The sequence below is a fragment of the Carica papaya genome, chromosome 5 (genome assembly GCF_054855325.1).
Source record: "Carica papaya isolate Zhongbai chromosome 5, ASM5485532v1, whole genome shotgun sequence".
NCBI lineage: Eukaryota > Viridiplantae > Streptophyta > Magnoliopsida > Brassicales > Caricaceae > Carica > Carica papaya.
In genome coordinates this window covers 7,084,297-7,212,533 of record NC_142313.1, presented here as the reverse complement: position 1 = coordinate 7,212,533, position 128,237 = coordinate 7,084,297, and the positions used below count along the sequence as shown (strand labels likewise).

Genomic DNA, 128,237 nt, shown 5'->3' with positions numbered 1-128,237 from the left:
CTATGAGTTCCTGGTCATGCCATTTGGACTAACTAATGCTCCAGCCATGTTCATAGACTTGATGAATAGGATTTTCAGATAATTCCTAAATCAGTTTGTCATTGTGTTCATCAATGATATTTTGATCTATTCAAAGAGCTGAGAGGAACACGTTCACCATCTGACTCAGGTTTTGCAGGTTCTTAGGAAGAAGAAGTTGTATGCAAAGTTGAATAAGCGTGGATTCTAGCTTAAGTAGACTATCTTCCTAAGACACATCATATCAAAGGATGGAGTTTCAATGAACTCTGAAAAAGTTGAAACAGTGCTCTGATAGAAAAAATTGATCTCGGTTAAGAAAATTCGTAGCTTTCTAGGGATGACAGATAATTATCACAGGTTTGTGAAAAGGTTTTCTAGTCTAACTGCTTCTTTTATTCGGCTCATAAAGAAGAACGTCAAGTTTGAGTGGAACGAAAACTGTGAGAAAAGCTTTTCAGAACTAAAGAGACGGTTAACTACCGCACCTGTGTTAGCCTTACCGAGCGGATCGAGTAGATATACAGTTTACAGTGATGCCTCCTACCTAGGGTTGAGTTGTATTTTGATGCAGCATGGGAAGGTCATAACCTATGGGTCCAGTCAGTTGAAGAGTCATAAGAAAAACTACCCCGCCCATGACTTAGAACTTGCCGCAATTATCCACGCTTTGAAGACTTGACACCATTATTTGTATGGGGAGACCTTTCATATCTATACCGATCATAAGAGTTTGAAACATATATTCACTCAAAAGGATCTCAATAGACTTTAAAGAAGGTGGATAGAACTCCTCAAAGACTATGATTGTGACATCATATATCACCCAAGTAAGGGTAAGGTAGTAGCCGACGCACTCAGCAGGAAAAGCACAGGTACATTAGCTCATTTGATGATTTTAGAATGCAGACAGATAGGGGTCGTACAATATGTATGACTTTATGACCTGAAGAGAGTCACATGTTTGAACCACTTGACTGTTTAGCCGGAGTTAATCCAGGGAATAAAGGAAGCTCAGTCCGCAATTCCACCCTAGCAGTCCTCAAGAAAGATGCAGAATAGAGAGTTAACTCAAATTTCAAGTCTCTACCGATGGGTTGCTCAGATTTTCAGGACAGACTATGTGTTTAGGTGACAGTGAGTTGAAAAGGAATATCATGACAAAGGTTCATAGCTCAAAGTTTATCATGCATCTCGAAAGCACTAATATGTATCAAAGTATGCGACCCCGACTTTGGTAGAACGGGATAAAAAGAAATATAACTGACTTTGTTTCCAAGTGTTTGGTATGTCAGTAGCTCAAAACAGAGCATCAATGCCCAAGTGGGTTACTTCAGCCATTACCAATTTCATAGTGAAAGTGGGAACATATCACCATGAATTTTGTGATAGAATTGGCTAAGGCACGCTCAGGACATGATGTCATCTAGGTAATTATTGACCGGCTTACCAAGTCTTCCCACTTCTTGGCGATCAAGATAATCGATCCCTTGGACAAGTTGGCAAGAATGTACATTCGAAAAATAGTCAGATTACATAGAGTGCCAGTGACAGTAGTGTTCGACAGGGACCCTAAGTTCACTTCTCGGTTCTGGTCTAGCTTCCAGCAAGCCATGGGAACGAAACTGTCCTTTAGTACTGTATTCCACTATCAGATTGATGAACAGTTAGAAAGGACGATCCGCACACTTGAGGATATACTCCGAGCTGGTGTTCTTGACTTTGGGGGCCATTGGGATAACCATCTACCCCTGATAGAGTTCGTTTACAACAACAACTACCAAGCAAGTATTGGTATGGCTCCGTATGAGGCATTGTATGGCCACCCATGCAGATCACTGATCTATTGGGAAGAAGTGGTTGATAGAAAACTGTTCAACTCAGACATTGTAGAGGAGACTACAGCCAAAATAATTAAGATTAGGAAGAACATTCAGACGGTTCAAAGTACACAGAAGAGTTATACGGACACATGGAGGAGAGATTTGGAATTTGAGAAAGGCAATTGGGTGTTCCTTAAGGTTATTCCTTTCAAGAAAATTAGTAGATTTAGTAAGAGGGGAAAACTAAACTCCCAGTTTATTAGGTCATTCGAGATCTTAAACAGAATTGGTACCGCCACCTACAGATTGACCCTGCCTCCAGAACTTTCTAGGGTTCATAATGTGTTTCATGTATCCACGCTACGCAAGTACAACCCGGACCCCTCTCACGTCTTGGCCAACGAGCATCTTTCATTTCAGGAGTATCTGTTCTATGAAGAAATACTAGTCGATATTGTGGACTGAAAGAGCAGATTACTCTGCAATCGGAAAATTCCCTTTCTTAAAGTCATATGGCAAAATCACACACTGAGAGAGGCTACATAGGAGTTAAAATCAGACTTCAAAGCCCAATATCCCCAGTTATTTGATTGAGTGGGAGAGAGACAAATTTGAGGGACCAAATTTGTTTTAAGGATAAGAGAGTTATAACACTCAAATTTAATTTTGATGTAATATAAAATTAATTTATAAATATAATTTTTATAATTTTTTATTTTAATTTAGTGTAAAAATGAAGGAAATTTGATGGGAGATGAAATTGAAAATAATTTTGGAAAAAAAAGATGAAAATTTCAGATCTGTGAGTATTTTTGAAAGAAAAATCAGAAATTGGGGGTCAAAATGTAACTTAGAGAAGTTGTGCCACGTGGGATGCCCGGTCAGCAGTCTTGACGAACCAGGACATGCTGCGTGGCAACAGACGCTGATGCAGTGCCACGCGGGTGATCCATGTGCCCGCGATCAAACGGTCCAGATTCGCCCCCGGGCGCACGGACGACCCATATCAGTTTCCTATTTAAATGCAATCGGACGGTACAGATTGAATCACGATGAACAGCCCAAATTCACTTCCTATTTAATCGCGATCGGACGATGCAGATCAAATACGATAGACGGTTCAGATCAAAAGGGGATGAGTATAAACAACCTCATTCACACCAAACCCTAACTCTAGCTACCATAACCACTTGGCCGTAGAAGAAGATTCAGCCGCCGGAAGGAGGCTGCCGCCACACCGGAGCCCTTTTCGATCGCCAAAAGAGGTAAAAAAAAATTTCTTTGCTCGGAATTCAATTTTAAATATTTTTATGGCTAAATCAGAGTAAAAAGACCAATCGATTGACCAAAATTGCGGGTAAAGCTCGACAGCATCACCGCTGGAAATTTCACGAAATGCCTCCGATGAGGCCATTCCTGATTCCCGTTCGGCGTAATTTTTTTACTATTGTGATCACCGTTTCCTTCTCTACAGGTTGACCAGAGCAAAATACCAATCGCAACGTGAGCCGGAGGAACCGCCGCACCAGAGAGTCCTGCTGCTGGTGAGTTTCGATTTTTAAAATTTTTTTGTTCAATCGAAACCTCTTAACGTATTTTCTAGCAGGGATTGATGCAAAATTGGCCGAAAACAGTCGACCTGAGGTGGATTGCCACCATGGGCGGTGGCATCGTCGCCGAAGTATAGCAGAGTTCCGTGCTGGAATTCCAGAACTGGCCAAAAATGGGCACCAAGACTAATTTTGGATTTTTTTTGGACATTTGTAGGTACTTGTAGCGCGTTTTAATCCCCAAAAAAAATTAGGAAACTTGGGGACCGCCAGTAGGCGCAGTCAACAGTTTAATTTTTCGGGCATCAAATTGAGTAAGAATTCTCACTTTATTTTCTGTTATGGAATTGAAGTCAAATTAACAATAATACGATATTTTATACCATTTAGAAAATATCTATAATTAATTACAGGTTACTAATGGAGTCAGAGCCAGAAATTATTCTCTGTTGATTTATGTCGATTTATTTTACAATTAGAATCCATAATAATATCTTATTTATCGATTTTATGATTTTGAATGCATGTATTGCTGTTAAATTAGAAAGCCGATATATAATTGCATTCCTTGATGTATGTTTGTTTGTTTATGTGATTACGGTTGAATTGGAAGATGGAGACTAAAGAAAAACGAAAAATTATATAACTAAGTGAATAGATGAAACGACATGCTTACTGAATATTCTAGGAGATAGTGGACGGACCAGGTACAATAGGAAACCGTACCGTGAACGTTGTCTCATACCAGACGGAGTATCGAGATTTGGTAATTTAGCACTCATACTGGACGGAGTATGAGAACGGTCCGTTAATTGATAATGTTAAATGAAAGGGTTCACGCGTAGTAGGGACATCCCTATGAACCCCCATGGATACCAGTAGGCTGATGGAAAGGAATAGTTGTTATTGAATATAAATTTATAATGTGCGCATGTTACCGATTGCATATGAAATCATGATAAATGCTTGTTATTGTTTCTATAGGTTGTTTTTATAAATCTCGTTGTAGTAAATGTATGGTAAATGGTTTTATTATTAATAAATATTTTTTTAATTAAGTGCTCCATTAGTTGTTTTAATTTTCTACCAACCTTCATTTCTGTGTCGGTGAGTATCGTGATATTCTTACTGGACTAGTGTAGCTCATTTCTTATTTAACCATTTTAGATCAAAAATATCAGGATCCAGAGTCCGATCCACAAGAGAGTTGCGAGTAGGATATCAGTTTTATTTATTTTTCATTTATTTCCTTAATTTTTTTGTATTTCTTTCAAAAAGGTAATCTCCGTAGCACTATTTGGGATTTTAAGTTTATGTGTAAGGAGTGTAAACTCTAAACTATTTATTTCGTTTCTGCACTAAATTCATAATTTATTTTCTTTGAATATTCCGGAATCGTTACAATAATACTAATTATTTTTTAGTAATAACAATCTTTTCGAAGAATTACCAACTTTATAATTATAATACTCTCTTAAAATTTTTAAGTTCATATGAACCTTTTACTGCTAGGTATTCAATCACTTCAATATTTTATGAGAATATGATAAAAAAAAAATTTATTGTTTTATTATTATTACTGTATCTTCGTAACATAAAATATTTAAATAAATTTTAGTATGGAATGTTTATCATCCGGTTTACAGCCTATAATCAATTCTTTTTGACAAACATATACTTAACAATACTATTTTGGTTCTCCACTTGTAAGATAATATCTTACTCTATTTGAGTAAATAGATAATATTTGCTTCAAGAGAAAAAAATATACAACTCAAAAGCTTTAACGACCTCAGAAATTCAAAAGGAAATATGTATAATAATCTGAGTGCGAAAGCGAAATAAAAGATTTAGGTTAATATCTCTTACACAATAACTTAAAAGTACTAAACAATATCAAAGAATAAGTTCTCTAAAGGAAATACGAGAAATGAGAAAAATAAAGAAAACTATGAGATATCTAGCATCTACTTGCTGTCTTCTTGTGGATCGAGCTCAGGAACCAGGTCTTCCTGATATGAAATGGTTAAATAAGGAATGAGCTACACTAACCCAGTAAGAACATCACACTAATCATCGTCACAGAAGTAAATGTTGGTAGAAAACCAAAAACAACCAATTGAGCACAAATCTGTATTCATTAACAATAATTGAAAATAACCTATAAAGACATTAACATCATACAGATCACAATTTCATGCATAATCAGTAACATAAAATACATCATAAATCTGTATTCATTAACAATAATTGATTATCAGCGTTTCTCATTTTTACCAGCCTATTAGTATCCATGGGGATCCATAGGGGTCCCCGCTACACGTGAATCATTTTCCTTAACAAACTTAATTCAAGGGTCGTCCCCATACTCCGTCTGTTATGAGCGCCAAAATAATAAACCTCAATAACCCGTCCAGTATGAAGGTGAAGCGGGTCGTCTCCATACTCCGTCCGCTATGAGTGCCAAAACAATAAACCTCAATACCCCGTCCGGTATGAGGGTGAAGCGAGCCGTCCCCATACCCCATCCGGTATGAGCGCTAAAATAATAAAGTCTCCATACCCCGTCTGGTATGAGACAACGTTCACGGTAGTGTTTTCTATGAACCCGGTCCGTTCACCATCTCTCAGGATATCTAGTGAGGCTGTCATCTTATCCATTTATCAAATCACACCCCTTTCCTATTTTTCCTTAGTCTCCGTTACCAACTCAAACATGAATATATAAACAAATAACGTGCATCCAACAAAGCAAGCATATCTTAGATTCCCAAAATCAAATAATAGTGAGGTAAGCAGTGATACATGAATTCAAAGCCATAAAATAAATAAACCAGATACCATAATATATTTAAACTGTAAAATAAATCAAACAGGAATTGACAGAAAAATATGTCCAGTTCGAGCTCCATTAGCAACCATAATTAATTATGCATATCTACTTAATTTGTTCAAAATATAGTATTATTATTTATTTAGACTTCAATTCTATGATAGGAGATCGGGTGAGGGGTCATTACCTGATCTGACGCCGAAACCTAAATTTTCACTGTGCCTACAGGTGATCCCTAGGTTCCCTGAATTTTTTCATGGGAACTGAAACGCGCTTATGATACCTATACATGTCCCAAATAACCCAAAAATCAGACCCAGAGCCTATTCGGCCAATTTCAGAATTCTGGCACGGCAGTGATCCGCCTCGGGTTGGTTGTTTTCTGCCGTTTTCGATCGAATTCAGCCAAACTTGCATCGGTTCTTGTGAAAAAACACACTTAGGGCCCTCGGTGGGCCGAAAAAATACAGAAAACTGAAACTTACCGACGGTGGGGCTCTCCGGTGCGGCGGTTCCTCTGACTCAAGTCGCGGTTGGGTGTTTTGCTCTGGTCAACCTGTAGAAGAGGAAACGGTGATCACAAAGGTAGAAAAATCACATCGAAAGAGAATCGGAAAGAGCCTCATCGGAGGCAAAAACCGAGACACCCCGCGGCGGCGCCACTGGGTTTCGGCGGCGTTTTCTGGCCAATTGACCAGTGCTTTCACTCCGATTTGGCCATAGGTCAGTTTAAAATCGAATTTTGAGCAAAAGGTAGAATTTTTACCTCATTTGGTGGCCGAAAATTGCTCCGATACGGCGGCGGGTGGCGACGATCGGCTCCCCGGTGGCTGGGCTGTCTTCTCCAGCTAGGGCTCTGGCGGGTAGGGTTAGGGTTTGGGTGCAGATAAGATTATTTGTAACCATCCACTTTTGATATAGGCCGTTCATCGCGATTCAATCTGGACCGTCCGATCGCGATTAAATAGGAAATGAATATGGGCCGTCCGTGCGCGTGGGAACGGATCTCAACCGTTTGATCACGCGGATTGCTCACGTGGCTCCCTTATGCGTGGTCTCCTGCGTCAGCGTCTCTGCCACCTGGTGCGTCCTGGTTGACCGGGGCTGCTGACCGGGCAGCTGACGTGTCGCAATTTTTTTAAATTGCGTTTTGACCTCTTATTTTCGTTTTTTTTTTTCAAAAATATCATCAAAACCTAAATTTTCACCATTTTTTCCCAAAATTATTTTTAATTAAATCTCTAAATAATTTTTACCTATTATTATTATTATTATTTCTATTAAAATAAATTAAATTATATTATATTATATTAATACTTATTTATATTTATATAGAATAAATTAAAATAAAATAAAATAAAATAATAAAGAAAATAAAAAGGAATTCTTGGGTGTTACAGAGTAAATAGATAACATTTTCTTCAAGAGAAAAAAATATACAACTCAAAAGCTATTTAGAAACTGAAAACATACATATATCATGCATCTAGGATATATATGTATACTATTACTTGCTAATCATTGGACTTACAGAAAGAATGATTAGACCACATTAATGAATATAGTCACAAGGGGATGCATGGCCATATCTGCAGACCATGGGCAATAAATTATAGAAAAAACCAACATGTGACCGCTCAAATTAAACAAACTTAAGAAAAAACTTCAAAAAGCCCCTAAAAAAAGAAATAAAACAAACCTAATAGTACTTCATCAAGGTTTCAATATACTACTTAATGTCTGATGAAGATACTGGGGCGGCCACAATATTATCCAAACTGGTCATGTATAAAGGTTGATCACTGTTATCAAATTGGCTAAGACAGTCGAGTGGAGAAAGATCAGAATCGATAGTCATGTCTAGGAACGTCGAGTCAAGGCTAGAGAAATTAGAAAAATCAGCTAACTCTTCATTCTTGAAGCTTCCTTTCATGGGAAAGGGATATGCAGCCATGGAATGATGATCAAGTAAATTAGAATACTGATCAAAAGGCATCTGAGGAAGCATGATGTTGTTGTGAGAATCCATGGACTGATTATACATCTCAATTCTGGAATATTGGTTAAGCATCATGTCATTATCGTTGTAAGTTGTACTGGCAGCAATAGACATGTTGTAGATATTAGATGGCATCAGAGTGATCTCAGCTACACCATTTTCAATTGGAACTTGAGAAGTATAGTTGTTTTCAAGTTGATTGTTTGGCTTTTGCAATCCATTTTGATCTGAATTAATGTCATCATTTGCTGCATCTTGTTGACGACTTGAAACTCTATTGCTATATTTTTTAGTCTTTTTATATATCCTACATAAAACCCAGCCATCAAGCTGCAAAAAGGGAAAGAAAATCATATAAATATTAGGTTTGTAAAGAGGAAATTTTAATTAAAAGAAGTTTTTTAGTACCCTCATGCTGTTTTCCCCTCTTTTCTTCTTGGAAGGATTACTGACCCCCTCTTGATCTTCACTTTCCTTGAAATTATATTCGTGCATGATCCAGTCAGTCTTACTACCGGCTTGTGCTTTACCACGATAAAACACCAAAGCCCTTCTCGACCCCACCTCTTTCTCGCCTTTGAAAATACGTTTATCGCCTCCAGTAGCTTTCCAGTAGCCATCGCCAGCGGCTCGATTTGGTCGGTCACCATTGCGGTACTTCCGGTCTCTTGGACTAAAAAAGTACCACTCTTTCTGATGCTTTCCAATTGTGGCAAACTTAGCTGTTCAGAAACTTCACATAATCACTATCATTAAGGCAACAAAAGATTTAAGTAGAAGATATATAATTTTACAATGAGAAAGAGGAACTTTTGAAAATTAAAACGAAGCTTTAACCTCCGGGAAAGATGAATATTTTATCATCAGTCTTTCAATGAGGCGAATAATACACACATATTCCGCCTTGAATGCAAAAGGGTAACCATTAAATTCAGAAAAAAACAAAAAAGCAAAAACACCAAGAGAACCATTTAATTCAGCAAACTATACAGAACCATTGATTTCAGAAAGCAAATTACGAAAAAAACGCCAAGAGAATTTATGCTATGTATCAGATTTAACCGTTGAAACTAGAAACAAAGCAAAAATACAATGAGGATTTATGTCATATATGTGTATATATTAGATTTAACCGCTGAATTCAGAAAATAAACAAAAAAAAAACACAGAAATATTTATGCTGCAACGTATCAAGTTCAAAATCAAAGAGTACGTATATCAGATTAATTCAAAACTAAAAGGTCAAAAAATAAGGTGTCTGTATATATGCGTACATGTGTGTTTGTAAATATACACATATATATATATATATATATATTATGTGATAATGTATATACAGAACCTGCAAGATCATCAGGGCTAAACTTATAGACTTCAACGTCCCTGATCACATTGGGGGGAAGCCTCATATTCTTGACTTTTGGTCGTAAATAGTCAAAGACAAGTTCTTCATCGTTGGGCTTGAAGCGGTAACCAGAGGGGAATGAAGCAAAATAAACCTCAACGTCGCCATAGTTGTAAGTCTGATCAGCATGGCTGACAAAACCCTTGCTGGCCGCTGCGGAAGAATTAGAACCACCGTGCATTGCGTCTCCTGGACTGTTGGCACTGGTTTTACTTGCTGCAACCTCCCGGTTTAGTTGCTGGTGGTTCTCCATTGTTGGACTCTTTGGAGCTTCTATTTAAAAACAAATAATTTTGGCGGCGAGAGGGTTGGTTTGGTGAATTATATTATATACAGGGCACAGTCAGAATTTTTTAATATTATTTTTTAAACAGCAGATAAATTAATTAAATTTTTTAATATTATTTTTTTACCAACAGATAAATTAATCGAATTTTTTAATATTATTTTTCTACCTGCAGATATATTAGAGTTATTTGAATTGATAATGGATGAGATTGATATCTTTTTCTTAATAAAATATTGTATTTCTTTATCAAAGACGATAACTATTATATTATTGGTTTAATTATATAATTATATTCATTACCATCCAAAAATAAAAATAAAATCTTTAAGTAATAGGTCTTACAAGTATAATATAAATACATACGAAAATTGTTTTGCATCTATATGTGTATTAAACCACCCACGGCTTTTTTTTTTTTTTTCTTCTTCTTTTTGTAATGATAATAGTTATTATTATTATATCAATTGATGGTCTTTAAAATTAAATTTATTATATTTTTATAATAAAATCGAAGAATAATTATATTAAACGTTATAATTGTTCGTAAACAAGTCATGTAACAGCCCCGGAAATTTTTAAATGAAATGTATATTAAAAATGTTAATGCGGAAGCGAAGTCAAAATTCGATTAACATCCCTTACACTGAAACCAGAAAAACGTGCTTAAAATATAAAAGATCAAACTAACTAAAAGAGAAATTCGAAAGTAAGCTATGAATATGACTTTGGAGTCTTTAGGCGTCCCCTTCGTCGTCTTCTTGCGGAACGGGCTCGGGAACAATGTCTTCCTGATCTGAAATGATTAAATAAGGAATGAGCTACACTAATCCAGTAAGGACATCACGATATCTCACCGTCACGGAGATAAAGGTGGGTAGAAAACACAAAAAGACCAATGGAGCATAATTTACAATAAACTCATTTATCAGTAATAAAACCTTTTATCATTCACTTACCTCGGTGAAATTCATAAAATAATATACGAAAGCAATAACATTATCATTATCATGAAATCATATAAATTGTGTAACATAATACTTATCACGCCTTTACAATTCAATTATTTCACAATTACCTTTCCTCATTCACCAGCCTACTAGTATCCATGGGGATCCATAGGGGTCCCGCTACCCGTTACCCTTAATACTTGTAATCAGATTCCAGGGCCGTCCCCATACCCCGTCCGGTATGGGCGCCAAAACTGTAAACCTCAATGCCCCGTCCGATATGGGCGCCAAAACACATAAGATCTCCATACCCCGTCCGGTATGGGCGCCAAAAGACATAAGATCTCCATACCCCGTCCGGTATGAGAGACCACAATCCCGGTAGGGTCCCCTATGGACCCGGTCCGTCCACCATCTCCTAGGATATCTAGTCAGGCTGACCCCATTACACAATTATCAATTTATACAATCTTCCATTCTTCTTTCCCTCAATCAGCATCATCAATTCGCATTTAGATAAGCAAAACAGTAATTCATGCCAAACAGACAACATACAGTATCGGTATTTCAGTCATTCAACCAATAATCAATAAAACAGTAAAATATGCACACGAAACTATAAAATGAAAACATCAAACCTCGTACTGCATTTAATACTGAAAATTAGATCAAACAATAACAGACCAATATTGTATCAGACTCGGGCTCCATTGACAACCTCAATCAATTATACATCTATAAAGTCTCAAAATACTGTTTAATTATTTATTAAGCTTTAATACCGTGATAGGAAATAGGGTGAGGGGTCCTTACTCGTTTCGGGGTCCGAACACGGCTTCACAGTGCGCCTACAGGCTGTCCTTAATTTTTTCTGAATTTTTCTCGGGGAACTGAAACACACCACTGGTACCTGTACGTGTTCCAAAAAAATCCCAAATTAGGCCCAGGGCCCCTTTTCGGCCCAAATCGCAACTCCAGCACGGCGGCTCTGCCGTGCTCCGGCGACGGCGCCGCCGCTTGCGGCGGCGGTTTGCCTCGGGTTGGCCGTTTTCGGCCGAATTCGGCCACACTCGCATTGGTTCCTGCGATAAAAGAACCCTACGGCCCTAGGGTTTGTGGTCTGGTGTGGGGGTTCTATTTATAACCCTTTGCCCTTTTGATCTCAGCCGTCCATTTTGTTTTAATCTGGGCCGTCCGTGCGATTAAATCTGGGCCGTCCGATCGCACGCTTGATCTGGGCTGTCCGATCACGCCTACGCGGATCGCCAACGTGGCCCGTTTCGGAACGACGTGGTCTTGCCACGTGGCAGGTCCCGGTTGGCCGGGCCTGCTGACGTGGCTGCCGACGTGGCTTTTTTTTTTTTTTGGCCCCTTTCCGAGCGCTACAAGTCATTTTTAATATTTAATTCAGTTTTAGTTTCATTAGATTCATTACAATATTATTTGTAAATTTTGACATGAATGATCTTATTAGAGTGGACTTCAAAAAGTCTTAACACATGGATGTTATTTCGATAATATTCTAACTCTAAAAGAAGCAATAAAAATCAATAGTTAGTAAATATAAAAATCTATAAATTCATTTAGTTATCACTTATTATGTTGCTTGGTTCATATTAGTAAGAGCATTCATATGGATTTAAGGTATTATAGTTAGTTTTTGTAACAACCCCGGAAAATATTAAAAAGAAATGAGTATTTAAATATATCGAATGCGGAAGCGAGATCAAAATTTCAGTTAACATCCCTTACACGAAAAACCAAAAACGTACTTAAAATATAAAAGGTTAAACTAACTAAGAAAGAAAACTCGAAAATAAACTATGCGTATGACTACAGAGTCTCTAGGCATCCCCTTCGTCGTCCTCCTGCGGAACGGGCTCGGGAACCATGTCTTCCTGATCTGAAATGGTTAATTAAGGAGTGAGCTACACTAGCCCAGTAAGAACATCACGATATCTCACCGTCACGGAGATAAAGGTGGGTAGAAAAACACAAAAAGACCCATGGAGCATGTTTTACAACAAATCCTTTTATTTATGATAAAACCTTTACCATCCACTTACCTCGGTGGAATTTATGAAAACAATATAAGAAAAACAATAACATTATCATAATCATGGAATAATATAAGCTGTAAAACATAACACTTATCACGCCTCTTGTAATTCAATCATTATACAACATATCTTTTTCTCATTTACCAGCCTACTAGTATCCGTGGGGGTCTATAGGGGTCCCGCTACCCGTTAACCTTTAACATTCATAATCAGTTTTCAGGGCCGTCCCCATACCCCGTCCGGTATGGGCGCCAAAACCATAAACCTCAATACCCCGTCCGGTATGAGGGTGAAACGGGTCGTCCCCATACCCCGTCCGGTATGGGCGCCAAAACCATAAGATCTCCATACCCCGTCCGGCATATGAGACCACAATCCCGGTAGGGATCCCTACGGACCTGGTCCGTCCACCATCTCCCAGGATATCTAGTCAGGCTGACCCCCATAATACAATTATCAGTCTACACAATCTTTCATTTTCCTTTCCCTCAGTCAGCATCATCAATTCACATTTAAACAAGCAAATCGTAATTCATGCCAAACAGACAACATACAGTATCAGTTTTTCAGTCATTCAACCCATAGTTAATAAAAACGTAGTATATGCACACAAATCTGTAAAATGAACACATCAAACCTCATTTTGCATTTAAAGCTGTAAACATGCCAAATAACAGTAAATCACAAATCACACTAGACTCAGGCTCCATTAGCCACCTTAAGCAATTTCACACATTCGTTAATTCAAGAAATACCGTTTTATCATTTTGAACTTTAATACCGTGATAGGAAATAGGGTGAGGGGTCCTTACTTGTTTTCGAGATCCGAATACGATTCACAGTGCGCCTGCAGGCCGTCCCTAATTTTCCCTGAATTTTTCCCGGGAAACTGAAACACACTAAGAGTACCTGCACGTGTTCCAAAAAGATCCAAATTAGGCCCAGGGCCTCTTTCGGCCCAAATCGCAACTCCGGCACGGCGGCGGCGAGTCGCCTCGGGTTGGTTGTTTTCGGCCGTTTTTGGCCGAATTCGGCCACGCTCGCATTGGTCCTTGTCAGAAAACAACCCTAGGGCCCTCGGGGGGCCAAAAAATCATGGAAAAACGGAGCTTACCGGCGGCGGCGCTCTCGGGTGCAGCGGCTCTCCGGCGAGGTTCGTGTTTTGGTGATTCGGCTCCGGTCAACCTGTAGAGAAAAGAATGGTGATCACGGTGATATAAAAATTGCATCGAACGGAGGCCGGGAAGGGCCTCGTCGGAGGCAAAAACCGAGAGGGGGCGCGGCGGCGCCGCTGGGCTTCGGCCGCGTATTCCGGCCGTTTGGCCGGGATTTCAGCCTCGATTTGGCCATAGGAGGAATCAGCGGGGAAAAACGAGTCGGGGGTATGAAATTTACCTCGATCGGCGGTCGAAAATTTCCCCGGTGCGGCGGCGAGTGGCGGCGGGTGGCGGCGGTCGGCCTCTGGTTCGTCTTCTCTGGCGAGCGGCTGGCGGCTAGGGTTTGTGGTCTGGTGTGGGGGTTCTATTTATAACCCCTTGCCTTTTGATCACAGCCGTTCATTTCGTTTTAATCTGGGCCGTTCGTTTTTGATTGAATCTGGGCCGTCCGTGCGTTTGAATCTGGGCCGTCCGATCGCGCGATTGATCTGGGCCGTCGGATCGCACCCACGCAGATCGCCAACGTGGCTCCTTTCGGAGTGACGCGATCTTGCCACGTGGCAGGCCCTGGTTGGCCGGGACTGCTGACCGGGCCTGCTGACGTGGCTGCTGACGTGGCCCCCCCCCCTTTTTTTTTTTTTTTTTTTTTTTTTCCTCCTTTCCGGGTGCTACAGTTTTTTAATAAACATTCATATATTTCGTTTGTTAGATAATATTTGTATATCAATAATAATATATATATATTTTTTAAAAAGAGTACATGTAATACAGCCTTCAAATATAAATACGTATGATCCACAACTCATATTCGAATTGTCACAGATAACGAGAGAAATACCTACCCATGTTGCTTTTAATTACAGTAAAAATTGTTTTGCAGATAATAAAACTACTGAATTTTGGTGATAATAAAATCACTAAGAAACATGAAGAAGAAAGCTAAAGAATTCTTTAAGGGACATATAAATGTGTATTAAGTGACAAAAAGATTCATAATTATATAACATGCTTTCACCTCAATAAATTAAAGATCATTCCCGATAAAGACTGTTATTTTGGTGCACAATTGTTGCATGAAGTTTTTTTTTTTAAAAAAAAACAATTCTCAAATTGTGAGCAATGAGATTTACAAAGCATCATATCACACAGCATTGCAAATAGAAAGAAAGACAATCAATTATACATACTACTATCTTAAACTAACTGCTAAATCAAACCAACCAAACAACTCACAAACTATTTTTGTCATTGAAAAAGAGATATTCCTTTCATTAACTGAAAATATAAATATAATGTCAAATATTAGAAATAAAGATTGAATTTTTATTTATAAGAACTAGATATTAATGTCATAGTTTACAGAAAAATAAATAATTTTTTTATTGTATTGAATAGTTTTATCTATACACGCTAAATATTTTTACAATTATGTTTAAAAGATAAACAACTATCGTGGAGTGGAATCTCTCTCAATTAAAATCGTGAACATTTTCGATATCAATCAATAAACTATCTCGAAGAGTTTTTTGCTGGTTTTCATATGTTAGACTATCTGTTCCTCAAGCAAATATAAATTTCGTTGTATATAAATTAGAGAAAAGCTATAATTTTACATAATGATAAAAAGAGAAAATTAAATACACTCACGATCATAGCGAAAAACTAACAACTAACCATAAGGGTTTTTGACCTAGTGGTAATAATCACTTACTCTTGTAGCCATGATTATTACCTTATAAAGATTCTGAAATACCTAGTAACACAACATTTTTGCATAATATTAATATTAATATTAATATTAATACTAACTAATATTTATAATATGAATATGAGTACTAATTTTATTATATTTAAAATATATAATAACTAAAATAATATAATAAACATTATTAATATTTAATCATATTAATATAGTATATGAGATTATATTACAATAAGAAGATGTCCATCATATATATTAAGCTTAAAATATATTAATAATTATAATAAATATAATTTATCTGGGGATGCATCACATATATTAATTAAATATAATATATTTAAATATAGAGATAAATTATATCTCTATATTTTGTAAGATTTTGTGTAATATTCAAGTCTGAAATTTAGTTCGGAATTAATTTTAAAATTTTAAATATATATAAATAAAATTTTGAAATTAATAAATTTTTATTTAATATAAAATTATGAAAAAAAAGTAGGTTGATGATGAAATTAAAAATAATTTTGGAGAAAATAGGTAAAAATTTGGGTTTGGAGAATATTTTTTTTAAAAAAATAAGAAATTAGGGGTCAAAACACAATTAAAAAAATTATGCCACGTAGAACCGCCCAGTCAGTAGTCCCGACGAACCGGAGCGCACCGTGTGGTAAGACATGCTGATTTGGTGTCACACTGGCAATCCGTGTGCCTACGATCGGACGACCCAGATGCGTTATGTGCGCATGGACAATTCGAATCCGTTCCTTCCTCAAGCGTTATCGGATGGTTGCGATTAAATACGATGAACAGTTCAGATTCGTTTCTTCTTTAAAAGTGATCGTACGGTTGAGATAAAATTACGATGAACGGTTCAAATTCATTTCTTCTTTAAATGCGATCGAACAGTCAAAATCAAACGTGATGAACGATCCACATTTAAGGGAGACGGGTATAAATATCTCACATCACACCAAACTCAAACCTTATCTGTCAGCTCTCGGCCAGAGAAAAAGAACCAGTCACCGAAAAAGGGAGCAGACCGCCACCCGACGCCACACCGGAGCCCCCTCCGATTGCTAAAAAAAGTAAAATTCTCATATCTGCTCGGAATTTAATTTTGAACACCCTCATGACCAAATTGGAGCAAAAAGAACAGTGGATGAGACAAACATTGTGGGTAAAGCCCGGCGGCGCCATTGCAGGCAAAGCCAAAAATCGCATCTGATGAGCCCCTTCTCGATTCCCGTTTCATGCGATTTTTTCACTATTGTGTTCACCATTCTGTTTTCCACATGTTAACTGAAGAAAAACGCCCAGCTACGAAGGTGAGCTGGCAAAACTACCGCATCGAAAAATTCTGCCATTTATAAGTTTTTGTTTTTCAATTTTTTTCGGCCAACTGAGGCCCCCTAACATGTTTTCTCGCAGGGATATGTATAAAACTAGCTAAAACCGGCCAAAATTGGCTGAAAACGGCTAATTTGAGGCAAATTGCCGCCACGAGGTATCGAAAATTGGTATTTTTGGCGTTCATACCAAATGTGGTATTGAAGGACGATATTTTTGGCATTCATGCCAGACAGGGTATGGGAACGGCCGGTTAGTTGACAAGGTTGGATGTTAGTTTATGCGTAGTGAGACATCTCTATGGATGCCCATGGATACCAGTAGGCAAATAAAAATAGAAAGTTGTTATTCTTACTTACTTAAATATGAGATTATGATGTTGTTGAATTATTGTCTTTATATATCAGTTTTGGAAATCTCGCAATGGTAATATGCAATAAATAATTTTACTTATGATAAATGAATTTATTTAAATTAAGAGTTCATTTGGCTATTTTTATAATTTTTACCAACCTTCAGTTTCTGTATCGGTGAGTAGTGTGAATTTTTACTGGGTTATGATCTTTACCAACCTTTTGTTTCTATATCAGTGAGTAGTGTGATATTCTTACTGGGGTAGAGTAGTTCACCCCTTCATTAACTATTTCAGATCAAGTGAACCAAAATTCAGATCCTAATCAACAAGGGGATTGTGAATAATATTTTGTTTATTATTAGTTTATTTTAAGAGTCCAGAATTTTCTTTTTGATTTTAAGTTTTGTACTAAAAAAATACCAATTCTATGTTTACTAGCTTTTCAAAAGATAAAATAATAATAAATAAATAAATAAGGGTATTTAGATTTTTTTTAATGATTAAATGATATTTAAATATATTTTGACTAAAAAATATATAATTAAATGAATCAACCTGAACAAGCTTATTGGTAATAATCTGATCATGGTCTAGTCTGATTTTAGATACAACATGATCATCAATCAAATCCAAGATATGCAATGCAAACTATAAACCATATTTGATAATTGCCAAGATTTTTATTACTTGTTTGTGTAATACCCGGGTCTAAAATTTAGTCCAAGATTAATTTTAAAAATTAAATTAATATATTAAAAATATAAATTTTAAATTTGTAAATTTTTATTTATTAAAAAATTAAGAAAAAAATAGGTGGAGGATGAAACTAAAAATAATTTTGGAAAAAAAAGATAAAAATTTGGGTTCGGGTTGTGTTTTTGAAAGAAAAATAAAAAATTTGGAGTCAAAATATAATTTAAAAAAAATGTGTCACCTAGAACTGTCCAGTCAGAAGCCTCGATGAACTGGAGTGCATCGTATGGCAAAGTACACTGACTCGGTGCCCCGCGGGAGGCCACACTGGTAATCTGCGTGCCTGCAATCGGACGGTTTGGATTTGTTCCCGCGTGTGTGACAGTACAGACCCGTTCCCTCCTCATGCACGATCAGACGGTTATGATTAAACGCGATGAATAGCCCAGAGTCATTCCCTCTTTACATGTAATCATACAGTCTGGATTAAATCGCGATGAACGGTCCATATTTATTTCTTCTTTAAACGCGATCGGATGATTGAGATCAAACGGGATGAACAGACTAGATTAAAGGGAGACGGGTATAAATATCTCACTTCACACCGAACTCTAACCTCAGCCGCAAGCCCCCCACTGGAAAAGAAGAACTAGTTGCCGGAGAAAGGAGTCGACCGCCGCCCATCACCGCACTAGAGCCACCTCCGACCACCAAAAAAATGTAAAAATTTTCTCATTCGCTCAAAATTTTAGTTTGAACACCCCCATGGCCAAACCAGAGCAAATGGACAGGTGAAAGAGCCAAAAATCATATGTAAAATCCTACGGTGCTGCTGCAGAAAAAATAAAAAATCGCCTCCGATGATCCCCTTTCCGATTCTCGTTTCGTGCGATTTTTCCACCATTGTATTCACCATTCTGTTTTCTACAAATTAACTGAAGAAAAATGCCCAACCACAAAGATGAGCCGACAGAGCCCCCGTATCAAAAAATTTCACGCTGATAAGTTTTTATTTGTCGACTTTTTTTTTGCCAATCGAGACTCCTTAACGTATTTTCTCACAGAGATGAGTATAAAATCGGTCGAAAACAACAAAAATTGGCCAAAAACAGGCAGTATGAGGCAAACTGCTGTCGCAGGCGGTGGTGCTGTCGTGCCGAAATTCTGAAATTGGTCGAAAAAGATTTTTAACACCGATTTTAGATTTTTTTGGGTATTTCTAGGTACTTGAAGAGTGTTTTAATCTCTGCAAAAAAAAATCAGGGAACTTGGAGATCACTAGTAGGCGCAGCTAAAAGTTTCTGATTTATGTAAGAATCCCTTACCTTATTTTCTATTATGAAATTAAAGTTTAATTATCAATAATATGATATTTTGCATAATTTAAAAAATTTCAAGAATTAATTATAGGTTACTAATGGAGGCAGAACTTGTTATTTATTATTATTTGTCCTGTTTTAACTTATTGTTTGATTTTACAGTTTTAAATGCATAATAATACACTAAAATTGATAAAATGATTCGGTTATATTTCCTTGATGCATGTATTACTTGTCTTGCGTAATTTACGGTTAAATTGTGAAACTGGATATTAAATGTAAACGAGAATTGTTTAATTAATTGAATGAATAAATGGTAGCCTTATTGGATATCTTGGGAGATAGTGGACGGACCGGATAAATAGGGGACCCTACCGTGAAGGTTTACCTCATACCGGACAGGGTATCGATGATTGATATTTTAGTGCTCATATCGGACGGGGTATGGGAACGACCCGTTTTATCCTCAAACCGGACGGAGTATTGAAGGATGGTATTTTTGGCGCTCATACCGAATGGGGTATGAGGACGGCTGATTAGTTAACAATGTTGAATAATGGTTCACGCATAGTGGGAATATTCCTATGGAATCCCATGGATACCAGTAGACAGATAAAAAGGGAAAGTTGTTATTCTTACTTACTTGAATATGAGATTATGATGTTGTTTTGCTATTGTCCTTATAGCTCGATTTGAAAAATCTCGCTACAGTAAGTATGCAATAAATGATTTTATTTATGATAAATGAATTTACTTAATTTAAGAGCTCTATTAGTTATTTTTATGATTTTTACTAACTTTCATTTTTGTATCGGTAAATAGTGTGATATTCGTACAGAGCTAGTGTAGCTCACCCTTTCATTAATCATTTCAAATCAAAATGAGTAAGATCCATATCTCGATCAATAAGGGGGTTGTGAATAGTTCACCACTCGGAATTCCTTCAGAGACTAGTGAAGGTCGTCCTAAGATACCTAATCGCTTACTTTTTATTTATTTCTTGATTTTCTGCTTGTTCTTTTATAATATTAATTCTCGTAACCCTATTGGGTATTCTAAATTATTATATAAGAAATGTAAACCCTAACTCTATTATTTCGCTTCAATATTCAATTTATAATTTATTTCTTTTTAAGTTTCGGGCTATTACAATTTGTTTTCTTCAGTATCAATTAAAATAATAAATTAATTCTTATAATTTAACATTTATTGTAATTTGTTTATTAAAAATTTATGATTTTAATTCTTTTATTAGAATATTAGATAGTATGACATTAAAATAAATACTTAAAAATATAGGGTTATTCTTGTAAATTACTCCCTTGTATAAATACTGCTCACCCTGTACTATAAAAAATACATAAAATAATTTTTTCAATTTTAATTTTTCGACACTTTGTTTCTCTCTCAGAAAATCTCTCAAGCAACATCCGTTTTGCTTGGATTTTGTTACCAAATTTCTTCTTCAATTGGTCATTTATCTGCTCGTAAATTCTTTCCTGAATCTAATATGGTATCAAAGCTATTATGATATGTTCAGTATCATCAATTTGTTCGTATTCAAGAAAACCTAGACACGTGATGAGTCGTTCTAACAATGAATCTCCAACTATTTTGTTAACCAAAAAATCACGGACACTCCAGTTGTTTATGATACAGTGAAGACAAATGATGCACTTATAAATCTCTACTTCCTGCATCCAAGCGAAAGTCCGACATTTTTGCTTACATTGACTATCCCAACATGGAATAATTACCATACTTAGGCATGGTATATGAAAAGTGCATTGGTTTCTAAGAATAAAATAAATATGCATCCGGTAATGCAATCATGTCTCAAATCTCAAATCAAACAATGTTCAGGTAAGACATTAATACATGCATTTAAACTATAAAATAGATAAATAAGATATTATCATGCTTTTAGACTATAAAATAAATCAACAGAGAATAATGTCTGGTTCGAGTTCCATGATAGGGAATAGGGTGAGGGGTCCTTACTCGATTCGATGTCGGAAAGCTAAACAATTTACTGCGCCTACGGGCGGTCCCTAGGTTCCCTAAATTTTTCTTCAGGAACTGAAACGCGCTTATAGTACCTACAAATGTTCTAAATAAATCCAAAATCAGTCTCAGTGCCTGCTCGGTCAATTTTGAAAATCTGGCACGGCGGCATTGCATCGATTCCTACGAGCACACACGCTAAAGGGCCTTAGTGGGCTAAAAAAATAAAATAAAAAATTGAAACTCACCGTTGGCGAGGCTCTCCAGTGCGTCGGCTCCTCCAACTCACGTTGCGGTTGGGTGTTTCACTTTGGTCAACCTGTAAAGAAGAAAACGGGGATCACAACAGTGAAAAAATTATGCGAAACAGGAATCGGGAAGGGCCTCATCGGAGGCAGTTTGTGAAATTCCCCGCAACGGTGCCGCGGGCTTCGTCGGTATTTTTTGGCTAACTGGCCAGTTCTTTCACTCCAATTTGGCCATAGATAGGTTTAAAATTGAATTCCGTGCAAAAAAAATTTTTTTTTACCTTTTGTGGCGGTCGGAAAGGGTTTTGTTGCGGTGGCAGGTGGCGACGGTCGGCTCCCCGACGGCTGGGTTGTCTTCTCCGATGAGGAGTTATGGCAGTTAGGGTTTGGGTTTGGGTGCAGATGTGGTTATCTATACCCATCTACTTTTGATCTGGGCCGTCCGTGCACAGGAGAACGAACCTCAGCCGTTCGATCGTGCGCACGCAGATTGCCCACATGGCTCCCTCTGCATGGCCTCCTGTGTCAGTGCCTCTGCCATTTGGCGCGTCCTGGTTGGTTGGGGCTGCTAATCAGGCGTCTGACGTGGCAAAATTCTTCTAAATTATGTTTTGACCCCTATTTTTCGATTTTTCTTTCAAAAATACCCTCCGAACCTAATTTTTCACCCCTTTTTTCCAAAATTATTTTCAATTTAATCTTTAATAAATTTTATCCATTTTTTTCATTAAATCAAAATAATATAATATAAAATATAATAAAATAAATAAATAATTATATTTATTAATAAAAAAAAAGGTTTTGGTGGGTGTTACAACTTATGCATTGAAATGTCATAGATTTATTCAAGCCACTTCAGACTCTTCTCTATTTTCGCAAGTACTCAACATTTTCCTTTATTGCACTCTTGATATATGCGGATATTGTTATACTTATAAGTGATAATATAGATGAAATTCAATATGTTAAAGATTGTTTTCATGTTGAGTTCAAAATTAAAGATATTGGTGAGTTGAAATTCTTCTTAGGTTTTGAGATTCTTCTATCACCTGAAGGGATTAATATTTTCCAAAGAAAATTGTTTTGGATCCCTTGACAGATATTGGTTTTTTGGGATGTAAGTATGTGCCCACACCAACAGCTTCCTCTATAAAGTTAGTCAAACAAGATGGTTCTTTTCCTATGGATGTTTTTCTTGTATAGGCGACTTGTTGATGAACTTTTATAACACCTGTCCAGATATTAGTTATTATGTTCAATAACTTTTTTAGTTTTTGGATGGTCCTATAATAATCCACTTACAAGTTGCACATCAAGTTTTGAGATATGGTCCTATAATAATCCACTTACAAGTTGCACATCAAGTTTTGAGATATCTCAAAAGTACTCATGGTCTGTATTTTGCTCAAAATTCTTTACATTTAAGACGTTTAATGTAACATCGTAGGCTCGGGAATAATTAATTTCGAAATAATGAATATTAATTTTATTTTTATTTTTATTTTTATTTTTTTTCTTCTTAATATTATATAGGTCAGGAATAATGAGAATAATAGTAATGTTAATAGTAACTAATAAGAAAAAAATAGATTGAATTAAAATAAAGTTAAATAATTAATAAAAATCCTTCCTAAGGACTTTTTAAAAAAAAAACAAAATTTTTGGTAAGGTCGCTCTGTAAAAGGAAAAGAGGCATATCTAAATTAAATATAAGTGACCAGAGGTCACTGTCTAAATTCAAAAAAATGGTCACGTAGACGTCCAGTCAACAACATCGTGAATTGCTATATGTTGTGTGACGGTCGCGTCAACACGGGCTCCAAGCGGGAAAGCCCACGCTGGCAATCCGTGTGCCAAGACAATCAGACGACTTAGGGCCACTCCCACGCTCATGAATGGTCTATATTGATTTTCTAAATAGGCTTAATCGGACGACCCTCTTTCCACCACGTCAACCCATTTGAATGACCCAAATCAAATGAAGAGAGGTAAATAAACCTCTCTTCAGCCGACACCCAAAACCCTAGCCAACACCCATGACCGGAGAAGACTAAAAAGGACAGAAGGATGACGATACCATCGTGCCAAAAACCTAAAACTCACCGGTAAACACGATTTTTCTTTTTGTTCGTCCTATTTTTTCACCCTAGGCCATTTAGACTAACCCTAATATAGAATAAGCCAAGGAAAGTCACAACTCGAGAGAGAGACGATAGAGCATGACTGTGTTGCCATTCTGGAAGTTGTAAACTGACTGGTAAGGCCAAAATTTCCTCTCTTTCTCTGTAAAACATCTCCTTTCCATGATTTAATTTAATTTTCATCATGAATCCACCAAGTTTAGTTGGCCGAGAGAAAAAAATACTAGAAAAAGAGAACCAAATGGCGGAGCTCAGTGGCGCCACCATGCCGGAATCCCAACCCCACCCCAGTGAGTCTTCTGCCCTTTATGCATTTTCATGTCGTTTTGATGTGTGTTTCTTAATTTTACTAGAAAACTCAAGAAATTCGAGAGTCGGGAGCCGCCACGAACCATAGTTGAAAGATGTAGTATTCTGGTCTTTGACTCAGTGTAAGAATCCCTTAATCTTTCCTCTGTCATGGTTAAATTAAAGTTAATGGATAATAAATGACAATTCTAAACTATTTTGTGAATTATTGATAACTAAATACAGGATGCCAATGAAGCCGGTTAAATGATTATTTGTGTTCCTCACTAACTTTACTTTACACTATCCATTCGGTATTTTTGCCTTAATTCTTATCTTATTGTGTTTACTATTTTATTTTCCTTTTATCTTCATTTTTATTTGATTATTTTCTTATTTTGTGGTCGCCTATTTCTTTATGTTGATCTAACCTATTTTTATCCTTATTTCGTCATGTCCATCTAGAACTAATATATCAGTTACTGAATCATTGTATTTTGTTTCATTCTATTTTTTACTCCGTATTATTTTATTTATTCCATTTCGTTTCATTACTGTATCCTGCCTTGTTAATTTTGCCCCGATCTATTTATTTCATTTTGTTGTTCATGTTATTGCATATGGGAGGTCTTATCCTATCATGACATTTTACTTCACTTCTATTTACGTTTTTTAAACAGGTTTCAAAATATGAATTTTATATTATAGTATTAATTAAAACATGGGTCTTACGTGGTTTAAATATAATGGAAAACATGCATGCGTAAATCGATAAAAATGACCTACTAGGTATCCTTTAAAAGAGTATACGGACTTGGTAAATAGGATGAATCCTACCGTGGACATATTCTCAGTTGTTGGGGCTAAAAAATCCCAACTAGATAGGGTTAGAAGTAATCAATTTCGCTCATATTGGACGGGGTATTAAGACAGTCTTTAAATCATGGCACCCATTACCAGGCGGGATATAGGGACGACTGATGAAATGAAAGAAATGTTTGGTTCCCACGTATAGTGAGGATCTCTATAGGCTCCCAGTGATACCGGTAGGAAAAATGGAATGGTATGATGAGAATGGATATGATAAGTAACCTGATTCTGGACAGATGGTTAAGAACCCAATATTGAATATCATAGAATGTACACTTATTGTGTCAAAATTGTCATCTTGACTTTATTTTAGTGTGTTATGTTTAAAGGACTACTCGTTAGGGAAGAAATAATAACGTTTTCGCTAAAACAAATAAGGGGTGCATTAGCATTCAGATTTCATTAAAAACATGCTCCATTGATCGTTTTATATTTTTTATAATCATTTGATTTTCGTGTCAGTGGTAAAGTATTGATATTCTTACTGACCTAGTGTAGTTCACTCATTTCTTATTAATCATTTTAGATTAGGACGACCAAAATTCGAATCTTGAACAACGAGAGACTAGCTAGGACATTATCTCTTTCTGCTCCCCTAAATTCGAATTGAGGTTAATAATTATTTTGTAGTGACTTTCTTGTTTTAAGTTTTGGATATTCTTTTACCCCGTCTGGTATGAGAGACCATGTTCCCGGTAGGGTTCCCTATGGACCCGGTCTGTCCACCATCTCCCAGGATATCTAGTCAGGCTGTCCATATTATCCATTTATCAATTCACACAACCCTTTTGCCTTTTTCCTTGATCTCAATCATCCAATCATACACAATATGTAAACCAGTAATGGACACCAAACAAGACAACACAGTATTGGGTTCACCATAATACAAACCATGATAAAAGAAACCATGATTCATGCATACGAGACCATCACATAATTACATCAAACATCATGTTGTATTTAATACTGAAAATTAGATCAAACAATAACAGACCAACACTGTATCAGACTCGGGCTCCATTGGCAACCTTAATCAATTATACATCTATAAAGTCACACAGTACAGTTTAATTATTTATTTAGCTTTAATACCGTGATAGGAAATAAAGTGAGGGGTCCTCACTTGTTTCAGGATCTGAATTCGGCTCTACAGTGCGCCTACAGGCTATCCCTAATTTCCCTGAATTTTTTTCGAAAAATTGAAACGCACTACCGGTACCTGCATGTGTCCCAAAAAATCCCAAATCAGACCTAGGGCCCCTTTCGGCCAATATCAGAATTCTGGCACGGCGGCTCCGCCGTCCTCCAGCGACGGCGATCCGCCTCGGGTTGGTCATTTTCGGCCGTTTTCGGCCGAATTCAGCCACACTTGCATCGGTCCCTGCGATAAAACAACCCTAGGGCCCTCGGTGGGCCAAAAAATCACGAAAAATCGAGACTTACCAGTGGCCGTGCATTCGGGTGCGGCGGCTCCTCCGGCGTGAGTTGCGTTTTGATGTTTGGCTCCGATCAACATGTAGAGAAAAGAACGGTGATTACAGTGGTATAAAATTTGCATCGAATGGAGGCCGGGAAGAGCCTCATCGGAGGCAAAAACAGAGGGGGGTCGCGGCGGCGCCACTGGACTTCGGCTGGGTTTTTCGGCCATTTGGCAGGTGGTTTGGCTCCGGTTTGTCCATAGGTGGACTCAGCATCGAAAAACAAGCCAAGGGGAGAAAATTTACCTCGATCAGCGGTCGGAGACTTCCCCGGTGCGGCGGCGGGTGGCGGCGGCCGACTCCTCCGGCGTCTGGTTCTTCTTCTTCGGCGAGGCACTGGCGGCTAGGGTTTTGTGGTCAGGTGTGGGTGGGGTTATTTATACCCTTTGCCTTTTAATCTTAACCGTTCATCAAGATTAAATCTGCACCGTTCGATCGCGATTTAATTGGGATTAAATCTGGGTCATCCATCGCGATGCAATCTGGGCCATCTGTACGCGTGAATCTGGGCCGTCCGTGCGCACGTTTGATCTGGGCCGTCCGTACGCGCGGGAACGGATCTGGGCCTTCCGATTGCGTGCACGCGGATCGCCCACGTGGCCCGTCCCGTGTCAGCGTTTCCTTGCCACACGACGTGGCCTGGTTGGTCAGGTCTGCTGACCGGGCCGCTGACGTGGCTGGTGACGTGGGTGCTGACGTAGCACAACTTTTTTAAATTGCATTTTGACTCCCGGTTTTTAAGTTTCTTTTCAAAAATACCTCCATAATATAAATTTTCACCCCTTTTTTTCAAAATCAATTTCAATTAAATCTAAATAATATTTTTACCCAATTTTATCATTATTATTATTATTATTTTCATTAAATTAAATTAAATTAAATCAAATTAAATTAAATAAAATATAAAAAATTCAAATACAAAAAAAAAAAGAAAAAGAAAAATAATAAGAATAAAATTAAAATACTTGAGTGTTACATATGTTATTAAAATATTAGATAAAATGACATTAACGTAAATAACTAAAAAAATAGGGTTATTTTTATAAATTGCTCTCTTGTATAAATAATGCTCACTCTGTACAGTAAATAATACAGAAAATAATTTTTCTACTTTTAGTTTTTCGACACTTTATTTTTTCTCTCACAAAATTTCTGAGTAGCATCCATTTTGCTGTCAAATTTCTTCTTCATTTGGTCATTTTCTCATAGATTATTTAACGAATATAATAGTTTTTATTCATTTAAATATTTATTTTTTTATTCACTAATAAAAAAATAAAATTATCATGTTATATTTATATATTTTAAAAATAACTTAAAAGAATAATTTTAACTAATTAATACATTAATAAACTACTCTACTAATAATAAAATTTACTTTTAAAATCATTTAAATATAACTAAATTATTCTGATTTTTAAAAAAAATAAAAAAAATAAATATTAAAAATTAAATTATAATAAATATGAAAATTTGTGCACTAGTTTAATAATTTGTCTTGAGAAAGGCCTTTACTATTTTGGTTTGGCTGTTTGGGTGACGTGTGTCTGTTCGCATGTTTTTGGCGTGTCGCGGAGTGTGAGTATGTCATGATGGCGTAAGTTAACAGTTTTTTATTTGAACAAACTTTCTTTCTTTTCTTTTTTCTCTTAAATTTATATATGCTTTTGCGAAAGGAAATAAATTGTGAAAGCATTCTTATGTAGTTATTATTTAGTTTCTAATTTTAAAGTTTATATATATATATTTTTTATGCATTATATAAATTTAAATTCATATTTACATATATAAATAATTAAATAAAATACTAACAAAAATATATTAAAATATCTATTATGGGGAATAATGCATTGGGTGGTTCGTGGGGGCCCTTCCAGATCTATAACTAAATATACAGACGTGAAGATGTTTGAAACGATGCATTGATTAGTTGGCTATTTACCAAACAAGACCTGTGTGTGGATATGAAGGCTCTTCGATTCTACGCACTAATTTCCACGTGCAAAAAGTTAGACACGCCATGCACCCAATCTATTATATTATTTGCTTTATATTTTCTAATATATATATACATACATATCCTCCTCCTTAAAAATTAAAATCCCAAATAAATGGAATTAGTATGTAAATGGCTAAAACCAAAAGAAAATAATTTATAATTTATAATTTAAATACGAAAGCGAAAAATAAAGTCATGATTTATATTTTTTACACAATAAATTAAAATATCTAATAAGTTTATAAGAATATCTTTTCTATATTGATTCATAAAAAAAGATAAACGATAATTAAAAAAAAATAAATAAATATTTTAGGGATTTAACATCCACTAACACTTGAAGGAAGTTCGGAAGGTGAACTACTCACAACTCTCTAACTTATCGGAATATGGATTTTGATTTTCTTAATCTGAAATGGTTAATAAAATGATGAGTTACACTATTTCAGTAAAAATGTCACACTAATCACTTATACGAAAAATTAAAAATTAATAAAAATCACAAAATAACTAATGAAATCCTTGATTTAAGTAAATACATTTAATTTTAAAACGTTTTATTTTATAATTGTCGTTACAGGTTTTTCTAAAATCAACATATGAAAATAAGTAACCAAATGACAATTTAATTTCATGTATAAGATTATTAATTCTTCCTTTTTTCCTACTTACTGGGATCTCTGATGGTCCATAAGGAGATCCTCCTACTCGTGAACTCAGTATTTAGATTTGACAATTAACCCGACCGTCCCCATATCCCGTCCGATAATGGGCGCTAAAAATACTATTGCCTCGATATCTCATCCTGTATAAGGGTAAACCATATCTCCTAAACCCTTCCGGTATAAGACTTTTCAATCCCGTCCGACTAAAGTAATGTCCACTGCAAAGTTCCCTACATACCAGATCCGTCCATCCTTCCCCAGGGTACCCAGTAAGCTTTCATATATATACATTCTCATCAACCAAACAACCACTAATCGCATATTAACATCTCATTATGAAATTATAGATTTATTTAAAAGACATCTAAGCAAGTAATATAGTTTAACATAATCGAATAACTAAATAACCAAATAAACAGTACAGAAAAAACCAAATAAACCAAATAACTAAGAACACAATTCAAACTAGCAATTTAATACACACAATATGATAGTAAATATTTTAAATAATATAAGAGAAAATAAGCAGATCAACTAGGACAATTATACACTGACCGGTTCCAACTCTATTAGTGATATGTAATTATTATTAGATTTTTTTAATTTTCATAACGCACGAGATTATTAATCATTACGCCTCAATTTACCATAACAGAGAATAAAGTGATGGATCCTTACCTAGATCAGTGTTTCGAAATGTCATACTACTCATTACGCCTCCTAACGGGGCTTGGGTTTTTTGAATTTTTTTTGCAAAAATTAAAACATTCGTTACATATCCAAAAAATACCCTAAAAATCTAAAATCGATGTCAAAAACCATTTCCGACCAATTTTAGGATTCCAACACGGTGACGCCACCATGCTTTGGCGACTCTGGCACCAATGGTGATGGTTCGCCTCGGCCTAGCCAATTTTGGTCAGCTTTACACGTATTCCTACCAAAAAATATGTTAAGAAGTATTGGTTGGCCATAAAAACTAAAAAACTGAACTTACCGGCTGGGGGGCGGGGGTGTCCTCTAGGTGTAGTGGCTCTACCAGTTCTCCTTATCGGCTGAGGTTTCTTCTTCGGCTAATCTGCATAGAAAGGGACGATGAAAATAATGGTCAAAGAATCGTATAAAACAGAAAATAGGAAAGGAGTCATCGGAGGGGGTTTAGGATTTTGGTCAAGGCGGCTCTGTCGGGCTTTGCTTGTGGTTTTCGCCTCACATGTCGTATTTTTTGCTCCGATATGGTCATAGGGAGACTTAGAATCAAATTTGAGCGGGAAGAAGAAAATTTTACCTCTTTTGGTGATCGGCGGTGGCTCTGGTGTGACAATAACCGATGGTCGACCTCCTTCTCCGACGTCTAGTTCTTCTTCTCTAACAAGGGCAAGACGACTAAGGTTAGGGTTCTCTATAACACAATGCTTAAATACTCATCCTGTGTCGATCTAGGCCGTTCGTTCGAGAAGACGTGGCCCTCTATCGTCTGTTGGATATATCCTATTCAGGGAATGAATCTAAACCACATGATCAGATTGAATTTAACTATTCGATAGGGCCTAAAGAGAGAATGCATCTGGATTATTTACGCGCGGTGGATGAGATATGGGTCATTAGATTGTTGGGCATGCAGATCGCTTGAGCCATGTCAACTGGTTGCCACGCGGCATGCTCTGGTTTGCTGGGGCTACTGACTGGGCCATTTCACTTGTCTAAATTTTTTCCTTTTGCGTTTTAACTTCTTATTTTTAATTTTTCTTCAAAAGCACCCCCCCGAATTTAAAATTTCACCCATTTTCTCTAAAATTATTTTCAATTTCGTGCCTAATTCATTTTTTCTCAAAGATTCAATAAAATAAAAATAAAATAAAATAAAATAATTATTTATATAATTTTTTTATAAATAAAATAATAAAAAAATTATCCCAAACTAATTTTCAGATCAGGATATTACAACTCTCCCCCTTAAGAAAGTTTAGTTCCTCAAATTTATCGTCCTTTCACTTAATCGAACAACTGAGGGTACTGGGCTCTAAAGTCTGATTATAGTTCCTAAGTGGTCTTTTCCTGTGTATGATTCCGCCATAAGACATTGACGAAGGAAATTCTCGGTTGCAAAGTACTTTATTCTTCCGGTCTAAAATACCTACCGGTACTTACTCATATGATAGATCCTCATGGAGTGAAAGGAGCTCATGGGACAGGATGTGTGAAGGGTTCGGATTGTACTTGCATAACATGGACAAGTGGAACACATTATAGACCCTGAACAGCTCTGGAAGTAGTGTCAGTTTGTAGGTGGTCGTACCAATCCTATTTAAGATCTCAAATGATCCAATGAATTGAGAATTTAATTTCTCCCTCTTGCCAAACTTACTGATTCCCTTGAAATTGGTGATCTTAAGAAACATTCGATTGTCTTTCTCAAATTCCAAATCCCTCCCCCGGGTGTTCACATAACTATTCTGCCTATTCTGAGTTGTTTGGATGTTCTTTCTGATTTTAGCTATCTTGGTTGTAGTCTCCTCTACAAGATCTGGATCAAATAATTTTTTATCACTCACTTCTTCCTAACAGATCGTCGACCTATAGAGTCGACCATATAATACCTCATACAGGGCCATGTCGATACTTACTTGATAGTTATTATTGTAGGCGAACTCTATTAAAGGTAGGTGATCATCCCAATGACCTCCGAAGTCTAGAACACAAGCTTGGAGTATATTCTGCAGTGTGCAAATCGTCCTCTCTAATTGTCCATCGATCTGAGAGTGGAATGCAGTGCTAAGGGACAGTTTTGTTCCTATGGCTTGCTGAAAACTAGAGTAAAACTAAAAAATAAACCTGGGATCTCTGTCGGATACCACTGTCACCGGGACTCCATGTAACCTAATTATCTTTTGGATATAAATTATTGATAGCTTGTCCAAGGGGCTAATCATCTTGATAACCAAGAAGTGAGAGGACTTGGTGAGCTAGTCGATAATTACCCAGATATAATCATGTCCTGAGCGTGTTTTGGGCAACCTTGTCATGAAGTTCATGGTGATATGTTCCCATTTCCACTTCGAGATTGGTAATAGTTGTAATAGCCCACATGGACATTGATGTTTTTCCTTAACTTGTTAACACACTAGACACTTAGAGATAAAGTCGGTTATCTCTCTTTTCATTCCACTCCACCAAAACCAAAGTCGTATACTTTGATACATCTTAATACTTCCAGGATGTATGACGAACTTTGAGTTATGAGACTCTGTCATGATGTTCCTTTTCAGTTCGTTGTCATCTGGAACATATACCCCATCTTGAAATCAAAGTAACCCATCAACAGAGACCCTGAATTCTGGATTTACCCATTATTCTGCATCCTTCTTGAGAGCTACTACGGTAGTATCAATCAATTGAGCTTCCTTTATTCTCTGAATCAATTCAGGTTGGACTATTAGATGGGCCAAACATATAACTTTTTTCAAGTTCTGAAGCTGTATTTGCTGTGCAGCCCCTATTACCTTACTTTAAGAAATCATTAGGTGAGCCAGCATACCTGCATTTTTTCTGCTAAACGCGTCAGCTACCACATTGTCCTTTTTCGAGTGATACAAAATGTTACATCGTAGTCTTTGAGGAGATCTATCTAATGCTTATGACGCATGTTGAGATCCTTTTGAGTAAATATATACTTTAAGCTTTTATAGTTTGTGTAAATTTTAAAAGTCTCCCCATACAAGTAATAGTGTTAGGTCTTCAAAACGTGGATAATGGCAGCTAATTTCAAGTCGTGAGTGAGGTAATTCTTTTCATGACTTTTTAACTATCTGAACCCATAGGCTATGACCTTTCTATACTACATCAGAACACAACCAAATCCTAGATATGAGGTATCACTATACACTATATATCTATCTGTCCCACTCAGTAGAGCCAAAATGGGTGCGGTAATCAACTGCTTCTTCAGTTCTTTAAAATTCCTTTCGTAATTCTCGTTCCATTCAAACTTAACGTTCTTCTTTGTGAGCCGGGTCAAAGGAGCGATTAGGCTAGAAAATCCTTCCATAAACCTATGGTAATAATCTGTCATTCCCAGAAAGCTCCGAATCTCCTTAACCGAGATTAATTTCTCCCAACAAAGTACTGTCTTAACTTTTTCGGGGTTTACTGACACTCCATCTTTTGATATAATATGCCACAGAAAGGTTGTCTACTTGAGCCAGAAACCATGTTTGCTCAATTTTGCATACAATTTCTTTTCTCTAAGAACCTGTAGAACTTGAGCTAGGTGGTGAGCGTGTTCCTATCTACTTTTTGAATATACCAAGATATCATCGATAAACACAAGGATGAACTGATCTAGGAATTGTCTAAAAACTCTATTAATCAAATCTATAAATATAGTCGACGCATTGGTTAGCCCAAAAGGCATGACTAGAAACTTATAGTGCCTGTACTGAGTTTTGAAGGCTGTCTTGGGAATGTCATCTTCCCTAATCTTTACCTTATGGTAACTGAACGCAAGTCTATCTTAGAGAAAACCCGTGTACCCTGTAACTGGTCAAAAGATCATAAATTCTAGATAGGGGTACTTGTTCTTGATCGTGACTATGTTCAATCCCTTGTAGTCGATATATGATCTCAGAGTCTCATCCCCTTTCTTTGTAAACGTGACTCCAGCACTCTAAAGAGATACACTGTGTCGGATGAACCCACTATCCTGCAATTCTTTGATATATTTCCTTAGCTCTTCCATCTCTACACGACTCATGTGGTAAGGGACAACTGAGATAAGCTGGGTGACAGGCTGAAGGTCTATGGTGAACTCAACTTCCCTATCCACTGCAGTTCAGGTAATTCATTAGGAAACAAATCTAAGAATTCTCGAACCACATGAATTTTTTGAATGCAAACCTTTTTTTTAGGTTTGTCTTATATCACATTCGGGTTAGCTTCAGCATCTTACTGAGTGAGGTTATAAACTCTACCCTAGATGGGAGGTCTGACCTGATTTTAATTTTGCGGGCACTCTCTCACGTAGTGTTAGACATTCCCACATATGCGCAATGTATTGTTGAGACGATAGCAGGGTCGGTTCCTAAGATTTGTGTCAGAGTGCTGGCAAGTCCTACCACGTCCTGATGTAGGAGGCTGAGGAGGAACTTAAGTCATTGGCCTAGGCCTCTTGTTCTACTAAACTAGTATAGTGGGTGCTGGCCTGCGTTGTGGAACCGATGGTCTAGAATTTTTCACTGTTGGAGGGAAGATACGAAGGTTTCGCTCCACTAGTTGTGCCTTAGCTAGAACGACTGAATAGATGCTGAGCTCTAATACATACAACTGCTGTCTGATCTCAGGATGAATGCCCCACTTGAACTTCCTCGCCTTTCTACCTTTATTCATCATACTCTCGAAAGAATACCGACCTAACTCTAGGAACCTCCGGGCATACTCTGATACTGTCATATCACATTGTACTAGGTGTGCAAATTCAATCTCCTTTAGATGTCGAATGTGCTTTGGAAGATACTCTGTATTGAAGGCCATCAGGAACTATTTCTAAATAACTGGAATGGGCAAGGTGACTTGCTTAAGCTGCCACTAGCGACTTGCCTCTCCCACGAACATGTAGGTGGTAAGTACCACCTTTTATTCAGGAACCATCCCAAGAATCACAAAGACCTTCTCTGTCTTAGCTAACCAATATTCGGTCTCTTCAAAAGATGATATCCCTGCAAAGATAGATGAACTACTTACAACCCTAAGAAAGAGGATGAATCCGGGTCCTGTGAAAGAGGGACTAGATTGTGTTAGATAGGGGTCGGGTGGCCTTGTGGTGGTACCTAGTTGTATGATAGGGGCACCAGATTGTATTATGGTACTGCCAAATGATATGATGGAGGAGAAGGATTGTATTGGGGTGGCTTTAGACCTTCCCGTTGTAAAGGTGGCTCAACCTGTGGCAGTGGGGGATGGTCAAACAGCTCCCTCCTTTTATCCCAGGTCTACTGGGCATATATGAGTTTCTCCAGTATCTCAAAGAGTCAATCAACATCATCTCAAAACAATCCATCTCGAGCTGCTTGGTTTAGTAGGGGTCTTCCTCTCCTCTTATCCTTGAACCTACATTTCACAAAGAAGGATTGAACGACAGTTTATATTTGGTGGTTTTAAATCTTTGTGTAAGGAATGACTCCGATGAACATAGCTTTAATATTAACTGTAAAGGCCGAAAACCAAAAGAAAATTATTTCTAATCTAAATGCGGAAGCAAATAATAAAGTTAGAGTTTACATTCCTTACACAATAAATTGAAATGCCCAATAGGGATACGAGAATGTCCCTTCTATATTGGTTCATTAAAAAAATAAACGATAATTAAAAACAAATAAATAGGTATCCTAGAGGGTTAACCTCCATTAGCACTTGACGGGAGTCCAAGAGGTGAACTACTTACAACTCTCTGGCTGATCGGGATCTGAATCTTAATTTTCTTGATCTGAAATTGTTAATAAAATGGTGAGCTACACTAGCACAATAAAAATTTTACACTAATCATTGATACAAAAAACTGAAGGTTGGTAAAAATCACAAAACAACTAATAGAGTCCTTAATTTAAATAAATACATTTAACTCTAACGTTTTACTTTATACTTACCGTTATGGGTTTTTCCAAAATCAACCTATGAAGATAATTAACTAAATGACATTTTAATTTCATGTAAAAGATCAGTAATTCTTCTATTTTTTCCTACTTACTAAGACATCTAGGGGTCCATAGGGATATCCCCCTATTCGTGAACTCAGTATCTAGATTTGATAATTAACCCAGCTGTCCCCATACCCCGTCCGATAATGGGCACCAAAAATACCATCACCTCGATACCCTGTCTGGTATGAGAGTAAACTATATCTCTCAAATCCTTCCGGTATGAGATTTCTCAGTCCCGACTGACTAAGGTAATGTCCACAACAGGATTCCCTATGTATCGGCTCTGTCCACCCTTTCCCAAGGTACCCAGTAACCTTTCATATATATATATATATATATATAGATTCTCATCAACCAAATAACTACGAATCTCATAGTAACATCTCATTACACATTTACAAATTTATTTAAAAGGTATTTCAACAAAAAATACAGTTTAACATAATCGAATAACCAAATAACCAAATAAACAATACAAGAGAAACTAAATAAACCAAATAACCAAGAACACAATTCAAACTAGCAATTTAATGCACACAATGCGATAGTAAATATTTTAAACAATGCAGGAGAAAATAAGTAGGTAAACTAGGATAATCCTACACTGACTAGTTTAAGCTCCACTAGTAACTTATAATTATTGTTAGAATTTTTTTAATTTTTACAAAATACAGAATTATTAATTATTACGCTTCAATTTATCATAACAGAGAATAGAATAAGCGATTCTTATCTGCATCAGTATTTTAAAATACTGTGTTACTTACTATGCCTCCTGACGGGGCTCGGGTTTCCTAAATTTTCTATATAGAAATTAAAATACTCGTCACATACCCAAAAATATCCCAAAACACCAAAATTGATGATGAAAACCCTTTCTGACCAATTTTAGGGTTTCAACACGACCGCCTCGCCGTGCTCTAGTGCTGACTTCGTCACTCATGGTGGCAGTTTGCCTTGACTTAGCCGGTTTTGACCGGTTATAACCAATTTTGGCTAGTTTTACACGTATCCCTGCGAAAAATACATTAGAAAGCCTCAGTTGGCCAGAAAACCAAAAAATCGAACCTACCGACCAAGGGGGTTGGGGTCTCCGGGTACGGCAGCTCCATCGGTTCTCCTTATCGACTGGGGTTTCTTCTTCAACTACCTACACAAAAAGAGATGATGAATACAATGGTCAAAGAATCGTGTTAAACAAGAAATGGAAAGGGAATCATCGGAGGGGGTTTAGGGTTTTGGCACTAGCAGCTTCGCCAGGCTTTACCTACAATTTTCGGCTCACCCACCATCCCTTTTGTTCTGATATGGCCATAGGGAGACTCAGAATTGAATTTTGAGTGGAAATAGAAAATTTTACATCTTTTGGCGGTCGGTGGTGGTTCTGGTGCAATGACAACTGATGGTCGGCCTCCTTCTTCAGCGTCTGATTTTCCTTCTTCGACGAGGGCAGGGCGGTTGGGGTTAGGGTTCTCTGAAATGCGATGCTTATATATCCATCCTGTCTCGAATTGGGTCGTTCGTTTGGGGAGACGTGACCCTCTCTCTTCCGTTGGATCTATCCTATTCAGGGAGTGAATCTGGGTCGCACGATCATATTGAATCAAACCGTTCGATCACATTTAAAGAGGGAATGCATCTGGACTGTTCATGCGTGCGGGATGAGATCTAGGCCATTGGATCGCTGGGCTTGCAGATCGCTCGCATGGCTTCTCGTGTGGAGCCGATGTTAGCAGGGTTGCCACGTAACGTGCTCTGATTCACCAGGACTACTGACTGAGTCGTCCCATGTTGTCGAATTTTTTCTTTTTGCGTTTTAACCTCATGTTTTCAAATTTTTTTTTAAAAAATACCTCTCGAATTCAAAATTTCACTACTTTTCTCTAAAATTGTTTTCAATTTCGTTCATAATTTATTTTTTCTCAATGATTCAATAAAATAAAATAAATAAATTATTTATATAATTTTTTTATAAATAATTTAATAAAAAAATCATCCCGATTTGATTTTCGGATCTAGATATTATATAGTCACATGATTAAATTGATTTATTATTTACCAAAACTTATTCCATACAATCAAAAATAAAAACAAAATTTACTTCATCATATACTATTGGTAAAGAAAGTATAATAAGTGAAGACATGATCACGTTGTTTTTATTTTATATTAAAATTATATAATCATATAACACAATATGACCAAATGTCAATATAATCATGAAATAAATAAATTATAGAAGAGGGACCTTTTTTATTATATTAATGATTAATTGTTTACTTTAAATATTTTAACGACAAAATAATAAATTTTAAATAGTAATAACACATTACATGATATAACAAAATTTCTACTAAATAAATAGTGAAAACTAAAGTGTATAAAAATTTACAAATATATATATATATATAATAACTTATGTATGATACAATACATCTTAGAATCAAAATATAATTTACCTAAACATTAATTTAAATTCACGCATCTTCATTATTTGAATATTTTAATATAATTAAATAGATTTTACATAGTGTTTCTGACATGTAAAGATATTAAATTTTATACTTTTGTACATATTTATATATAAATAATTACTAAGTGCACCAACTAAACTACTTTTAATCTTATCTTAGAAGTAAGTTTATTGTTTACTAATTTATTTAATTGTTTTCTAAAACCTTCTTAACATATATATATATATATTAGAAGTTTTATTGGGTTAAAAAATATTAAAAAAGGTGGCCATCACTTAATTACTACAAAACTATTTCAATTAAATATAAGAATGAATGACCATTGCCATATAACTTTTACTTAGAAATTAAGATTTGTTTTAGTTATACTTATAAAAATTAAATATTATTTTCACAAAAAAAGGGATACTTGCCCTTTTCTACTTTAAATGAACCTAATTATTGGTAATTACCAAGACCAACGATTATTAATATAATATTTGAACCGTATAAATTTTTGAAAACTTGTTACTTTAATTATGAAGCGATGGAAACAACTCACAAAATGATTGAAAAAATTAAGTTCATGTAAAAATTAATATTCTTCATTTATCAATTTTATAATTAATATATATTATCTTCACATTAGTTAAAAACTTGAAATTGGTTATAGTTTATATAGTTGTTTTACCTACTTATAGTTAAAATATATAAATCTAAAATAAATAAAATTTTATAAATATCAATATATGTTACTTTGATCATTAATATATACGAATCTTGTTACATATATCAATATATATGTATACTATCTCAATTAACTTTGAAATTAAGATTTTTCGCTATTGGTCATTCGTTTCGTTTGGAAATAATAATTTATTAATATGTTATTTCAATTTTAATAAATGTTATTTAAAATTCAATTTTAATATATTATAAAAATTTTAACCAACTTACTTAAAATATACAACTCTTTCAAATAAATTTCACAAACAAAATTCATTTATTACCCATTCATTTTCAACAAACAGATTTTTACCACAATTAGAATACACACACACACACACACATACATATGAGTCGACCATCTTTTTGTAACGACTCACGCACTAGAATCATTTTCTTTTCGTGTTAATTTATAAGATCGGATGGAATTATGTTTTTCCGTATAAAATAATAAAAATAACATATTCTATTAATAATAATGTATTTAAACTATGTTTAAAACCAATATCAAATACGTTTAAAATTGATTTAATATGAAAATTTAATTTATAATTGATAAAAAATTTTAAAAATATATAATATTTATGTATTCATCTAAAATATTTATATTATATATAATATGAAATTTAAATTTGAAATAGAGTTTAAACGGAAATTATTTGCTACAATTTAGAAACCAAACTATCTTATCTATTTGGATTAATTCTCCAACCAGAGGCAGAGGCAAGTGGGAAGCTTTTTTCTGATATTCTAAAGCGCGACTACAGTAACAATGAGTTCCCTAAAAACTCTCAACCGTAGATATCTTGAATTCCCATGGGACCCATAAACGGTTGTGAAAAAAGAAAGGGTCCAGGTAATTCTGACTTGGGTTTGATTTCCTTGAAAGAAACCAAACCATGATTAAAAGCAGCAAAATGCGGTTGCTCATCCGCGTGTTTCGCCGTTAACGCTAAACTCAAACCTCTCGTTTCCATAACTCCCCCAAAACGAATATGAAACATGCTGTCAACAAAATTTTAGCCATAAATATCATAAAAACACGGAATGAAAAAAAAATAAAAAAATTGGGGAAGATTAAGAAGAGGGAATTGGGAGTTTTAAAGTTCAAACCCAGATAGGATCAAATAAAATCAGATCAAAAAATCCCCTCTGGTTGGGATTGGAGTTGTTTTAAGAACAAACACCAACCCTTGTACGAGAAGGAAAAGAAAGAGAAAAAGGGGTTTGTTTGATTTGATTTGTTGGTTCTGTAAGTAGATTTTTACCCCCGTTGTCGAATCCATCATTAATTTATTCATATATAGAAAGAGAAAGAGAGAGAGGGAGACAGAGTTTTTGTTTTTCTCATTCTTGTTGTTTGTCTCTGTTTCTTGAAATGGATGGCGAGAAGAAGTATATGTCTGAAGAAGAGCTTAGAAAGCACAACAAGGCCGGAGATTTATGGATCTCAATCCAGGGGAAAGTTTACAATGTGACAGATTGGGCTAAGGAGCATCCTGGTGGGGAAGCTCCGCTTTTGAATCTAGCAGGCCAAGATGTAACCGATGCGTTCATAGCTTACCATCCCGGCACTGCGTGGAAATACCTGGACAAATTCTTCACCGGGTATTATCTTCAAGATTTCAAAGTCACAGAGGTGTCCAGAGACTACCGGAGATTGGTCTCCGAGTTTTCCAAAATTGGTTTGTTCGACAAGAAAGGCCGCGTCGCCTCCGTCGCCCTCACATCCGTCGCTCTCATGTTCGCCGTCGTGCTTTACGGCGTTTTGCGATGCGACAGCGTTTTGGCTCATCTGGGTTCCGGCTGCTTGTTGGGTTTCCTCTGGATCCAAAGCGCTTACGTCGGTCACGATTCCGGCCACTACGAGGTAATGACGAGTCGCCGTTACAATAAATTCGCTCAGTTTCTCGCCGGAAATTGTTTGACCGGAATTAGCATTGCGTGGTGGAAATGGACTCACAATGCCCACCATATCGCCTGCAACAGTCTTGACCATGATCCTGATCTTCAACACATTCCAGTCTTCGCTGTTTCTTCCCGTTTCTTCAACTCAATCACATCGTGCTTCTATGGAAGAAAACTCAACTTCGATCCATTAGCCAGGTTCCTTGTCAGTCACCAGCACTGGACATTTTATCCCGTCATGTGTGTCGGTAGAGTCAACTTGTTTATCCAGACATTCTTGTTATTGTTCTCGAAGAGAAAGGTTCCGGACAGGGCATTGAACATTCTCGGAATCCTGGTCTTCTGGACATGGTTTCCTCTCCTTGTTTCCTACCTCCCAAACTGGCCGGAGAGGGTGATGTTCGTAATAGCGAGCTTCACCGTCACTGCGATCCAACACGTTCAGTTTTGTTTGAATCATTTCTCTGCAAATGTGTATCTCGGACCACCAAACGGCAACGACTGGTTCGAGAAGCAAACCAGCGGGACTCTGGATATTTCCTGCTCGTCGTATATGGATTGGTTCTTCGGCGGATTACAGTTTCAGCTGGAGCACCATTTGTTTCCAAGATTACCCAGGTGTCATTTACGGAAAATCTCGCCAGTGGTGAAAGATCTCTGTAAGAAACATAACTTGCCTTACAGGAGTTTGTCGTTTTGGGAGGCTAATAAATCCACCATTAGGACTCTGAGAACTGCTGCTCTGCAAGCTCGGGATATGACCAATCCTATTCCCAAGAACTTGGTTTGGGAAGCTGTCAACACCCACGGCTGATTTTCGTTATCAGCTTCATGATTTTATTACTCTTTTGTTTTCTCGCTCTGATGTCTGATTTGATTTGATTTAATTTCTTGAGTTACGGTTGGTTGGCAAGGATGGTGTTTCTTAGGTTTAATTTTCTGCTTTACTTTTCCTCATAAATATATTCATATATTTCACTGAAATATACGTATATTGGTTGTTCTCTGTTTCTCTTTTAATAGAGTGTTGAGGTTGACGATGGTGTTTGAAATTCTCTAAAACAATTTAAGAAATAACATACGAAAGAATATTTATAGTAATTTTATTTTTGAAGTTGGGGTTTGTTCATAAATGATGTGAATCCATTTTAAGGGATATATTGATTTAGTTTGTTAATACGTTGCTGAAATTTTATCAGTTTTAGTAAAAGATTGGATGGAGATGTGTACATACATATGGTTCAATTTTTTATTATTATTTTAGGGAGTATTTTTTTTTTTTTTTACTAAGTTCTAAATCTATTCTTAATCCGACCTAAACTCAAAGAGGTAAAAAAAAAAACAAAAACAAAAATCAATGGTTTGGTTGGCTAAAGATATAAGAATCAAAGCTTGAGTCAATTCTCCACGAAAAACTACCCTATGTACCCTACATATACATACACTGAGATATATATCAACTCACAAATGTGCAAAGATGCTAAATTTGTATGTGAATGATGAGATTTGAGTCAGATCGAAGTTGGTGTACGGGCACGACCTTATTCAACTCACGTGTAAACTGAAATCTTCCTTTTTAATATTTTTACAAAAAGGAAATGTTATATTTATAAGAAAATAATAATAATAATTACTTACAAACATAATGAATATGATGTAGAAATAAAAAAATCGAATCATAATTATATGATATTAATAGTAATTCCCTTCACAAAATCAAATGAATATATCCAACGCAAAATTTATTATATGCCAAAGAAAAATTACACAACTTTATAAGTTTTTTTGATTTATTTGTCAAATTTTATATTCAGAAAATAAGGGAATATTTTAGACGAAATTAATATTATTGTTAAATAAAAATTTTAATAAATTAAATAATCAATTAACAAATTTTATTATTTATATAATAGCTTTTTTGTTTTTCGATTAAAAAAAATAGAAGGTTTATGCCTAATAAAACTAATTAATTCCGTGGATAATTTCTTTATTTATAATAAAAATCTATAAATGTTAAAATTGATAGTAAAATTTAATTATTAAAAAAAAAATTAAATAAAATTTAAAACCTTCTCCTCTCCACCTACCCTAACCGATGCACCTAAATCCTTCATCTTCCACCTCCAATCTCTCCTTTACCAGATCTATACTTCGACCTTCTATTCCCTTCACCGGGACTAACATCAACCACAACCATGCTCTTCGGCTTCACCCACCACGGCCCCTCATCTCGGTGCGCCCTAGAAATGTTCGCTTCCTTCGTCTTCCTTCTTTGAAATTAGCACCACAAAAGAGTTCAGGTCTTTCGTTTCTCCTCCCTAGAAATGTTTGCTCTTTGTTTTGTCCGTGCTATACTCTATACATACTCTTGTTAGTTTCTTATCAAGTTTGTTGGCGGATTGGTAGTCTAGAGGCGTTACTTACGCGGGTGCTGATAAACAGATTACTTAATATCGTTGGCAGATTGAGAAAATGAGAGGTTTTGCTGTTTGTACCACGGATCAAATGTTGCTGGGTTTTTTTCTTTATTTATTTCGTGTTGTGTCTTATGTGGATGTATGAATATTTGGTGGTAAAGCAAGTGATTATTCTATGGGCCTGTGCTATGGATGATTCTCTTGTGCGTTCTGGAATTAGTAGACTTGTGTGTATATTCATATTTGGTTGCAGCTGCTGCCCATATACAATTTCTTTAAATAATCTTCAGATAATAAACCTGGGTGGATTTTATGAAGGGGGTGTTCTAAAACGTTTTCCCTGTGTACTATGTGGCTAATATCTAGAAATTCGATCACTTTTGGTTCAGTTTTAAGTGCTTGCCAGCTTTTGCTTCTTCACTGTTTTCCAAAAGCTTTAGATATTTTCCACATATCTATGTGTTTTATATAAAATGTTAGAGGGTGCCAATAGGCCCTTGTTAAAGAAACATGTAAGAAGATGTAATAAGTGGTTGCACTTAAAAAAGAGAGTTAAAATTAGTTACCAGGTAACGAATAGTAATAGACAATTTAACTAGAAAAGTTAGACTGTTTAACTTTTGTGAAAATCGTTCTTCTGATTTGCTGTGTTTCTGTCAAACTAGTAACTGCACTCTAATAAGTTTCAGTATATATTGTAAGCACTGCCAAAAACTAACTCTTTTTATCCTCCTAGTGAGTTCATTGATGGATTGATTGAATTTGGCTGAACAATTCTAACCATCAGGTTCTCTTATTGTTATGCAAAGATTTAGTGTGTGCTGGTATTCAAGTGAAGGGCTCAAGGGTGTCATGAATCCAGAGTAAAGTTTTGTGAAGAAGAAAATGAGGATAATAGGGCTTACTGGAGGGATTGCATCAGGGAAGAGTACAGTCTCCAATCTCTTCAAGGCTAATGGCATCCCAGTTGTTGATGCCGACCTTATTGCTCGTGTATTTCCCTGTTATTTTCATTTATTCTTCTTTTCTCTTTGCTGTTCCATTGTAGCATTTGTTCGTGATTTTAATTCTACTAAATTTTAGTTTTTTCTGATATATCTATACTTTAAGAATTGAATTGAAAAAAAAAGAACAAAAAATTCACAGATTTTATGGATACTACGTGTGAAATTCATGGCAGTAAACTAATAACTTGGTAAATCTATGTTGTTCAAGTTAATTTCAATTAAGAAGAACAAGAAGAGGCAATTGGAAACCTTTTTCCTTTAGATAAGTATTGCCAATATATATGCGAATACCTTGCCGTACTCTTCCTTCCTATATATTTTCACATTTTAGTTAATTCTATGAGTACTTGTTTGCAGGATTCTTTGAGGAAAGGTACTGTTGGTTGGAAAAAGGTGGTTGCAGCTTTTGGAGAGGAAATTTTACAGCCCAATGGAGAAGTTGATAGGGTGAAATTGGGTCAAATTGTGTTTTCTGATCCTGGGAAGCGCCAGCTGCTTAACCGGTATAGCTAGCTACCATTCTGTTAGATGGTTCTCGGAAAATAAGTGCCTTCTCTTTGCATTGTGAGTGTGACATGAATTTTGCATGGAAATTCAAAGTTTGATGTGGATTTAATAGTTACATCAATCAAAATACACTTAGTCAGCATAGTTTATGCTGCCTTTTAATATTTTCATTTCTTTTTCTGGTGTCAATTGTGCTGCAGGAGTTTGAGAAAAACAATTAAAGTTGAATCATGTTTTTTTGGCTGTGATATGTAGATTTGATCACTCTAAGCTGTTTTTTCTAGTTTGAACTAGTTTTTTAGTTTATTTTTTGGTTGAAATGGAACCAATTACAAACTCATTGTTGATAAAGTAGATTTTTCAGATGCTCAAAACTGTTTAAAAGGACAGCACGTATGGTGTAGGATAAAGACTTTTGTTCCTTAAAAAAAAATCAAACTTGGTCAAGGTGCAACTTCTAATCAATTCTTTGAACTAGATGCTTCATCACTCATGGGTAGTTGTTTTCACACTCTTTGTAGCTTGCATATGAAGATTTAGGGCTCCTCGGCTCTTTTGCTCTTTTCTCTGTTTTCCACTACTAGTATTTTCCTAGTCTGGAATCCATGCTAGGTCTTACTAGTCTATTTTGCTTTCTCCAAGTTATATTTCCGGAAGGTGGTTTTACTAGTGTCCATTTTTTCTGGATGGCTTGCCTAAATCTCTTGCCATATGTTTGGTAATATATCATCAAGAATTTGCAATGAAATCACACCTGCAATGCCCGAGTTTTGAGATTTGTTTTCATGTCATCTTCTAGGCTATTGGCTCCTCATATATCTTCTGGCATCTTTCTGGAGATTTTCAAGCTGTGGGTAAAGGGGTCCAAGGTGATTGTCCTTGATGTACCGTTATTATTTGAAGCGAAGATGGATAAATGGACCAAACCCGTTATTGTTGTATGGGTTGACCCCGAAACACAACTTGAGCGACTCATGGCTAGAGACAAATCTAATAAGGAGGACGCCAGCAACCGGATAAATGCTCAGATGTCACTGGATCTAAAAAGAAACAAGGCAGATATAGTCATTGATAACAGTGGATCGATTGAGGACTTGAATGAAGAATTTAAAAGGGTATTATTGCAGGTCACAAGACCATTGAACTGGACTGAGTTCTGGCTCACAAGACAAGGTGCTATATCAGCACTTACTTCTGTTATTGTGGTTGTCCTTGCATGCAAAAAAATATATAATAGCTTGTAGCTACATAATTTCCAACTCTTGTATGCTTCATTCCTTCAGGTTGTACGTTGTCCATATTTATGCAACAAAAAGTAGTTCAGTATTTTCAATTTGATTTGCCTCACTGTAAATTTTAAGTGCCTAAAAAAATGATTTAAGAAAACCCAGTCTGGGGTTGTAACTAAGGAGTAAAGTTTAATTTTAAAGGGTTGCCATCCAGAGATGGCATCAGGATCGGTTTGGGACGAATCTGACTAAAATCAAACCCCTTTTGGGAACTGTGTGAACTGTTTCAAGACTGCCATGAACTACGGACAGGTTTATAAAAAACAAAGTTCTATTTAGACTATGCAGGTTTGCAGTAAAACTAGATGAAGATTAAGGAAGAGGACGAAGGAGGTGAACATGTGGAGGAAGTTTTGTGTTTTAGGGTTTTCTGCAACTCGGTTTCAGATAATTCGTTTTGTTTCGATTGAATAAATTAAAAATTTGCAGAGACTTGTTTTGGTTCAGTTGGATTTTAGTTGAAACCCACAACATTTTCTGTCACGATGAATGATTTTGGCGAATCGTGAATTTTTGTCATTTCTAATATTGTCACACACTGATTTTTAAATTCCCAGATTCTTTTTTTTTTTTTTTTAATAAAGATTCGTTAATGCATGTGACTAGCTGCTGTGCTACCAATACTATTTTTCAAGATCGAGAAAGAGAGAGAAGATGGAGAATTTTCAAGCTGAGGAAGCAAGATGAGAATAGGTTTTTGGAATCTATTATGCAGCTTATTTCGATCCTTCAAAATTTATAAAAATATCAAAAGCAGTGTTTTAGACAATAAAAAAAGTATATTTGATAATGCTAGTGTTCGTGCAATAAATTAATATGAATATTTTAAAAATGAATTTCAGAAAATATAATTTTAAAAGTAAAAAGTGTTTAGAAAAAATTTATTCTAAAAATGATTTTCACTGTAAACTATGATATTATATTTAGTTAATTATCTTACAAAATTAATAATAAATATTAAAATAATAAAATAATTACATAATAATAAAAAAACTAATTACTTTAATTATTTCTCATATTATTTTTTTTTCTAAATACTACTTTAATAATTTAAAATATTTATTTTTATTTAACTACTATATTTATTTTTTTTTATATAAATATTACATTTACCCGGATTCGAAATTTAGGCTTGGAATAAACAATTTATATTAATGAATAAGTTTAGAAACTTTAATTTTTAATTTTTATTTAAAATTTTGAAGAAAATTATATTTTGAATGTATTTAAAAATAATTTTTAAAAATTAGAATCAAACTAGAAATAAAAAAGGGGCTATTTGAAAATAAAATTGAAAAACTCGGATAAAAATACAAATAACAGAAAACGGGCCATATAGACTGTCACATCAGCAGCGCGATTAATCACCGTGCACCGCATGACAGACACGCAAACACGCATCCACGCGGGAAGCCACAGACAATCCGCGTGCTAACCGATTTGACGGTTCAGATCCACTCTTGCGCGCACAGAAGGCTCAAATTCGTTTTTTCTTCATATGCGATCGAGCGATCTTGATTTTATTTGATTGTGCGGTCCAGATTTATTCTTCAGATATGATTGATCTAACGGTTGAGAATGGGTCACGCCTCCTCAAACAGATGACCCAGATTTAATGAAAATAAGTATTTAACTCTTCTTCCACAAAAAACCTTAACAGCAGTCGCCAAGAGTGAATCAGAGAAGAATGAGAGGTGGCTGGAAGCAAATAAGTCGTCGGAGAAGAAGATCTGCCGCAGTTGCCGCCGCATTGGAGCCCGCCACTGACACCGGGGAGGTGAGTTTTTTTCCCTTTCACTTTGAAATTCAATTCTAAGCCTCCCCACACCCATATCAACACCGAAAAATCAAAAGGGAAGCCAGAAACCGAGGGTGGAGCTTGGCTGAGCCGCCGCACCCTCGACCCAAAACCCCTCCGGTGAGCCTTAATCCCCTCCCTGTTTCCTTCTATTTTTCGATCATTGGATTCCTGACTCTTTTTTGGGGCAGGATGACCGAAAAGAACCCCCAGCTGCAAGAGAGGAATGGTGGAGCCGCCACACCAGAAAACTGCCTTGCTGGTAATGCTTCGGTTTTTTTCCTTTTTTCAGCCACCAGAAGCAACTTAATCTCAGGTTTTCCAAGTTTTTGCACAAGATCGGCCAAAACTGGTCAAACAGAGAGGAAGTACCGCCGTAGGTGGCAGAGCTAGTGTCGGAGCACGGTGGCTCTGCTGTGCTAGAACCCTAAACTGCCCCGAAAAGCTTTTAAATCCTTATTTTGTCTTTTTTGAGTATTTCAAGATATGTGATGCGTATTTTCGATTTTCGCAGAAAAAATTCAAAAAATCCGAGAACCGCCGATAAGTGCAGTGAAAAAGGCAGTGTTTCGAACACCGATCCGATGTAAGAATTCCTTATCATTTCTCCTGTTACGGTTAATTAAAGTTTAATTAATAATTAAACGCTGAAATTTGTGAATATTGGCAACATTTTATTAATTAAATACAGGTCACTAATAGAGCCAGTAATTGGTCAGTATATAGTTTATTTGTATTATCTATTTATTTCTATATTGCCTTAATTGCTTACTGTTACATCGGGTGCTTTAATTTATAGATTTTAATTGTCTTCTCAATTATTAGTTTACCTAACTATTCTATCCCTATTGATTGGTTTGAAATAAATGTCCTGCCTATGCTTTTCTTAGTTATTAAAGTATCAATTGTATTGTTTGTTTAATTGTCGTTCTATTGTCTTGTAATTATAAGATAAGATTGTTATATGTAATAGATGACTGATTGTTGATGATGATATGTATGTGAAAGGCTTACCTGATGTCATGGGAAAGGGTACACGGACCCAGTACATAGAACAAATCCTACCGTGAACATTACATCAGTCGAATGAGGTTGAGAAGTCTTATACCAGAAAGGATTAGGAAGCATTTATTCACCCTCATTACCCAACGGAGTATGGGGACGACCGATTAATTAAGAGATTGAATATTGGGTCCACGTGTAGTGAAAATCCTATGAACCCCTAGGGACACTGGTAAGTAAGTAATGTTATTTCTTAAAATGTCTATTGAATTGTTATCTTGATTATTGTCTTCACAAGTCGTATTTGAGAACCTAAAAAGTGAGTATGAAACTAACGTTTTAAACATTAAATGAATTTACCTAAAAAGAAAAATAACTTTATTGGTTATTTCACAATTTTTACCAACATTTAATTTTCCGTATCGGTTGTTAAGCGTTGATATTCTTACTGGGCTAGTGTAACTCATTCCCCTTATTTAACCATTTCAGATAAGGATGACCAAGATCCAAATCTTGAACAACGAGAAAGTTAGCGACTAAATGTTGTCTCACGTTTTCCACCAGTTGCGTTGCAGAGGTTGACCTTATAAGTTTCTAGTCGCATTCTTATTTATGTTATTTTAATCTCTTTTAAGGGACATTCCCGTAACCCTACTGAACATTCAGATTTAACTGTGCAATGAATGTAAATCCTAAATTCTTAATTGCTTTCACTTATATTTTATTAATTCAATATTTCTATTCGATTAAATTTTTGAGCATTTATAGTTGATATCAGAATCCCGTTCATCGGAACTATTCCTTACACAAAATGTTAGAATCATTCAATACAACCCAACTCTCAATCCTTTGTTGTGAAATGCAAGTACAAGGATATAAGGAGAGGAAGACCATCACTAAACAGAGCAGCCCGGGATGGATCACTTCGAGATGATGTCGATCGACTCTTTGAGATGCTGGAGAGACTCATCTTTGCCCAACAGGTCAGGGAAGAAAGGAGAGAGTTGTCTGATCCTCCTCTACCACTGCCCCAGTATGAGCCACCCTTACAACGAGAGGATCCAGTACCACCTTGGTATAACCTTACTCCTCCATTGTATCATCCGGCACCGCTGCAGTACAATCCGGTGCTCTTGCCACACAACTAGGTGCCGCCACAGGACCATCCGGACCCTCCCCAGCATAATCCAGTTCCTCTTCAGCAGGACCCAACTCCACCCGTGATGGACCCATACTACATTGAGAGGTACAAAAAATTTAACCCATCTACTCTTGTAGGGGCATCTACTTTTGAAGAATCTGAGTACTAGTTAGCAGAGACAGAGAAGACTTTCACAACTCTTAGAGTAGTTCCCAAACAAAAGGTCATTCTTGCCACTTACATGCTCGTGGGTGAGGCAGAACGTTGGTGGCAACTGAAGTAGGTCACTTTACCCATCTCAGTCATATGGGAATAATTTTTGACAACTTTCAATGCAAAGTATCTTCTAGAACACCTTCGACATTTAAAGAAGATGGACTTTGCACACTTAGTTCATGAGAATAGACAATGTCAGAGTATGCTCGAAAATTCATGGAGTTGGGCCGATACTCTCCCGAGAGTATGATGGACGAAGGCAGAAAGATAAGAAAGTTTGAGTGAGGTCTTCGTCATGAGATTAGACAACAATTGTATATGTTCGAGCTCAGCACCCACTCAGCGGTTTTGGCTAAGATACAACTAATAGAAAGGAACCTCTGCATCTTTCCTTTAGCAGTGGGCAAACCCAGGCCCTCGGTTCCACATCATAAGCCAGTACTTACTGCATCGAATCAGTAGAACAAGAGACAAAGCCCCGCGACTCAAGCTCCTCCTCATACCCCGGCAATAGGACGCAGCAAGACTTGCCAGCATTGTGGCAATGACCATGGGGATCGACCTTACTATTGCCTCAATGACACTTGCCACATATGTAGAAGTGTCCAACACTACGCGAGAGAGTGCTAACAGAATCAGAATCAGACCAGACCTCCAGTCTAGGGCAGTCTATACCCTCACCCAACAAGATGATGAAGCCAACCCGGATATGATACATGGTACGTACACTATTTGTAACTACTTTGCACATGTTTTAATTGATACTTATGCTTCACATGCTTTTACAAAAAAATTAAATGTTACCTAAAAACTTTGATTCTGTGTTGTTTGTGTCTATACTTGGGAATGAGACACTATTAAGAAATGTCATATACAAAATTTGTACCGTAGAAACAGCATGTAAAAAATTGATTATAGATCTGATAGCACTAGACACGGAGAATTCGATGTAATTCTGGGAATGAACTAGTTAGCGGCGTATCACGCCACCATAGATTATTTTAATAAAAAGCTCGTATTTAACATTCCTAACGAAAAGTCTTTCACAAATTAATAAAAATTTTAGATATTATTTACTCATGATAACTGCATTATTTATCAGATACCTTAACTCAACTATTATTTTCTACGTTAGGCAAGTCTAAGAGAAAAATTTACATTGAAGAGATTCTTATGGTCCGAGATTTTTCAGATGTATTTCCTAATGAATTACCAAAACTGCCAGTAGATAGAGAAGTTGAATTTGTCATAGATCTTCAGCCTAACACCCAGCTCATCTTGGTTGTCCCCTACCGAATGAGTTATGTTGAGATAAAAGAACTGAGGAAACAGATTAAGAAATTGCATAATAATGGATTCATCGTACACAGTATATCTCCCTAGGGTGCAGGAGCCACGTTCGCAAGGAAAAATGATGGGTCTTTGAGGTTGTGTATTGACTACAGGGATTGAACAAAATCACAATCAAGAACAAGTCCCCCCCCTCCCCATGATCGATGATCTTTTCAATCAGTTACAAGGTGCTCAGGTTTTCTCTAAAATTGACTTGCGTTCAGGTTACCATCAGGTAAAGATCAGGGCATAAGACATTCCTAAAACGACCTTCAGAACCTGATATGGGCACTATGAGGTCATGTCATTCGGGTTAACCAATGCAACTGCCATCTTCATGGACTTGATGAACAGGGTCTTCAGGTCGTTCTTGGATCAGTTCGTCATAATATTTATTGATGATATCCTAATATATTCAAAGAGCAAAGAGAAACACGTTCAACATCTGACTCAAGTCTTACAAGTTCTTAGGGAAAAAAAACTAAATGCAAAATTGAGTAAGTGTGAGTTTTGACTTGAACAAACTTCCTTCCTATGCCACATAATATCAAAGGATGGAGTGTTAGTGAATCCCGAGAAGGTTGATGCAATGATGGATTGGAAGTAGTTGACATCAGTTAAGGAAGTTTGAGACTTTTTGAGCATGACAGATTATTACCACAAGTTTGTAAAAGGGTTTTCAAGCCTAGCCGCCCCCCTGACCTGATTTACGAAGAAAAATATCAAATTTGAGTGGAATGATGAATGTGAAAAGAGTTTTACAGAATTCAATAAACGATTGACTACCGCGCCAGTTTTGGCTCTACCAAGTGGGACAGGTGGATATACAATATACAGTGATACATCCTACCAAGGACTGGGTTACATTCTGATACAGCACGAAAATGTCATAACCTATGGGTCCAAACAATTAAAAACTCATGAAAAGAATTATTATTCATGTCACGACTTGAAACTTACCATTATTATCCATGTCTTGAAGACCTGACGTCACTACTTTTACAGGGAGACATTTGAAATTTATACAAACCATAAGACCTTAAAATATATATTCATTGAAAAGAATCTCAACATGCTTCAGAGGCGTTGGATAGAACTCCTCAAGAACTACGATTGTAAGATCTTGTATCACCCGGACAAGGGTAATGTGGTAGCTGACGCTCTCAGCAGGAAGAGTGCAGGTATGTCAGTTCACATAATGGTTTTTGAATGCAAGATAATAAAAGCTTCACAACAGATACAGCTCTAGATTTGAAAAATGCCATTTGCCTTGCCCATATAGCAATCCAATTTGAATTAATTCAGATAATAAAGGAAACTCAATCAACTGATTCCACGTTAGCAGCTCTTAAAAAGGATACATAATAGGGTTTAAACTCAGAATTTCGCGTCTCTGTCGATGAGTTGCTCAAATTTCAAGATAAAATATGTATTCCAAATGATAGTGAACTGAAAAAAGATATCATGACAGACGCTCACAGTTCAAAGTTCACCATGCATCCCAGAAGTACTAAGATGTACCAAAGCATGCAACTCCAATTCTAGTAGAACGGGATGAAAATGAAAATTGTCAATTTCGTCTCCAAGTGCCTTGTATGTCAACAGGTCAATGGAGAGCATCAATGCCCAAGTGGACTACTTCAACTATTACTAATCCCAGAGTGAAAATAGAAACATACCATTATGGATTTTATAACATGGTTGCCTAGAACACGCTCGGGGCATGATACAATCTAGGTAATTGTTGACTGACTCACTAAATCATCTCATTTCCTGGTCATCAGGATGACTGACCCTTTGGACAAGATAGCTAAAATCTATATTCGAGAGATAGTTAGGCTACATGGAGTTCTGGTTACAGTGGCATCAAACAGGGACCCCAGGTTCACCTCTCGGTTTCGACAAGTTTTTAGTAAACAATGGGGACAAAACTGTCTCTTAACAAAACATTTCACCCTCAGACAGATGGACAATCAGAATGAACAAGTCGCACATTGGAGGATATTCTTAGGATTTGTGTTTTAAATTTCAGAGGGCATTAGAATGACCACCTACCCTTGATAGAGTTGACCTACAATAATAATTATCAAGCAAGTATTGACATAACCTCATATGAGACATTTTATGGTCAACCTTATAGATCACTGATCTGTTGGGAAGAAGTGAGTGATAAAAAATTGATTGGCTCAAACCTTGTAGATGAGACCACATCGAAAATAGTTAAAATCGGAAAGAACATCCACACAGCTTAGAGTAAACAGAAAAGTTAAGCAAATACCCGAAGGAGATATTTAGAATTTGAGAAGAGCAATCAAGTGTTCCTTAATATCAACCCCTTTAAAGGTATCAACAGGTTTGAAAAGAGAGGGAATTTAATCTCCGGTTCATCGAACCGTTTGAGATCTTGGACAGGATTGGGATATCCGCCTACAGATTAGCACTACCTCCAAAACTATCTAGATTCCATAATGTATTTCATGTGTATATGCTACGCAAGTACAACTCGGACCCTTTACATGTCTTGTCTTATGAGTCACTTCCACTCCATGAGGATTTATCCTACGAGAAGGTACCAGTTGGTATCCTAGAGCAGAAGACCAGAGTACTTCGCAATAGAAAAATTTCTTTTATCAAGGTCCTAGGGCAGAATCACTCGCAGGGCGAGAACTTGAGAGTTAGAATCAGACTTTAGGATTCAGTACCGTAAATTGTTTGACTAGTGAGAGAGCGACAAATTTAAGGAACTAAATTTTCTTAAGGTAGGGAGAGTTGTAACACCCGGGTCTAAGATTTAAGTTTGGGATATTCAATTTATATTAATGAATAAATTTAGAAATTTTGATTTTCAATTTTTATTTGAAATTTTGAAGAAAATTATGTTTTGGGAATATTTGAAAACAATTTTCAAAAGCTAGAACCAAACTGAAAATAAGAAATGATCTATTTGAAAAAAAAAATTAGAAAACTAGGGTAAAAATACAAATTACAAAAAACGGACCACGTAAGACTGCCACATCAGTATTGCGACCAATCACCATGTGTCGTGTAGCAGACACGCATCCACGCGAGAAGCCATGCAGGTAATCTGTGTGGTAACCGATCCGACAATCCAGATCCACTCTTGCGCGCACAGATGGTCTAGATTCGTTTCTCCTTCAGGAGCGGACGAACGATCCTAATTTTATCTGATCGTACGGTCCGGATTCAATCCCCAAATAGGAATTATCCAACGGACAATAATGGGTCATGCCTCCTCGAACAGACGACCTAAATTTAATGAAGAGCAGTATTTAAACTCCTCTTCCATAAGAAACCCTAACCCTAGCCGCCAAGAGTGAATCAAAGAAGAAGAAGAAGGGCGGCCGAAAGCGAACAGTCGCCGAAGAAGAAGACGGGCCACAGTCGCCACCGCACCAGAGCCCACCACCAACGCCAAGGATGTGAGGTTTTTTTCCATTTCACTTCGAAATTCAATTATAAACCTCCCCACAACCCATATCGACACTAAAAAGCCAAAAAGGTAGAGCTTGGCTAAACCGCCGCACCAGCGACCCAAAACCTCTCCGATGAGCCCAAATCCTCTTCCCGTTTCCTTCCATTTTTCGACTATTGGATTCCTGACTCTTTTCTTATGCAGGACGACTGAAGAGAACCCCCTGCCGCGAGAGAGGAATGATAGAGCCGTCGCACCAGGAAACCGCCCTGCCAGTAATACTTTGATTTTTTTCTTTTTTGGGCCAACAAAGGCCACTTAATCTCATATTTTGCAGGTTTTGCAAAAGACCAGTCGAAACCAGCCAAATCAAGATGAAGTACGTCATAGGCAGTAAAGCCAACGTCGGAGCATGGCAGCGCCTCCATGCTGGAACCTTAAATTGACCTAGAAAGCTTTAAAACCCTTATTTTTGCCTTTTTTTTAAGTATTTTCATATATGTGATGCGTGTTTTCGATTTTTGCAAGAAAAAACCCAAGAAATTCAGGAACCGCCGGAAAGTACAGTAAAAAAGACGGTGGTTCATACACCGACTCGGTGTAAGAATTCTTTATCATTTCTCCCATTATAGTTAATTAAAGTTTAATTAATAATTAAACGGTAAAATTTGTGAATATTAGCAACCTTTTTATTAATTAAATACAGGTCACCAGTGAAGTCGATTATAATATCCACTTAAAAATATATATATAAATAAATTTTGAAATTTGGATGTAAAGGAAATGAAATTTTGAAAAATTAGGTTTTTAATTAAATTCAGGGACTTGAATAAAAATAGATAAAAAAAAAAGATAAAAACATAAATAAGGAGCAGTGGAAGGGGGCAGAGGAAATCAGGAGAGTGGACGGCCCAAATCGGACCACTTAAGAAGATCTTATAGAGGAGATTTTAATGGAGAACGGATGGATATACACTTGAGAAGATCTGATAGAGGAGATTTTAATAGAGAACGGATGGATATATTAAAATCCAACGGCCAAGGAGGTGGATATATAAGGAAAGAGATTAGGGTTTTTCCTCATTTTGAGAGGAGAAGTCAAAAATGAGAGGGAAAGGATAAAGTCGACCAGGTGAGAGGGAAGAGAGGAGATATATCAAATGGGGGGGTGGGAGAAAGCCAAGAGGAAAAAAAAAAAGAGGGAAGGAAGAGGGAGGCCGGAAAGAGGAAGGCAAATGAGACAAAAAGGAGGAAGGAGAAGAAAAGAGAGGAGGGGCAGAGTGGGACAAAGAAGGGGAGCCAAAGAGCTGCTGCCGCGAGGGAGGAAGAAAATAAGAGAGGGGTGGAGGCGGGAGAGTGTGGAAGCCGAACCGAAAGGAAGAAGGAGGAAAAGGGAACGACCGAGACGCCGTGTGACGGCGGAGACCAAGGCAAGCGAGGTAAAGGTTCGTCCTTTTCGTCTTTTCTTCCCCTATTTTCCTTTCAATCTATTTCTATTTTGCACTAATCGATTTTTTAGGCGTAAAAATCACCATTCCAATTGCAAGCACGCAAGGGAGCCGCGGAGTGACCTAGAGGAGGCGACCGAGAGCCAAGCCGAGGCTAAATCACTCGAAAGGTAAAACTGTTTTGTTTTCGTGTTTTGGTGGTGGTTGAGCGGTGGTGGGGCGAGGCTGGTGTCGGGCTGGCCGCGTGGGCTTGACCAAGCCACCCACCTGCACGTGAACCGAGGAGGTTTCCTTGTGAATGGGGAAAGTTGACCCATTCGGGAAGCTGAAGGGTCTTCCCCCAGCATGGGAACCCGATCCATCATTTTGGGTTCTGATTCGCCGCTCAGAAAGCTAGAAAGTCTTACTCGAAAAACGAAAATCTATTCGAGAAGCTAAAAAATCTTTCTCAAAAAATGAGAATCTGATTCGCCGAACAGGGAGCCGAAAGGTTTTCTGGGTACAGATCCTGATAATTTCGGGTACTCCGTTGGGTAGTCATTAAAATCCGCAATTTGATTAAATTAATTTTTAGTATTTCAAAGTATTTTAATTAATTATATCGTGCATACAGAAAAATTTAAACATTCAGGCAGATCTAGAAATACACGTAGGAGAGTAAGTATTTCTAAATTTCAACCAGGTTAAATTTCAAAATATGCATCCATTTTGTAAAAATTATGAATTTTGAAATTGAACAGACACTAACTCAATTTCGATAGAAAAACAGAACTCAAATTATGATCAATAAACCTAAGCAATTGGAACTCTATGAGGAGACAAAACTAGAAAACAGACCAAATAGACTGAGAGCTACTTGAGCTGAGTTATTTGGACTAATGAAATATGAAATTGCAAAAGGAAAATTCTCAATTAAAGAAAATTTGAAAAATAAAAAATAAAAATAAAAATGTAAACATAGAAAGAAAAAGAAATAATTGATATTAAGAAATGATCATTTAAACAAATTGAGAATTTTGAAATGAGAATGTAGGAATGAATAGGGTAGGGACCCTGAATACCTTCTCATTTAGTTTGAATCGAGGAGGAGAGTGTGTGTGTGGCTGAAGTTCAGCGGGCATGGTGAACCTGCACATAGATAGAATTTGAAATCTAATTCCAACGTGGATAGACATTCGTGTGAATGTGGGTCACCTAGCAAACGTACATGTTGTGGCCATTGTATGATTTGTGTGTGTATTATCCATGCGATAGGGGATCTATTTCGCCTTTTTTTCGATGATAACATAAACGACATCGCATGATAAAACCATAGCAATGACTGTTCGAGTCTATCTGTGATCTTTTGTGTGTGTGATTATATTTCGAAATTATAAACGATATTCGAGTGTAGTTGTGATCTTTTGTGTGTGATTATGTTTCAAAATGACGATTGATATTCGAGTGTATTTATGACTTTCGAGAGCATGAGAATATATATTTAAAATTTGTATATGATATTCGAGAGAATTTATCATATCAATCAGGAACATGTGAAATAGTAAAAATAAGAACATGAATTTTACACTGAAACATTTTTATTGTTTTTGTTTCTTACTGTGTGTTTTGTATGAAATTTTATTTAGGTTTAGAGAACATGAATACTTATTGAGTTAGTGAACCTTATTAAATTTCACCCTGATATTTTTTAGAGGAGAATGAAGAGGCAGCACCGTTACCAGATGAGTAGAACCTGTAAAAAATTTCTTATTTTTGTATATTTTGTGCATATTCAAAAAATTTTATTTATTCTGTTAAACTCTAAATTCTGACTTAATGTTTTGTATATAGTTACTATACATATCACATGAAATGTTATGTTATATTATATTTTTTAATCTACGTATGTATATATTTTATGGACCCACTGCATAAAAATTGCATGAGCAGGAATTAAATCTCATATTGAGTATCGGGGCATGACACCGGTAACTGGTCAATGTATAGTTTATCTGTGTTATCTATTTATTTATATATTTTTTTAATTACTTATTGTTACATCGAGTACTTTACTTTATGAATTTTAATTTCCTTCTCAATTATTAATTTTCCTAACCGTTCTATCACTATCAGTTGATTGGTTTAAAATAAATGTCCTGACTACGCTTTTCTAAGTTATTAAAGCATCAATTGTATTGTTTGTTTAATGTAATTATGAGATAAGATTGTTGTATGTAATGGATGATTGGTTGATGATGAGGATATGTATGTGAAAGGTTTATCTAGTATCTTGAGAAAGGGTATATGAACCCGGTATATAGGACAAACCCTACCGTGAACATTACTTCAGTCGAATGGGGATGAAAAGTTTCATATCGAAAAATGTTGGGAAGCACTTGTTCACCCTCATTACCAGACGAAGTATTGAGACAGTAATACGTTTGGCGCTCATTACCAGACGAGATATGGTGACAACTGATTAATTAAGAGATTGAATATTGGTTCACGTATAGTGAAAAATCCCTATAGACTCTCAGGGACATCGGTAAGTAAGTAAAAATATCAAGTTTGATTATTATTGTTTCTTAGAATATCTAATGAATTGCTATTTTGATTCTCATCTTCGCAAGTCGCATTTGAGAACCTAAAATGTGAGTATGAAACTAATGTATTAAAAATTAAATGAATTTACCTAAAAATGAAAATAACTTTATTAATTGTTTTATGATTTTTACCAACCTTTAATTTTCCGTATTGGTTGTTAAATGTTAATATTTTTATTGAGATAATATAACTCATTTACTTTATTTAATCATTTCATATCAGGACGACCAAGATTTACATCCTGAACAGCAAGAAAGTTAACGACTAAAGATTGTCGCCTGTTTTTCACTAGTTGCGCTACGAAAGTCAACCCTATAAGTTTGTAGTTGCATTCCTATTTCTATTATTTTAATCTCGTTTAAAATATATTTTCGTAAACCTACTAAGCATTCTGATTTAACTGTACAAGAAATGTAAAATCTAAATTCTTAATTACTCCCACTTATATTTCATTATCATTAATTCAATATTTCTATTCGATTAAATTTTTGAACCTTTACATTTAAATTCTTATTTAATTTTAAAAACAAATATTATTTTAATTATTCAAATTAATAATAATTAATTAGTTTTATAATCTTATTTTGAAAATTAACTCTATCAATTAATAAAAAATAAAATTAATTTGAATAAAATTAATAATTTTCTTCAAGGACCATTAAATATGTCTCAAAATATTAATTTTCAGATTCTAACTTCATCTGTATCAAAAATAATTAAAAAAAATTCTTAATTTTACCTAAAAATATTTCTACTTCTTAATGTTTGATCAGACTTGAACATTTTAATAACATAAAGAGAAGCAAAAATATATGCCGCCAAGATACTAAATACGTTTATAAATACATGCCTACATGGACATTGTAGAGTTTTAGGATTAGATGTATGTTCAACTTACCAGGATTCCAGTTGAATAATAATAGTCGACACCACTAAAAAATGTTACTAACATATCAGATATATGATAAAAGCAAAGGGAAAAATATTTAGAAAAATATAATAGCGTTTTGAAAACACATACCAGCGAAAGTTTTCTTGTTCATGTCCAAAGCTACTCTAAGAACAGATTGCCAAAGTTCTATATTAGTTTTATGTTGGCACTGCCTGCCTTTATATATATATATATATTTTTTATTTTTAAAATCAAATGTTAAGAGCAGCGTGCATTAAACACCCAGATGAATAAGTATACATGAGCGAAATTTACAAATCTCGGAATAGAATGATTGTTCTACTGGAAAATGATTAGAGAAGTATGAAAAACGAGAAAAAGAAAGGTATGTATCACCTTGATAAAGAGTCTTAAAAAGGTATGGCTCGTCCATCAGGATACGATTCTATCTTCTGAATGTACTTTACAGGCACAACACCATCAAAACCTTCAGTAAGGATCACCTTGTTATCTGAAATATAGAACAACATTCCCTCTGAAATAGCAGCAAGGAACAAAATGGCATCAGTTGTGATCTCTTTGTTATGTACATTCAGGCTATGTATATAACAACTGAAGGATTTTTATAAAGTTCATTTAGAAACCCAAATTTGGTTGCTAGGACATGGCAAAGAGTGCATCTGATTACTAAAAGGAAGCAAATAAGAAATTTCAAATGAAATTAGAACAAAATATTCTAAATTCTATCATCTTTAATTGAATTTAAAATACATTATTCTAATTCCATTTAAATTTTCTATGAAGTCATTCTTTTCATTTTCTGATAGAATTTTCACACTCTCCCACTTGGGGTGATAGTGCATTTTTAAATGAATTCTAGAAAAAAGTTTTTGGTTTGTTCCAAACATAGCCTTAAAATACAAAATACTGAATACGTGTATGATTAAGGGCCATGTATTTTACCTTCAAGAGCTTTTCTCACATCAATAAAAATTAGGACATTAACATCCCGTCTCATACCTGAAAAAAAAAATGATGTCCATCATCAAACACTATGTAAGTCAATACTGGTCTATGTAACTAAATATTTGGGAATGTGTTCAAGCATGAAAAAGATCATCAATTTTCCAGGTAACCAAAGTAACAGGCATATATATTTCTTACTTTTCCATCCACAGCTTCCTCCAAAGATAGGCTCCAGATAGGGCATGTTTTTTATTGAATCATGGCTGATGGATGGGAAATCAAATGTGCAATGTGTTTTTAAAAGACCTTACTCTTACCACTAATTACTTCACCATCTGTTGGCAAGCCACAAGAAAAGTGAACATGCAATCTTTTCATGCATTTTAAACCAGACTGCAAAATCGATTCTAGATTCCTCCTGTAGGTCCCATGCACACACACTGCCATCACAGACAAATGAAAATCATAAACAAAGAATTCCCAACATGAACAGAAAAGTTGAACAAAATTGCTTTTACCTGGCACTTCCTCCGCTGAGAGGATTGGTTTCAATAAGCTTTCAGATTCAACTGTCTGCCAAACAAGGTAAAGAAAAACCAAGCAATGCTTAACTTAAGAGCCAATATCATTAGCTAGTTTGAACATGCTACACACATTGATTGCTAGCCTGCTAGTGAATTTTACAATACTATATTTCATCAGAGCCTATACGAACCAAATAGATGAACAAAGATTTAATCCACAATGTAACATCATACAGATTAACTAACAAATAAGTGGATCTAATGACACATACAGAACAGCTAAAAGTTTCTCTTTCTTCAGGGGAAAAAGAAAAGCTAAAACTTTCAGGATATTGACAAGGTTTGTAAGAACCAATCACTCAAGATTACATCAACAGTATGAAAATTCTCCCCTTGTTCAAAACATCAATGAGATGTAAACTGTAAAGCTCCAAGAACAATAGTGGATAAAAATAACATAATCAGCAAAAAGCGAGTCCAGTACTAGTTTCATTTCAGTGTCATCCCTACATAAAAAGATATTGTGTTCTATAAAGAAAAATAATTACCTTTATTGTGTGCCCTTGGTTTGCACGAATCAACAGCTCCCCGTTCTCCTCTAGGAAGCTAAACCGCTGCTTGTTATCCGTCCTGACAGCCTGAAATTAAGAGTTAAAGAAACACAATGGCATCAAGGGAACATGTTCTAGTTGTCAGACAACTAGAGCACCAAGATTTGCAAATGGAATTTCCAATCAATTGTCTTCTACCCGTAGCACCCATTTTGATATACAAACTATTTGTGTTCTAAGAACAAAAACAAATAACAGTAGAGATTAGCTTTTTTTTTTTTTCCTTAAACACAAAATAAAAGATTTCCTAAAGAAGAAAAATGGCAGAAAAGCTAAAAGAAAATTTAAATAGAACCAACCTCCCTAATGTCATCAACAGTGTGTGACCGTAATGGAATATTGGCAAATGTCTTCATGTTCAGCTTTAATAAATCTTGAACTCGGACATAGCCATCACTCCGCATATTCAAGTTTAGCTCAGCGGCCATATGGCGCAGAATTCGAGTCCTTGAAAAATTAAGTAAATGAATAAACTCAATATCATCATTCAACTCAAACAGTTCACGTGAACATTCATAATAACAGAGTGCTCTTGAAATGGAGAATTTAGGGTTTGTACTCACATAAGTCTACCTAGAGCATCGATTTTATCTTTGCCTGAACCACCTCCTCGTCCTTTAAATCTTTCTTGACTATTTTTCATCTCCATACCTCTTCCCCTACCGCCACTATCACTAAAATAGAAGAAAACAATAAGAAATTCCACAAAATCACTTTCTATAAACACTTAAAATTTAAAACTAATTCGCTTGGTTTCTGAGAAAAGGCAGGAAGAGAAAGCACACTCGTCAATAGAAACGTCACCTTCGACTGGAATGAGCGAAAGAAGAGAACTGACTAGTATTGACGTTGGCCCTCTCCATGAAGGATAGGGCGCGGTAATCGCCGAAAGGAGAAGGAAAGGGTTTACTAGTGATAGGGACAGGTGGGAGATAGACACGAGAGTGGCGCAGAAACTGAATGCCACCACGGGTGAGGGTCGAGCACATCAGGCGATCGATCATGGATGCTCGAGCCTGTTTTCCTCATTCATCATTGTGACGACAAGAGGAGCATGACAATAGCATACGACTAGAGTGCCGGACTCGCAATGGTGGCATCCTGTCTTCGCGGTACACGTGGCTCTATTTTAGATAATATTTTCTATAGTTTTCATTATAATTACTTTAATTAAGAGAATATAACCATTGTCTAAAATTAATCCAACTTGATTACTCTTAACATATTAATGATGTTCATAATATATTTGTAAAATAATATAATTATATATTATTTAAATAAAATATTAAAATATCAAATCTCTAATTCTTTTTTTTTTTTTTTTTTAATCTCGCGAATGTTAAATCTCTAATTCATTTTTATTCTTATCAAAATCTAAAACAAAATCACCACTATCTTTTAACAGATAAATTCTTTCAAATAGTTTTTCCTCCACAGACCAATGAGCAAAAAATAGAAAACGATCAAAGAATTGATTATGGTTTGTGCATGGAGTTTTTTGGAAAAATTTAAGGTTTTTTTTATAAGAACAAACATCAAGAAATGCTGCTTAGAGTGTTTTGTTGCCTTTTGCTGCCATTAGAAGCAAAACTAAAATATATGAATGAAATGAAAAATTGTCGTCCAAAGTACAAATAGAAGCAGTCCCCCCCATCATGGTCAATAACTTCGAAGGCCTATGAATTTTTTCTTCTGAGAAAAGAAAGCCCATGAAATTAAAAACCCTGAAAATTAGATGGATGAGGGTGATGGAGAATCACAATAAGATATAGTTTAAACAATTCTATCAATCTGAGCCACCATCTTACGAAAAAACCTGCAACCAGATTCCAGAAATGTTCATGTAGGTATATTCTTCTCTTGTTGGTCAAAAAAACGGAAACTGGGTGGATGTAGTCATATATACAGAATCACATTCTGCCTGAATCATTGTGTTATAGATTTACTAAGGTCAAAAGCAATACTAGATAACTCTGCATTAAGGACTGGCTGTATCTTGCCAGGTTCTGCCCAATTTGGCCCCATGCTTCTTAATAATCTGCACTGACTGCAGAAGAATATCTTGTTGGGCAGTGTATAACTCATCCTTGCTCTGCAGTCATAGCATGAAAACCCAAAAGCAGAAAAGTTGTCATACATTAATAAAAAAAACTATTATGAGAATAATAAGCACTATACTATTCATAAACCAAAAGGGTAAGACAAAACAAATCTAAATATCAAGCCACGCACTATTATCAAGCACAAACAGTTTCTTTGAATTGATTAGAAGTTGATCATATATATTGATGTCTATTGAACTTAAAAGTCATTAAATAAATTATGCAGGTAACTTTTGGTTAGCTTGTTTAGACATGTAAAGCTTCTAGAAAGAATTGAAAATAGCAAGACATGCATATGACAGAAATGTTTGACATTACCAGCTTAACACAAAGAAAGTTCCATTTACTTGTAGAAAATTGTTTTAAGTTTTTATTTTCAAAATCTACATATGATATTAAAAACATGTATAGTTATAAAAATTAAAATAAAATTTTAAAAATAATAGTGAAATAGAATATGAGTTTGAAAAGAACCTTTTATTCTTTTCAAACTCATGCAATATTTTCTTTTTATTTTCCAAACCTTGTTTTTTATTTTCATCAACGACATTTATTTTTGTGCATACATTTATATAAATTTAGAAAATAAAAGCTCAAGATAGTTTTTCACAGTTAAAGAAGACCTTGATGTTTAATGATTCAGAAATGTACAACTTTCTTAGTATGTGACTGTAGGTAGAACATGGAAGAAACTGAATGCCCTTGTGAGATAACTTTAGCTACCAGTAAAGCAGGGAATTTCCCCCCTGTAGTAATTCCTGAGAGGAGATGCAGAAGGGAGAGACACATACCATATGTTGGAGATTGCATCCTAAAGTTAGCTCAGCATAAGAATCTTCAATTCGAGACAAAAAGCAATGAGGGGCCTCTTTCCCTAAGAAAACTTTTGGGTTAGACTTTAGCATGCCTTTAATTTCATCTGATATCTGGGGAATCTTGTCCATATCATCAATATGCAGCGGGATTTTGGACGCCATTGCACGCCACTGGGCACGTGACTTGTTTACAATTACCTAAGTTTTCCAGGAAAGACATTAACTTGTTTTCAAAATCAAAGTTGACATAATAATATAACAAACAAATCAGATCTTACATAAAATATTGTATTAATAAATCTATACCACCGGCATAAGATTTTAAAATAACAATGAGCAAACGAATTGTGAAGTATGACTTACAGTCAGAGAGACTAAATTCTACTATGCAGATTCTCACTAAAAAGAACTAGAAATACCTTTCCGCTGTGGAGCATATGGGATCTACATCCCGGTTTAAAGATTTTATTGCTCAAAATTGGGGGGCTAACAATGATATGGCACCTGCTTTGCCCTGTGTTTGCTGAGAAGCTTAAGCATGGAACAGGGTGATATTTTGTTCATGCTAGCAAGAAGGATAGGAAGCCAATAAATAGCATCAACGGCTACAGAGATTACTTCAGAGTAGATTCTTCTTTCCACACTGGCTTTGAGATTAACCTGAAAAGGAGCTCTATGATGTTTTCGTACAGGAAGTATATTTAAGGTTTTGGAAATCTAGATGGCAGTGAATAGACTTGGGGACGACAATACCAAATACTACCATGATCCAGGAAGAAGTGTTATTGTTTGGACTTGAAAAAATATAGACTTACAAGATTGATGAGAATCTAACAAGAAGGAGAGAGCTGACAATTGAAACATGGGATTTAATGAAAGCCACTTGTAGAATGTTCATATGTAGGAATGTATATATACATGTATACTTACATTAGGGATAGCTGGTATTGTTAGGATAGCTGGGTGCTCTCTCCACTAATTTTTTAATTTTTTGTCAGCATTTTTTAACCATTTTTTGTCTTGACCAAAATCCTATATATTTAGCACATTTGTACCCATGTAATATAAAAGAAAATTAGAGGATTTTTTCCTCGCCACACAAACGTTATCTCTTTGTTTTCTTCATGGTACCAGATTCGCAACTCTGATCCAAAATCTTTCATCATCCAACTCAAGCCGAAATGGCCATGGATGAGCAAAACTCCTCTCACATTGATCAGGTCTCGGGTTCCTTCAATCCAATACCTATCAACCATTCTTATATTGACCAGACACCTTCATTTGTCACTAGACACAGACTGAATGGGAGTAATTATCTCCAATGGTCTTCATCCGTTCTTATGTTCATCCGAGAGAAGAGCAGGGATGAATACCTTATGGGAGAAGCTATTCAACCACCAGCTGATAATCCAAGTGCTCGTTCATGGAAGGACGAAAACAATCTGGTAATGTTTTGATTAGTCAACTCAATGACGACAGAGATTGGAGAAATTTTTTTACTGTATGAAACCGCACATAGACATCTGGGTGGCCGCACGCGAGTTTTACTCCAGCCGAGACAATACCTCTGCCACCTTCAAAATCGAGACTCAGCTGCACGACCTGTGACAATGGGAGCTCACTGTAACACAGTACTACAATGCACTCTCTCGACACTGGCAGCAACTCGACGTCTTCGAGGAACATCTGTGGAATTGTTTCAAAGACTCGAAACTCTTCAAAACTCACACTAAACGCAAAACAGTCTTCAATTTTTTTATGGAACTTAACAAAAACTTGGATAAGGTTCGTAGTCGCAAAGCCACTACCGAATCTCAGAGAAGCTTTCTTTGAAGTCCGTCGAGAAGAGAGTAGAAAAAAGATCATGCTGGGTAATTTTTACTCTGGCACGAACCCGACGGACACAACTTTTGCCCTTGCTGTTCAGAGGAAGCCGCTGCTTAGTGAACCTCACCTGGTGCCCTAAATCACAAGCACGCATCTGCTTTCATCGAGCATACTTCTGAAGCTATAGGAAAGAAAGGGAGACTCTGGTGTGATTATTGCAAAAAATTGGATCATATTAGAGATATATGCTGAAATTATATGGCAAGCCAGCAGATAAGAAAATTTACAAAAATGACATTCAATAGCAACATGGTAATTTTAGAAGAATTATCTCCTGCAGCCAGTACTACCGAGAGCTCTCCCTTCAGTTCAGCCCAATTAGAGGCCCTTATGTAAATGTTTTCTCAAAAGGGTATTTTTGGTAATGCTTCCATTACTCAGAAAGGTAATTGCTTACTCAGTTTATCTACTTATTATGTGAAAAAGCAAATGTGGATTATTGATTCAAGAGCATCTAATCATATGACCAGAGACATTACACTCCATCAGTACAGTGCATGTAAGAAAATCTCATCCATCAGAATTGCTGATGGAACAAGTTCTAGAGTTGCAGGAGTTAGCTCAACTACTATATCACCAAATTTGATATTACAATCCGTTCTTTATGTGCCTAATCTACACTGCAATCTGCTATCTGTAATCAAATTATGTAATGACTTGAACTGTATTGTTAAATTTGACAGTGATTTTTGTATTTTTTAGGACTTGACCACGGGTACGATGATTGCAAGTGCTAAGGACTCAGAACTTTATCTTCTACCAGTTAAAATCTCACCTCCTAATAGACAAACTTCAAGTGCAGTATGCGCTAATTCAATATCTGTAGGATGTTCTAATATTGACAAATCTATTATATTATGACATTATAGATTAGGACATCCAAACTATATGTATTTAAAACAACTATTTCCTGCTTTATTCAGAAATAAAAATCCAAATTCATTTCAATGTGAAGTATGTCAATTTTCTAAACATACTCATAATTCATATCCTAGTATTACTTACAAATCTTCAAAACCTTTTGCATTGATTCATAATGATGTTTGGGGATTGGCACAAGTAAAAAATATTACTGACACAAAATAGTTTGTTTCCTTTATTGATAATCATATTAGAATAACCTGAATCTATCTGATGAAAGAAAAATCTAAGCTTAGTGAAATCTTTCAAAAATTCAACACTATGATTCAAACTCAATTTCAAACAAAAATACAAGTGTTGAAAACAAATAATACATGTGAATATTTTGCATCCAACCTATGCAAATTCCTTTCTTGCCAAGGTATTATCCATCAAAATTCTTGTCCCTACATCTTTCAACAAAATGGTGTGGCCAAAAATAAAAATAGGCACATTCTTGAAGTATCCGGCTTACTCATGTTTACCACAAATGTCCCTAAATACTTTTGGGAATACGCTATCCTCACAGCCACATACCTTATCAACAGAATGCCCTCCCATATCCTTAAATTTAAAACACTTTATGATTCACTACTTCAAGAATTCCCAACATCGCACATCCTTCACACAATTCCGTTTAAAAACTTTGGTTGTTCTGCTTATATTCACATTCACAGTCACCTCAGAGGGAAACTTGATTTTAGAGCCTTCAAATGTGTTTTTGTCGGGTATTCCAATTCTCAAAAAGGTTACAAATGTTTTTGTCCAGTAACCCGCCGGTTCTATAACACTATGGATGTTATCTTTTTTGAGAACCAACCATTTTATCTCACTCTTGATATTCAGGGGGAGACATATAAAACTCAAGAATATCAATTGTGGGATGTGAATATCCCTCCTCTACAGACTCCATTAACAACTTCAGAAAAAAGATCCTCTGTTGACAACTTCAGAAAAAGATCCTGTCCTTGAAACCACCAAAGAACTTGAACTTATCACAGAGACTGATAACACATTACCTACAGTTAGTGAGTTGCATATCTATAAAAGGAGGAACAAAATTTAATGTAAAGATAAAGTACCTGAACCATCTATACTCTGTCATGACTCAACTCCTGGACCAAGCACCCAAAATAACACAGGTAATGAGATTTCTGACTCTACTAATGATATTGGTTTACCTACTGCATTATGAAAGGATGTTCGTTTTTGTACTATGCATCCCATACAGTATTATGTCTCTTATGGCAAACTGTCTTCAAAGTATCATGCACTTGTAAGTAAGTTTGATAGTATCCCTCCTGAACCAAGAACAGTTCATGAAACTCTCAAGATTCCTGAATCGAATGTTGCTATCCAAGAAGAAATTTCAGCCCTTGAGAAAAATGGGACATGGGAATTATCTGATCTACCTTCAGGGAATGCTCTTGTTGGATGCAAGTAGATCTTCACCACCAAGTACAATCCTTATGGTAGTGTAAGCCGCTACAAAACTCAACTTGTTGCTAAAAGGTTTATCCATCGACTATCAAGAGAGATTTGCTCATGTTGCCAAACACAACATAATTCGGGTATTATTCTCTTTAGCATCTAATTTTGATTGGTCTCTCTATCAACTTGATGTAAAAAATAGTTTTCTTAATGGTGACTTAAAGGAAGAAGTGTACATGGAAGTCCCACCTGAAGTCAAAATGAATCATCAAAAGGTATGCAAATTAAAGAAGGCACTGTACGGTCTCAAACAATCTTCAAGGGCTTGGTTTGACAGATTTACCAAAGCAGTAAAATATATGAGATATCAGCAATGTCAATCCGATCATACCCTGTTTGTCAAACTTTATATCATAGGGAGAAGAGTTATACTAATTGTTTATGTGGATGATATTATCCTTACAGGTGATCACAGTGAAGAAATTCAAAAACTGAAAGGCTTTTTATCTAGAGAATTTAAAATCAAAAACCTTGAGTTGCTCAAATATTTCCTTGGAATAGAAATTGACAGATCCAAGAAAGGAATTTCTATATCTTAACGAAAGTACATCTTAAATCTCCTGAATGAAATAGGTATGCTTGGTTGTAAAGCTGCTGAGACTCCTATGGAAACAAATACTAAACTTGGTTCCAAAAATGACAATAAACCTGTTGATAAAGAAAGGTATCAAAGGCTTGTAGGCAAACTTATCTACTTGACTCACACAAGACCTGACATCTGCTTCGCTGTTAGTATTGTGAGTCAGTTTATGTCTCAACCTACTGAAAAACACATGTGTGCTGTTTATCGTATTCTCAGGTATCTAAAGATGACACCTGAACAAGAATTATTCTTTCAGAAGAATATGATCAGAGATATTGAGATCTATACTGATGTTGATTGGGCTGGATCTGTGACAGATAGAAGATCCATATCTGGTTAATGCTCTTATATTTGAGGTAATTTAGTCACTTGGCGTAGCAAAAAGCAATCTGTTGTATCAAGAAGCAGTTGTGAAGCTGAATTACGATTACTTGCACATGGAATATGTGAGGGAGTATGGCTTAAAAATATTCTATTAGAACTAAGATTTTCTGCTCCTATTACAATGAGAATTTGGTGTGACAATCAATCAACTATTAGTATGGTCAAGAACCCTGTGCACCATAACATAACTAAATATGTTGAGATTGATCGTCATTTCATCAGAGAAAAAATTGAAAGTCCGGATGTGTCACTCCTGTACATCCCGACTAGTCAACAAACAGCTGACATACTCACCAAGTCACTACCAAAAAGAGAGTTCAATAATCTTGTATCCAATCTACAATTACTTAACATCTATGTAACCTATATTGAAGAGGAGTGTAGAATGTTCATATGTAGGAATGTATATATACATGTATACTTACATTAGGGACAACTGGTATTGTTAGGACAGCTGGGTGCTTTCTCCATTAATTTTTTAATTTTTTGTTAGCATCTTTTAACTGTTTTTTGTCTTGGCCAAAAGCTCATATATTTGACACATTTATACCCATGTAATATAGAGGAAAATTAGAGGATTTTTTCCTCATCACACAAGCTTTCCCTCCTTGTTTTCTTCACCACTATTTGGGAAAACCAAACAATTTGACAAGCTGTATGGTCAAGCTTACACTTTAATTTCCATACAACATGTGAATACCTGAGTATACACAAAATTAGACTTGGAGTTAGTTGGCAAAAGATGATAGTTGAGCAACCTCTTAATTCAAGATAGAATTAAGGGCTAACATTAAAAGAGTTTGAAAACCTTTGGCCATCATAGCACAAACTCATAAAGCTGCCACTGACATAGAAGAATAATTGAAATCTCTCTGGAATCTACTCCTAATGATACCTTTGGATAAAAAAAGGGGCTGAAGAATGGGTAGAATCAATTTTTAATACTCCTAAAATAAGTAAATTGTTTGTTTTAGTTGTGGACAAAGTGAACTTATGGGCTACCAATGCCCAAAGGAGACGAACTTGCATGTTGGAATGAAACAAAAGAAGGAGATGCAAGGAAGAGATGATGGTTATGTTTCCTTGAGTGTCATGTCCTAAGCCCAAGAACTGCTTACACTAACTTTTGAACTCAAATCACTGACTTTCAAAAGTTCAAACTAAGTTATTAGAAGTATTGACTAGAGTTCTCATATAAAACCCAACAATCACATATTTTTTCAATATAATATTAGAATATCACAAAAAAAATGTTGATTTAGCTTATGGTGAACAAGTACCTCTGTTTTGCCAATAGTAAGGTGCATATCAACAAATCCTAAATGGAGAACTAAAAAGAAGCACCACGTATTCCTATCGCTCAAGATCTTTCCCTCAAATAGAACTCTACAGAAGTTCCACAAAAGGAGAATCTGACGCACCAATTAATTAATGTGCTGATTTCATACTGTTACCAAGATTTGAAACTACCAAATAATCGTGTGTTTCCATGATTTTTGGTATCAAAGAGAATGATAGAGCATGGACTTAGTTAAAGTTCATGAGGAAGCTCAAAGATCACAGTTTTAGATTATTCACCATTTCAAAAATCATCTGATACTCGTGAACAATTTTTTCCAACAAAGAGAGAATGATGGGAATCACTTAAATCTAGATTTCATAAATAGATTAGAAATTGTAATTTTTTAAAATACAAAACTATTATACTATTTAGGTATCTATTATTATAATCTTTAGTAACTTTAGGATTTTATTTTTTCTAATATTTAATATTTTTATTGTGTTAATAGTATTGTTTCTTAATCCTATTAGTTTTATTATTTCTCAGCCTAATCCTATTCAAGAAAGGTTAATTAGGAAGCACCATAAACAAATTTGTAATTCACTTTTGAGATAGACTTCAATTATTCAATAAAACGCTCTGAGAAAACACCAAATTCTGATTGTGTGATGTTGTGATACTTAAGACTTTTTACATTTAATTGTATAAGAAACACTAGGTATGATGTCTAGGTTTTTGAAGTGTATGCTCCTGGCTTGCAATTGCAGATGCTTCATCATCAAAAGTCTTCAAGACTTTAGGCCGAGCTTCTAACAAAAGAAGGAGAATGATACCGATTAGATCCTAAACTGAAATAGTTTTTAAGATTAAGAAAATTTTTCCTACTTCTAATTATTTAATATCTATAATTTGTTTAACTTATTTAGGTGCATATTATGTTTTCTTAGGATTCAGAAACTGTCTATTCCTCTTTTATTATTTTGATATTTGCTTTATTACTTGTAAAAGGCTGTAGATAGTGCATATGGAAAGGCTATTAACCCAGACAATAATAGACAATGTTGAATTAAGAAATTATTGCTAGGATTTTATTCCATGTTTAGCCTGCTCCATTCTTTCTACGTCTCCTCTATATTTCTTTACCTTTATCTTTGGTTTCATTTGAGTCTCATCTGCCAGATTCTATACTTATATTGGACAAGTTGATTTCAGACTGGACCTGTCTTACATCATAGATTCGTTCTAATTCTAATCATACACATCCGACAACCTTGCCCAAAAAGAATGAAAATTGGTATCCTGACTTGAGAAACAAAACAACTTCCAATCACTTTTAGTTTGTTCTTCCTTTCAAACAGCCTTTAGCCTGTTCTCCCTTCTAAAAACGTCCATATATTATGGCTGGGATTCCCTGAATAAGAAGTATCAACTACCAAGATAATGGAGGATATGGCAAGCATCCAATGACAAGTAAGCTAAGAGGATTGTATTAATGTCAGATATCACAACGGCTAAGGGTTTTATGGCCAGCAAGCTCACAAATGTAAGAATCAATATCAACAGTTGATATGAAAAGTTGCAGAAAATCAGAACTAAGAAGGAAGGTAAAAGAAGGAGGGCCCACCTGACTAGAAAACATTGAATTTGGAACCAAGACTGGAAATTTCTCAGCATTCAATAACACTGTGGTTGAAAATCCCATTTCCACCACTTGACCCTCAACAGATCCAGCCTGAAATAGCAGAAGTTACTAGGCAGAAATATCATTTCCATGTGATAACAATATATCGAATCAGGCTCACTTTACCATTTTCATAAATGACCAAAACCTAAATGGTTAGGACCCTTGAAATATTATGGAACTGTAGTTTAGATACATAATACCCATGTACCCAAATGAAAACACTAAAATATAATTTAAATGGAAGTTTATGTTGTACATGATGATTTGACTAGCTCCATATCTTCACAATTTTGTCCATGGGAAAATCACCTAATTTTGAGTTTGACATGCTTAATTGTAATAAATCTGTATACAGAAAATCAGTCATTAACAAAATGTGTATGTCCCAATAATTTTTGAATGGTAGATTCTCAAAGTTTGAAAAGAGAGTTTGAAAAGAGAGAGTGGACGAAAGAAACAAGCAGAAATAACAGGTTAATAAAACTAATGGACACTTTGTGAAAAAATGAATACTTGGGCTCTATCTAGTTGTAAACAACTATATTAAGCTCTTATTTTCTAAATTGATACATGCTTTGTCTATAAAAACATGTTTTATTGTTGAAAATGAAAATAAAGGCTTAAACAACATACTGAAACATCTGGAAAAATTTTATGCTTTTCAAACGTATGTCATATTTTCAATGTCACTTTCTAGCACTAACACTGTTTCATTTTCAAAAACTACATATATTTTTGTCAATAAACATGCACTAATTTAGAAAATAAAAACTCAAAATAGTTTTCTACAACTAAACCGGGAATTGACTATCAAAAAAGGGGCCCTTGAAATCCTGAGATCACCCATTTCAAGTGGGAATAGTCACCCAACAGAGGATCAAATTATCATTTTACTCCATGGCAGTTCTCTTCAATATAAAACGTATTACAAAGAAAACAGACGAACAGTGAAGGAGAAGGCTTTATGCCACTTCCAGTGAAAAGACGGTCTGCAACTTACTTTTATTGTATCTCCTAGAGAAAAAGGTTTCGTAAACTGCATGCCCAACCCAGTAAGTACATTCCCGAGAACATCCTTAGCAGCAAAAGCAGTGGCCACCCCTGAGATACAGCAAGATGCAGATCAAATATTCTTTGATTTCAGAAAGATATTACACTGCAGAACTGGGAGAAGTATTCTGTTATAAGTTCTCAACCAGCAAAGGAAAGTTCAGAATTGGTAGTTGATATGGAAATTGGTTTAGGTTTCTATGCAGTTCAGTAGTGGAGTTTTCAATGCAGTGCGGTTAAACTAAAATTTCTTATTTCAGTTTTCTAGTGTAGTTAAGTTGAGCAGTTTAGTATCAGTTTCTCAAAACTATAATATGCAGGAGTTAGTTCCTTTATGTTAGCTGATGGTTATAACTTATCTAGTATGATTGGTTAGTTTTTAAAGTTCTCTTCTCTTCCTATTGTACAAGGACTGAATGGAATTGAAAAAAAAAAAAGATACAGAATTTCTTTCAAAGGTTTTAAGTTGCTTAAATTTTCAAGATTGAAGGATCCTCTCTAATGAGACTACATTCATTATTCAGTACTGCTAAATGTATAAATCCAAAAAATTTTCCTCTGTTTTTTTCTCATAGATTCCCTGTAAGGAGGATCATACGTAGTTCTGGACCGGCAACCATAACAAATTGGCATTAGAGGTAGAAGTTACAGGAGTTTTGGTATCTGTTAGTGATGCTTTGACATTGAAGGTGATGCATAAGACAGTTGAGAGAGAGAACCAAAACCAAGCAGCAAACGAAGCCAAACAGCAGAAGTTGGTCACTCAGCTACAGGAAATCTATCAAAGCCTTGCTGGACCAGAGTTGGACAATCTTGATGGAGGTAAGGGCAATGCCAATATAGAAAGTGTTAATAAGCATACTATAGGAGCAGCAAATGCAGGGTAAGTACCCAGAAATTGTTTTCCTTGTCTTAAAGGCAATATTGATTTATCAGGATGACCAAACTGCTGCAACCATTTATACTCCCAGCAAAGAAAACTTGAAGAAAAAAAAAAAGTTGGATTAGCCCCCGTTTGTTTAGAGGGGGATGCGCGACAAAGGTTTCTTAAGTTGGAAAGACCTACCAAAATTAACTTGGGAGAACTCCAAGCAGCACTATAGCTTGCATTTTGGACCTACAATTCAGAGTAAAAAAGCTTGAGAAACTCTCTAAACTTTGTCAAACTAAGATGTTGAAAAGTATCAACACCAATTTGAGCAGTTGGCAGTAGGCACAAGCACTCTCAATCAACAACAACAGGTACATATTTTGCAAGTAATCTGCAAGATTATCTAACCGTTAAGGTGGAATTACTGAACCTGAAGACATAACTACTCTCATGAGTTTGGATGGATTGTTTGAACAACAGAGGGAGCAGCGCCATTATGATGGTTCTCTTTTTGGCGAAATCAGACAAGTTCTTCAACTTCAAGACCACAATTTGTTAAATGCTTGATTGAGATAAAGATGGAAGAAAAGCATGTGAAGGGACTTTCTCCTAATGGTGATGAAAAATTTGTTTCTGATTATTAATATTATTGATTTTAGGAGAAAAAATAATTTTATTTCTCATCCTTAAGTTGTTACACTCAGGATATGTATAAAATTTTTAACCTAATAATTAAAAAATAACTATTCTACTAAAATTTTAATTACGTGAGATTACTATTTTATTAGAATTCTAATTATATAATATCAAGTAATTAAATAATAAATTATATTAATAATTAAATAATAAAATATACTACTCAACACTTCTCCCTCAAGTTGGTGTAAGATATCACACATGTCCAACTTGCAAACTAAGTTTTAAAGAGTCATTTTACAGTTTACCAGTGCTAAAAGGTGCCAAAAAAGTATTGCAAACTAGAACTAGATCGGTCAGGCAACAATTCAAAATAGTTCGGCTCAACTCAAAATAGTTCGGCTCAACTCAAACGGTTCGAGGTCGGCTCTAAAATGGCTCGGGCTCCATCAAAGTACCATACAAGCTCTCAGGCGCCGCTATGGGCCAATGAATGCCCAATCATTGGACAACCACGTGTTGCCACCAAAAACCACAACGAGCCACCACCGAAAGCACCACCTTACAAAACCACCAAAGTCTCAAACACCTCAACCGGACCGCCACATGCTTGCCGCCGGCCACCAAGTGCCACCACTGAAAATTGCCGAAAACAACACAGAACACGCCGCATCGTCAGATTCAACGCAGATCTGGTGAGGGCGTGCCAAAAAAGGGCTGGGATTCGGTCTTTTGTGCGATTCGGCCGCCACGGACTTCTTCTCTAGCGAGCTCTGTCGCACAATCTCCCTTCGGCTCTTCTGGTTTCACGCACAACCAATGACAGACTTTATGGATCCGCCTCTGATCTATCTTCTCCGACCCTCTCTTCGTGGAAATCAGGACAGCTGTGAAAAAATGCCGCCACTGATCGACATGCATGGGCCTTTTGCCGACCAGATTTGTCCGGACAAGCCGGTCGCACGCCCTTGCCAGCTAGCTGCCACTCGCACATGAATCTCTCTCCAGCTTTCTGGTTTCGGACGCTGCTTCCTCTCTTCCTCTGATATGGCTTTCACTCTATCTCAAATCTGGTCATAGGTTTGGAACAAGGTCAGTCAGTCTATGACACCATCTGAGGTGATGATGATAATAGATTTGGATAAGTTGGTACCAATTCAGGCTATTGTGTTATGTTAGAGTTTGAAGAAAACCCTAAAATTAAAACTCTAAAATAACCTTATTTGGCTCTGATACCATATTATTTTATGATAAAAAATAATTTTATTTCTCACCTTTTAAATTTTTACTGTTGACACGAAAATTTTGTTACCTAAATTACCATGATATTTTTTCTTATATAATCCTATAATTTATTTTCTCTATAAAGATATTATTATTTAAAATCTTTATTACAAACAAAATTTTCCTATTTGTACTTAGAAAGTCTTGTATATATACGAATCATTTGTAACATCTAATGGTAGAGAAAACTAAAGTGTAAATATTTTTCCCAAATTTCTACATGGTATCAAAGCAAAATAAGGACATTTTGGGGTTTTAATTTCAGGGTTTATTTCAAAACCCTAAAATCTTCACAACACCTACCCAAACAGAGTACTGATCTCACCGGTGGCCAGCGCCCTATTCTGGTGACTTTCTTAGCTGTACCTGACTGCCTACTCCACTCACGTGCGGCTGTTTATGCTGCCTTTCACACGCAGCCTCCCGGTATGCGTCGTTCTTCTTTTTCGTAGCTCTCTGGTTTGCACATCACTTCTTCGCAGCTCAATGGTTCGCACATCGCGTTGCCGTTCTCACAGCCACTGATTTGCAATGTTATGTGTCTTGTGCATCAGTTTTTGCGCACTGAAGAAGCGTCACAAATCGGGTCGCTTCAATTCCTCCGTTTGGGTCGCACGAGCTTTTTGCGCACAGCAGTTTCTAGTTTCTTCAGTTTGGTTTCCTCCGCCGCGCGACCTAGTTTCTGGGTTCCACGCGCCCTCAACCTTCTCAGTTGTGCGATTGTCGCACCTTCTCCTCTCAGGTTGCAACCAGGTCTGATTCTCTCAGCCTTCTCAAGTTGCTGGTTATTTTTTGGACCAGGTCTGCTATCTTGATTATTCTCTTCTCATATTCGGTTCTGATTCCGATAATATTCTCCTATCTCATAACTTTTTCGGCTTTTCTGTGGTGTTAATTAGTAATTGTGTTTTATCCCTGAAAGATATATTAATAGGCATTATTGTTGTTTCTAGTATTCAAAAATGATATAAGCAAAAAATGTGATTGTTCCCAATTCTGATAAACCATCATTACAAATCAGTCTCGTCAATCTTGATGTAACTAATTATCTTAAATGATTTAGATCTTGTTTACTGTTTATCAAAACTAGAAGTTTACAGGATTATACTACTGGTGATGTGAAGAAGGCAGAAATCAGTAGTTTGGAATATAACAGATAGGACTTTAAAAACTCTTTAATCATGTCTTGCCTCATTAATTCCATGCAACCTCATATTATCCGAACATATCTGTTGCTCAACACCACTGCAAAAATATGGAATGCAGTATCTCTTACATACTCACAAATGGATAATGATGCTTAAATTTATGAATTCCGGAATAAACTTTACAACACAAAATAAGGAGAGTTGACTATCTCTCAATATTTTTCTGAACTCAGTGGACTATGGCAGGAGCTCGACTATTACCAGAATTTTCAAGCAAATTGCTTAGGAGATGCTGTCAAATTTCTGAAAATGATAGAAAATGAACGGATTTATGATTTCTTAATTGGTTTAAATGTCGAATATGATTAGATACGGGTCCAGGTTCTATGAAAGGATTCCATTCCTTCATTAGAACAAACCTATTCTTACGTTCAGTAAGAAATAGCACTAGTTGAGAAAGCTAGATTAATTGCTCAATCTGATCACTCCAAAGACCAACAGAATTGTGACTATTGTGGGGAAGTCGAGACACACTAAAGATACTTACTAGAAATTGCATGGACGACCCACTAGAGTACGTGAGGGAAGGAAAAGTGGGCTTATGGGAACTCAAACAAACTTGGTTGAGGCAAGTGAAACACCTGACACACCAACAGTTGGAACTTTTTACACCGAAGAGATTCAGAGTCTAAAGCACATTCTGTCTTAACTTATTCTTCAACAACTATTGGTGCATCACATATACTAAAATCAGGTATTCCTTCTCTCCCTCTTCTTTCCACTCCTGATATTTGGATTATAAACTTTAGAACTAACAGACACATGATAGGCTCTTCCACTGAATTTCTAACTTATTTTTCTTATACTAAACGAGAAAATGTTCGTATAACAGATAGGTCATACACTCCTATGTTTGGAACAGGTTCCATTAATTGTACCTTAACTATTACACTGTTTTCAGTTTTATATGTGCCTAATTTTTCTAATAACCGTTTATTCATTAGTATCATTACTGAAGACTTAAATTGTAAAATTGAATTTTTTCCTAATTATTATATCTTTTAGAATCTTCGAACAGGGAGGATGATTGGCACTAGTAAACTGCATGATGGCTTATATGTTTTGAGAAAAAATCAGAACCTAATTGGAAATCAATTCACCATTGAGAACAAAGAAATCAATATAAAAATACTACAATGGCACTGACGGTTGAGACACCCTTTCCTTTTTATTTTAGAAAAACTGTATCCTATTTTGTTTAAGATAACTTTCATAGATTTTTTATTTTGTGGTGCATGTGAATTTGCAAAACATAAAAGGAATTCTTATCATTTGAATAATAATAGAAGTTCTATTCTTTTTATAGCTATTCACTCTAATGTGTGGGAACCTACTCAAAATACTTTTTTATCTGGTCATCGATGATTTGTTACCTCTATTGACTATTGTACTCAATTAACATAGATTTACTTGTTGAAAGCAAAAAATGATATATTTTCATGCTTTCAAGTATTTCAAAAAATGATATGTACACAATTTGATACTAAAATGAAGATCTTGAGAACTAACAATGGTACAAAATTTATGGATAATGGGTTCCGTACTTACTTGGAGCAAATGAGATAATTTAGCTGACAAGTTGTACCTACATCGATGAATAAAATGGGGTTACTGAAAGAAAAAACAGACGTATACTGGAGGTAGCTCGGTTACCAGTGTTCATCATGAATCTACCTAAAAGTTATTAGGAAGATGCACTTCTTTCAACTGTCTACTTTATTAATAGAATGTCTTTACGGGTCCTTGATTTTAGAAATCATCTGCAAGTTTTGCAAGTACAAATTCATATATTGTTTCCCAAAAGTGTTTAAATATATTTGTTTTGTCCATACTAGAAATGTGAACAAGCTAGAACCTAGAGCTCTCGGGTGTGTGTTTATTGGATATTCTCCAACTCTAAAGGGTTACAAGTGTTATCATCTGTCATCTAGAAAAAACTTTATGACTATGGATGTTACGTTTAGAGAATCTGAATCATACTTTAGCTCCACCCCAACACCTTTTCAGGGGTAGAGTGAAATGGAAGAGGTGATGCCCAGTTTTGTAACTCTTCACAATCATATTCAGGGGAATAACTCGATATCAAAAGATCTTATTCAATAAAAAAATGCTGAAGGATTGGATAAACCAAACCTGAAGAAGTATTCAAGAAGAGATAAGACAGAAAAAGTCATCATACAGTCTATCTCACGTCAAGAATCTTCTTTAGTTCCTGAAGATACTGGTGAGTCATCTTTATCTTGTGAATTATCTTATAAACTCATTGTTCTTAGAAAAAGAATCAGAACTTGCACTAAGCATATTATGTCTTAACTTTGTTTCCTATGACTCTCCATCTCTCTCCTATAGAGTCTTTGTCTTATTTGTTTTTTCTGCGTTTATTCCACAGGATGAGAGAAAAACTCTAAAAGATATCAAATAGAAGGAAGCGATGATTGAAAAAATGAGAGCATTGATAAAAAATGAAATATGGGACTTTATTTCAATTCCACAAAGAAAGAAAATGGTTGATTGCAAGTAGGTGTTCACTATAAAACACAAAGCAGATGGATCAATTGAAAGATACAAAATTAGACTAGTGGTTAAAGGGTTTACTCAAACCTATGGAGTTGACTAACAGAAAACCTTTGCACCTGTCGCAAAAATGAACACAATTAGAATATTACTATCCTGTGCTACTAATCCTGATTGTGACTTACACCAGTTTAATATAAAAAATGTCTTTCTCCATGGAAACTTATAGGATGAGATATACACGAAAATTCCAACTGAATTTGAAGATGAAAGAGCACAAGAGAAGATTTACAAATTAAAGAAGACCTTGTATGGATTAAAGCAGTCTCCAAAAGTATGGTTCGAAAGATTCAGAAGAGTTATGATTTCTTTCGGATATCAGCAGAGTAATACTGATCATACTCTATTTATCAAGCATTGTAAAGGTATGATCACTCTTCTCATTATTTATGTAGATGATATTATGGTGACTGAAAATGATACAAAAGAGATGACTCGATTAAAGGGATTTCTTACTCGAGAATTTGAAATTAAGAATCTTGAAAAATTGCAGTACTTCCTGAAAATTGAGATTGTTAGATCTAATAAAGAAATTTTTATCTCTCAAAGAAAGTATATCCTAAATTTGTTAGAAGAGATTGATATGATGGGTTACAAGTCAGCCGAATCCCCTATTAAAAGTAATCACAAAATACAAGCAGCTAGTAGACATCAGTTGATATTGGAAGATATTAGAGATTAGTTGGAATACTCATTTATCTATCACATATCATACCAGATATAGCATATGCAGTTAGCTTGATGAGTCAGTACATACATGATTCTTGTGAGACTCATTTATATGTCGTCTTTCAAATACTACAATATCTGAAATCTGCACTCTGAAAATATTTACTTTTCTCCATAAATGACTACCTTAAGATTGAAGCATTTACAAATGCCGATTGGGCTGAATCTCCTGATAATAGAAAGTCAACTACCAGTTACTGTACACTCGTTGGAGCAACTTGGTTATATTGAAAAATAAGAAACGGAGTGTAGTTGTTCGTTCTACTACTGAAGTAGAATATAAAGCAATGGCTCAAGAAGTATGTGAATTATTATCGGCGCAAAAACTAATGAATAAATTAAAATTGTTTAAAGAAAAAAGTCTATCATTGTTTTATGACAATAAAGCAGCTATTAGTATTGCTCAAAATCTACTTCAAGATGATCAGACAAAACACATTGAAATTGATCGTCACTTCATTAAAAAAAAAAAAGTTGTTGTTAGATTCTTATGCTTACATTATGTATCTTCTAGCAATTAGGTGGCCGATATCTTCACCAAAAGACTCTACAACATAACTCTTCAGAATTTGAGATACAAGTTGAGCATGTGTGATATTTTTATATCAACTTAAAGGGGAGTGCTGACACAAATATTTTGTTCCCTAAATGACTGTGATATTTTTCTTTATATAGTTTTACCATTTATTTTCTCCATAATTATATAATTATTTAAAATTTTTGTTATAAAGAAAATTTTCCTATTTGTATTTAGGAAGTTTTTTATATATACGAGTCAATTGTAACATCTAATCGCAAAGAAAAATAAAGTGTAAATATTTTTCCCAAATTTCTACAGTTACACCTTAAATATTTATAGAATTTTTAATTTATTAATTAGGAAATTACTATTTTACTAGAATTCTAAGTATATAAGATTACTATTGTAATAAAATTCTAATTACATAATATCAACTAATTAAATAATAAACTAAAACAATTAAATAATAAAATATGCTACTCAAAAATGTCCAGACCTTTTCCAGCTGCTACTAATGAGAAATTAAAGCACCTTGATAACCTAACTACTAACATGAGTTTCGCTATCTTGTATACATAGTAGGGAGTGCAGAACCATTACCTTGTTTCTCTTTTTAGAGAGAACAAAGTAACTATTATTCAACTTGAAGGCCTCAATTAGTCAAATACTTAAGGAGAGCAGGGATTGAAGAGACATGTAGAGGGTATTTATTTTAATTTTGATGCAGAGTTGTTCTTGGTCATCAATGTAAAAGAATTTCCTGGTTGGAGGGAGTTTTTTTTTTCTTTTGAGATAAAAAGTGTGAATAGCATATTAAATGAAGGCACCAAGGGAGTGCCGTCCATGTATAAAAGATTTACAAGTCAGTGAGAATATCTACAATGACTCTAAAATACTCAATTCTAAAGATCCTATATAAATGGAGGAGCGACTTTTAAGTCTTCTCTTTGCCCTTCTTTTGCACTTGGGGACAAACACCTCCTTGAGGAGAAGAATGATGCTAGTCGTTGACCAGCGAGAGACAATAATCCAATAGAAGGTAGTTGATGAATCAATTATGTTTAGTATTTCATGCAGCTTTTATATTAGACAGTACATTTTTTCTGCAGTTTAGATGGTAAATCCAGTTCAGTGTTTTATACAGTTAAGTTAGGCACAATAACACTACAGTTTCTTCAAATTATCACATGCAGAAATTAGTTCTTTTCCGCTAGTAGGTCGTTAGTACTCTGCACCGTATAGTTCCTAAAGCTTTCTGTTCTTCTACAGTATTTATGGAAAAAAAATAAACAAAATAAATAAGCAAAATTTCTTTAAACACATTTTGACTTCATTTTTTTTGAGATATAAGTGAACAAAAGTAAAAAAAAAAAGTACCAAGGGAGTATCATCCATTTACAAAAAGACTTTACACATCAATGAGCATATCAAGAACAACTCCAATATCATCAAAAGAAAGTAAGTTATGCTCCAAAAGTACGGAGCCAAAATAACACAGCCACCTATCTTAATATTTACAAACATGTTTTCAATTCCCTCAAAATCCCTATTGTTTCTTTTTTTCCAAATAACTAAAAAAATTGTTAGTGGAAAAAAGTCGAGCCGCTTGATTGTTCGACACAAGAACCTCTCAAGCCAAAAGTTCATTGTTAATAGAACCCGCAATTACCCAATTAACACCAATCAAGCTGTAAACAATTGACCATATTTTGAGTTCCTTAAACTCGAAGATTGGAAGGTTCTCTCTAATGAGCCGCTCCTTATAGTTAAAATAGGTCCTAGAGGCAGAACATGTGAGAAATATCCTTCTAATCTTCTCTGAAATTTTCTTGTAAGAAGGCCCATAACTGGATCCTAGACTAGGGACCATAATGTGCTCAAAGAATTATAGTTGAGAAATTGTTAGAAAAAGCCATCATGAGGGTCAAGCAGACTAACAGAAGGAAGCTAAAGAGAAGAGGTTAAGAATGAAAGCTTTATTCATAAAGATTATTTCACATGGACTAGACAACTATTACATGGGAAAGCTTCAAATAAAAGATGAGAAACAAAAAGGACATGAAAACGCACATATCATAAATTTTGAGAAATGTTCAAAATTTTCTTGGAAAAAAGTAGTGAGTTTGCATATATAATACCCAGCTAACAAGGTTCCAAACTACAATATCCAAGAGTGAGCTCTTCATGCATGCGTGACCAAAGAGTTATAAAACAAAAAAGAAAGTTCAACTTCAAGTTCAACTTCAGTTAATACCAGAAGCAACAACCCAATTGAGGTCATCAGGGAAGTCATTACCAAGAAAAGTGTAAGAGGTTATTTACAATAACTAAGAAAAAAAATCATAAGGTTCTTTCTATTATAATATATGAATAGAAGTAAAAAAGGTTTTGTGCAATTAGCGACAAATACCAACCTCCTATGCCACCAACTGTTAGAATAGATTGCACAGCCACCCCGCACGCCTCTGCCAAGGCCATCAAACCAATAACAAAAAGACCAACAGATGAAACTTTGTCTAGCGTTAATATCTTTTCACGGTCTAGCCCTGCTAAATTCTGTGAAGCTGATGCACGATAGAACACATTTGTTTTCCAGCGATATAGAAACCACACAAATGAAAGGATGACTGCCCCTCTCCAGGCTGGAATAATATATTGTGATGCTAGAGTTGTAGGTGCCACCATCATGCCACTGCACATCAAAGTCAACAAAGAAAATGATGCACAATCCAAAATATGACACAAACATGCAAAAATCAGTCAATCCAGAAATTAAAGCCACTAACATTTGTGAAAATGCTATGAAGGTGACTAGATATCGCACAGGATCCTCCAAAGAACCCCAAAAACTTTTCTCATAGGGAACTTGATCTCCAGGGAGTAAAGAAGTGCGGCCTCGCATTGCATATTTGTGAAACCTCCTCAAAATCCTCGGCATCACCACCCAAACCAGCATAGTACAAGTCAAAGTAAAAGTAACAGGGACAACAATGTTTTTAAGATATGGATAAGTGTCAAGCATCTGTTGAACATAGGGGTTCAGCTCATTGGAGGTTTCTTTAGCCTTCTGCCCAGTATAAGTAACAGCATCTACTGCACTCTGCCATGCATCCTTAAGCTTATCGAGCAAATCAGTTCCAGCCAAGCCACTGTTACTAACATCTGCTTCACTTGAACTAGAAGCACCTGGAACATGCAAGTCCCCAGGTTTGTCAGCTTTTGTGCTGAAAGACAATGCATGTGATGGTTGTCCAAATGTGGAGCTTGTCAACATAACAAGCATGGTATTCTGAGAACGCAAAATTGAAGATGAGGAAGAATATGATGTGACAGGCTTGGTCTTGGAACATTTGCTACTAAAGGGAGACTGATAGCCCAGAACTTGAACATAGGCATTTGCAATGTTTCTAGGAGAATGGAATTCCCCTTGATGATAATTACAGTATCCATATGTTGACCTTAGATGATAAAAATCAGTATGTCTGGTATGGTTCGCGCAGGATTTGTATGACCGAATCGATTGCAATTTAAAAGATGGGCCTATTGCATTACAAAGTGATTTTAGAACTGAAAACCTAACCGCAGCCATAATATCAACTTTAGAGTACAAGAAGGAATTTACAAAGACATTCTTAGACAGTATCTACTAGCTTCTGATGCCCAATTTGATACCAGGAACTTGTCATATAAGCCACAGTCTGCAAGTAAACAAAGTATAAAAGAGTAATTTCATGAAACGAAAAAGTAATCCAACTGACAACAGATGGCTTTAGATCCACCAATTCAAGTACGGTACTGAAAACTCAATGGCTCACACGATAGCATAACTTCCCAGAGGAAAATTAAAAAAAAAAAATATCCAGTTAAAGCAATGCAATGTCAAGTAGTAGCTGGAATAGCTTTATAATCAATGTTAGGATCCTGAGAAAATGAATAAAAGGAAAGAAATAAAACTGTAGACACCATCAATCTACTCACATGAATCGTCCAATTCAAACAGAAAACCGCATTAGGGCTTATTCAAGAGGTCCATCTCATAAGATAGCTATGTTCTTCTCGGTTCCATCAAAATCTTAAGCGCAGTAAAAAATTCGAATATATAATCTCTCCTTTTTTTTTTCCATTTCCTACAGTTTCTCGGCAGTCAAACGAAACCTAAGAACTTCCTTGCATAGAGACAAACAGGTCATATTAATTGGATCCCAAGAACAGACCAGTCACCAACCTGAAACTACGATGAATTGAGCCTTTCGAGTAAGATCGCGACAGCAGTCCGCAGGAAAGTTGCTCTGGTTGGTGCAGAACTAGACGACAGTCATGCGAAGGCAACGGGTAATTGAGCTTTCGGGCTCACCCATTTCTTTTTTATTTATTTGGGTCAGACTGACCGAGGTTTGAATGAAATCCATACTATTTTTAATGGAATAACTATTCTATTATATTTTGACATCATAATAAATAAAAGAGTTATTTAATTTATTTTTTAAATAGATTAAATAAAAACATAATTTAAAATATTTATTATTATGCACTATTCTATTTTTACCATTATCATTGTAATTACAGAATATATTGTCACCACTAAATCAATGTTTAAGTTGATATTAATGTAAAAATATAATTACCTTTTATGTGTATTATGGGTCAAAAATAATTAGCCAATAATATTTTATTTAATTTAAAGTTTAATTTACTAGTATATTGATATATTGTATAAATCAAGTCAAAATTTATTTCAAAATATAAATAAAAATATAAACATTACTTTATGTATGTATTATAGATTTAAAAAAATAGTTAGTTAATAATATTTTATTTAATTAATTTAAAATTTAAGTTATTAATATATTGAAATTCAAACTTTATTTCAGCGAATTATTATGATTTTAGTTAAATAAATATTTTATGGTAATTAATTTTTCTTATTTAAAGTAGTTAACATAAATTATTATTTGAGCTAAATTTTTTTTTAAAGAAAAATAACAAATAAGTGTAAAATCAAAATAAAAATTAATATAAATAATTTAGTATATTATTATAAAATAAAATAAAGAAACACACTCAAGAAAGGAGTTGTCGTTTTACAGACATTTTAAATCAGATTTATGAAAATTATGTAACACAATTAATATTTGGACACATGGTATATTATTAATTAATAATTTTTAATTCGAATATATTGTAATACCAGCTGGTGCACCAACTAGGTTCAAAAGAAAAAATATATATATATACATAATATATATGTTAATTAATTAGAAAAAAGTTGAGAGAAGAAGAACAAACCAAGCAGCAAAAAGAAATATATATATATATATATAATGAAATAGCAGAAGAGAAAAAAAAAAGAGAAAGAGAGGAAGAGAGCTGAGTTCAAGCGTGTGAGAAAAAAGGCCGAGTTGAGTGAGGATCGAGGCCGAAAGAGAGGAGTGAGGGGAGGAGACTTGGCCGCGTGAAGAGAGGAGTGAGCAGCAGTCGCGAAGGTGAGACGTGCCGGAAGGACAGACGTCGCGGGAGGGAGAGGGAGAGAGAAGAAGAAGGAAGAAGAAGAAGAAAGAAAAAAGAAAAAAAAAGATTAAAAAGATTTTAAAAAAAAGAAGAATAAAAGAAAAAAAAAAGGAAAAAAATGAAAGAAAAGAAAAAAAAATTATTAAGGAAGAAAAATAGAAGGGTGGCAATCAAATATGATATTGATGCGTCGCATGCGACAATGCTCGCTGATTCGATCATCAGCACCTGGCATTTTATGTGACACGTGTGTAATGACGAGGGGTAACTTTAGCAACCGAGACCGTGTGTCTTAAGAGGAAAACTATTCGAATTTTCAATAGGACCGTGATCAAGATAGAAAAGATTTCTAAAACTTTCCTTATCACACCATATGTAAAGATTATGTGTATTCTGTACGGAGAAATAAATTATATATTTATGTAAATATGTATATATATAGTGCATTATGTGTAATATAATATATGCAATTAATATGTTTAATTTATATTTGTTTGTGTTTATGTAGTGTATATATATATACACGTTATGCATGTGTATGTATATATATAAAAATATATGATAAATAAGATATAAATTAATAAGAACAGAATTGACAAGAATGGAACTTATAAAAGCAAATGCATGAATAAATATATATATTTATGATATGTTATGTGTGATTGTGTATACGTGTTTAAGTATGAACGTGTGTATATGTATCTATAGAAATTGTATGAGTCTGTGAATATAAATATACATTATATTTGAAATATACAGTGAAGATATATATATGCATTGTAATATATATGTGTGTACATATGTTATACATGTGAAATATATAACTAGTGTGTGTACGTATGAAATTTGGGTACACTGCACTGGCTGTAGCGGCCCCGGAAATCCAAAAAGAAATACATAATAATTTAAGTACGGAAGTGAAATAAAATGTTAAGGTTTACATCCCTTACACAATAACTTAAAAGCACTAAACAATTATTTCAGAAAGAATTATCTGAAAGAAACACGAGAAATAAGAAAAGTAATGGAAAATAGAAAGTATTTACCATCTACTCGCAATCTTCCTACGGATCGAGCTCTAGAACTAGATCCTCTTGATCTAAAATGGTTAAATAAATGATAAACTACACTAGTTCAGTAAGGATATCACACTATATCACCCGCACAGAAGCAAAGGTTGGTATAAAATCAAAAACTACTAATGGAGCACTAAATTTAAACCAATACATTTATTATTAAAAATAAAACTATTAACTGTTCACTTACCATAGTAAAATTTATGAAAACAACCTATAGAGACAGTAATATCATACAGATCATAACTTTATGAATAATCAGCAACATATAATATATCATAGATTCATATCTATTAACAATAAATCAAATCATAACTGTTTCCCATTTCACCAGCCTACTAGTATCTATAGGGGTTCATAGGGATGTTCCCGCTACACGTGAACCCTTTTCTTTTAACAACCTCAATTACAGGACCGTCCCAATACCCCGTCCAATATGAGCGCCAAGACATTAAACTACAATACCCCGTCCAGTATGAGGGTAAAGCGGGTCATCCCCATACCCGGTCTGGTATGAGACAACGTTCACGGTAGAGTTTTTCATGTACCTAGTCCGTCCACCATCTCCCAGGATATCTAATAAGACTGTCATTCCATCTGTTTATTTTATCACACTCCTTTCTTGTTTTCCTTTAGTTTCTATTACCAAATCAAACATAATCACATAAACAAATAAACATGCATCCGGTAATACAATCATGTCTCAAATCCCAAATCAAACAATGGTCAGGTAAGACAGTAATACATGTATTTAAACCATAAAATAGATAAATCAGATATTATCATACTTTTATACTGTAAAATAAATCAACAGAGAACAATGTCATATTCGGGCTCCATTAGCAATCCGTAATTAATTATGCTCATCTATTTAATTTGTACAAAATACCATATTATTATTTATTTAAACTTCAATTCTATGATAGGGAATAGGATGAGGGATCCTTACTCGATTTGACGCCGAAAAGGTAAACGGTTTACTGCGCCTACAAGCGGTCCCTGAGTTCTCTGAATTTTTCTCCGGGAACTGAAACGCACTTATAGTACCTACAAATATTCCAAATAAACTCAAAATCAGTCCCATGGCCCGCTAGGCCAATTTCAGAAATCCGACATGGCGGCTCTGCCATGCTCCGGCGACAGGGCCGCTGCTCGCGGCGGCGATCCACCTTGGGTCAGCAGAATTCGATCGATTTTGCCTTGATTCCTGTGAGCACACACGCTAAAGGGCTTCGGTGGGCTGAAAAAAATACGAAAAACCGAAACTCACCAGCGGCGGGGCTCTCCGGTGCGGCAGTTCCTCCGGCTCACGTTGCAGTTGGGTGTTTCGCTTCGGTCAACCTTTGTTGGTGTCGGAAAGGGTTCCGTTGCGGCAGCGGGTGGTGGCGGTCGGCTCCCCAGCGGTTGGGTTGTCTTCTCCGCTAAGGGGTTCTGGCGGCTAGGATTAGGGTTTGGGTGGGAGTAGGGTTATTTATACTCATCTAGTTTTGATCTGGGTCGTCCATCGCGTTTGATCTATACCGTCCAATCGCGATTAAATATGAAGTGAATATGAGTCGTTCATCACGATCCAATCTGAGCCATTCGTGCATGATTCACTCTGGCCCGTCCGTGCGCATGGGAATGGACCTCAGTTGTTCGATCACGTGCACGTGGATTGCCCACGTGGCTCCCCCTGCGTGGCCTCTCGCGTCAGCACCTCTGCCACTTGGTACGTCTTGGTTGGTCGGGGCTGCTGACTGAACGTCTGACATGATAAATTTTTTTTAAATTATGTTTTGACCCTCCGGTTTTCGATTTTTCTTTCAAAAACCCTTACTAAACCCAATTTTTCACCCATTTTTCTCAAAATTATTTTCAATTTAATCCTTAATAAAATTTGCCCATTTTTTTCATTAAAGTAAAATAAAATAAAATATAATAAATTAAATTAAATAAATAAATAATTACATTTATTAATAGAAAATGAAAAAAAAAAAGTTTTGGTGAGTGTTACACTGGCTGTGTGATCTGATACAGATGTACAATGCATTGTACTTGTTGTGTGATCCAATACAGTTACGCGAAAAATTTGAGTATCTTGTACTTATTGTATGATCTGATACAGGATGACTCACAAAGTGGTTTGATAAATGTATGGTTCTGATGTGTCTGATAATATCGTGTATTATCTGTGTGTTTATATTTTATTATGCGTAGAATTGAGATTTTAGGTATAAAATGAGTGAATTAGGAATGAGAGATATTTGAAAAGAGTGTAGAGCATAAGAACCCTGAATATCTGCTCTTTTAGTCTGAATCGAAAAGGAGAGGGTGCGTGTGTGGCTGAAGTTTAACGGACATGGTGAACCTACACATGAATAGAGTTTGAAACCTAATTTAAACGTAAATATGTATTTGTGAGTGCGGGTTATCTAGCAAACGTACCTGTTGTGACCATTGTGAAATTTATATGTGTACTATCCATGCGATGAGGAGATCCATTTCGCCTTTTCTCGATGACCATATAAACGGCATCGCGCTATGAAACCTTAGATGCGATATTTCGAGTGTATTGTGACATTTCGAGTTATGTGTGATATCTAAGAGGATATGTGATATTCGAGTAGAGAAATATTACAAATAAAGAATGTGAATTCATAAATGTGATTTGAAATAAGAAGTAAGAATTATATCATAAAAGTGAGGATTAAAATATGTTTCGTGATATGATTTGTTTTGTTGTGTATTTCGATTGTGATGTTTTGTTTTAATATTTTCTTGATAATAAGTATTATTACATTTTATACATTGGCTGAATGTATATATATAAATCTCCATTATAGAATCTTTTTTTTTTTTTTACTGAGCTTGTGAAGCTCACCCCAATTCACCTCCACCCAGGTAAGATGAGATGAGGAACAAGTTCAACATTAATGGAAGATGGTGAAGAAAAACTTTATTAGTTTTTATTTTAATATTATAAATCAATTTAGATACTTCAATTATTTGAAAACAAATAATTATCCAATAACAAAATATGTGTGTTAAAATGTATTTTCACTTTATATTTAATATTTATTTATTTAACTAGTTGTAAATATTGCGCTAACGTCTGCACCCACCAACATTGAGTTTCAGGGTGTTACATATATTTGTCAAATAAATTTATAGTGAATGTACATATACAGTTGTATTTAATTAAGTACAGAAGCAGCATAATCAATATATTATTTCCTTCAAATTAATTCAAATTAATTTTGTTTCTAAATAATTATTTACAAGAATTAAACAAACTCGCATAATCAAGTAAAATTATATTAATTAATTAATTATATCGTTTCCCATATAAAAATAATGAAACAGTACAATGAATTAATCACCTGGTTTTGTAGAACACAAAGAGTCCTTTCCAATACACTCTACTACCAGAAGAGAAATTGATGAGTTTGATTTCTCATAAAATTCTGTTCATACAATATTATTCTCCTAATAAATATCTACTCTTGTCCTCTCCTCATCTCTTCTTCGGCAGTCGAGTCTCAACACTATCAATTACCAGTCGCCATGAAAGATCAGGGATACATCTTCTGCGACTGCAACATGAAAACTCCATCTCCTTCATCTTCCCATATCTGCAAGTTGATGTTCATTCTCATCCTCTTTCTCTCTCTTCCTTACATATTTTACTCACTAAGCTTCTTGTCTTCTTCTCTCAATTTACCAACCCAGAATAACAATCCCTTCCGTGTCGTCAGCCACCACTCCGCTTCCGGGAACTCACCGTCAGTTGCTCAAAACCTAGAAAAAACAACCCTCAAGCACGTCGTGTTCGGCATTGGCGCCTCTGCTAAGTTATGGGACCGGAGAAAAAACTACATCAAACTCTGGTGGAGACCCCACGAGATGCGGGGCTTCGTTTGGCTTGACAAGCCAGTTGAAACTGACGCCAGCGATGATTGTCTTCTGCCGCCGAGAAAGATCTCCGGCGACACGTCGAGGTTCGAATACAGGAACAGCGACGGCCATCGGTCGGCGTTAAGGATATCTCGGATTGTGTCGGAGACATTAAGATTGGGGAACATGGAGGGTGTTAGATGGTTTGTGATGGGTGATGATGATACAGTTTTTGTCCCCGATAATCTTATCAGTGTTTTGTCGAAGTACGATCATAACCAGTTTTATTACATCGGAAGCTCGTCGGAAAGTCACTTACAGAATATAAATTTCTCGTATGGAATGGCTTATGGCGGCGGCGGTTTTGCTATAAGTTATCCTTTAGCGAAAGCTCTGGAGAAGATGCAGGACAGGTGCATGCAGAGGTACCCGAAGTTGTATGGGTCGGATGATCGGATTCATGCATGCATGACGGAGCTCGGTGTTCCTCTGACCAAGCAGCCGGGATTTCACCAGGTATTTAATCGTTTCTTTTAGTATAATATTTTCGTAGACTAATTGTTTGGCTGGTGAGAAAACGGAGGAAAAAGAAATAACTTCAAGAACTTTCATTGAGTAGAATAAGTTTTTGTTTTCTGGATTTGAAGTAGTAAGTTTTAAAGATTACAAGGTTTTAAACATGAAAAATTATATGTTTTAAATTTTTTATTTTATGATTCTTTAGGAACTAATTAAAATAATTCAATTAAATTTATAAACTCAAGAAAAAAAAATTTCTTGTCCATACGTTTCTCAGCAATTAACTTAATTAAGCATTAATTATTTAAAAAAGTTGAATTAAGCATTAATATTCGGTTTTTCCTTCAATTTATATTTTATGCATACATGATTATTTTTCTTTCTCTCGTTTTTTGATTCAGTAGTAACTGGTTTTTTAGGCGTTAAGTGTGAGTTCTATCTGCCTAATTTTGATTGTCGATTAAATTTTTTTTTTTTTTTTTAAAAAAAAAAAAGAAATTTTCAGTTAATAATATCTAATAAATAATAAAAATAAATTCTATAAAAATAAATAAATAAATAATTGATAATTTTAAACCGCATTATCATAACACTCTTCTCTGGAATGGTCGTAAGCAATGGTCTAGAATTAAATTGAGGCAAATACTATTAAGAATAATATTTTACATTTTATTATTTTTATTTTCAGTCTAAACTGAAATTTTTATATTATATATAATTATTATTTATTTAAAAAATATTATGTAACAATTTTTTATGTTACTTATATATATATTACTTCCTAATGCAACTTCTTTAGATAATCCTACACTCAATCACACGCTCTACACTTACGAAGAAAAGATGACCGATTTGGGGGGTACTTCTAACGTTCTTCATTATTGTTTTTTTTTTTTTTCTATGAATTTATAATTAGTTTGATGTGTATGGAAATGTGTACGGACTACTAGCGGCACACCCGATCGCACCTCTGATATCTCTGCACCACTTAGACTTAGTGGATCCCATATTTCCCGATGTGGGTCGAGTCGACGGATTAATGAGACTGAAACTTCCAACTCAGCTAGACTCGGCTGCGCTAATGCAACAATCAATATGCTACGATAAATCTCGAAACTGGACTGTCTCTCTATCTTGGGGCTACACTGTTCAAATCTTTCGGGGCTTAATACCCGCCCGAGAAATTGAAATGCCCGCCCGAACTTTTCTCGACTGGTACATGAGGTCCGACGGCTCCGGTTCCACTTTCAATTCGCGCCCTTTCTCCAAAAATCGCTGCCAAACACCCTCTGTGTATTTTTTGTCCAATGCTTTTTTCAGTTCCGAGATCAATAAAACAGGTACCGAGTATGTTAGGTTTCAAAGATCGAGTCCAAGTTGCAGCTGGGAAATGGAAAATCCCTATTTGATTCATCGGGTTGAGGTTTCTAAGAAACCCGATCCATTTTTGTGGGACAAGGTAATTCATTTCTTATTCTTTTTCCTGATTTGATACTTTTTTTTTTGCTAATTAATTTAGTAGATTTTGATTTAAATTTCTTCTTCTTCTTCTTCTTCTTGTTGTGTGCAATGGAGTAGCCTCCGAGAAGAAACTGTTGCAGAGTGTTGCCTGCGACGAAGAAAGGGACAATGGTGGTTGATGTTGGCACGTGCCAAGAAGATGAAACCATTGAATTGTAATGACGAGAAACTAGCTTTAAAATTAATTTGGTCTGTTCATTTTTTTAATTTTAAATTTTCTTTATTTTTTTATTGTAGTAATAAAAATATTCTGAAAATTAATAGTAAATTGCAAAAATCAACTCACTTGATTATAATTAGAACATTTTATATATTTTATAATTTATATTCTTAAAAACGATGTGCAAAAAGTTTAGAATGAGGAAGATGAAGGAAAAGGCCAAAACGGTTCGTTTTGATTTTGGTCGACTGCCGGTGGGCCCTACTCATACGCGTCGAAGGCAGCCTGGTACAGCCATTACTGCAGTGTGGGGTACCGAGTCTCAGAGCGCGTTGACTGGGTTCGAGTTTCTTAGGACTCGGTTACGCTTTCGACAAAACTCACTGCCTCCCTTCTCCTCGTTCTTCTTCAAGAGACTTCCCTTCAAGTTTCCCCATTATTTTGTTCCTTTCCCCATGGCGACTTTACTTTCAAAGCAGAGTTTCTGTCTCTTCATTTCATATCTTTCAACTTTCTATATCCTCTCTAGATCCTTTTCGCCCGCGGACAATTACCTCATCGACTGCGGCTCCCCCGTCGACTCCATCATAGACAATCGTCGATTTGTCGCCGACGCCTCCACCTCCAAACCATCTCTCTTCTGTTCGACTCGCTCGATCTCACTCATGGCGGAAAACCCTCTCCTGGATACGCCCAAAATCTACCATACAGCCAAGATTTTCAAGAGACCGTCAAAGTACGTCTTCAATGTCGTCGAACAAGGAACCCACGCGGTACGTCTCCATTTTCATCGTTTCAATTCATCGAAGCTCGATTTTGATGATGCGCTATTCCACGTTTTGGTCAATGGATATGTCGTTTTAAGCAATTTTAGCTGCGCTGAAACTTTTTGCCCTAGGGTTAAGGAGTTTCTGATCTGGGTAGATAGTGAAAAGCTTGTTGTTACATTTTTGCCTAGTAACAGGAAGAAATTTGCGTTTGTCAATGCAATTGAAGTGATATCTGCGCCTAAAGATTTGATCTCTGATAGTGCTAAATTTGTCAATGGTGATAAAATTGAGAATCTCAATGGGTTAAATAAGAAAGCACTGGAAGCTGTCTTTAGGGTCAATGTGGGTGGACCCAAAGTCACCCCATTTAACGATTCTCTATGGAGGACTTGGTTTCCTGATTCTGAGTTCTTGAAATCCGGCGAGGGAACCGATGAGGTGTATTCTAGCGGCAGAATTAGGTACCAAAGTGGAGGAGCAAGCCGTGAAATTGCGCCAGATAACGTGTATAACACTGCCCGTGTTTTAACCAGCAAGAATGCTTCAATTCCTAATGTGAATATTACCTTAGAATTTCCTGTGGTTGATGGTTATAGGTACCTTGTTCGGACACATTTCTGTGATATCGCCAGTGTATCACTGGGTTTTCTGTATTTCAATGTTTATGTTAATGGGCATTTGGCATATAAAGATTTGGATATGACAGATGTTGCAAATAATGCCTTGTCCGCTCCATTTTATGCTGATTTTGTGGTTGATGGTGTTGGTAATCTTGGTGTCCTGAGTGTAAGCATTGGAGCTTCATCTAAGAGTATGGAGTACACAGTTGATGGTATCTTAAATGGTGTAGAGGTCATGAAGATGAGTAATTCAATGGGTAGTTTTGATGGAGATCTCTCTGCAGAATTGATCTTGAAGGGTTGGCCCAGAGAGAATGTCGGTGTTTTGATCCCTTTTCTTGCGGTTGTGTGTTTGTTTCTGGGCATTTCCATGGTATTACATCGAAAAATGGTTGCAGGGAAGCACTCTGTGGAATGGTCGAAGTTGCCTGTGGATGTAAGTCAGGTTGATCTGAAGCATTGGAATCAAGCTGGAAAATTATGATGCTTTTTAAGATTTTACTCAAGTTGCAATGGATTCATTTACCTTTCAATCCGTAATCAATATTTACCACTTGTTCTCATATTAGTCTTAATATGTGTAATATATATGTATAACTTTGCTTGGGATGTAAGAATTGCTGTTAATATGTGGAGTAAAGAGTCTGAATTTGGGGATCTGTAACTAGCCTTATGTTGTTAGGAAGAGTTGTCCTCTTAAAAATTGGAAGTTATGTTTTTCCTATGAAAACAGTTATAGAATAGAAGACTGTATTATGCTACATGTGAATTGTATATTTACCTTTTCTTTTTTTTTTTTTTATGTTGATGTCAAATGCTTTTGTCTATTGGTAACTTAAGCTCTGCTTGAGCCTTCCTAGTTGCACGCACTGTTTCAAGTTAAAAAGGAATTTTAGCTGAATGCTCAGAGAATTCTTTTCTTTATTACTACTTAACTGTAAATTTTTTATTGATTATTGGACTATGGAATAGTATAAAATTCATCGATCTCTACTTTCGAGATATTTTCAATAATGTGGGTTCGGTTTTAAGGGATGTATGGAGATTTTTTTAAGATATGAGAATGAAAATGTATCCAAAATCCAAGCTAACTACTATGAGTTGAAGCCTTATTACATTCAATAAAATTCTCCCAACCAATAATAAAAAATTATACCATAATATATATATATATATATTAATATTGGAATATCCCTTAAAAACTTTGTCGTGGAAGGCCCAACTTGATTGATCTAATAAGATTATTGGACTTCCCGTATGAATTAATTTTGGCAAAGATGTCACCACCTTATTCAATCAAACAGTATAATGAGAATTCTCCAATGGTAAATAAAGTAATAATCCCTTTTTTTTTTTTTTTGGCATTTAGTGGATCGGGCTCGTCATAACCTTTTAACCCTAAATGCACTATACTATTTGTAGTGTATATGCAGAAAAGAAAAGGAGGAATCACTGTGAATTTCATTTTTAAATATTAAATTGTTGATAAGTTACGATTATTATGCAATCTTAAGTCACGGTATCAAATTTAAAGCACGACTGTTATACTAATTTTGGCATTATTTGTGGTCTCATTAAATATATATTGTCTCTAAGGCATGATAAATTTTTAAAGGCTAGTACATCGAACATGACATTTGCTTAATGATTCGTACATGGTATTTGGTGATTTTTCAATAACTAGTGTGTTGAATTTTGGTAATGAAAAATTATTATTGACCGAGAAAGAAATTAATTTATTAATATCATTTTTGAACTATTTCTTACTATAATTTTTGTTGATATGGTGATTTTTCAACAACTATGAGAAATTATTATTGACTGAAACACAATAATAATAATAATAATAATTTGGTAACATCACATTTGAACTATTGTGATTTACGTCAAGGTATTTGTTAAGAATTACAGTCAGAGTTAGTCCCATATTATTAGAAAATATTGACTTTATTGGACAGGATTAATTCGAAATATGTGTATAATAATTTTCGTTGATATGTTTTTTAAAAATTCATCTCATATCTGAATGGTCTTCATTAATATTAGCCTTCAGCTGCATCAGCAATATGGACATGTCCAGCACACGAAAGGCGCTACGCCGCACGTGTCACCGGAGTAAAGATACAAGTTGACACGTGCCATTCATACTCCGCCGCATATTTACCACATGCTGCCAGAATTCAGTTGCACCTCCACTACTTTCCTAAATGTACTCATTACATTCATCCTCATCCCGTCACATTCGTGTATATTCCTCCACCTTAATTACAATTTTGACAAGTCATTAATTTTGAAATCTATTGTATTATTATATAATAAGTAAATTAATTGAGTGTTAAGATCTTTGGATTCATCTCCGATTTATTCCATAATCTTGATCAATGTCATTAAGGATAGATAGCTTTCAGGATTTCAATTTTTTTTTTATTTAGGAATTAAGCGTTAATAAACCCCATCTTCAAAAAAAAATTTCTGAAATAAAACATTTTGACGTATACATTCGTTAGATATATATATATATATATATGTGTGTGTGTTTGTGTAAATGGGCATAAAAGGTGATGAATCATGAAACAAAATGTACAGTTGCATGAAACTTGGCTTCTTGCAACTGGAAGGAAAGAGGTCAGCTCATTGGGACCTTTAATTTATCAAAGTCAACTTTGTATCAGAGATATCATGATCTCATCGCTTATAATTAGACTCCAAGATTAAAAACAATAATAATGATTATAAGAAGAGATTAAAAAATCAGTATTGGAATTCTATCTGCAACCAGGGATGCTGCATGCTGTCTTCTGTGTGTGTATATAAATATATACATATGCGGGGATGTATCTCTCAACTTATGCACTCCATACGTAATTAGTATATATTTATATATATATATATTCTTCTTAATAAATTCTCCCTATATAGATGGGATTCTCATCTCATTTCCCTTGTATTATCCGCCTCTCAATACACTAATTTTATAAATCTACATTGTATAGATAAACAGTATATCTTTCGCTGATCTTACTTTCAGACAGAGAGAGAAAGAGAGAGGTAGAGGGAGAGAGGGAGAGGGAGAGGGAGAGAGAAAGAGAGAAGAGAGAGAGAGAGAAGAAGAAGACGCTCATTAATGGAGGGAAAGAAACCAGAAAAAGGAGATGATCAAGTGAGTGTAATTAGGACGATGATAAAGGCATTGTTCATGGTCATTTTTGCAGGGATTCTGATGATATGGATCATGTCGCCCACCAATACTTACAGGAAAATTTGGCTTCCAAAGATCCGAGCAAAGGTTAATCAGTCCACATACTTTGGAACTCAAGGTACATATACACACATATACATGTTAATTAATTCAATGATCGATGTCTCACAAACGAGGAGTTAATAATAATAAAATATTACAGGTACAACACTTTTGATTTTCATGTTCCCCATGCTCTCAATAGCCGTTCTGGGTTCTCTCTACCTTCATTTGGGGAAGAAAGGCAATGCAAACCCATTAGCAAGGTACCCATATACATACAGATATACTATAAATAAGAATTAAATGCTAATGTATTTATAATAATGAATGAACAGATTGGAGAGTGGGAAAAGAAGACAGTGTTTGGGGGGATGGAAAAAGCCAATGCTAGTGAAAGGTCCTCTTGGGATAGTTTCAGGGATAGAATTGAGCATCTTTTTCATGTTCATGGCACTCCTCATCTGGTGTTTATCAAATCATTTGAAAAACACCTTTGCCACCCTCACCGCACAAAACGCTGCAAAACTCGGCGAACACCTGTGAGATTATCCATCCACTTCGACCTATACAAATGGTTATATATTTATATGTTACCTAATTAAATAATGAAATGTATGCTGTAGATGGGAAATTAAGTTAGAGAAAGCAGCATTAATGATCGGAGTTGTGGGAAACATATGTCTAGCGTTTTTGTTTTTTCCGGTGGCGCGTGGGTCGTCGGTGTTGGGAGTGTTCGGGTTGACGTCGGAAGGAAGCATAAAATATCACATATGGCTTGGACATATTCTCATGACTCTCTTTACTGCTCATGGCCTTTGTTACATCCTTTACTGGGCATTCACTAATCAGATTTCCCAGGTAATTAATCTTAATTACTGTCATTTTTAACAAATTAAATTAAATTGTTTGTTAATTAAAAAATAAAATAATACTGAAGAATAAAAAGGTTATGGATTTGGATTTGATATGTGGGGGCCCATTGGAAATCTTGGTGGAAAATGAACCCTCCAATTTGGACACGTGTTGGGTATTGGGATCTTGATAAAAGGTATCTATTATAATATTATTTTATAATAGAATGTTCTGTTTGACTCATCATATTTTTTCTTTAATGACAAAATCATCATCCCAGCAAAATTAATTTTAGAAAAATGAATTATTACTATAAATTAATTTTTAAAAAATAAATTGAATTTACAATTGTAATATTTTTAATTTAATTGATGATTATTTTAATATAATTTAACGATTAAATATATTATTCGCAGATGATAAAATGGGCAAAACACGATATATCAAATTTAGCCGGAGAGATATCTTTGCTGGCTGGACTGTTGCTATGGGCGACCACATTCCCTCGCATCAGAAGAAAATTCTTCGAGCTCTTCTTCTACACCCACTATCTCTACATCCTCTTTTTCCTCTTCTTCATCTTCCATGTCGGCATCAGTTACTCTCTCATTTCGCTTCCTGCTTTTTACCTCTTCATCGTCGACCGTTTCCTCAGATTACTGCAATCCCGACGCCTAGTTCGTTTGATTTCTGCTCGTCTTCTTCCTTGCCAAACCCTAGAACTTAATTTTTCCAAATCTCCTGGTAACTATTCTTAATCAGTGCCTATAATACTACATTGTTTGAATTCATGTGTATTGATTTTCGAATTGTTTGTTATTATTGACGACAGGTTTGAGTTACAACCCTACCAGCGTCGTCTTCCTCAATGTTCCTGCAATTTCCAAGCTGCAATGGCATCCGTTTACTGTTACATCGAATAGTAATTTGGAGGCGGATAAACTTAGTGTGGCTATTAAGAGTGAAGGAACCTGGTCCACGAAGCTTTACCGGATGCTTTCATCTTCTTCTCCGATTGATCGTCTTGAAGTTTCTATTGAAGGTCCTTATGGACCTACCTCTTCTCATTTCCTCATGTGAGCACTTTCTACCACATAGCAAATTTACTGTGTTGTGTTTTCTTTTTGAAGGAATTATTGTTAAAAAGTGATTATTTTGGTAGGCATGATATGCTTGTGATGGTAAGCGGGGGAAGTGGCATTACTCCATTCATCTCTATAATTCGGGAGCTAATCTTCACAAGCCAAACACTGGGAAAGAAAACACCAAGACTTCTCTTGATCTGCTCATTCAAGAACTCGTTAGATCTCACCATGCTAGATCTCATCCTTCCAGGCACCGGCACCCCATATGAGCTTTCCAATTTACAGCTTGAGGTTCAGGCTTATGTGACTAGAGAGAAACAACCAACCTCTGACAACTCCAAGCTTTTACGAACTTTATGGTTCAAGCCACACCCAACCGATGCACCAATATCTGCAATTTTAGGACCCAACAGCTGGCTCTGGCTTGGTCTAATCATATCATCTTCGTTCGTTATTTTCCTCATTTTGATAGGGATCATAGGTCGCTATTACATATACCCTATTGATCACAACACAAACACTGTTTTTCCTTATACTGCGAAGGCTTTTTTGTATGTACTGGTCATGTGCGTGTCCATAGCGGCAACCGCTAGTGCGGCGGTGTTATGGAACAAGAAACGAAACGCAATGGAAGCGAAACAGATAGGAAACGTAGAAGGGCCAACTCCGACTACCTCACCAGGATCCTGGTATAATGCTGACAGAGAATTAGAAAGCCTTCCTCACCAATCTCTCGCTGAAGCCATCAGTGTGCACTATGGGAAAAGACCTGATCTAAAGAGTAACTAAGCTCTCTGATTACCATGTTTATTATATAGCAAGCGTAGATAATATAATAGTGTTTGATATAATAATCACCTTTTTTGTTGGTGGTACAGGAATCTTATTTGATTGTGAAGGATCGAGTGTTGGAGTTCTTGCTTGCGGTCCAAAAAAGATGCGGCACGAGGTCGCAACAATCTGCTCATCTGGGATGGCAGATAATCTTTATTTTGAGTCCATCAGCTTCAGCTGGTGATCTTTTGGTTATTTCCCATGCGAACAAAAGCTTGGCTTGCTTCAAGTGGCTCCATATGGTCTGTAATTTTGCTCATACTCCTAGTAAATCTGTAAGTCCATAAAAATAAAACAATATCCTGTAACCTTGGAGACACTTTTCTTTTTCGTCTCTGCTTTTCTCATCGTTTCTTCTTCGAGATTTGTATCCATTCCGTCTGCTTCTTTCCGTTTCCTACAGGTAGTTCAGAATGGAAGCTTGAATTACAATTTTTGTCTATTTATATTCATCCCTACTTATTTAACCAACACCTTCATTACAATTTTGGCTAATCTAATCATTTTCATTTTCTCCAAATTAATATATTGTTATATGTAAATAAATTAATTAACTTATAAGACCTACAATCATGACAAGTGTCATTAAGGAAATCAATTTTTTGATTGGTAATTAAGTCTTAATTTTTCCTCATGTCTTCAAAAATAATTTTCTGAAATAAAAGTGTACCTACACATAATATATATATATATATTATGTGTACCCACATATATAATATACGTAAGAAAAAGGTGATGAATCATTAGATAAAATGGACAGTTGCACTATCCTTGGCGTCTTGCAACCGGAAGGAAAGAGATCAGCTCATTACGGACCTCTTATTTATCAAAGTCAACTTCTTCCCTGCATACAAGATTCTCATTTATCATATTCCCCTTATACGTTCTGCCTCCCAATACACTAATTTTATGTATCTACATTGTTTAGATAGGAAGTATATCTCTCACTGATCTCAGTTTCAAACAGCGAGAGAGAGAGAGAGAGAGAGAGAGAGAGAGAGAGGGAGTTCATTAATGGCGGTGAAGAAACCAGAAAAAGGAGACGATCAAAGCGGGCTTAATTAGGACGATGATAAGTAATGCTAATGGTGAGTTTTGCAGGGACATATTTACGTATGCGCACACAATAATTAATCAGTCCGCATACTTCGGATTCACATTATATATATATATACATGGTCCTAGCAAAACTTAATTAGCCCACATATTTCGGATCTCAAAGTACATATAAATATATATATATATATATACACATATTAATTATTTCAATTCTTGATGTATCACAAACAAGGAGTTAATAATAATAAAATATTTAAAAAACATTACATGAACAGTAATTGGAAATTGGAGGGCAATTTACAGTAAAAAGTTCGTACTCATTCCACTTCCCTACAGGTTCAGAATGGGAAACTTGAATCAACAGAAATATCAGGAAGTCACCAATATGGTAGTTTCCAAATAATATTCTTAATGCAATAATAATTCCAAATATTATATTTTAATTACCATCATTCACGTCCTCAGATAATACAATAATATTCAAAAATTAACCGTATATGAAGTCATGACATACCTTCTGCACTACTCTTCTAGGCGCTTGCTGCCATTCCTCAAAATCGCAACAAGTTCTCACTTCAGTTTCTCATAATCTTGGCACTGTAACCCATACATTCAACCTTAACTGACATCTGCAAGGAACTACACCCTGGTTTCACATTCCTAACGGATGATACAAAGTGAAGCTTTTGAAATTTGAATTGCAAAACAAGTATGAACAGTCTGGTCCAAGACAAAGTGGCTAATCTCAATTCCGACATATATATTGAGACAGAACAGGATCCAGTTGGTGCAAATCCAAAAGCATCAGCAAAAGCTCATGATGCAGTTAAAAGCGGGACTCTATATTCTGCAAACTCGATCTAGACAAACTTCTTTTTTATTTTCATCTAAAAACAAAAGATTATACAAAATCGGAAATATATAGAAAAAAAAAAAAAAAGAATTGGATGCAGAAGACAAAAAGGGTTGTGGGTGCCAAGAGGGCCTCTCTGAAATGGATATAACTTTCCCAGATGATTCTTGGCGACTTTCCATTGGACAGCTCATGGAACTTGGTTTGTTCACCATTTATCGACAAAAACACCAGAGAGATACAAGGATCACTCCTCTCCACACAACAGTGTTTGGCTGTCCCAATCTCAAGCGACCAAAAGGCTGCCCACCAAAATCACAATCTGTCACTTGGTATTGGAGACATCGCCCTTTAGAATGATTACTTCAATCAGCCCAACCAGTCTTCATATTAAAGGGTCAAAGATCAAAATCTACTTTTTTCCTATTCCAAGATGGTAACAGAAGAAAGTCTCTCATCCAAGGCTTCAAGCAAATCATTGTATTCAGCAAACATTGGGTGAGACTGGCAACATAATGAAGATAAAGGTGAGGTTGACATACATACACAATATGCAGCCAAAAGTACATGTTATGCAGCAGAATCTTCAAGAAAGTGTACCTGTAAAGTTGCACTATATGCCTTCCATAATCGCATGTCATGCTGAAAAAGATCAAAAAGGACCTGCATAAAACCCAGTAACAGTTGGTTGATATTAGGAACTAGGAACACAATAAGGCCAACGGATAAGGGAAGGAGTATTGAATATATTGCTCTAGTATTACTATAAAATTAATAATAAAAAATCCATGTGTCCAGACTGCCTACAATTATTCTAAACATCCTAAGTTTCAAACTACTTTGGCATTCCCCATTGTCTAGCGTCAGATGTTCACTGACTTGCCTAATTCCCATTCTTTTGGGTATTAACTAGGTGATTGCGAATGGCTTTAGGGATAAATTGTGGACTTGGGGTGGATTTGTAAAAATTTAAAAATTGTTAAACTTATTCCTCTCATTATTTTTTGGGTAATTTGGAAAGAGAGAAACAATAGAGCATTTGAGGGCGTGTGAGCAATATGGCCAGTATTAGGGACAGGTGGAATATAATGTTTTTGAGGCTCTTATACTTGGTCATGACATTCATGGATGAGATGATTTTGGGAAGATTATAGACGTTCTAACTGAAATGTAAATATTTTGTGCATGGATGGCACCACCTTGGTACCGTGTACTATATACACATTCTTTTTATCTCAAAAAAAAATTCTCATGTTTTACTCTGAAATCAGTATATTAATGAAAGATGCTAAAATCATTTTAGTAGGACCAGAATTTCATGAAAGCTGGCTTTAGTGTTTCAAGAGGATGCAAAGTAAATTCCCGAAAAGTTGTTTTAAGCCATTTCTATTAAAGTTCATCAAAAAACTTCAAAATAATTCTTAATCCAAAATGAAGGTTTGGATTGTCCATTCTGTCACTTAAGTTGAATTTCTTAACATTTTGACTAATTGCCTGGAGGTGGGAAAGGGACAGAAGGTAAAAATACATAAAGCAATTGCACTGATGCCAACACAGAACACACAAGACATAAATACCAGAATTTACGTTAAATGACATGAACTCTACCTCAGATCGTCTTAAGAGAGTAGCTAGAACAACTATCCATTCTTTAAACTTGACAGAACACATGTGAGCTAAGAGGAATTCTGCATCCAATCGACTCTGCAGTGTACTCATCTGAAGCTGGTAGCATAAACAGGGAGTTCAGTCAGTAAACGAAGTTTGAGGCTAATAAATAATTAGGACCCCAGATTTCCTATTAATTCTGGTGATATCATGTACTGACTTTAAACCATAAATTATCTTTCAATCATATAACAACAAAATTAGGTGCAGGTTATAATGAACATATATGACTAACTATTCTGTCAGTAGTTGTCTATTTTTGTCATAAATGGCAATAAGCTTCCGGATACTTCATCTTAGTCCTGATAAAATCTATAACCATTAGCACCAACGACGTTGATATTATAGAATTGTAAAAATTTAAAAGCAAATCTTCAAGAAAAGAAATTAACTGCACTACCTTGGGGGTTGCATAAACGCATAAAAAGAAGACGAACTAAGTGGTCAGTGCTTTGAAATAATACAAACAGATTTAGAAAACTAAAGAATCAGTAGTACCTTCTTTCCAATCAATTCAAGCCCTGAAGCAAAATTCTCCAAGCGAGCAGAACCATATCTTTCTCGTTGAAGATATTCCTGCAATAAATAATTTAGAAATAACTTAGAATTTCTCTAGTGAAAAAGTGTGCATCTCCCATAAGATTTTCAAGCTCTTCTTACCACTAAATCAAACTGAGTACCCTTTACAAATGCAACGAGCTTCGAAAGTTCTTTCCCGGACATTAAATAGCTAGCATGACTTTCTAATATATTCTTAACAGAAGATACATGGGCATTTTGCTCCTTGAACGAGGTACTGATCAGAAGAATAAATCCTCAATGAGAATAACATACATAAGCAAAGTCGCAGGGTCCAAGTCATGCAAGATAATTGAAGGAAATGTAGCAAAACCTTTTATCCAAGGATGGCCTCCTGTAACCAGAACGAAAAAGAAAATAACCCAAAAATCTGGGAGACAATCTATCTGAATCTGCGGATGCTTGATCATATTCTCTTCCTGATCTTAGGAGGAATCTCACCTACAAACAAAGCGATAAAAGGACTTATCACAATCCCATATGAAATTCAGATATCATCTTTTTTGTTTTTTTTTAAATACATGTATCTCAGTACCAGTTCTCCAGCAAGTTCATAGAGAGACTCATCAAGTGTTGCCTGCATGGAGTTAAAAATCATCATAATGCATCATAAAAACAAAAATAAGCAAACAGAAAATGAAAGAAATCAAAAAAAAATTGCAACATAAAGTGCAACGATTACCTGCAATAAGCGTAATGCACAATACTGACTGACAGCAGGACCTTCAAGTTTAGCAATTACCTAAAGGAAATCAATCAAATTTTTAACCAGGACAGAAGGTTCCTAATTTCTAAAATATAAATATATTCTGCAGCATGGCTTCTCACTATAGAAAAAAAATATATTTAGATCACTTATCACCCATAATAGTGGAAAACAGCACAACCAAGACAAGTACAGCTGAATAGGTGAGTTATTCAAGTGACAAACATTCTTCCAATAATTATATAGGGAAAACAAGATCAGAAGAAGCAGAACAATCCCTAGAGCCAATCAATGACTATGATTTAGAAGGTAGATCCCAACTCTTACAAGAATATAGCAAGCTGCAGTTCGATACCACCTTCGTTGAAAGCAATCCTCAAACAACCTTCAAATGGAAACAAACGATGGATAATCACATACATAGCATCTAGCAATATCATAGAATATATAATATAACACCTTGCTAAAGCCCCGTTTGTCAAAAATATTTATCCAGGATTAGATAACTAGGCATGTGTTGCATAAGCTAACATATGCATTGCCGTGGCTCTTCATGAAAATAGAAAAACAAATTCGAAAAAAGAAAGAAAATACTCTGTTGATCTTCCAGCCGCAGAGAACAAATGTGCCCAATGCCGACCATCAGTTTTTCTGGCAACACTGACCACCACATCATGATACTCTGGAAAATTTCTGATCAAATCACATGTCTTCTCCAAAAGAGAGAACTTAGCAGCATGTGCACCGACCAAATTCTGGTTCTTGTTTGCGTGTTGCCTGCAAGGAGGAAACTAATAGAGATTAGAGCTGAAAACACAAATGACTAAATCAACCCAAAAAAAAGAGCGAAAAATAGAGGCAAGATAGCACATATAAAAGATAAACCAAAGTCCAACTGAGACATGCACAACGAACACTACCTTTATTAAATGCCATCAAATTACATGCTATATAGAAGTATACAAAATGCATTTCCAAGAATAAACAATAGAACAAAGCTCATCAACTATTAACAAGTGCCACAACAGTGTCATAACAAGCCTTTGCTTATGTATCAAAGCATAGAGTAATCTCCAATAATATTAAATCCAACACATTAATATAACACTGAATCCTTTATTAGATATACCTTGAAATTTCTGCATCAAAAACAGTAAAAAGAAGCCACTCCAGACAATGGGAAAAATGAGGCTTCTCTGCCGAAAGTTGTGCCAACCGCAACGCCTCCTCACTTTTGTCCCTCTGGAAAACACATAATCACAAAATAATTTAAAAGAACATCTTAAAGTTAATATACAAAAACATCATAAGTTTATCTCAAAAAAACATCATATGTAGGAAACCCTCAATAACATTTGGATTTCAGTTCTAAAATAAGCAGGGCATTCTTTTATTTTATTTTATCTGAGAATACGCAGAGCCATCATTTTAAAATGACGATAAAATCTCAAAGTAGAGCAATATATTTTGCACAACTCATTTGGAAGGCCTTTTTTAAGGAGCATATGGTAGTTTTTGGCTGTATATTTCTTTTAATCATTATTCAGCGAACTATAATACCTCCTGTGAGATGTTCACTGAGATGTTTTACCTTCATCAGCATTAAGATGCAAATGGCACAGATTTTTTTTTTTTGAGAAATAGCAAATAGCACCAGATTTTTAGACCAGAAGAATAAAGGGGCCATTTACTGGACCAGGCACTCCTTGAAACATGCTCAACCTAATCAAGCAATGAATTTTACAAGATTCCATTCTGGGTGACCAATAATGTCAACAAACTTTGCTTTTGTTTCTAGGAATAGAAAGATAACAAGAGAAAGCACCAAGAGCTTGCTGCCCAAGTATAACAGACAACTTATTTAAATTCAAACAGAGGGGCCAAATTATTTATCATGCTGATAAAGCAAAAGCTTCAAAATGAAAAGGCAAAGAGAATATATTTCACCATAAAAACTGGTCTTCAAGATCCCAAGAAATTCATCCATAAGTTGGAAAAGAAGCCTAATATTGAAGAGGGAATTTGAAGAGGAACTGACCCTTTTCCATAGGGTTAGGGATTTCCATAGGGTTAAAGACTATTGGCTCATGCCTATGGCTAAAAGGTCGCGGGAGAGTTTGTAGTCATAGTAGATCATTTACCCTGTACCTAATTGTATATGAAAATTTTCTAACAAATGATACCTCCTTGGTACATTGTGAATAATACATTCAATCAAGTATAAAAAAGAAATTATTTTTTAAGTACAATGTAATATATATATATAGATATACATATATATCTTGCAGTAGGCAAAAATTGAACCTCCAATCTCCAACTTCTTGGAGGTGGAGAAGTACTGCTGGCCCAAAAAGTGAAGTGTTATCTAAAAAAAACATAAGAACAAGGCAGCACCAACCATGTTCCTTATTTAAAGTTCCCAAGACACAGATCCGGATTTTAACACACATGCTCCATATACATGCACATATATAAGAGGACGAATGAATTTAACATCCATACTCAAGAGCAAGGAGCCAAAAGTTAATACCTGAAGAAGATGGCGAAGTAAGCAATGCAGTATAGTTTGAGCTTGAGGTGTAGGCTCAAAACATGGAAACTCTGTGCAAGCTGAAAAAGACATTCTCTGGGAAACACCGACAACAACACCGGCATTTGGAAGAAGTCCCAGAGGATACACCTCACGATCAAATTCCAACTCTGGGTCCAACTGAAATATAAAATGTTTTGTTATAGTAAACAAATGATGCATGAAAGGATATCAAAATTACCAAACCATTGAAAGAATATCAACATACTGAATTAATAAAACAAAGATACATGCATACAGTTAGAATGGAATCTATATCAGATTGTAAAGGATAACCAGAACCATTTACGAAACTCAATTCTTGCAGTATCAATCAAAAGCAGAGAAACATGGATAAACCCAAATGCAATTACCCTTCTTCTAGATGATTTATTTACTAATTCACCAATCGACCAAACAAAATTACATTATCAAAGAAGATGAGAAGAAGCATATAACTGACCAAACAAGTTATGCAAACATTCACCTTTCCTGGTCTAACTATTAACTAAACATCAAAATAGAAAGATATTACCTGCAAGAAATCCTCCTGCTTAAAGGGATCAACACCAAGAGATGGATACCAAACCTGTAAAAGTAAGCTTCCAACCAGAATCTATATCAGACAAGAACTACTGGCTAAAATAAATTAAACTGTTACGGTCTGGCAGAGTATAAGAAAGTATTCTATCAATCTTAACAGTTGTTTACCTGCATTCCTCGGTGGCCATAATCTAACCAGGAAACTTCCTCAATAAGATTTGTTTTCTCCTCTGACTGACCACAGGTTACCCAGAATAATTCAACAGAGTCAGTAAGCTCTCGCTCTCGCCCATCATCCAAGTCAAGAAGTGACAGATCCCCGTTTGCTCTCAAAATCAGACATCTAGCAAAGTAGAGAATCATTCAGATGCTTTTTTCACATAGACTTCTATCATTATTTTTTGAAAGAAGAAAGTCACATTATTGAGCCCCCAACAGATACCTTGCAGGCTCTCTGACTGAAAAATCTGAAGGAGAGTTCTCATTGCTTGTGATGCATTCTCTTGGGAGCTGATCAGGAATAAATCTCATTGCTGCTGGATGACTCTTTGCAGTCATGATTGAGAGTTCTCGTACTGTAGAAAGCTGTTTGTCATTTTATCACTTAAATTTTATGAAGAATAAGTTTAAGCAAAGCACTCTTATTTGAAGTGCATACTGAAACTTCCAGAGTGCACAACTATCAGGGATAACATTCTTATTTACAGAATTTCTCACTCCTCAAAAAGTTCCTTAAGAGAAAATAGCTTAAAAGCATTGCTTTACCTGTAGGTTTGGTGTACTAGAAGGTGTTAATTCACTAGACAATTTCACATGGAATATATGAACATCAAAAGGGCGATAGGTCGCAAGTATGTAATCTTGGTATACATCCATCACCATTGGTTTGGCAAGCAATTGCTTCCGACAAAGTAAAGAGCTCTGATCAAGGTGATATCTAGGATAAAAGAGCAATTCATACCTACAATGGACCATTGAACATCATAAATAACCATATCTAAGAACAAAACAATAGCAATGATCATGTTGGTGGCAATGAAATCATCCAAAACCTTTATCAATTCCAAACTTAAAAGAAGTAGCTAAGACATGAAGTAAAGTTTGTGTCTCACGTGTTAGACGAATCAATATAGTTGCAGACGACAACAATCTTCCCTAACCACAACAAACCTTTGCACTGAATCTTCTGCTCTTGAGTGATATCTCCAAACACACGCCACTTTTTCAATCGTATATCATATAAAATTAATCCATGTAGACCAGCAACTGCTAAATACATTCCATCCTTGCTAGCAGCTACATGCTGAACTGGCCAATTTTGGGAAATATAAGAAACCTAGACCAGACCAGAAAACCTCTATCAGAGAATAGTAGTGTAAAAGCAAATGAAGACAACAACTGGTCAATATTTTCATTTGAATACGTAACTGGAAGGCTTAAATGTAGAATTTTAAGCTCATCAGTATCTTCTGACTGCACAATAAGCAACCTATCTTCACCGTAAATCACTTGACGAACATAAGTTGTCCCTGAAACTCCTCTGTTAAGGCAACATTTGCCGAAAGAAAAGGCAAGAACTCTCTCTGATGATTCTTCCTCAATAGCATAAAGCCTATATCCGTATTCATCCCACTGCATCATTGAAGTGCCACTAATCATTGGTTCATATTTACAATCCTGATTTGGCTTAACCCTTGGAGAAGATACAGAACTCAAACCAATTTGACGAATTGTGGACATCAATCGGCAGCCAGAAACAGACCAAACTGTAAGTCCTCTAAACTTCCACCCAACAGCAAAAGCAGAATCATCAGGTGTCCATGCAATACAACTAACAGGACCAGTGTCATCCATCGAATATCTGCCAAATAACCCAGACTGAGACATGAAAATCTATTCTGGAAGAAACCCTCATATGTTATGAACTTCTGTTCCCATAAGAAAAAGGGGAAAAACTGACATAAGCTTTGATTGTAGACACTTAAACTACATACAGATTCAGCTAGTAAGTAGCTTAAATGCAGATAAATGGTCACCATCAATCACATTGCTCATTAAGGCAAGATTTTAAAAACTATCTAAAAGTGTAAACCTTAGATCTAATCTGGGTTTGAGTCCCAGAAACAACACCATCTGAAGACAAACTGGTAAAGAAATTTACGAAGTAATATTATCTGAGCAACAAATGACAATGATGGAACATGTTATTATTGACTGTATAGCAAGAGTAAAGAATTCAAAACTTTACTGCAGCTTAAGAAGCGAAATTTAATTGGACGACCCAAAATTAATGCCTAAAAGTTTCAATTCTCACTTGAGCACATGTCCGCTCATGATCCTCTATTTCCATTCATTCCATCCTTGGACCATAAGGGTATCGAGAGAGAAGACAAAGCCATTATCTAGAAGTGCCAAAATCCACATACAACTGAATATTATTTTGAAAATAAAAATTAATTGAGATGCATACATTGCTTAGAATTCTCTGAGAAATTTAATAAGAACTAAAACTCTAAGGTATTGATTTGCAAGCCTTCTTACCCCCAGTCATATAGAGAAACAGAACGTATGAGGGACGAAGATTCTGCCAGGTCATATAACTCAACAACCCCTCTTCTGGTACCAACAGCCAGGATTTGTTGCTCTGAAGCTACAGAAGTACAGACAGCATCACCCGCACCCATCCTCTTCTCAAATATGATATTTTCAGCTTGCTTTAAGCCTTTCTTGCTCACAGAGCATGATACCAGTTGTCCATCTGAATATAAAACAAATAGCAACCTCATAGGAAAGCAAAACTCCAGTTGGATGATAGCAGATCTTCTAGAGATTTTGCAATCGGAAGGCAAAACTCCTTGAGCATCCCCAGAAGCAAGACCATTACCCATGGAATGTGATAACAATGTAACTTCATTCTTATCATGTGGATTACAGTCAAGTTCAAAAGATCCACAGAACTGAAGAAAAAAACATAAAAACAATATTAATGACCAAAAGAATAATTAATCTATATAATGAAATATTTTTTAAAAAATAATCTATATGCTGAAATAATAGTACAAGATTAGCATAAGAGTATAGTGAATAGAAAAAGACAGGGAAAATAGGTATATTAGCAAAACAACAGTATTACCTCTCCCTTCCAGGAGATGCTATATAAACATCCATCAGAAAGTCCCAGTAGTATATGTTTGCTATCACAAACAATATTACTCCTGCAGAGAAGAGATGAGAACTAAGAAGGATAAGAAGCATGATATCAACACAAATAGCCAAAAAATCTTAAGCACACCAAAAGAATGATGATTAATGAAACAGGGGATATAATTAAAACGATACAACATCTAGTGGGAGTATATGCAGCTGTAACAAAATTAACTTCACACTAAAAGTCAAATCTAGTTTTCAGTAACTTGGAAAAAGAACACACTCATGAGACATCATTTCAAACACTGCACAATTAGCAAGTCGTATTATTTTCCAAATGTCCTCATTTTTTTACACGGTTTATCATGCTTTCTATATCAGCCTTAAATACAGGTACCTTTTAAGCTTCTAGAAGTTTGAACCGATATTTGCATCCTCCATATAAGTTCACATCAATAAGATAATATAGGAGAATCAATACTGCTGATTTCAGTCAGGGAAATTATATTTCATATTGACTTGCTTGATACAAAGAACTTTCAGAATTTTATAAGCAGCAGAAAAAAAGGAAACAAGCAAATGGAATGGAATGACACTTACAAAGACAAGTTCTTCTTTGCAAAAGGGACCTGCTCATCTAGAAGAAGGGTTATAGTTGCAAGAAACAATCCTGAAGGTTGTTTCCCTCCTATTTGTATTCGTTTTTCAGTGAACTGGACTTTAAAAATATGAAGAAAGAAAGATGATGTCTGTAAAAAAATCAAAACCACAAATACGTAAGCAATAAGGAATCAAGTGTATGCATACTCCATAAACTAAATGTCGCCAGAGAAAATTAAAATTTTGTGTGAAATAAAAAGCCTGGTTCGCATCAACCTATTGTGCCTCTTCTCACGATAAAACACACTTGAAGCCGTAACTCATGTTTCTCGTTCAAAAACTTAATGGCTATAAAACAAATGAGAGCAAATAAAATATACATATGAAACAACAAATGTTGTCCTGATAACAATAATCAGCTTCTTTCTCTTCTTTTTTTCTTTCTTTTCTTTCTTCTCTTTGATTATGATAGATGCCATAAGCCATCAGCCCACTCTTCCAATAAATCTAAATTTCATTCCCAAATACACAAGTATACACCTATAGGCTATAGCAACATACAGCCATTGCACTTCTGAGATGGCAAACTCAAGCAGTCTTGTTTTTTCTCAATGGCAAACTCAATTCGTCAAACGAACTTGCTTCCATGCTGGTGTACTTCTAAATGCAAATGGTAGTAGCACTTGCATTAGGGAAAAAAGGAATACCACATAAGCGAATTCCATTTCTGGATTTTCATAAAGTGAGACATTTTGCTAGTAATACTAAATATGCCAAGCCAACATTAATCCAAATCAGAAACGCGTAGGTATAATTATACAGCTTTGTATAACGTCAAAACAAGGAGAAATAACATGCACGAAGTATACGAGGAAACCTGCATAGCAGTAATTACGACAGTAGAACAAATTAAGATATCAACAATCTCGTTAAGGAACGGAAAGGAAAACTTACAAGAACCGCGATCAACTTTCCATCCAGGCTCCACACTGCTTGCAAATTCTCACCCTCCCTTTCAACTGACTCCGAATCTCTTTTGTACTTCCCTAACCTCACTCTATGCTGCATTATGACAACCCCCGTCCCCCGTTCCGTCCAAAACCAAATGCCCAAACCAAACAACAGTCAGTCAAATGCACGAATTAACTTAGTGAAAACCGTAACTACAAATCAAAACCTCAGACACACACATATAAAAGCACGGAAATGCGCGAAAGTCATCGATATATACCTGACAAGAGCTCCAGAGCTCGAGGTGAGTAGGACAGACAACGAGCAAGGTGCGATTGATGAGCTTGAGATATACGATCCGTTGAGAAGACGGGCAAAGCCCTTGTTCCAGTGGAATCACCTGAGGCCATCCATATGCCATGTACATCTTCACTGATATTTTAATTTTACAGCTCCTCGCACAGAGGATTCAAAATGACGAAGAAGATGGGAGAAGTAGATCAGAGAGAGATCAAATTAGGGTTTAGGGGAAGAGATCTGAGGAACATTTCATTGAAGAAAAGAGTGATAAAACCATACAACCGCAATTTCACGTTAGATCTCACAGGGGATCCATTAAAGAAGTAAGCATCAGCAGGGTCTTTCCGGTCATCAAAATCATGCTCGTTTTTCTAATTTTTTTTTTAATAAATATATGAAAAAAAAAAAAAAAATTCTTCCAAAATTAATGCAGAAATTTAAGTACGAGGCGACGTCGCACCATCAAAGCGAAGAAGATGACCAACTTTCAGGCTGGGTCCCAGCGGGAAGCGGAACCTTTGGACCATTTAGCGGGCCCTCTCGTTGATTCGGCTCAGAGCTGTAACCCCACTGGATCCAATAAGAAATCAACACAATTGGGCCATAAAACGCTGCGTTTTATCATAAATAGCCACGCTTAGTAACCAATTAGAGGCCCATATTTAAAAAATGGTTTAGATTGGACCCCGTTCACCAGGGAAATAGGCCAATACCAAAACCCATTTAAAAGGGCAGCCTAACTAGACTCGGCCCATCCAATTAGGGTCCGGGTCACGGCTCATTGTGCTCGCTTCTTATTTTTTTAAACTAAATACAGGAAAATAATATCCAAGTTGAAATTATATTTGATCTATATTTTACAAATGAAGTGGCAAAACTACCCACCTTTTTATGAAATGGTTAAAAAGAATAGTTGGTTTGATGACTTTATATCCAAAAGCGACGTCGTTTTACGAAGGTACTCAATCATGTAATAAATAAATGAAGGGAAAGGACTAAGACAATGAGTAAAGAGTGGGTGAAAGGCAACAAAAGGGAATGATAGATTAGAAGAAGAAAAAACCAAATGAAGAGTCAAAAAGGGAAATTAAAATAGTGATAAGATAACAGTAGGGATCTGAGTCTTGTGGGTATGCATGCACAAAGAGCCAAGAGAGGAGACACACATCAAACATTTTGGTTATGGATTGGGTCCCTTATGTGAATTAATTTCAACCATATCATATGCTATAATCATTTATATTTTCTATTTTTTTCACGTTAAATTTACACTATAAATATTTTAAATCATTTGAAAATTAAATTTTGTAAGTAATGTATATATAGTTATATTAGTTTTGAAATTAATGGGTTCCTTTTATTTTTATTTTTATTTTTTTTTATCAAATTATTTATTCGTTTGTGTGGGAAAAATTTACAATTCAAAAATGAATAGAATGAATTATAAGACTCTCAGTTTCTTTTTATTTATTTTTTTTAAGAAAATTTATTTTCTTTTTAAAGCATAATCACCTTCTCTTTTTCTTTATCTTTTCTTCCAAAAAAAAAAAAAAGAAAGATATCAAAACTTAATCACGTTAGAAAAACTTTTGGAGTCACTGTCACCTCAAATTCATAATAACATCATTTTTCAACAGTACATAAAATTAAATATAACGAAATTATTTCATATAAACATAAATAATCATTTGTTTTGTGTAATATTTAATTATTTAAAAAAAAATTAAATTTTTTTTTTATAAACTTAAAAGACAAACATTTAAAAAATTATTCACTATCTCTATTCAGAATATGCTAATAATAAATTATTAAATTAGTTTGATTTTAACTAATATGACTTTATTTATTTATATTTTAATAAGTTGTGAACTAAATTATTTAATTAAAACTTATAATTTTATATAAAAATTTTATTTTGTAATATACTACAATAAAATATAATTTATTTATAAATTAGTGAGTGGTAGAATTTATTAATTCATTTTAACACATAGGTTATAATAGATAAAAAAATAAAATAAAATTTAATTGAATGTATGATAATAGAGAGAGCATAAATAACATTTTAGATAATGGAATTGAATAAAATAAAAATGGAAGAATGGAGAAGAGGAGATTGATTTGAAAGTAAGATAGAAGAAGCATGAGGTCCCATGGGGAAATGTAAATTAGTGGGGGGATGGGTTTGATGGCAAACCATCATGACTACTCTAAAAATCAACAACACAAAATTAATAAATAAAAAGAGGGCAAAAACAAAACCCAACAAGTCTTGGGGATTGGGTTTGGTGACAGTAACCGGGAGCGGCATTTGGGCCATGCCGTGTCTTGGCATCGTCAGGCACTGCCCCGCTACATCTTTTCTCTTATTTTTCTTTTCCCTTTCCACCCCTCAAGGGTTTTTTAAATACTAATCATATATATTAAAAAGATAAAATAATTTTATCTAATTATAATTCAAGATGTGGGGTGTATTTTGGATATTAATAATGTATGTTACGTGCATTATTATTGTATGGGTTTATTTCAAAAAAATATGTGCACGTATTTTTAAGTGAAAAAAAGTGTTTAAATTGAGTAAACAATGAGAGAACAAAATGTATAATAGTTTGTAAAAATAAAATATTTATTGTATAATTTTTTTTTTTTTTTAAAAAAAAGATAATTTATGTACAAAATAACAAATTTTGAAAACAAAATAAAATTTACCCATTATAATATTATTTAATAATTATTTTATTCTCACTCTTTTAACCAAATATACACGGATTATGATAAAATAATAATAACTTAGTTTCTACGTGTTGCAAAACTCATACAAATTAAAAAGATAATTTACTGAGTTCAATAATTTTAAGAATTTAGTTGATTGTTTTTCAAGGATCAAAAAATAAAAATAATGAACATGTGTAGAAACTACCAAATATACAACACACGATATAAACATAGAGAAATATGAACCATGGTTTGAGGACTTATTAATTTATTTAAAAAGAAAAGAAAAGAAAAGGGGGAGGGTCGGAGGTCGGGAGGGGGCACGAGCAACTTGGGTATGGAAAGGACGGAGCCACGCCGGCGTGTTGGTTGGGCGGGGTTCGTGCCACCGACGATATTTGTCGTCTGCCCTACCACTCCTCTTTGATTCTCCTTGTCTTTCTCCATTATCACTCCCTTCACATGCCCCCACACTGTTTTTCTTTTTCCTTTCTTTTCTTTTTCTTTTTCTTTTTCTTTTTCTTTTTCTTTTAAAAAATAATCATACTGACCCACTTTTTCTTTTTTCCCTTATTACCATTGTAACTCCCAGAAGAAAATTGCAATTAAATTTATTTTTAAAATAACATTTTTTTCAAAAAAAAAAACATCATATAAATTATCATGTATCTACATCTTCCGCTTCATAATTTTATAAAATATAATAATAAATATTACTATATTGATTTATATAATAACATATGCAATACCCGAATTCAAAAATTGGCTAGCGATTATCCTTTTTATTTATAATAATTATATAAATAATTTATTTTATTTTAATTATAAAAAAATAAAATAGACATGAAATTGAAAACAATTTTAAAAAAATATGTTAAATTTGAATAAAAGATGTGTTTTAAAAAAAAAACTTGAAAACAACAGGTAAAATCGCAAAAAAAAAAAGAGAAATTCAGTCACGTAGAACAATCCAGTCAGTAGCCACGACCATTCAAAGCACGTCGCGTGGCAAAACACGCTGATATCGGCACCACGCGGGCAATCTGCATGCCTGACAATCCGACAGTTCCGATCACATCCCGCACGCACGGACGACTCAAATGCATTCCCTCTTTAAATATGATCGGACAGACGAGATCAATCGCGATGAATAGTCTCGATTTGCCCACACAACCAGCCTAAACAAATAATGATCGCTCCACGTTGATGCAGAAGAACGACTTAGGTCGATACGGGATGGGTATTTAAACATCGTGTCTCAGGAAACCCTAACCCTACCACACTTACCATTTTCGGAGAAGAAGAACCAACCGCCGGAGAAGGAGACCGACCCCTAAGCGCCGTTACACTAGAGCCACCGCCGACCACCAATGAAGGTAAAATTTTCTCATTTCTACTTGGAATTCAATTTCGAGTCTCCTTTTGACCATATCGAAGTAAAGAAACGACAGGTAAGATGAAAACTATAAGTAAAGCTTGGCAGATCCGTCGCGGCAAAAACACTAAAACCCCTCCGATGATCCCCTTTTCGTTTTCTGTATCACACAATTTTTTTATCATTGTGTTCACCTTTTTTTCTGTGCAGGTTAGCCAAAGAAGAAACCCCAGCCGCAAAGGAGAACCATCGGAGCCACCTCACCCGGAGACCCCCCCCCCCCTTCTACTGGTAGGTTCAGTTTTTTTTTTTAATTTTCTGGCCAACCAAGGCCTCCTATCGTATTTTTCTGCATGAATACGTGTAACACCAGCCAAAATTGGCTAAAACTGGTCGAAACCGGTCAAAACTGGCCAAAACCGACCAAACCGAGGCAAACTGCTGCCATGGGTAGCGACGGTGCCGTGTCAGAATCCTAAAATATATTGGAAAGGAGTTTCGACACCGATTTTGAGATTTTTGGATATTTTTGAGTAGGTGACAAGTAATTTAATTTATGCAGGAAAAATTTAGGAAACTCAGACCCCATCAAGAGGCGTAGTTGGCAGCACAACATTTCAAAACACCGATCCAGGTAAGGATCCCTTACCTTATTCTCTATTACGGTAAATTAATGATTAATAATCGATAATTGTATATTTTGTGAAAAATTAGAAAAATTCAAAAAAAAATAACTACAAGTCACTAATAGAGTCAGAATCGGTTAGTTTATTATTTATCTTGATTCTCTATTTATTTTTCTATACTACTTAAATGGCTTACTATTATATTGTGCGTATTATATTGATAGTTTTTTTTGTCTTCTCGATTATTTAGTTATTTGGTCTCTCCTATATTATTTATTTGGTTATCTGGTTATTTGGTTATTTGGTTATATTAAACTATATTGTTTGTTTAAATATCGTTCAAATTAATCGGTAAATATGAAATAAGACGTCGGTATGCTTTGGTAGTTGTTTGGATGATAAGAATTTAAATAAATAAAAACTTATTGGGCATCCTGGGAAATTGTGGATGGATCTAATATATAGGGAACCCTACCGTGAACATTACCTTAATCGAACAGGTTTGAGAAGTCCCATACCGAAAGGGTTTTGGGTGATATGATTCACTCTCATATCAGATGGGGTATCGAGGCGATAGTGTTTTTGGCACCCATTACCTGACGGAGTATGAGGACAGTCAACTTAATTATTAAATCTTGATACTAGGTCTACGAATAGAGGGATATTCCTATGGACCCCCAGGGGTCTCAGAATTACTAATCTTATGTACGAAATTAAAATGTTACTTCACTATTTGTCTTCATAGGTTGTTTTCAGGAAAACCTGTAATAGTACATATGAAATAAAATATTTTAGAGTTAAAAGTATTTACTTAAATCAAGGGTTTCATTAGTTATTTTGTGATTTTTACTAACATTCGATTTTCTATATCAGTGATTAGTTTGATATTCTTACTAGGTTAGTATAGCTCACCCTTTGATTAACCATTTCAGATCAAGAAGATCAAGATACAGATCTCGATCAGTAGGAGAGTTGGGAGTAGCTCACCTTTCGGACTCCCTTCAAGTATTAGTAAAGATTAATCCCTAAGATATGTATTTACTTGTTTTTAATTACTGCTTGTCTTTTTACGAACAAATATAGAAGGAAAATTTCCTTAGCCCTATTAGGTATTTCAATTTGCTGTGTAAGGAAGATAAATCTTGATATTATTGTTTGTTTCTGCATTTAAAAATATAAATTTATTTTATTTGAGTTTCAAACTTCTACAGTTGTTATCAGAGCTGCGTTCATCGGAACCATTCCTTGCATAAATATTTGAAACATTTAAATATAACCCGACTTTTAACCATTCGTTGTAAAAAATAAGTACAAGGACATGAGGAGAAGAGGGCCCATACTAAACTGGGCAACCCAAGATGGATTGCTTCGAGAGGATGTCGATCGGCTCTTCAAGATGTTAGAGACACTCATCTCTACCCAGTAGGCCAGGTAAGAGATGAGAGAGCTATCTGACCCTCCACCACTACCACAATATGAACCACCCCTATAAAGAGAGAATCTAGTGCCACTTTGATACAATCTTGCCCGTCCACTGTATTATCTGGCACTGTTATAGTACAATCCAATGCCCCACCATACAACCAAGTGCATCACAAGGTCATATGGTCTCTCCCCAATATAATCCAGTTCCTCTTCAATAGGACTTACCAGTACCGCGTCAAGGACCATAGGGACCGAACCTGCTATCACCTCAATAACACATGTCGCATCTGCGAAAGTGCCCAGCACTACGTGAGAAAGTGTCTGCATAATCAAAAATTAGGTCAGACCTCTAGTACAGGGCATAGTCTATACCTTCACCCAGCAGGATACTGAAGCCAACCTGCATATGATACAGGGTACGTACACTATCTATAATTACCTTGTACATGTTTTGATTGATGTGGGTACTTTATATTCGTTTATCTCAAATGTTTTTGCACAAAAATTGAATGTATTACTTGGGGGACTTGATTCTGTATTATTTATATTCACTCCTAGAAGTATGACACCATTAGGGGAGGTTATATAATAGTTAGTGGCGTATCACGCCACCATAGATTGTTTTTACAAGAAATTTGTATTCAACCCTCCTAGTGAAAAGCTATTTGCAAGTTAGTAAAAGTTTTAAATATTATTCCCTCATGACAATTTTCTTATTAAATAATATTTTAACTCGGTTGTCTTCTTTACATTATGCAAACTTAAGAAAAAAGTTTGCATTCAAGATATTCTAGTAATTCAATATTTTCCAAATGTGTTTTCTGTTGAACTACCCAGACTACCAGTGGATAGAGAAGTTGAGTTCACCATAGATTTTCAGCCTAGTACCCAGCCTATCTCGATTGTCCTTTACCTCATGAGTCGTGTTGAGATGGAAGAGTAGAGAAAACAGATAAATGAATTGTAGCATAGTAGATTCATCCAAGATAGTATATCTCTTTGGGGTGCAGGAGTCACATTTGAAAGGAAAGGGGATTGGATATTAAAATTATGCATTGACTATAAGGGATTGAACAGAATCACGATCAAGAACAAGTATCCCCTCCCTAGGATTGATGACCTTTTTGATTAGTTGTCTGGTGCTCATATATTCTCCAAAATAGACTTACATTTAGGTTACCATTAAGTAAATATCAGGACAGAGGACATTCTCAAGCCCACTTTCAAAATCAGGTACAGACATTATGAGTTCTTGATCATGCCATTTGGACTAACCGATGCATAAGCTATGAACTTGATGAACAGGACTTTCAGACAATTCCTGGATCAGTTTGTCATTGTGTTTATCGATGATATCCTGATATATTCAAAGAGTAGAAAGGAACACACTGCCACATGACTCAGGTTATACAGGATCTCAGGAAGAAGAAATTGTATGCAAAATTGAGTAAGTGTGAGTTCTGGCTTGAGTAGACTACCTTTTTAGGGCATATCATATCAAGGGATGGAGTATTAGTGAACCTCGAAAAAGTTGAGGCAGTACTTGGTTGGGAGAAATTAACCTCAGTTAAGAAGATTTGTAACTTTCTAGAAATGACAAATTATTACCGCAGATTTATGGAAGGATTTTTTAATATAACAACTCCTTTGACTTGGCTCACAAAGAAAAATATTAAGTTTGAATGGAATAAGGATTACAAAAGGAGCTTTACAGAACTCAATAAGCGGTTGACTTTACCGAGTGGAACAGGTCGATATACAGTGTATAATGATGCCTCTTATTTAGAGTTGGATTTTATTCTGATGTAGCATGGGAATGTCATACCCTATGGGTCTAGGCAGTTAAAAAGTCATGAGAAGAATTACCCCACCTGCAACTTAGAACTTACTGTCATTATCCACACCTTGAATACTTGGCACCATTACTTGTATGGGGAGACTTTTGAAATTTATATTGAACATAAAAGCTTGAAACATATATTCACTTAGAAGGATCTCAACATACATAAGAGGTATTGAATAGAGCTCATCAAGGACTACGATTGTAATATTTTGTATCACTCGAGTAAGGGTAATGTGGTAGCTGACGCACTTAGCAAAAAAAGTGCAACTATGTTAGCTCACTTAATAGTTTTTGAATACAAGGTAATAGGGGCTGCACAACATATACAGTTTCGGGACTTTAAGAGGGTTACATGCTTGACCCATTTGACTGTCCAACTTAAATTGATTTAGAGAATAAAAGAAGCTAAATTAACTGATTCTACCATAACACTCTCAAAAGGATGCAGAACATAGAGTAAATCAAAAATTTTGAGTCTTCGTCGATGGGTTGCTCAGATTTCAGGACAAAATGTGTGTTCCAGATAACATTAAATTGAAAAGGGACATCATGATAGAGGTTTATAGCTCAAAGTTCGCCATACATCCCGAAAGTACTAAAATATATTAAAGTATGCGACTCTAGTTTTGGTGGAGCAGGATAAAAAGAGAGATTATCAACTTTATCTCCAAGTGTTTGGTATATTAATAGGTTAAGGCAGAACATCAATGCCCAAACGGGCTACTTCAACTATTACTGATCCCGGAGTGAAAGTGAAAACATAACATAGTAGACTTCGTAATAGGGTTGCTTAAGACACGCTTTGGACATAATGTTATCTCGGTAATTGTAGATCGGCTCATCAAGTTTTCTCACTTATTGGCCATTAAGATGACCGACCCTTTGGACAAGCTAGCAAGAATATATATCCGGGAGATAGTCAAATTACATGGAGTTACAGTGACCGTGGTATCCGACAGAGACCTCAGGTTCACTTCTTGATTTTGGTCTAGTTTTCAGGAAGCCATAGGGATAAAACTGTCCCTTAGCACCACATTCTACCCTCAAACTGATGGGCAATTAGATAGGACGATTTGCACACTAGTGGATATGCTCAGAACTTGTGTTCTAAACTTGAAAGGGTATTAGGATGATCACTTATCTTTGATAGAGTTCACCTATAATAATAGCTATCAAGCAAGCATCGATATGATCCCGTATAAGCCATTATATAGCCGACCCTATAAATCACCGATTTGTTGAGAAGAGGTGGGTGATATAAAAATATTTGGTCAAGATCTTGTGGAGGAGATTACAACCAAGATAGTTAAGATCAGGAAGAATATCCAGATAACTCAGAGTAGGTAAAAGAGTTAAGCGGACACCGGAATAAGGGATTTAGAATTTGAGAAAGACAATCGAGTGTTTCTTAAGGTCACTCATTTCAAGAAAATTAGTAGGTTTGATAAGAGGGAGAAATAAAATTTTTGATTCATTGGATCATTTGAAATCTTAGACCGGATTGGTATGTCTGCCTACAGACTAGCACTACCTCCAGCTATCCAAGATACATAATATATTTAATGTGTCTATACTACGCAAGTACAACCTGAACCCCTCACACATCCTATCCTATGAGCCCTTTTTACTATATGAGGATCTATCATATGAGGAGATACTAGTAGGCATTGTAGATTGAAAGAGCAGAGTATTTTGCAACAGAGAAATTTTTTTCGTCAGGGTCATATGGCAGAATCATACTCAGAAAGATGCAACTTAAAAATTAGAATCAGACTTCAGAGCCCAATACCCCCACATGTTCAACTGAGTGAGAGGGTGATAAATTTGAGGGATCAAATTTTTCTTAAGGGGGGAGAGTTGTAATACCCGATCCCAAAAATTGGTCAGGAATAATCTTTTTAATTTATAAAAATTATATAAATAATTAATTTTATTTTATTTAAATTATTGAAAAAAATGAAATAGGGACAAAATTGAAAATAAATTTGGAAAAAATGAGTGAAATTCGAATAAAGGGATGTTTTTGAAAAAAAAACTTGAAAACATGGGGTAAAATCACAAAAAAGAGAAATTTGACCACGTGGAACAACCCAGTCAGCAACCACGGCGAATCAGAGCACGCTGTGTGGCAAAACACGCTAACATTGGCACCACATGGGCGATCCGCGTGCTTGGTGATCCGACAGTCCCAATCATGTCCTACGCACACAAACGACTCAGATGCATTCCTTCTTTAGGCCCGATCGGACGGATGAGATCAATTGTGATGAACGACCTAAATTCACCCACGCGATCGACCTAAATAGGCAACAATCGGATGACTCTCCTCGCTCCATGTCGACGCAAATAGATGGACTAGATCGATGTGGGATGAGTATTTAAAGATCACATCTTAATAAACCCTAACCCCAGTCGCACTTGCCTTCGTCGGAGGAGAAGAACCAACCGGTGAAGAAGAAGACCAAACTCCGACTGACGCTGCACTAAAGTCACCGCCGATCGCCAAAAAAGATAAAAATATCCCCTTCTCCCTTAAAAATCGATTTCGAGTCCCCCTGTAGCCATATCGGAGTAAAGGAACAGCAGGTGAGCCAGAAACCGCAGGTAAAACCTGGTAGAGCCGCCACGACCAAAACCTTAGAACCCCTCTGAAAATCCCCTTCTCGTTTCCTGTTTCACACAATTTTTCAATCATTGTATTCATCGTTCTTTTCTGTGCAGGTTAGCCGAAGAAGAAACTCTAACTGCGAAGGAGAATCGGTGGAGCCATCGCACCCCGAGAGACCCCTGCTGGTAGGTTCATTTTTTTTATTTTCTGGCCAACCGTGACCTCCTAACGTATTTGTTTGCAAGGATAAGTGTAAAACTGGCCAAAATCGGCTGAAACCGGCTAGACAGAGATGAACCACCGCCATGGGCGATGGAGCCAGCGTTGGAGCATATGGCACCATTGTGCTGGAATCCTAAAATTGGCCGAAAAGGGATTTCAACATCGATTCTCAATTTTTGAGATATTTTTGGGTATGTGACGAGTAATTCAATTTATGCAGGAAAAATTCAAGAAACTCGGGTCCCGTCAGGTGTAGTGGGTAGCACGGTATTGCAAAACACTGATTTGGGTAAGGATCGCTTGTCTATTCTCTGTCACAATAAATTGAGGGTTAATAATTAATAATTGTTTGTTTTGTAAAAAAAATAGAAAAATCTTAAAAATAATTACAAGTCACTAATAGAGACACAACCGGTTAGTTCATTATTTGTCCTAATTCCTAATTTATTTTTCTGTACTGCTTAAATGACTTACTATTATATTGTGCGTATTATATTAATAGATTTTATGATCTTCTCGATTATTTGGTTTATTTGATCCCTCCTGTATTGTTTATTTGGTTATCTAGTTACTTGGTTATGTTAAACTATATCACTTGCTCAAATGTTGCTCAAATTGATCATTGAATATGAAATGAGATGTTGATATGTTTTGGTGGTTGTTTGGATGATGATAATCTAAATAAATAAAAGCTTACGAGACATCCTAGGAAAGGGTGGACGGTTATACATAAGGAACCCTACCGTGAACATTACCTCAATCGAACAGGGCTGAGAAGTTCCACACCGGAAGAGTGTAGGGAAATGTGGTTCATCCTCATACCGGATGGGGTATCGAGGTGATGGTGCTTTTTGCGCTCATTACCGGACGAGATATGAGAATGGTCGGGTTAATATTCAAATTTTGATATTGGGTCCATGAGTAGATGATATCCTTATGGACCCACAGGGGTTTCAGTAAGTAGGTTAAAAGAAAGAATTACTGATTTTATGTACGAAATTAAAATGTTACTTGACTATTTATTTTTATAGATTGTTTTCAGGAAAACCTATAATGATAAGTATGGAATAAAACATTTTAGAGTTAAAATTATTTACTTAAATCAAGAGTTCCATTAGTTATTTTATAATTTTTACTAATTTTTGATTTTTTGTATCAATGATTAGTGTGATATTCTTACTGTGGCGGTGTAACTCGCTCTTTTATTAATCATTTTAAATAAAAAAAAATCAAGATTCAGATCCTGATCAGTAAGACGGTTGTGAGTAATTTACCATATGGACTTCATTCAAGTGCTAGTAAATGGTTAAACCCTAGGATATCTATTTATTTATTTTTAATTACCGTTTATCTTTTTATAAACAAATGTAGAATGGATATTCCTGTAAGCTTATTTGGCATTTCAATTTATTGTGTAATGAATATAAATCCTTATATTATTGTTTGCTTTCGCATTTAGAAATATACATTATTTTATTTGAATTCCGAGCTTCTACATCATAAGAGAAAATTATTGTTAGAGTAACTTAATTTGTCTCATTTTAAGCTTTAAAATAGAAAATTGATTTGTGGGTGCATCTTAAATAAATATATATATATATATATATGTATATAAACAAAACCTTAAAATTAACACAAACATGAAACACCCAAAAAGAAAAAAAGACATAAAGGGTTTAAATTATTAAATAAGCTTACTCTAACACGTAGGTGTATTAAATTAAGTGATCCCAAAGCTATTAATTAATTATTCCATAAATATGGTATGACAAATGATGATAATTTATAGCTTCTTATGCCACGAGTATATAAGTATTAATTAATGTAATGATTAAATCAAATTAAAGTAATAAATCCCGATGATTTCGAACATCATCATTTCTTGAAACTAATAATATTTTTTATTTTCTTAAACAAAAAAAAAACGAGAAGATTATTTAAAAAATTGGGAATTTGCAATTAATGAACTAAAGTATTTAAAATGATTAAAGAATAAAAAATATAAGCGGAAAGATATTAGACAAAGGTGAATCTATGCACAATTTAATTAAAATATAAATCATATATAATTTAAAGTTAGTGTGTATAAAAATAGTAGGTAGGTGGTATGTAAAACAATGATTAGGAATGGGCACGGAGTCGGGACGCTTTCAAATAATGGATTTCATCACTAATACATATTCGTGCACAAACCACTTTTTGTTACATTGGGGGGGATATTCATTAATTTAATTCTAAATTAGGTTAA

The 128,237-nt window shown here is 35.4% G+C and overlaps 8 protein-coding genes across 17 annotated transcripts; 5 read left to right on the top strand and 3 right to left on the bottom strand.

Annotated features, from left to right (window-relative positions):
* Positions 1-40,013: 40,013 nt before the first annotated feature.
* Positions 40,014-41,956, top strand: LOC110820889 (delta(8)-fatty-acid desaturase 2). The gene has a single exon (XM_022050502.2). The coding sequence runs from the start codon at positions 40,443-40,445 to the stop codon at positions 41,784-41,786; it is 1,344 nt and encodes a 447-aa protein (XP_021906194.2). The 5' UTR covers positions 40,014-40,442; the 3' UTR covers positions 41,787-41,956.
* Positions 41,957-43,063: 1,107 nt separating this feature from the next.
* On the top strand, positions 43,064-46,236 carry ATCOAE (dephospho-CoA kinase family). 2 transcript variants are annotated; one of them, XM_022050624.2, is made up of 4 exons: positions 43,064-43,272; positions 44,199-44,382; positions 44,754-44,899; positions 45,703-46,236. In XM_022050624.2, the coding sequence occupies exons 2-4, from the start codon at positions 44,275-44,277 to the stop codon at positions 46,145-46,147; spliced, it is 699 nt and encodes a 232-aa protein (XP_021906316.2). In that variant the 5' UTR covers positions 43,064-43,272; positions 44,199-44,274; the 3' UTR covers positions 46,148-46,236. The 2 variants fall into 2 exon arrangements, with proteins under 2 accessions (XP_021906316.2, XP_021906317.2); XM_022050625.2 differs by having other exon boundaries at positions 43,070-43,272; positions 44,177-44,382.
* Positions 46,237-59,946: 13,710 nt separating this feature from the next.
* EMB1067 (RNA 2'-phosphotransferase, Tpt1 / KptA family) lies at positions 59,947-63,243 on the bottom strand. 6 transcript variants are annotated; one of them, XM_022050538.2, is made up of 10 exons: positions 62,943-63,242; positions 62,702-62,812; positions 62,438-62,585; positions 62,076-62,165; positions 61,522-61,576; positions 61,321-61,443; positions 61,001-61,057; positions 60,434-60,572; positions 60,167-60,201; positions 59,947-60,077 (listed from the first exon to the last, which is right to left on the bottom strand). In XM_022050538.2, the coding sequence occupies exons 1-8, from the start codon at positions 63,140-63,142 to the stop codon at positions 60,448-60,450; spliced, it is 909 nt and encodes a 302-aa protein (XP_021906230.1). In that variant the 5' UTR covers positions 63,143-63,242; the 3' UTR covers positions 59,947-60,077; positions 60,167-60,201; positions 60,434-60,447. The 6 variants fall into 6 exon arrangements, with proteins under 6 accessions (XP_021906230.1, XP_021906232.1, XP_088076786.1 ...); XM_022050540.2 differs by having other exon boundaries at positions 60,167-60,196; XM_088220660.1 differs by having other exon boundaries at positions 59,947-60,201; positions 60,434-60,548; positions 62,943-63,243.
* Positions 63,244-63,716: 473 nt separating this feature from the next.
* LOC110820905 (Mechanosensitive ion channel protein) lies at positions 63,717-86,524 on the bottom strand. Of its 2 annotated transcripts, none has more exons than XM_022050534.2 (7): positions 86,364-86,524; positions 84,925-85,836; positions 84,553-84,830; positions 74,267-74,367; positions 73,207-73,314; positions 65,032-65,253; positions 63,717-64,230 (listed from the first exon to the last, which is right to left on the bottom strand). In XM_022050534.2, exons 2-7 carry the CDS (start codon positions 85,725-85,727, stop codon positions 64,117-64,119), a joined length of 1,626 nt encoding a protein of 541 aa, XP_021906226.1. In that variant the 5' UTR covers positions 85,728-85,836; positions 86,364-86,524; the 3' UTR covers positions 63,717-64,116. The 2 variants fall into 2 exon arrangements, with proteins under 2 accessions (XP_021906226.1, XP_021906227.1); XM_022050535.2 differs by having other exon boundaries at positions 86,117-86,521.
* Positions 86,525-92,206: 5,682 nt separating this feature from the next.
* On the top strand, positions 92,207-94,934 carry LOC110820915 (fringe-like protein). Its single transcript, XM_022050549.2, has 3 exons — positions 92,207-93,114; positions 94,034-94,576; positions 94,696-94,934. The coding sequence occupies exons 1-3, from the start codon at positions 92,269-92,271 to the stop codon at positions 94,795-94,797; spliced, it is 1,491 nt and encodes a 496-aa protein (XP_021906241.1). The 5' UTR covers positions 92,207-92,268; the 3' UTR covers positions 94,798-94,934.
* Positions 94,935-95,127: 193 nt separating this feature from the next.
* Positions 95,128-96,949, top strand: LOC110820960 (receptor-like kinase). The gene has a single exon (XM_022050608.2). The coding sequence runs from the start codon at positions 95,254-95,256 to the stop codon at positions 96,670-96,672; it is 1,419 nt and encodes a 472-aa protein (XP_021906300.1). The 5' UTR covers positions 95,128-95,253; the 3' UTR covers positions 96,673-96,949.
* A 2,128-nt stretch (positions 96,950-99,077) lies between these two features.
* Positions 99,078-102,671, top strand: LOC110820952 (ferric reduction oxidase 2-like). Its single transcript, XM_088219475.1, has 8 exons — positions 99,078-99,505; positions 99,590-99,692; positions 99,765-99,968; positions 100,053-100,287; positions 100,698-101,025; positions 101,114-101,357; positions 101,444-102,147; positions 102,245-102,671. Exons 1-8 carry the CDS (start codon positions 99,313-99,315, stop codon positions 102,382-102,384), a joined length of 2,151 nt encoding a protein of 716 aa, XP_088075601.1. The 5' UTR covers positions 99,078-99,312; the 3' UTR covers positions 102,385-102,671.
* A 736-nt stretch (positions 102,672-103,407) lies between these two features.
* LOC110820904 (uncharacterized) lies at positions 103,408-115,587 on the bottom strand. 3 transcript variants are annotated; one of them, XR_015818974.1, is made up of 24 exons: positions 115,156-115,587; positions 114,879-114,986; positions 113,925-114,073; positions 113,311-113,392; positions 112,719-113,134; positions 111,606-112,038; positions 111,290-111,513; positions 110,943-111,138; positions 110,620-110,762; positions 110,346-110,520; positions 110,170-110,223; positions 109,596-109,775; positions 108,195-108,307; positions 107,660-107,842; positions 107,393-107,450; positions 107,042-107,101; positions 106,895-106,936; positions 106,673-106,800; positions 106,441-106,576; positions 106,279-106,356; positions 105,721-105,837; positions 104,713-104,775; positions 103,774-103,888; positions 103,408-103,589 (listed from the first exon to the last, which is right to left on the bottom strand). XR_015818974.1 is itself a non-coding variant. In XM_088219474.1 (23 exons), exons 1-23 carry the CDS (start codon positions 115,300-115,302, stop codon positions 103,835-103,837), a joined length of 3,339 nt encoding a protein of 1,112 aa, XP_088075600.1. In that variant the 5' UTR covers positions 115,303-115,587; the 3' UTR covers positions 103,629-103,834. The 3 variants fall into 3 exon arrangements, 2 of the variants coding, with proteins under 2 accessions (XP_088075600.1, XP_021906225.1); XM_088219474.1 differs by lacking the exon at positions 103,408-103,589 and having other exon boundaries at positions 103,629-103,888; XM_022050533.2 differs by lacking the exon at positions 103,408-103,589 and having other exon boundaries at positions 103,629-104,616; positions 115,156-115,586.
* Positions 115,588-128,237: the final 12,650 nt, after the last annotated feature.

What these genes read in the sequence shown, in the direction of transcription:
- EMB1067 (XM_022050537.2), bottom strand. Translation starts at nt 63,142, where the DNA reads ATGATCGATCGCCTGATGTGCTCGACCCTCACCCGTGGTGGCATTCAG. An exon ending in GATGCTCTAGGTAGACTTAT is followed by an intron (nt 62,586 to 62,701) that starts GTGAGTACAAAC and finishes TAATTTTTCAAG; the next exon opens with GACTCGAATTCTGCGCCATA. An exon ending in CTCAGCGGAGGAAGTGCCAG is followed by an intron (nt 61,444 to 61,521) that starts GTAAAAGCAATT and finishes CTGTGATGGCAG; the next exon opens with TGTGTGTGCATGGGACCTAC.
- ATCOAE (XM_022050624.2), top strand. Translation starts at nt 44,275, where the DNA reads ATGAGGATAATAGGGCTTACTGGAGGGATTGCATCAGGGAAGAGTACA. An exon ending in ATGCCGACCTTATTGCTCGT is followed by an intron (nt 44,383 to 44,753) that starts GTATTTCCCTGT and finishes ACTTGTTTGCAG; the next exon opens with GATTCTTTGAGGAAAGGTAC. An exon ending in AAGCGCCAGCTGCTTAACCG is followed by an intron (nt 44,900 to 45,702) that starts GTATAGCTAGCT and finishes GTCATCTTCTAG; the next exon opens with GCTATTGGCTCCTCATATAT.
- LOC110820904 (XM_022050533.2), bottom strand. Translation starts at nt 115,302, where the DNA reads ATGTACATGGCATATGGATGGCCTCAGGTGATTCCACTGGAACAAGGG. An exon ending in TTCTACATTTAAGCCTTCCA is followed by an intron (nt 111,514 to 111,605) that starts GTTACGTATTCA and finishes GGTCTGGTCTAG; the next exon opens with GTTTCTTATATTTCCCAAAA. An exon ending in CTGCAGCTTGCTATATTCTT is followed by an intron (nt 107,102 to 107,392) that starts GTAAGAGTTGGG and finishes GATTTCCTTTAG; the next exon opens with GTAATTGCTAAACTTGAAGG.
- LOC110820905 (XM_022050534.2), bottom strand. Translation starts at nt 85,727, where the DNA reads ATGGCTGCGGTTAGGTTTTCAGTTCTAAAATCACTTTGTAATGCAATA. An exon ending in AACAGTTGGTGGCATAGGAG is followed by an intron (nt 74,368 to 84,552) that starts GTTGGTATTTGT and finishes GCTGTATCTCAG; the next exon opens with GGGTGGCCACTGCTTTTGCT. An exon ending in CTCTAGGAGATACAATAAAA is followed by an intron (nt 73,315 to 74,266) that starts GTAAGTTGCAGA and finishes CTGCTATTTCAG; the next exon opens with GCTGGATCTGTTGAGGGTCA.
- LOC110820889 (XM_022050502.2), top strand. Translation starts at nt 40,443, where the DNA reads ATGGATGGCGAGAAGAAGTATATGTCTGAAGAAGAGCTTAGAAAGCAC.
- LOC110820960 (XM_022050608.2), top strand. Translation starts at nt 95,254, where the DNA reads ATGGCGACTTTACTTTCAAAGCAGAGTTTCTGTCTCTTCATTTCATAT.
- LOC110820915 (XM_022050549.2), top strand. Translation starts at nt 92,269, where the DNA reads ATGAAAGATCAGGGATACATCTTCTGCGACTGCAACATGAAAACTCCA. An exon ending in AGCAGCCGGGATTTCACCAG is followed by an intron (nt 93,115 to 94,033) that starts GTATTTAATCGT and finishes ATTTATAATTAG; the next exon opens with TTTGATGTGTATGGAAATGT. An exon ending in ATCCATTTTTGTGGGACAAG is followed by an intron (nt 94,577 to 94,695) that starts GTAATTCATTTC and finishes GCAATGGAGTAG; the next exon opens with CCTCCGAGAAGAAACTGTTG.
- LOC110820952 (XM_088219475.1), top strand. Translation starts at nt 99,313, where the DNA reads ATGGAGGGAAAGAAACCAGAAAAAGGAGATGATCAAGTGAGTGTAATT. An exon ending in CACATACTTTGGAACTCAAG is followed by an intron (nt 99,506 to 99,589) that starts GTACATATACAC and finishes AAAATATTACAG; the next exon opens with GTACAACACTTTTGATTTTC. An exon ending in ACCTCTTCTCATTTCCTCAT is followed by an intron (nt 101,358 to 101,443) that starts GTGAGCACTTTC and finishes TTATTTTGGTAG; the next exon opens with GCATGATATGCTTGTGATGG.